General features: G+C 43.1%; 4 protein-coding genes and 1 long non-coding RNA gene across 15 annotated transcripts in view; 1 reads left to right on the top strand and 4 right to left on the bottom strand.

The window, feature by feature from the left end:
• The window catches only part of LOC139551220 (protein disulfide-isomerase tmx3a-like), a 45,800-nt gene extending 19,730 nt beyond the window's left edge, over window positions 1-26,070 (bottom strand). The window contains exons 1-9 of the mRNA XM_071362696.1: window positions 25,920-26,070; window positions 25,656-25,719; window positions 25,315-25,357; window positions 24,912-25,035; window positions 14,840-14,885; window positions 14,638-14,718; window positions 5,059-5,158; window positions 4,825-4,902; window positions 3,183-3,249 (exon numbers count right to left, since the gene is read on the bottom strand). Coding sequence (XP_071218797.1) covers window positions 3,183-3,249; window positions 4,825-4,902; window positions 5,059-5,158; window positions 14,638-14,718; window positions 14,840-14,885; window positions 24,912-25,035; window positions 25,315-25,357; window positions 25,656-25,719; window positions 25,920-25,950 — 634 coding nt within the window. The 5' untranslated portion in view covers window positions 25,951-26,070. The remainder of the gene's footprint in view (window positions 1-3,182; window positions 3,250-4,824; window positions 4,903-5,058; window positions 5,159-14,637; window positions 14,719-14,839; window positions 14,886-24,911; window positions 25,036-25,314; window positions 25,358-25,655; window positions 25,720-25,919) is intronic.
• Window positions 26,071-59,350: 33,280 nt separating this feature from the next.
• LOC139551219 (zinc finger protein 84) lies at window positions 59,351-71,817 on the bottom strand. Of its 2 annotated transcripts, none has more exons than XM_071362694.1 (8): window positions 71,657-71,817; window positions 70,707-71,244; window positions 69,835-70,522; window positions 67,775-67,871; window positions 64,229-64,429; window positions 61,072-61,205; window positions 59,870-59,993; window positions 59,351-59,731 (listed from the first exon to the last, which is right to left on the bottom strand). In XM_071362694.1, the coding sequence occupies exons 2-8, from the start codon at window positions 71,232-71,234 to the stop codon at window positions 59,524-59,526; spliced, it is 1,980 nt and encodes a 659-aa protein (XP_071218795.1). In that variant the 5' UTR covers window positions 71,235-71,244; window positions 71,657-71,817; the 3' UTR covers window positions 59,351-59,523. The 2 variants fall into 2 exon arrangements, with proteins under 2 accessions (XP_071218795.1, XP_071218796.1); XM_071362695.1 differs by having other exon boundaries at window positions 71,620-71,807.
• Window positions 71,818-71,956: 139 nt separating this feature from the next.
• Window positions 71,957-99,982, top strand: LOC139551218 (serine/threonine-protein kinase PRP4 homolog). 9 transcript variants are annotated; one of them, XR_011670228.1, is made up of 17 exons: window positions 71,957-72,122; window positions 72,642-73,808; window positions 74,527-74,664; window positions 78,110-78,250; window positions 78,666-78,747; window positions 78,988-79,195; window positions 80,783-80,856; window positions 82,292-82,382; window positions 82,598-82,745; window positions 83,432-83,569; window positions 90,332-90,485; window positions 92,957-93,071; window positions 93,519-93,670; window positions 93,865-93,951; window positions 94,901-98,645; window positions 99,030-99,079; window positions 99,638-99,982. XR_011670228.1 is itself a non-coding variant. In XM_071362692.1 (15 exons), the coding sequence occupies exons 1-15, from the start codon at window positions 72,070-72,072 to the stop codon at window positions 95,105-95,107; spliced, it is 2,952 nt and encodes a 983-aa protein (XP_071218793.1). In that variant the 5' UTR covers window positions 71,957-72,069; the 3' UTR covers window positions 95,108-99,982. The 9 variants fall into 9 exon arrangements, 3 of the variants coding, with proteins under 3 accessions (XP_071218793.1, XP_071218791.1, XP_071218794.1); XR_011670227.1 differs by having other exon boundaries at window positions 94,901-98,664; XR_011670223.1 differs by having other exon boundaries at window positions 94,901-97,537; window positions 98,068-99,982.
• Window positions 99,983-105,085: 5,103 nt separating this feature from the next.
• ccr9a (chemokine (C-C motif) receptor 9a) lies at window positions 105,086-123,797 on the bottom strand. 2 transcript variants are annotated; one of them, XM_071362689.1, is made up of 3 exons: window positions 123,782-123,797; window positions 107,416-107,454; window positions 105,086-107,124 (listed from the first exon to the last, which is right to left on the bottom strand). In XM_071362689.1, exons 2-3 carry the CDS (start codon window positions 107,452-107,454, stop codon window positions 106,063-106,065), a joined length of 1,101 nt encoding a protein of 366 aa, XP_071218790.1. In that variant the 5' UTR covers window positions 123,782-123,797; the 3' UTR covers window positions 105,086-106,062. The 2 variants fall into 2 exon arrangements, with proteins under 2 accessions (XP_071218790.1, XP_071218789.1); XM_071362688.1 differs by lacking the exon at window positions 123,782-123,797 and adding an exon at window positions 107,988-108,105.
• Window positions 123,798-141,946: 18,149 nt separating this feature from the next.
• LOC139551366 (uncharacterized) lies at window positions 141,947-143,215 on the bottom strand. The gene is made up of 3 exons (XR_011670267.1): window positions 143,088-143,215; window positions 142,881-143,002; window positions 141,947-142,797 (listed from the first exon to the last, which is right to left on the bottom strand). It is a non-coding gene; the product is annotated as an uncharacterized lncRNA (long non-coding RNA).
• Window positions 143,216-144,179: the final 964 nt, after the last annotated feature.

Raw genomic sequence — 144,179 nt, 5'->3', positions numbered from 1 at the left:
GTGTCCTTTAGTAGTGGTTTCTTTGCAGAAATTGGACCATGAAGGCCCAATTCATGCAGTCTCCTCTGAACAGTTGATGTTGAGATGTGTGTTACTTGAACTCTGTGAAGCATTTATTTGGGCTGCAACTTCTGAGGCTGGTAACTCTAATGTACTTATCCTCTGCAGCAGAGGTAACTCTGGGTCTTCCTTTCCTGTTGCGGTCCTCATGAGAGCCAGTTTCATCATAGCGCTTGATGGTTTTTGCGACTGCACTTGAAATGTTCCGTATTGACTGACCTTCATGTCTTAAAGTAATGATGGACTGTTGTTTCTCTTTTCTTATTTGAGCTGTTCTTGCCATAATATGGATTTGATCTTTTAACAAATAGGGCTATCTTCTGTATACCACCCCTAACTTGTCACAACACAACTGATTGGCTAAAACACATTAAGAAGGAAAGAAATTCCACAAATTAACTTTTAACAAGGCACACCAGTTAATTGAAATGTTATTCCAGGCAACTACCTCATGAAGCTGGTTGAGAGAATGCCGAGAGTGTGCAAAGCTTTCATCAAGGCAAAGGTTGGCTACTTTGAAGAATCTCAAATATAAATGTGTTTTGATTTGTTAAACACATTTTTGGTTACTACATGATTCCATATGTGTTATTTCATAGTTTTGATGTCTTCAATATTATTCTACAATGTGGAAAATGGTAAAAAAAAATAAAGAAAGCCTAGTGGTTAGAGCGTTGGGCCAGTAACCGAAAGGTTGCTTGATCGAATCCCCGACCTGACAATTTAAAAATCTGTCATTCTGCCCCTGAACAAGGCAGTTAACACACTGTTCTTAGGCCGTCATTGTATTTAAGAATGTGTTCTTAACTGACTTACCAAGTTAAATAAAGGTTAAAAAAGTATTTATTTTTAAATGAGTAGGAGTGTCCAAACTTTTGACTGGTACTGTGTGTTTGTGAGATGTGTAATATTCTGCATTGTGCTTCTACAGTAGGAATACAGACAGTACACAACGATTGCCCATGAAAGTCTAATAGGCTTTTTATCATTCTCTTACAGACAATACCGCATGGTGGCCGATAGATTATTTTTGGAGTTTGTTCTACGTGGGGAGAAGCTAAGCAGAGGACACCGAATCCCTTTGCCTGCGTTTGTTGTTGGGGCCATTCAAGCAATTTATCTCTCACACGATGGACAGTATGTTGGATACAAAGAAGTTGATGACTCAAGAGGAGATGTGAAAGATCCCATAACAACAATCTCACCTTGTATCAAAGTGACTCCGAACACCTCACTGCACCCACCATATGTAAGTATTCCCTTTGTAGAACTGTAGTATTTATTATAGGTGTTAGTAGTATATTGTTCTGCTACTGTATATACAGTGCATTCGGTAAGTATTCATATCCCTTCCCTTTTTTTATGGACACGATTTGGAAAGGCACACACCTGTCTATATAAGGTCCCACAGTTGACAGTGCATGTCAGAGCAAAAACCAAGCCATGAGATCGAAGGTATTGTCCATAGAGCTCCGAGACAGGATTGTGTTGAGGCACAGATCTGAGGAAGGGTACCAAAAATGTCTGCAGCATTGAAGGTCCCCAAGAACACATTGGCCTCCATCATTCCTAAATGGAAGAAGTTTGGAACCACCAAGACTCTTCCTCTTCCTTGGTCAAGATGGTGACCAAGAACCCGATGGTCACTCTGACAGAGCTCTAGAGTTACTCTGTCGAGATGGGAGAACCTTCAAGAAGGACAACCATCTCTGCAGCACTCCACCGATCAGGCCTTTATGGTAGAGTGGCCAGATGGAAGCCACTCCTCAGTAAAATGCACATGATAGCCCGCTTGGAGTTTTCCAAAAGGCACCTAAACGAATCTCAGACCATGAGAAACAAGATTGTCTGGTCTGATGAAACCAAGATTGAACTTTGGCCTGAATTCCAAGCGTCACGTCTGGAGGAAACCTGGCACCATCCCTACGGTGAAGCATAGTGGTGGCAGCAGCATCATGCTGTGTGAATGTTTTTCAGCGGCAGGGACTGGTAGATTAATCACAATCGATGGAAAGATGAACGGAGCAAAGTACAGGGAGATCCTTGATGAAAACCTGCTCCAGAGTGCTCAGGATCTTAGCCTGGGGCGAAGGTTCACCTTCCAACAGGACAACGACCCTAAGCACACAGCCAAGACAACGCAGGAGTGGCTTCGGGACAAGTCTCTGAATGTCCTTGAGTGGCCCAGCCAGAGCATAGACTTGAACCCGATTGAACATCTCTGGAGAGACCTGAAAATAGCTGTGCAGCAACCCTCCCCATCCAACCTGACAACCTCCCCATCCAACCTGATGCTTGTAGCATCATACCCAAGAAGACTCGAGGCTGTAATCACTGCCAAAGCTGCTTCAACAAAGTACTGAGTAATGGGTTTGAATACTTAAAGTAGCAAGAAAAAGTATGTGAACCCTTTGGAAATACCTGGATTTCTACATAAATTGGTCATAAAATTTCATCTGTAAATGTGATATAAGTGTTTTATTTGGAATTAATTAGCAAAAAATTCTAAAAACTTGTTTTTGCATTGTCATCATAAGGTATTGTGTGTAGATTGATGAGAGAAAAAATCATTTCAATACATTTTAGAAGAAGGATGTAATGTAACAAATTGTGGAAAAAGTCAAGGGGTCTGAATACCTTCTGAATGCACTGTATATCCCTAGTCCTTCCTACTCAATCATCTCTCCACTTCTGATTGCACCAGATCCACCACTTCAAAGAACTCGCATCTCCACCCGAGTTCTCCTGCTTCGGGTACCACCACTTCGGTCTCCATTGTGTGGCAATAGCAGGCATCAGTTGGGGCTACTGTGTTGGCAGTTTTTTTTTGATTGGCTCATACCAGGATTGAAGAAACCCAAAAGTATTTTCTGAGACATTTAGATTTTGATTGTGCTTGATCTTGTAAATGCTAACTGCTTCATTACAGGAAGGAATTAACCACAAACATTCAACCTTGCGGTCGTGCATTGTTTATATCAATAATGCAATGGAAAAATAGTTTAATCTATTTTTCTTGCAATAACACAAATTCTTCTGCAGGGGGTGCTGCCGTTTTGCCATTTTACCACAGGGGGTGCTGCCTACTTCCCGCGGCTATGAATGCAACACTGGTCTCTTACCATCATAAAGGAAGTAAGTGCCATCCTTGAACACTGCCACAGCCGGGTATTCCTGGAGAATAACTGCCTGAGAATGACCAGAAAAGAGAGAGAATACCTCATTCACAAAATATGATTGGAGCTCAATGTCAAGGCCCCTGGAGGCAGCGGTTCAATCCCCCATACCACCGCTCACTTTCTGTACTGTAACCTCCTGATTTATCTCATCCTAAACCTGCCAATAAAACATCACAATACCCTAGTATATTTTTTTATAGATATACACTACCGTTCAAAAGTTTGGGGTCACTTAGAAATTCCTTGTTTTTGAAAGAAAAGCTCATGCTTTGTCCATTAAAATAACATTACATTGATCAGAAATACAGTGTAGACATTGTTAATGTTGTAAATTACTATTGTAGCTGGAAACTGCATATTTTTATGGAATACCTACACAGGTATACATAGGCCCATTATCAGCAACCATCACTCCTGTGTTCCAATGGCACGTTGTGTTAGCTAATCCAAGTTTATTGTTTTAAAAGGCTAATTGATCATTAGAAAAACCTTTTGCAATTATGTTAGCACAGCTGAAAACTGTTGTTCTGATTAAAGAAGCAATAAAACTGGCCTTCTTTAGACTAGTTGAGTATCTGGAGCATCAGCACTTGTGGGTTCAATTACAGGCTCAAAATGGCCAGAAACAAAGACCTTTCTTCTGAAACTCGTCAGTCTATTCTTGTTCTGAGAAATGAAGGCTATTCCATGTGAGAAATTGCCAAGAAACTGAAGATCTCGTACAATGCTGTGTACTACTCCCTTCACGAAAACTGGCTATAACCAGAATAGAAAGAGGAGTGGGAGGCCCCGGTGCACAACTGAGCAAGAGGACAAGCATCCCAGAGTCGCCTTTTCACTGTCGACGTTGAGACGGGTGTTTTGCGGGTACTATTTAATGAAGCTGCCAGTTGAGGACTTGTGAGGAGTCTGTTTATCAAACTAGACACTCAAATGTACTTGTCCTCTTGCTCAGTTGTTTCTATTCTGGTTATAGCCAGTTTGCGCTGTTCTGTGAAGGGATCTACAGCTTACGAGATCTACAGCTTCTTGGCTTCTTGTCCGCGATCTACAGCTTCTTGGCAATTTCTCACAGGGAATAGCCTTCATTTCTCAGAACAAGAATAGACTGACGAGTTTCAGAAGAAAGGTCTTTGTTTCTGGCCATTTTGAGCCTGTAATCGAAACCACAAATGCTGATGCTCCAGATACTCAACTAGTTTAAAGAAGGCCAGTTTTATTGCTTCTTTAATAAGCACAACAGTTTTCAGCTGTGCTAACATAATTGCAAAAGGATTTTCTAATGATCAATTAACTAATCCAAGTTCATCATTTTAAAAGGCTAACACAACGTGCCATTGGAACACAGGAGTGATGATTGCTGATAATGGGCCTCTGTACGCCTATGTAGATATTCCATTAAAAAATCTGCCGTTTCCAGCTACAATAGTAATTTACAACATTAAAATGTCTACACTGTATTTCTCATCAATTTGATGTTATTTTAATGGACAAATAAATGGGCTTTTCTTTCAAAAACAAGGACATTTCTATGTGACCCCACACTTTTGAACGGTAGTCTATATACCCAATTTCTAAAACGTACCTTGGGTAAAATGTTCCTTGCAGCAGAGAAGAAGTAAGTATGCACGATCAGTTCCTTGGCCACAGATATGTACTTCTCCTTGGGGGACAAAAGAGAAAAGGAGGAAACCTCAGACACAGGCTATGGCACAGATACCGCAATAATCATTTGTTTATTGTGTCCCAGGTGCGTGTGCATGCGTGCGTTCGTGCGTGTGCCTGTGTGTGTGTGTTTAATGCGCGGGTATACTCCTACCTTCAAGTCGGACGGTCCACCAACGTAGACAAAGAGAACGTCATGTCTACTCATAACATTCTGAAATAACTGCTGACTTGGCAGTGCTCTCACCACAGGTCTAAAACAAAGGAGGGATTGGGGAGAGAGATGGAGAGAGCAGCATATAAGGGACTGATGGAGGGAGTGAGAGACAGATGGAGAGAGTACATCTTAAAGTAACTGTCCAATGAAAATCTTATTTTAAAGCTCATAATCTGTCAATTTATACCCGAAATCATGTTGTTTACACACTTTTTGCCAGATTTACAAAGGATCAAGGGTAAGACCCCACTGTAAAAAGTGGGTCGGCGCTGTTGTTCATCTGAAGTGCTTTTACTGATTGGTAAACGCTCTGGTTAGTTTTACCTATTCTATTAAATTTGTCTGAAATCAAACAATGAATTTGAAAAATCTATATATTTTTAAATTTAATTGAAAGTTTCTAAATTGCTTTCAACACCTCATGCACATCCGCATTGCATAGCGGTGAAGGCAGTATAGCGGAGGCAGCCTATGAGGAGACATGGCTTATGTGGGCCGTGGCTTTCAGTTTGTTCTTTAAAGCCACCCATCAAGTTAATTGGTTCTGTTGTATTCACCATGCAGTTTCCTTGTACACTAACAGCCCGCCGTCTAATAATACTTGCATAAGGGCATGTGATACTTTGAATAAGTGGCTAAATGCTAATCCTGGATGTTGTGTATCGCATTCAACCAATCAGGTTGCAGCAGTCTGTTTTTTCACCCTTAACCTAACGCAGCGCTGTATCACATTAGTGGAAACCAACACTGTTCTCAGGGGGGGGTATGACGGTTTTGACTACCAGAAGTGACTTTTCGTAGCAGAATTTACACAGCAGGTTAGGAGAATTAACGTGGTAGGTTAGGATAATTAGGTTCAGATTAGGAAAATGGTAAGGATTAGCTAAAATGGTCTCCGACGCGACTCGAACATATCTAGCTACAACCAGATCTGCCCTTAGAACATTCTTGGTTTCCACTAATGCAATGCTGCTAATGTAACAGTACTCTTCTTGCGTTGTGTACAATCAATCATCGACACGAACTCCAACTTGTAGCACAAATCATGGAGATTTATTCCGACAGGAACAGCACAAAATTGCACGTCATGCAATGCACGGCTCACCATCCAACTCTGCACTCATGCACTGTACAAAATATACGAACCCCCCCCCCACCAGACACAGTAAGTTGCTAACTAGTATTAGCTGGAATTCTCTACAAAATGCATAACAAATATGCACCAAAAAACACTAAATCTTATGTGTGGTGTTCTAATAACATTTCCAAACAAATTGATATAAAATGTACATTTAAATCATCACTTGGGAGTATAAAAATCACTTTTGACGTACAGTGCTTTGCAACCAACAATTTACCGCTGGTTTGGTGATGGTTCACTGGGACGATTCTAACTGAATCATCCTCTCTCGTAAGCAAGCTACGCAAACCAGCCAATAAGATGCCATGTTGAGTAGGTGAAGGCAAGACAAAAGTAAAACCCATTGGCTTAACAATAAAGTGGCAAGGGGAATCACCAATATAACCCTGTTACACTCTCCTCTACTGAATTCCACTTGCAAACAAAAATAATAAAAATACAAAACTGCACTGTGCAAACATATCAGGAACAAAGACACTCAACATATGTACAGAATAATCCAGAGAGAGAAAAAAATTATAGATATATTTTTATACTACCTAATAGAGAAAACTAAAAGGTAAAGCTGTGTATATCAAGGATGCAGACCCTGCTTTAAAAGAGTCACTAAATATTCCTGTCATTAGACTATTCTCCTTGAGAATTACAGTGAAAAGCGGTTGATCAATCCCCTTAGCCCTCATGGGTAAACATGCCTGTTACATGTTAAGTACACTCAGTGACTTTAAAACATCAAAGTAATAAAATAAACCACCATAAGAGAGTTGATCATATCTGTCACATTACCATCCTGCATCCTCTAATCCTGGTCACAATGATGTAAAAACAAATAAAAGATGTCAATACCATTGACCCTCTATTCACATATTAACCTTCAAGAGCTAACTTTCTGCTGATTCATAATCTCAATCAGTCTAGACACTGGTTTAAATAATCTTCCTGCCCTTGACCTAATACGACCCCGACTACCTTCAACTGCATAAGGGGTAACAGTGTTGTGTACTGTTGCAATAGTGGGTCTGTCAACACAGTCAGTGCGTAACTGATCAGGTAAGGAATGGTCCACGTTTGGTAGGTCAGTACGGATATCGTAAGCAGACTGGTCAATTAGCTCACTCACTACACTGTTACGGTCTCGGTCAGATTCTTGAAGACTCTCTGATCGAGGCAGACCTTCCAGCTGCAGTATATCATCCACAGAATCCAAAGGTGGAATATCCTGAGCATTCAAGGATCGCACATCACCCTCCAGGCTTGTGTCACCTGTTCCTTCAGAAGGCAACTCCGACACCCACACTCTTGTTCTGTACTCAGCACCATCATCCACTGCAGTGTCCATGGCAGCTGAGACCACAAGGCTGTCATTCATGTCCTCAGACTCTGTTAATCCAGACATGTCTGTTCCCTCATCAACGGCAGCATGGGGAAGAGGAAGAAAGTTGACTGGCATTATCAGGTTGCGATGTACCGTCTTCTCCTGTCCAGTGGAGCTGTTCTGAATCTTAAAAGTGTGACTGTCAGCATTCAATCCAGTGACAAGGTAGACAGTATCCTCCCAACAGTCAGCGAACTTCCGCTTTCCCCGCTCCCCCTTGTTAGCCAGCAACACTCGATCCCCAATCTCCACTGGTGCTCCTCTGACTCTTCTGTCATAAAGGTCAGCATGCCTCTTCAACTGCTTTGCTGCAGATGCCTGTGCTGTATTCATGGCTTCTTTCAGATCTCTCCTCAAAGACTGAACAAACTGGTCATAGTCGACAACTTCTGGGTTCTCTATGACAGAGCCAAAGACTATGTCAACAGGCAGTCTTGGTGTCCTCCCAAACATTAGCAGGAAAGGGGCAAAGCCTGTGGTCTCGTGGATTGTACGCAAACGTGAGGGACTTCAGCGCCTGAGGCCATCTGTTCTTTGCTCTCGTCGGCAGGGCCCGGATCATGTTTCCCAACGTCCTATTCATCCTTTCGCAGAACCCGTTCCCCATCGGATGGTACGGCGTGGTGTGAGACTTCTGAACACCTGCAACACTCAGTTTGGCTATTAAAGCGCTCTCAAAGTTGGCTCCCTGGTCGGAGTGTATACAGAAATAATTGTTCCACAACTGATGAGCTACTGACTTAGCAGACTGGTTCGGACACAAGAAGGCATGAGCCAATTTGGTAAAGTGGTCAGTAACAACGAGCACATCCAGGGACTTGTTTGAAGAATCTTCTGCAGACCAAAAGTCTATGCACACTAGTTCAAGAGGCTCAGTTGTTATTATGCTCTCCAGAGGAGCTCTTGCTTCCGGATCAGGAGTCTTGCTCACGACGCATCTCCTGCAGCACTTCACATAAGCTTTTACCTCCCTGGCCATGCCAGAAGAACCTCTGTCTTGTCAGGTAGACTGTTCTCTGTTGGCCCTGGTGGCCAGCTTCATCATGGACACCCTTCAACACCATTGCTTTCATGGAGGCTGGAACCACATACAGATACATTTTCCTCTTTGTAACCACATTCTTTGAAACACGATACAGTACACCCATCTTCATGGTCAACTTGTCCCAACTTCTGAGAAGACACAAAACCTCAACACTCTCATGGGCACGCTCTCTCCGGGATGGTTTTCTCCCCCTCTCCACAAAGAAGATCACTCTGCTGATCACGTTGTCATCACACTGCTTACTCATCAGTAGGTCGTGTGGCAGAACATCGACATCGGTCTGCTCTGATGGCATAATAGCCTGTGGAAGCTGTGGAAACAGCAGTGCATGTGAGCCCACTTCACCCACCCAGCACCTGTGTGAATGAAGAACAGCTGCAACTTCATGTCTTGATAAAGCACCAGATGGGGAGTCAACAGTAGCCTGACAGCTAATGACCACTTCGTTGGAGTCAGAGGTTTTGTCAAAGGGGTGGCTGGACCAGCAAAACACATCTTGGACTCTGTCTGTGCACACAGCGTTAGCTTCAGCTAGTAAGGTCTCGTACGGGACCCTTGTCAGGCGATGGAGTGCACTGGGTCGTACGAAGGGCTGTCTGCTCAAAGCATCTGCAACAACATTTATTTTTCCAGGGATGTACTTGATGTCAAACTCATACGGAGCCAGCTTGGCGACCCATCTCTGTTCACAAGCATCAAGCTTTGCTTTGGTCAGAATGTATGTCAAGGGATTATTATCCGTCCATACCGTGAACTGCTGTCCCCGTAGCCAGTGGTGGAACTTGTCACAGATCGCCCATTTCACAAAGAACTTGAGCCTGTGCGCAGGATACCTCGACTGCGCATAACTAAGGGACTTGCTCGCAAAGGCTATAGGTCTCGCTGTAGCTCCCTGTTCCTGCACCTGGGACAGCACAGCACCTAAGTCGTTGCTGGACGCATCCACCGAGAGTAGAAAGGGTTTGTCCAAGTTGGGGTGGGCCAACAAAACCTGGTCCAGTAAGGCTTGCTTTAGCTGGAATAAGGCCTGTCTGCATTCTGTTGTCCAGTTGGCAGCTGTCAACTTCCTGACAGGTGAGCGTCGCTTATTTTTTCAGCGTGGAGCCTTGTGTCCAGTAGTCAATCTAAAGAGAGGCTTCAATGAACTGTTGATAATACACCACCATCCCAAGGAATGACCTCAACTTCTTCTGAGATGGAATGTCAGTGCCATCTTCCATCAGATCAGCTTCTGTTACTCCTGTAATGGCCCTCACCTTCTCAGGGTCTGTAGCTACACCATCCGCACTAATGATATGCCCCAGAAACTTCACAGACCTCTGCAGAAAGTTACACTTTTTTGGCGCCAACTTCAGGTTGTGAGCCTTGAGACGCTCAAAAACCATTTTCAGGCGCTGTATAGCCAGATCTTCAGTGGGCGCATAGACCAAGACATCGTCAAGGTAACATAGTAGGCTAAGAAAGTTCTGATCCCCAAAGATGTTTAGCATCATCCTCATAAAGGTTGCAGGACTATTACATAACCCCTGTGGCATACGATTGTATTCGTACAATCCAAATGGTAATGTAAAAGCTGTGAATCTCCAGTCATCCTCATGCACTTCCACATTGTAGTAGCCAGAGGTAAGTTCCATTGTCGAGAAAAAGGCATTTCCACCTAAAGCAGCCCCCCTGGTGAGGGAGTGGGTGGGCGTCTTTGATGGTGCGAGCATTGAGCAAACGAAAATCAGTACGGAGTCTTGGGTCTCCAGACTTCTTCCATACAAGGACAAGGGGAGAGGCGAACGCACTACTAGACTTCCTTATAATTTCACGTTCTTCCATCTCATTCAATGCTTGTTTGAGCTTCTCATAATGATTTGGTGAAAGGCGTCGGTACGGCATCCCAAAGGGTTTCTCATCACTCAGTTGAATGAGGTGAAGATATCCGGAAGCTTTTCCACAATCCAACTTGTGCCTGGAAAAAAATGGACTGGTACTCAGCTATGAGCTGGATGAGTTTCTTCTTACCAGCAGGAGACACTTGACAGGAGTCGACATCAATATCAGTCAAACCTAAGTCACGTAAGACCTCAGGACTGCTTCAACTGTCAGGTCCGTCAGTATCGCGAAGTTGGCTGGAACCGTCATCAGTCAGTGTCAAGTCATCTTGGCAGTCAGTGAGTATATCAGCCGTTCTCTGCACTTGCTGCTGTAAAGCTGCTGATGAATCATCATTCACACACGAACAGTCAAAGTAGTCTAGAGCCATGCAAGGAAAGACATCGGCTAGAGTGGCGTTTCGTCTCAAAGTCACTGTCTTCTGAGAAGGGTTTATCACTCTAACAGGGAGCCACCCATCCCCCAGCAATAGAGCTACTGTCCTCCCTACCAGTATTGACCTTGGTGTTGACCTTGAACTGCTGGGCTCAATGAGAACAGCACTGCCCGCTGATAGATTCTGAGTGTTCCGTAGTCTGCCCCAGACTAAGTGCTCCTGCATAGGCTCTAGAGTCACAGCCCCTTTTAGTCTCACAGTTCCAACTTTGTTAGGTACTTCACTGTCTCTCCATCTCTCCACATTAGCCATCATATCGATTAGCTTGCTCTCCTCACCCTCGTCACAAACAGGAGTATAAACCCTCTTCCAGAGATCTCCATCTGTCTTCAGGTTGCGAATCAAGTGCTTTAGGAGATTGCTGCCCAAGATGAGGTCATCACTCTGGCCTTCAACCACCAGTGTAGGCACGGCAACTCTACATCCGTACACCTCCATCTCCAGCTCACATACTCCCAAAGGCCTCGTCTTCAACCCACCACAACCAACCAAGACTACCTCTGTAGGACTCAATGATGGACTTTTCAACACTCCTTCAACACTCCTGTTAATGTAAGACCCTAGAGCTCAAGGTACAAGCCATGGACCCACTGTCAAGCATAGCTCTCACTTCTACTTCTCCACCTATTAACACCTTGGCATAGAATAAATCATCATATGGGGAAAGTCTCTGTGTGTTCTGCATTATGATACTCTTCTCAGTCTCCATTTCGTCAAACACTTTTATATACAGACTCCAAATCAACAGCTCTCACCGATGGGGACTCTACAAAAGGCCCAACACTCTCCCCTTCTACATGCAGGCCTACTAGTTTTCCGGGAGCTGAGCAGTGGTTACTGTAGGGACTCCACCAGCTGTGCTCAGAGCTGCGGCCTTGGGGCACTGAGAGCATGCGTGGCCAGCTACATGACAAAGAAAGCAGAGGTGATTGGCCCTGCAGTGAAAGTAAGTATCATGTCCAACTCCCCCGCACACGTTACATGGCCCATTAGACTTTACTTTGCTCCTATTCCCTTTTTGGAACTGACGGTCAGACTGTTGTGGCCTCTGCCTACCCATAACCTCAACTACTTGGTCCATCACAGATACACCCCTCTTACGCATGTAAACCATGACCATATCCTCCCACTCATGCACGGTGCACTTTTCAGAGCCATCCCCCCGAAAGTACACCGGTTCCCTGATATCAGACTTCAATACCAGGTTCAGGCCTGACACATCCAAACCCCTAGAGCTGCATGCATTCCCCATAACATTGTCCCCAACATGTCCAACAATTGCCTTTGACTCCAAACAGGAGGCAATGTTCTCCCCAATGGAATGACCAATCTGCTGTAGTATGTCTGCTATGAAATCCATGGAGACCTCCCCACTCCCTGTATTTGGCAAAACTCTGTCATACACATCCTTGGGCGTTTCCATGGGTAAACTATCATCAAAACTCCCAAAACCCTCCAGTTTAGGCATAGGTGTAGAAGCAACTGGAATTTTGGCTGAACCCCTACCAACAGATGGTGACAGATTAAATGACAGGACACCCCTACCTCTCCCAACATCTTCCATCTTAACAATGGGAAATCAACACACTAATAAAAATGTAAATAGCAAAAAATGATATATTATTTTAACTACACGTCAAAATCTAACCTATATCTAGTACAAAACTTACCCTACTTATATAAGATATACGTTAGAATTGCAAATAAACAAGTAACACAAAAGTTATATCGTTTATCTGTGAAGAGCCACCTCCCGGGTGGCGCAGTGGTCTAGGGCACTGCATTCCAGTGCTAGCTGCGCCACCAGAGTCTCTGGGTTCGCGCCCAGGCTCTGTCGCAGCCGGCCGCAACCGGGAGGTCCGTGGGGCGACGCACAATTGGCATAGCGTCGTCCGGGTTAGGGAGGGTTTGGCCGGTAGGGATATCCTTGTCTCAGTATGTAAAAAAATAATATATATAAAAAAATAATAATAATAATAATAAAAATATATATATATATATGTAATAAAATGTATGCACTCTACTGTAAGTCGCTCTAGATAAGAGCGTCTGCTAAATGACTAAAATGTAAATGTAAGAGTCTGAGCCAGAGAAATCATCAATTTCGTTAATAAAACATTGCAGTAGCGCCCTCTTGTGGCGAAATGCGATATCGCCATAAACTGCACCAGCAACGTCTTATCTGATTCTTCAACGGCAACCACCGCGAAGTTCTGAGATTTGAAATCCAGCGAAAGATGATCCGATCCAGAAGAACGATCATGGCACCACTGTAACAGTACTCTTCTTACGTTGTGTACAATCAATCATCGACACGAACTCCAACTTGTAGCACCAGTCATGGAGACTAATTCTGATAGTATTAGCACATAATTGCACGTCATGCAATGCACGGCTCACCATCCAACTCTGCACTCACGCACGCTGATTTGGTGCTGGTTCACTGGGGCATGTAGTTACCAAAATAATACAATTACAATATAATATCTTTAACAATGTACCTGATAGGAACAGCACAAAATTGCACGTCATGCAATGTACCATCCAACTCTGCACTCACGCACTGTACAAAATATACGAACCCCCTCCCACCAGACACAGTAAGTTGCTAGCTAGTATTAGCTGGAATTCTCTACAACAAAATGCATAACAAATATGCACCAAAAAACGCTCAATCTTATGTGTGGTGTTCTAATAACATTTGCAAACAAATTGATATACATTGTACATTTAAATCATCACTTGGGAGTATAAAAATCACTTTTGACGTACAGTGCTTTGCAACCAACAACTTACGCTGGTTTGGTGCTTGTTCACTGGGACGATTCTAACCGAAACGTCCTCCCTCGTAAGCAAGCTACGCAAACCAGCCAATAAGATGCCATGTTGAGTAGGTGAAGGCAAGACGAAACTAAAACCAAAAACTCATTGGCTTAACAATGAAGTGGCAAGGGGAATCACCAATATAACCCTGTTACACTAATGCGGCAGGCATAAAATACATGCAACCCCTGGTCTAATAGGTTTAACCTGATTGGCTGAACGCGATACATAACATCCGAGATGAGCATTTAGCTACTCTAGCATGGTGGTGGAAAAATTGTGTTTCATAAGGAAAGTATGTATACTTTACCAGTTTTTCCCCCCGCCTTCTCGTCTATAAATAAAGTTAAGAAGGATATTGAAGCCTATGCAGCCTGAATGGAGAATATTTGAGGTACAAACCGGTCCATGAGGGATACCAATGTTTTGCTGGCTGCATACAATGCGTTTGGCCGGTAAGATTAAACATCTCAATATCGCCATCTGACGGCCTTTGGGCTAGTGAAAGTGTAAACAAAGACAATTTCATGGTGAAGCTACATTTGTTATTCTAATATTTATTTCACCCTCAAAATAATAGGGGCAAAATTTGGACATGCTTAGTAAAGCTGGCCCTTTACTGTTCATGCATACTCTGTTAAAGCCCCACTCCTTAATTTGAAAAACAATAAAGCAGCCCGCCACTTGGTTTGCCATAAAGTTGAGGGATGGGGCTGGAGAAATGTTACCAAATATCACAAAGTGGGCCTTTAGAAGTAAAATACCAGCTTTTTACAGGCAATGAGCAACAACTAAACTGCCATCCTCAGTCTTACCCAGATACTCGGTCTGCAAACTCCATTATGCCATCCTTGGTTCTAGGACCTCTGTAGTTGTATTTCAAGTCATCCTTCAACCTATCCAACAGAGAATGGTAAGTATAACAAGAATAACAAGAGCTGGGTTATGTGTTCAGTAGGGCACATCTCAGTTCCATGTACCAACAATGAAAATACAGCTAAAGCGTTCACAACTCACAACTTTATAGCGGGATAGCCTCCAACTCGAAACTCTTTTGCAAAATCTGAAACACAAATGTAAATAAGTAAGTAAATAATATCAATAAATATTTCTGCTGTCAATTCCAGCACTGCTGAAGGAGTGAATGCAATCTTGTTGATACCCTCTATTGTAATATCACATACACTCCCCTCTGTATTAATTTGGACAGTGAAGCTAAAATGTTTTATTTGTCTCTATACTCCAGGATTTTGGATTTGAGATGAAATGTTTTATATGATGCGACAGTACAGAATGTCACCTTTTATTTGAGGGTATTTTCATACATACAGTGCCTTCAGAAAGTATTCATACCCTTTAACTTATTCCACATTTTGTTGTGTTACAGCCTGAATTCAAAATGGATAAAACTGATTTTTTTCTCTCACCCATCTACACACAATACCCAATAATGACAAAGTGAACACATGTTTTTTTAAATTTTTGCAAATTTATTGGAATAAAATAAAGAAATATCTAATTTACATACGTAGTCAATACTTTGTAGAAGCACCTTTGGCAGCGATTACAGATGTAAGTCTCTTAGAGCTTTCCACACCTGGATTGTGCAACATTTGCCCATTTATTCTTTTCAAAATTCTTCAAGCTCTGTCAAACTGGTTGTTGATAATTGCTAGACAACCATTTTCAGGTTTTGCCATAGATTTTAAAGTAAATTTAAGTCACAGCTGTAACTTGATTACTTGGCCATTTTGCCTGTGCTTAGCTCCATTCCGTTTCATTTCTATCCTGGAAAAAAAGTCCTTAACGATTAAAAGCATACCATTAACATGATGCAGCCACCACTATGTTTGAAAATATGGAGAGTGGTACTCAGTAATGTGTTGCATTGGATTTGCCCTAAACAGAACACATTATATTCAGGACAAAAATGTAATCGCTTTGCCACATTTTTTGCAGTATTACTTTAGGGCTTTTATTCTGTACAGGCTTCCTTCTTCTTCTTTGTTAGTATTGTGGAGTAACTACAATGTTGTTGATCCGTCCTCAGTTTTCTCCTATCACAGACAATAAACTCTGTAACTGTTTTAAAGTCACTATTGGCCTCATGATGAAATCCCTGAGCGGTTTCCTTCCTCTCCGGCAAATGAGTTAGGAAGGACGTCTGTATCTTTGTAGTGATTGGGTGTATTGCTACACCATCCAAAGTGTAATTAATAACTTCACCATGCTCAAAGGGATATTCAATGTATGCTTTTTTTTTTTTTTTTTTACAATCAACCAATAGATGCCAATCTTTGCGAGGCATTGGAAAACCTCCTTGGTATTTGTGGTTGAATCTGTGTTTGAAATTCACTGCTCGACTAAGGGACTTTACAGATGTAAGTATGGGGTACAGAGATGAGGTATTAGAAAATCATGTTAAACACTATTATTGCACACAGAGTTAGTCCATGCAACTTATTATGTGACTTGTTAAGCAAAGTTTTACTCCTGAACGTATTTAAGCGTGTCATAACAAAGGGGTTGAATACTTATTGACTCAAGATATTTCAGATTTTCATTTTTTATTGATTTGTAAAATGGCAAAAACATTTACAGTGGGGAGAACAAGTATTTGATACACTGCCGATTTTGCAGGTTTTCCTACTTACAAAGCATGTAGAGGTCTGTACTTTTTTTTATCATAGGTACACTTCAACTGTGAGAGATGGAATCTAAAACAAAAATCCAGAAAATCACATTGTATGATTTTTAAGTAATTAATTTGCATTTTATTGCATGACATAAGTATTTGATCACCTACCAACCAGTAAGAATTCCGGCTCTCACAGAACTGTTAGTTTTTCTTTAAGAAGCCCTCCTGTTCTCCACTCATTACCTGTATTAACTGCACCTGTTTGAACTCGTTACCTGTATAAAAGACACCTGTCCACACACTCAATCAAACAGACTCCAACCTCTCCACAATGGCCAATACCAGAGAGCTGTGTAAGGACATCAGGGTTAAATTGTAGACCTGCACAAGGCTGGGATGGGCTACAGGACAATAGGCAAGCAGCTTGGTGAGAAGGCAACAACTGTTGGCGCAATTATTAGAAAATGGAAGAAGTTCAAGATGACGGTCAATCACCCTCGGTCTGGGGCTCCATGCAAGAACTCACCTCGTGGGGCATCAATGATCATGAGGAAGGTGAGCGATCAGCCCAGAACTACACGACAGGTCCTGGTCAATGACCTGAAGAGAGCTGGGACCAGAGTCTCAAAGAAAACCATTAGTAACACACTACGGCGTCATGGATTAAAATCCTGCAGCAAACGCAAGGTCCCCCTGCTCAAGCCAGCGCATGTCCAGGCCCGTCTGAAAATTGCCAATGACCATCTGGATGATCCAGAGGAGGAATGGGAGAAGGTCATGTGGTCTGATGAGACAAAAATAGAGCTTTTTGGTCTAAACTCCACTCGCCGTGTTTGGAGGAAGAAGAAGGATGAGTACAACCCCAAAAACACCATCCCAACCGTGAAGCATGGAGGTGGAAACATCATTCTTTGGGGATGCTTTCCTGCAAAGGGGACAGGACGACTGCACCGTATTGAGGGGAGGATGGATGGGGCCATGTATCGCGAGATCTTGGCCAACAACTTCCTTCCCTCAGTAAGAGCATTGAAGATGGGTCGTGGCTGGGTCTTCCAGCATGTCAACAACCCGAAACACACAGCCAGGGCAACTAAGGAGTGGCTCCGTAAGAAGCATCTCAAGGTCCTGGAGTGGCCTAGCCAGTCTCCAGACCTGAACCGAATAGAAAATCTTTGGAGGGAGCTGAAAGTCCATATTGCCCAGCGACAGCCCCGAAACCTGAAGGATCTGGAGAAGGTCTGTATGGAGGAGTGGGCCAAAATCCCTGCTGTAGGTTGTGAAAACCTGGTCAAGAACTACAGGAAACGTATGATCTCTGTAATTGCAAACAAAGGTTTCTGTAGCAAATATTAAGTTCTGCTTTTCTGATGTATCAAATACTTATGTCATGCAATAAAATGAAAATTAATTACTTAAAAATCATACAATGTGATTTTCTGGATTTTTGTTTAAGATTCCGTCTCTCACAGTTGAAGGTTACCTATGATAAAAATTACAGACCTCTACATGTTTTGTAAGTAGGAAAACCTGCAAAATTGGCAGTGTATCAAATACCTGTTCTCCCCACTGTACATTATGGTGTATTGTGTGTAGGCCAGTGACTGAAAAAAAATCTAAATTGAATTCATTTTAAATTCAGGCTCTAACACAAGAAAATGTGGAAAACATGTGAATACTTTCTGAAGGAACTATATCTGTTTTACTGTTTAGAAATTAAAAGACTTGAATTATCTAGTCCCCCCCCATTTGAATGTGTTATAAGTATTTGGACAAATTCACTTATTTTATTTATTTATTTCACCTTTATTTAACCAGGTAGGCTAGTTGAGAACAAGTTCTCATTTACAACTGCGACCTGGCCAAGATAAAGCAAAGCAGTGTGACACAAACAACAACACAGAGTTACACATGGAATAAACAAACATACAGTCAATAACACAATAGAAAAAGTCTATATACAGTATGTGCAAATGAGGTAAGGCAATAAATAGGCCATAGTGGCAAAATAATTACAATATAGCAATTAAACACTGGAGTGATAGATATGCAGAAGACGAATGTGCAAGTAGAGATTCTGGGGTGCAAAGGAGCAAAAAATAATAAATAACAGTATGGAGATGAGGTAGTTAGATGGGCTGTTTACAGCTGGGCTATGTGCAGTGATCTGTGAGCTGCTCTGACTGCTGGTGCATAAAGTAAGTGAGTGAGATATGAGTCTCCAGCTTCAGGGATTTTGCAATTTGTTCCAGTCATTGGCAGCAGAGAACTGGAAGGAAAGGCGGCCAAATTGGAATTGGCTTTTGGGGTGACCAGTGAAATATACCTGCTGGAGCGTGTGCCACAGGTGGGTGCTGCTATGGGGACCAGTGAGCTGAGATAAGGTGGAGCTTTACCTAGCAAAGACTTATAGATGACCTAGAGCCAGTGGGTTTGGCGACAAATATGAAGCAAGGGCCAGCCAACGAGAGTATACAGGTTGCAGTGGTGGGTAGTATATGGGGCTTTGGTGGCAAAATGGATGGCACTGTGATAGACTGCATTCAATTTGCTGAGTAGTGTGTTGGAGGCTATTTTGTAATTTACTTAGCCGAAGTCAAGGATCGGCAGGATCGGCAGTTTTACGAGGGTATGTTTGGCAGCATGAGTGAAGGATGCTTTGCTGCGAAATGGGAAGCTGATTCTAGATTTAATTTTGGATTGGAGATGCTTAATGTGAGTCTGGAAGGAGAGTTTACAGTCCAACCAGACACCTAGGTAATTGTAATTGTCCACATATTCTAAGTCAGAACTGTCCAGAGTAGTGATGCTGGACGGGTGGGCAGGTGCGGGCAGCAATCGGTTGAAGAGCACCTTGAGCGTGGCTGAGGTGCACCCATGACCAGCTCGGAAACCAGATTGCATAACAATTTTGGCTGATAATTTTAGGAAGAGAGGGTCCAGATTGTCTAGCCCGGCTGATTTGTAGGGGTCCAGATTTTGCAGCTCTTTCAGAACATCAGCTATCTGGATTTGGGTGAAGGAGAAATGGGGGATGCTTGGGCAAGATGCTGTGGGGGGTGCAGGACTGTTGACCGGGGTAGGGGTAGCCAGGTGGAAAGCATGGCCAGCCGTAGAAAAATGCTTATTGAAATGCTCAATTATCGTGGATTTATCGGTGGTGACAGTGTTTCCTAGCCTCAGTGTAGTGGGCAGCTGGGAGGAGGTGCTCTTATTCTCCATGGACTTTACAGTGTCCCAGAACTTTTTGGAGTTTGTGCTACAGGATGCAAATTTCTGTTAGGAAAGCAAAGGCTAGCTTTTTCTAACTGCATGTGTATATTGGTTCCTAACTTCCCTGAAAAGTTGCATATCGCGGGGGCTATTCGATGCTAATGCAGTACGCCACAGGATGTTTTTGTGCTGGTCAAGGGCAGTCAGGTCTGGAACGAACCAAGGGCTATATCTGTTCCTGGTTCTACATTTTTTGAATGGGGCATGCTTATTTAAGATGGTGAGGAAAGCACTTTTAAAGAATAGCCAGGCATCCTCTACTGACGGAATGAGGTCATTATGCTTCCAGGATACCCGGGCCAGGTCGATTAGAAAGGCCTGCTCGCTGAAGTGTTTTAGGGAGCGTTTGACAGTGATGAGGGGTGGTCATTTGACCGCAGACCCATTACGGACGCAGGCAATGAGGCAGTGATTGCTGAGATCCTGGTTGAAGACAGCAGAGGTGTATTTGGAGGGCAAGTTGGTTAGGATGATATCTATGAGGGTGCCCATGTTTACAGGTTTGGGGTTGTACCTGGTAGGTTCATTGATAATTTGTGTGAGATTGAGGGCATAAAGCTTAGATTGTAGGATGGCCGGGGTGTTAAGCATGTCCCAGTTTAGGTCACCTAGTAGCACGAGCTCAGAAGATAGATGGGGGGCAATGAATTTACACATGGTGTCCAGGGCACAGCTGGGGGCAGAAGGTGGTCTATAGCAAGCGGCAACGGTGAGAGACTTGTTTCTGGAATGGTAGATTTTTTTAGTAGAAGCTCAAATTGTTTGGGCACAGACCTGGATAGTAAGACAGAAATCTGCAGGCTATCTCTGCAGTAGATTGCAACTCCGCCCCCTTTGGCAGTTCTATCTTGTCGGAAAATGTTATAGTTAGGGATGGAAATGTATATATTATAGTCTTTTTAAGTATTCAAAAGTTTAGTATTTTGTCCCATATTCCTAGCACGCAATGAATACATAAAGCTTGTGACACTACAAACTTGTTGGATGCATTTGCAGTTTGTTTTGGTTGGGTTTCGGATTATGTTGTGCCCAATAAAAATGTATGGGAAAATCAAATCAAATGCTATTTGTCACATGCACCGAATACAACAGGGGTAGTACACCTTACCGTGAAATGCTTACTTACAAGCCCTTAATCAACAATGCGGTTCAAGAAATAGAGTTAAAAAAATATATACTAAATAAACTAAAGTCATTTTTTAACATAAAAAGTAACAATAACGAGGCTATCGGTACCGAGTCAATGTGCGGGGGTACAGGTTAGTCGAGGTAATTTGTACATGTACAGTACCAGTCAAAAGTTTGGACACACGTACTCATTCAAGGGTTTTTCTTTATTTTTACTATTTTCTACATTGTAGAATAATATATAAAGACATCAAAACTATGAGAAAACACATATGGAATCATGTAGTAACCAAAAAAGCATTGAACAAATCAAAACATATTTATATTTGAGATTCTTCAAAGTAGCCAACCTTTGCCTTGATGACAGCCTTACACACTCTTGGCATTCTCTCAAGCAGCTTCATGAGGTAGTCACCTGGAATGCATTTCAATTAACTGGTGTGCCGTCATAAAAGTTAATTTGTGGAATTTCTTTCCTTCTTAATGCGTTTGAACCAATCAGTTGTGTTGTGACAAGGTAGGGGTGGTCTACAGAAGATAGCCCTATTTGGTAAAAGACCAAGTCCATATTATGGCAAGAACAGCTCAAATAAGCAAAGAGAAACGACAGTCCATCATTACTTTAAGACATGAAGGTCAGTCAATCCAGAACATTTCAATAACTTTGAAAGTTTTGTTAAGTGCAGTCGCAAAAACCATCAAGCGCTATGATGAAACTGGCTCTCATGAGGACCGCCAGAGGAAAGGAAGACCCAGAGTTACCTCTGCTGCAGAGGACAACTTCATTAGAGTTACCAGCCTCAGAAATTGCAGCCCAAATATATGCTTCATAGAGTTCAAGTAACAGACACATCTCGTCATCAACTGTTAAGAGACTGCGTGAATCAGGCCTTCATGGCAAAGAAACTACTACGAAAGGACAACAATAATAAGAAGAGAGTGCTTGGGCCAAGAAACACGAGCAATGGACATTAGACCGGGGGAAATCTGTCCTTTGGTCTGATGATTCCAAATTTGAGATTTTTGGATCCAACCGCCATGTCTTTGTGAGACGCAGAATATGTGAACAGGTGATCTCTGCATGTGTGGTTCCCACCGTGAAGCATGGAGAAGGAGGTGTGATGGTGTGGGGGTGCTTTGCAGGTGACACTGTATGTGATTTATTTAGAATTCAAGGCACACTTAACAAGCATGGCTACCACAACATTCTGCAGCGATACGCGATCCCATCTGCTTTGCGCTTAGTGGAATTATCATTCATTTTTCAACAAGACAATGACCCAAAACACACCTCCATGCTGTGTAAGAGCTATTTGGCCATGAAGGAGAGTGATGGTGCTGCATCAGATGACCTGGCCTCCACAATCACCTGTCCTCAACCCAATTGAGATGGTTTGGGATGAGTTGGACCGCAGAGTGAAGAAAACGCAGTCAACAAGTGCTCAGCATAAGTGGGAACTCCTTCAAGACTGTTGGAAAAGCATTCCTCATGAAGCTGATTGAGAGAATGCCAAGAGTATATATTGAAGAATATAAAATATATTTTGATTTGTTTAACACTTTAGTAAAAATAAATAAAAACCCTGTTCACGACTGTCTTGGTGTGTTTGGACCATGATAGTTTGTTGGTGATGTGGAAACTATCGACCCGCTCCACTACAGCCCCGTCGTTGTTAATGGGGACCTGTTCAGCCCTCCTTTTCCTGTAGTCTACGATCAGGTCCTTTTGTCTTGCTCACATTGAGGGAGAGGTTGTTGTCCTGGCACCACACTGCCAGGTCTGAACTCCTTCCTATAGGCAGTCTCATCGTTGTCTGTGATCAGGCCTACCACTGTTATGTCGTCAGAGAAAATAAAGATGGTGTTAGACTCGTGCTTGGCCACGCAGTTGTGTGTGAACAGGGAGTACAGGAGGGGACTAAGCACGCACCCCTGAGGGGCCCCAGTGTTGAAGATCAGCATGGCAGATGTGATGTTGCCTACTCTTAGCCCCTGGGGCGGCCCGACAGGAAGTAAAGGATCCAGTTGCAGAGGGAGATGTTTCGTAAAATAATTTATTGTGTCAATTTGTGTGGTAAATAATGCAATTGACTTCAAATGGCTAAATTCTCAGAACAGGGGGGGGAAGAAAATCTCCAGATTCACAGGAAATACATTACATTGGATGAATAAGCAATATTCCTTCTTCCTATGTAATATATTCCCTCTGAATCTGACGTAGCTCCATACTACTGATACTGTATGCTGGTTGTTGGGGTGGGATTGGCATGGGGCTTGGGGGGTCTGTGGGTGGCTTTTGATTATTTTATTGGATTCCTCATGTCTTACTCAATGGTAGGAAGAAGTGTGGTCCAAATAGGATGTTGGGTACTATATTTATTTAATATTATGTGAATCCTAAAAATGTAAAGGGCCAATTTGGGTTCAGTCAATTACATTTCTATAAAATGTTGCATTTTATAGAAAATACAGAAACGATTTCATAACAATATAGAAACTACAGAAACGATTTCATAACAATCTTAGATGGTGGGTGTCATGGCTTGCTGAAATGACATGGAAAGACTTCAAATAAATATTGAAAGGAGTGTATGTAAATATGAATGACCTATTCATCTTCATGAAGCCATTGTTGTAGTAAAGCTATGGCTTTATATGACTAAATATCTCAAACGTTTTGATATAGTTCAGTACATGTACAGGTAAGATAAATCTAATGTAATGGCTGACAGGTTTAGGCCAACATGGTGGACAGAGAGATCATTCTTCAAGATGTAATCCTGCTACTTAAAAAAATCTTCACAATGAGAGAGAGAGAGAGAGAGAGAATAGCTAACCAGTTAACCTACTCCACTCCCTCATACAGGAGCAGATAATAGGGGATTTGAAGGTTTAATAAAGCCGAACAGCACTAAAAATGCTCACTACACTGTTAGCCCATCTGGTTTGGATGGCTTACCATCTGTTGCACAAAACACACTTACATACACACAAATACGCACACAGTTGGAAGGGCTTTTAAAGCTTCACTAAGCCTATTAGTGCGAACAGACTGACCTAGTCCTGGCCCTGTGGGCCTAAATATGACGGGGCACTGTGACTGGTTGCCTTATTGCACAATTTGGTAAACCCTTAATCTATGATGAACATAAGAAGAAAACTATTTCAGAGACCATTTATATAATGGTGTATTGTATGGATCAAGTGGTGATAAGTGACTACGATATAGGATAGTGGTTATTAAGAGAATATTCGGTCAATAGCAGTTGACAAGTCTGTATTTCAGCATAGTTTCAGTAGGCTACGCCTTCAGAATAACTACAAAATACATGCAAAATGTATTATACAGATTATTATGGTATTACAAGATTTTTTTAAATAAGCAGATATTCTGTCACTTTTGTATATTGACCAACCAGCAGATGTCAGTGCTGCCTGAGAGTGATTTAAAACCTTCCTTGGTTTGGTTTTGTTTTGGGATGCATTTTGCTCCAGTAACTTTTCAGCAACTAAGAAACTATTTGGATCAATTCACACTTTCTATCCCAGTCCTTATGATCTAAACAGTAAAAGCAGGAGTACTTGTTGTAGTATGAGGAACTACAGTACCCATAATGCCCTGTATAAGATATCCAATTTTATCTTAAAAAATATGTTCCTGAGCTATGTCAATGGTGTCCTGTCTCCTTACCAATACATGGTGTCAGAGTGGGATTCGAACAGAGAGACCGTACCAAAATATCTGTATTTTCTTAAAGCAGGCTCTGAGAAGGCACTAATCGAAGAAAATGAAATACTAATGGCTGATTAGGTGTTTGATATTCCTCTCTTTTTCAACACAGTTTTCCTGTTTAACCTCTTCCTCTTTTCCAGTATCTTTCTCATCAGTACAATACTTATTCCACCAGGCAGTCAGTTTTGTATTCTGTTAGTCACCTTATATTGCTGTAATAGTGTTTATTTTTTTAAACTGTTATGTACTGTTGTTCTGCCATATGTCTTGTCTTTTTGTTCTGTCTTAACTTAATGTGCAAATCAGATAATTCGACTCACTGGGGTGGGCTGTGGCGTCGACCTTGCCCACGTTGACTGGAGAACCCATACTTTTCAGCTCAGCCCCGATTTCATACCACACTGGGTCCAGCTGCTTGCAATAGGTACACCAGGGAGCGTAGAACTGACACCAAACAAGTGGAGCACAATCACCATAATTTAAAATGCATTTATATTTCTGCTCTCAAATAAAACCTTTTTCAACAAAAAAAACATGACACACACAACATACATGATAAAACAACGCATCAAAGCTATGTGTGCGCGCGTATTTCAATTGCAATGTCATGCGTGCGTATTTTAATGTCACCTCTTGCATTCTCTTGAAGTTGCCCTAAAGTATACAATGCTTTTCACACATTTTTAGGGGTTTTCTTGTATATAAAATTGCATCCATACTTACTTGTATCAGCCATATCTCATCAGACATTCTTGTGTCTTTAAACCTGCAAATTAGTAAGAGAAATCAACAACCATTGGTAAATCTATACAATGAAAATGCATTTTATGATAAACTTTTCACAATCCTTTCTAGGTACTGGTATGTAGCCTTTACACTTTTAAGGACCATGGACAGAATATGACCTGAGTGCCTTGTCAAGTGGTGTGGGCAATCTACTTTCATATTTCGTTATTTGGTGGATTTTTTTTTATATGGAATTCACAGACCAAAACGTATAGTCTGCCATTTCCGCATTATTATCAAAGCAATAACTAGCTTTCTAATTCATAGAAATAACTTACGTGTCATCGAGCTCTTCAACGAAGGCTGAAACCGTAGCTATACTCAACAAAAACGTCAAAGAAACTAGAGGCATACAGAAGTAAATATTACAATAAGGACACAACTGACACAAACCAACTGGAACCAATTAAAACAGGCTATTATTGCTCGTTAAGAACATTAAACAATTAACTGGACCATCATGAGAAATTCGAGTAACCTACAAAATACACGGTCGCCTAATCAACATCGCAAGTTTGTATTGAGATTAATTAGTAGCCTACCTGTACACAAGACGAACTTTTTATTTTCCATAATTTTCACGCAATGATTTATCCAAGAAATAATCAATCAGCGATTTCACTAGTGAAGCACTGATCCGGTTCGCTTTCTCCGCTGCCGTTTGTCTGCCGCGCTTAGATTGTTGAGCAACAAGGCCACAAGTCCTGGAACAGTCTGTCAAAGTAAAAGCCCCCTTTAAAATGGAATGTTCTTGGTGGTCAACCTGGTCTCATAGCATTTCGTATTGTTCTGTACATAAATCCGACGTGCATCATTTTACTACGATATTAATGGTATTCATTTGTGGATGTCTATCACCCATATCGTATGATCTGTTACAATTTAATTCATATTATATGTTACGAATTTGCATAACGTAGAATATGTTATGAAATTTGTAAATGTACTATATGATATGTTACAAATTCTAGCTAGGTGGCAACTAGCTAATGTTAGCTAGGCTAGGTGTTAGGGGTTAAGGTTAGGTTTAGGAGTTAGGTTAGGGGAAGTGTTGGCTAAAAGGGTTAAGGTTAAGGTTAGGCGAAGGGTTAGCTAACATGCTAGTAGTCGCAAAAGTAGTAAGTAATTGAAAAGTTGCTAATTAGCAAAAATTGTCTGTGATGTGATTCAACCTTGCAACTTTTGGTTTGCTAAACATTCACATCACGTAACCATCTGTCTTATGTAACCATACCACCCTTAACATATCATACTAATTTGAGTGTCTCAGATGTACATTTACTATGTTACGTCTAGTCTATGAGACCAGGCTGGAATGGGTGATCTCTCTCGGATGCCTATTTGAAAGACCGTGTATTGGATTTGACATTGCACAGGCTGCAATGTAATTTTTCGCTACACTCGTTAACATTTGTATTGGTGGGTCCGCAAATGTTAAAGCTTACAGAGTGGCTTTAAATTATTTCCATTGTAGCTAGGACTTTTAATAATATGACATAAGTGGCAGCAATAAGCTAAGTGTTACACAATCTTGCCACCCTTCATTTGGATATGGAGATGTGTTAAGTGGTTCATCAAAAACTTCATCCTACCTTGATTCAAACAGAATATTGAAAGAATACAAATAATGTTGTTCACTCTTTATTCAAAATGTAAGTCTAGTAATTTATTTTGAAATATCTATCAGCAAACTATCATCGAAATAAAAATAGGCCTATAAATACATTGAGAAAGAAATTGCAAACAATCACAGAAATGTTAAAGAAATATCCATATAGAAAAACATTGTATAGCAATCTAATAAAGAGATTATGACAATTTTTACAATACAATTACAGGGAAAAATAGGAAAGGCTTTTAGCGTTTTTGTTTTTGTCGTTGCCTGTTTTGCATGTTATTTTGGCATTAATGTGTCACATATCAGTTTGCAAACAATGTAAAAAAAATAAATAATTGAGTTATTAATAAAGCTGCATACAAACATGGTCTCTTTTTTGCTTTCTTGAGTAAGGCAGCTCCAAAATGCAGATGTTTCAGCCTAGCTCAGTGCTTTCTGTGGTGGGGCAGCCAGCAGAAAATACGGAGCGTAGGAGTTGGTAGTTCTCTAGTTGCGCAGTGATTGGCTCAGTGTTCTGTCACTCATGGGGACACTACACGCAAAATCTATGGGGAGAGCTCGGAAAGTCAAGCCATAGAGTTACATTAGAAGTGCCCATCCAAGAAGGCTCAAGGTCAATTGCCACAGATAAAATGACTTCAAATCACATTATATCTACCGTAGCTTTGATTGGCCTGATCATATCAACATCATACTTTCAAAATCTTAGCTAGAAAGCTGACAAGCAGTCATCATCATGAATCAAGTTGACAATCTACTTGCAAATCCTTTTCTATCCTTGTCATATGAAGAGAAATTATAGATAAAATGTATCGGTGCTCATCGGCCATTGGACATAAACATTACACAACCAGTTGGAAATCGCAAATTCAATAATGAGTGGTTTGGAAGGAAGTGGCTAACTGCAAGCGTTCCAAAGCAATCACTAGCCTGCTATTCAGTGGAGAGGATTGTCGTGGTAATTTCCTGTATTACTCAATAAAGAGAGAGAGAGAGCTAACCACACACAAGTCAGAGTTATATTATAAAGTACATTTTTAATATATATATAAGCTTCACCAAAGCCCTTTTTTGACTCTCAGATCAATTCAGTGTCTATAAATGAATTCTCTGAGAGTGCTTACAAAACAATTCTTAGTTTCATTTATAGCCAAGATACACCCCTCTCAACTTACAAAGAATCCTTTACCCGAAAGAGGAGTATCCTATCGCTAGACAGCATCAGCTATAAATCATCGTTCAGTTTGGTCTCCCAAGACAAGGTTTAAATCTCATGCTTGGTACTTCACTGTCTACCAAAACCTTACCTCATCCAATGGCATATATCAATTGTCATTTCTAGATACTCCCAAACCTGGACAAACTCAAAATCAGACAGTGAGCCTCTTAGGTCAAATACTAGGTCAAGATAAGGGCAACCTCAGAGGGGAAATACAATGGTTCCAAACAATGCCAAACTCCTTCCCCCTATGAGAAAAGTAGGGAGTGACTGGAGTACAGACATTGTATGAGATAACTAACTGGTTCCCCAATTAATAACTCCATCCCTTCACATGGTTTAGGAATAGTTACAGCACATTCCCATAAGGACACAACGTTCCACTCTGTCCTCCTCCCCTTCTGATATTCTACATAGCACCACATGGTTTAACATATACATTGACATATGAAGACAAGCCTGACCCCTCCCCTCTCTGGCCCCAAGTTACTAATCCCTAGCTTAGAAAGAAAATGCACTGCCAATCCTATAGTCCAAAGGGCACCATTCTAATGACAAGTATCTCACAAGCATATGATGAAAATAACATCTTATCTATCTATGTTACTTAGCTAAATCTGATTCTGCCACGACAGGATGTGTGGTCCAAGTCTGGGTTTAAGGGTATCTTTTCCAAGCTTAAAAGGATAAACACTCAAATGCTTGCACCATGGGTCAGAAAATGTTGAATACATTGGCCATGCTGTCAATCCAGCATGACTTCTGCTGTGTTCAAAACAACTGGATACTCGGAACTGGGAAATCTCAGACTTCAGTGAGTTCAAGACACCTGGGAACTTGGAACAAAACGAGCTCTGACTAGGAAAATACGTTTTGAATGGTAATCCAACTCGGAACTCCAAGTCAGGAACTCGGGTCTCTTTCTAGAGCTCCGACCTGAAGATCACTGACGTCATGACTCAACCTGTCACACCCTGACCTTAGAGATCATTTTTATGTCTCTATTTTGGTTTGGTCAGGGCGTGAGTTGGGGTGGGCATTCTATGTTTTGTGTTTCTATGATATTCTATTTCTATGTTTTGGCCGGGTATGGTTCTAAATCAGGGACAGCTGTCTATCGTTGTCTCTGATTGGGAACCATACTTAGGTAGCCTTTTTTCCCACCTGTCTTTGTGGGAAGTTTACTTTGTTTAGGGCACATAGCCTTTGAGCTTCACGGTTTGTTTTATATTGTTTGTTGTTTTGTCGGCATCATTTCTAAAATAAAGAGAAAATGTACGCTCACAACGCTGCACCTTGGTCCTCATCTTTCAACAGCCGTGACACAACCTTGTTTTTTTAATGTCTTGAAAGCACCATACATCCAGAGAATGCCAAACTTTGATGACAAAGTTTGCTGACAAAATTTACCCACAAGAAGTACCGCGTGAGGTGAGTCCAAAAATGTATTGTATGCTGCTGCATAGATTATGTAATATACCAGGGAGATATATATACTGTAGCTAAGAAAGTAATTCTAAGTGTATGTTGTGTTGTAAGCTCTCAGTAGGCCATGTGCCTCACCCTAATAATTTGGTCTATTTACCCCTCATAACTTAGCCTACGGTTCTGACTTGGTGGTGCACATGTAACCTATAGCCTGTTTTAGAGAAATGTCATCATTGAATACTGTAAGAGCGTTCATTTTCTTCTTACATGCCCCCTTTATTTATCCTACGGTTCTGACTTACAGGGAGAATACTGTCGCTGTACATTTCAAAATTAATGAACAAATAGTTATATTGACTACGGCCATCTTATTTCGCTCATTAATGTCTTAATTGAAATTACGGATTGCCTCTTATCTGCTTATTGTTCCCGTATGCCATATTTTGTACATCTCAATTGTCAGTAGAAACCACATTTGTTTAAGCAAGTCAGCCATATCAGCTATGTTTTTTAAACTTTTTGTAAATGAGGATGAATGAACTGTTTCGCTGCCAGACAATGCTCCTCTGATAGCCAGGTGTAGCTGTTGTAAGGATTCAATCCATGGTGCTGAAAAGAAACCTCTGATGTTGGGACAGCTTTATGTAGGCCATACAGTTTGTGGACACCGTTTGTCACCGTTATAATGCAAGTAATGTATTGTTTAATGTTGTGTTGTGTAGTGGCTTTCCTGGCATGCAGCTTCTCAGTCAGTGAGAGAGCACTGCGATTCCTCTTCCCTCCGCCAATTACATACGGTCCCCGAACCCACATCAGATCTATATTGTACATACTGATCAATGCATTTCTAGGCTGTTATTGATCATACCTCTGACTGATCTATTTTCATACTCTGGTTGGCACTGGTTGTCTCTGTTGTGTTGTGTTGGTGGTGGTGACTCATCAATGAAAGATAAAAAATCGAATTGACATACCAAAGGGATAGTTCACCTACATTACAAAATGACAAAGTAATTTAATGCAAATGCTACCATAATTACAGATCATAATTTGCGGTTCATTCAGGATTATAAGTGTGAAAGTTACAGACGCATAAATGTCATACCCCCAAGGCATGCTAACTTCTCACCATTACAATAACAGGGGAGGTTAGCATTTTTTGGGGGGGTGATATTTGTGCCAGAACCCCGAAGTCACCTCTTCACTGTTGACATTGAGACTGGTGTTTTGTGGGTACTACTTAATGAAGCTGCCAGTTGAGGACTTGTGAGAAGTCTGTTTCTCAAACTAGACACTCAAATGTACTTGTCCTCTTGCTCAGTTGTGCACCGGGGCCTCCCACTACTCTTTCTATTCTAGTTAGAGCCAGCAGTACACAGCATTGTATGAGATCTTCAGTTTCTTGGCAATTTCTCACATGGAATAGCCTTCATATCTCAGAACAAGAATTGACTGATGAGTTTCAGAAGAAAGTACTTTGTTTCTGGCCATTTTGAGCCTGTAATCGAACCCACAAATGCTGATGCTCCAGATACTCAAATAGCATAAAGGACAGTTTCATTGCTTCTCTAAATCAGAACAAGAGTTTTCAGCTGTGCTAACGTAATTGCAAAAGGGTTTTCTAATGATCAATTAGCCTTTTAAAATGATAAACTTGGATTAGCTAACACAACGTGTGATTGGAACACAGGAGTGATGGTTTCTGATAATGGGCCTCTGTACGCCTATGTAGATATTGCATAAAAAATCTGCCGTTTCCAGCTACAATAGTCATTTACAAGATTAACAATGTATACACTGTATTTCTAGACCCACTACCATTTGCATACAACCCCCACAGATCCACAGATGATGCAATCTCTATTGCACTCCACACTGCCCTTTCCCACCTGTACAAAAGGAATACCTATGTGAGAATGCTATTCATTGACTGCAGCTCAGCGTTCAACACCATAGTGCCCTCAAAGCTCATCAATAAGCTAAGGACCCTGCGACTAAACACCTCCCTCTGCAACTGGATTCTGGACTTCCTGACGGGCCACCCCCAGGTGGTAAAGGTAGGTAACAACACATCCACCACACTGATCCTCAACACAGGGGCCCCTCACGGGTGCATACTCAGTCCCCTCCTGTACTCCTTGTTCACTCATGACTGCACGGCCAGGCACGACTCCAACACCATTACATTTGCCCGATGACACAAAAGCAATAGGCCTGATCACCGACAATGACGAGACAGCCTATGGGGAGGAGGTCAGAGACCTGGCCGTGTGGTGCCAGGACAACAACCTCTCCCTCAACGTGATCAAGACAAAGGAGATGATTGTGGACAACAGGAAAGAGGACCGAGGACCCCATTCTCATCGACGGGGCTGAATTGGAGCAGGTTGAGAGCTTCAAGTTCCTTGGAGTCCACATCACCAACAAACTAACATGGTCCAAGCACACCAAGACAGTCGTAAAGAGGGCACGACAAAACCTATTCCCCCTCAGGAGACTGAAAAGATTTAGCATGTGTCCTCAGATCCTCAAGTTTCTACAGCTGCACCATCGAGACCATCCTGACTGGTTGCATCACTGCCTGGTATGGTAACTGCTCGGCCTCTGACCGCAAGGCACTACAGAGGGTAGTGCGAATGGCCCAGTACATCACTGGGGCCAAGCTTCCTGCCATCCAAGACCTCTATACCAGGCGGTGTCAGAGGAAGGCCATAAAAATTGTCAAAGACTCCAGCCACCCTAGTCATAGACTGTTCTCTCTGCTACCGCAAGGAAAACGGTACCGGAGTGCCAAGACCATGTCCAAGGGGCTTCTAAACAGCTTCTACCGACAAGCCATAAGACTCCTAAACATCTAGTCAAATGGCTACCCAAACTATTTGCATTGCCTCCCTACCCTTATCACCACTGCTAGTCTCTGTTGTCATCTATGCATAGTCACTTTAATAACTCTACCTACATGTACATACTACGTCAACTAACCGGTGCCCCCGCACATTGACTCTGTATCGGTAGCCCCATGTATATAGTCTCGCTATTGTTATTTTACTGCTGCTCTTAAATTACTTGTTATTTTTATCTCTTATTCTTTCCGTACTTTTTTTAACTGTATTGTTGGTTAGGGGCTCGTAAGTAAGCATTTCACTGTAAGGTCTACCTACACCTGTTGTATTCGGGGCTTGTGACTAATAAAATTTGATTTGATCAATTTGATGTTATTTTAATGGACAAAAAATTTGCTTTTCAAAAACAAGGACATTTCTAAGTGTCACCAAACTTTTGAACAGTAGTGTATATCCACCTGTCCAGTAAAAGACCAGGTTCATTGGTAGGTTCAAGTACGCTGGTGGGTATACTGTGAGTTTTCAAACTCCTGCTCATTGACTCTGGGGCTGACGAGAGCTTCATGGATGCTACCCTGGTATCTCCACACAACCCACACAACCCTTCTCTATTCCCAAGGACGCCAGAGCATTGGACGGACGCTCTCTTGGCAGGGTCACTCACAGTACGGTTCCCATTAACCTGCGAGTGTCGGGCAATCACAGTGAGTACATACAATTTCTACTAATTTAATCTCATGTTCCTGTGGTTTTGGGATTTTCATGGCTCCAGAGGCACAACCCGCTGATCGACTGGGCTACTGGTTCTGTCCTTGGTTGGAGTCCATTCTGCCACGCACATTGCCTTAAGGCGGCATAGCCTGCCCTGGGACGTCCTCCAGTGGGCTTCTGAAAACAAGGTTTTCAACAAGGCTCGCGCCACATCCCTTCCGCCGCATCATTCCTATGATTGGGGGGGGGGGGGCTTTATTCCCTGTCTGGCCCAGAGACCAAGGGCATGGAGTACATTGAGGACTCTCTGGCTACAGGGAGCATTTGTCCTTCTGCCTCCCCTGCTGGCGCAGGGTTTTGTCCTTTTTTTCCAAAAAGAAGAACCCTGCGCCAGCAGGGGAGGCGGCAGGACGAAAGGACAAAAAAAAGTGCAAAACCCTGCACCCGTGTATCGACTACCGGGGCCTCAATGACATCACAGTAAAAAATCATTACCTTCTACCACTCTTCTCCTCTGCATTCGAGCCTCTCCTGGGGGCGATCATCTTTTCGAAGTTGGACCTTCGGAACGCCTACCAGCTAGTTCGGATACGGGAATGAGACGAGTGTAAGACAGCCTTCAACACGGCTAGTGGACACCACGAGTACCTTGTTATGCCGTTCGGACTGACCAACGCTCCTGCAGTGTTCCTGGTCAATGATGAGCTCCATGACATGTTAAACCGGTTTATGTTTGTCTACCTCGACGACATCCTTGTCTTTTCCCATTCGGCTCAAGAGCATGTCCTCCACGTCAAACCAGCTGTTTGTAAAAGCGGAGAAATGTGAATTATATCGCTCCACTATCTCTTTTTTGGGATACGTCATCACTGCAGGGAACGTTCAGATCGATCCTGACAAGGTGAGAGCGGTGGTGGATTGGTCCCAACCCACATCCAGAGTGCAGCTGCAACGTTTACTGCAAATTTCTACTGCCGCTTCATTCATGGCTACAGCACCCTGGCTTCGCCCCTCTTTGCACTCACCTCTCCCAAGGTTCCGCTCACGTGGTCCCCAGCTGCTGACCAGGCATTTTTGGATCTCAAGCATCGTTTCACCATTGCCCCCATTCTAATCCATCCAGACCTGTCCCGTCAGTTCTTGGTGGAGGTTGACGCCTTGGATGTTGGAGTGGGGGCTGTTCTGTCACAAGTTGCATCCCTACGCTTTCCTGTCCCATCGCCTTAATCCCGCTGAGAGGAACTATGACGTTGGTAATCGGGAACTTCTCACGGTCAAGATGGCCCTGGAGGAGTGGAGGCACTGGCTTGAAGGGACGGAACACCCATTCTTAGAGTGACCGACCATAAGAATCTAGATTATCTTCGCATTACCTAACGCCTCATCTCAATGCAGGATCGTTGGGCTCTGCCTTTCACTCAGTTCAATTTTACCATCTCCTACCAACCTGGGTCCAAGAATGTTCAGCCTCTGATGCCCTCTCTCGCCTGTTTAGTTCTATGGCTACACCCTCTGACTCAGAGACCATCCCCCCTACCTCCAGTCTTGCAGCTACACTTGTCTGGGGTATCGAGAGCCTGGTACGCAAGGTGCAGTGTTCGCAGCCGTACCCAGGGGGGATGGCAAACTGGATGTTCGTTCCTGATTCGGCTCGGTCCTGGAATGGGCTCATTCCGCTAAACTTACCTGTCATCCCATCTCCAGTCGGACCCTGACTTTCATCCGACAAGGATCCTGACGTCTCCACATCCATCGCCACCTGCACTGTGTGCGCACAGAACAAGACTTGGCGGCAAGCTCCGGCTGGCCTCCTTCAACCACTCCCTGGTCCTCACCGTCCCTGGTCCCATATATCCCTGGAATTTGTCATTGGTCTACCCCGTCAGATGGCAACACCACCATCCTTACGGTTGTGGATAGGTTTTCCAAAGCCGCACATTTCATTCCGCTTCCCTCGTTGCCCTCAGCCAAGGAGACGGCCCAGCTTATGGTAGAGCACCCATTCCGGATCCATGGACTTCCGGTCGACATGGTCTCCGATCGTGGTCCTCAGTTCTCATCCAGATTCTGGAAGGCATTCTGCACACTGATTAGGCATCGGCCAGCCTGTCCTCCGGGGTTCATCAACAGTCCAACAGCCAGTCGGAGTGAGCCAATCAGGACCTGGAGACTACTCTCCGGTACCTTGTCTCTGCCAACCCCACCACCTAGAGCCAACAACTCGTGTGGGTCGAGTACGCCCGCAACACCCTTCCCTGCTCGGCCACTGGTTTCTCGCCCTTCGAATGTTCCTTGGGTTACCAGCCTCCGCTCTTCCCTGATCAAGAGGAAGAAGTCAGCATACCCTCGGCCCAGATGTTCGTGTTACGTTCCCCAGTTTCTGTGTTGTGTTTGTATGTGAGTGTGTGTTTCAGGAGATGGCTTCCTGAAATACTCCCCAAATAGCTGATTGGTCGACCCCAGGCTAATTGATGATTGGAGCTGACCCCGCCCCCTCGTCAAGATACAGCTGTTTCTAATCACCATTGCCACCTGAAGCTGTAAAAGCCAGTGTTCGGTGGTAGAGAGATCATTAGAGATTAGAGAGAGATCATGAGAAATGATTAGAGGTAAAGATTGAATATTTTGAAGAAATTATTAGAGAGAGAGGATAGGCAGGGAGAGATCATTGAAGGCTGAGGAATGCAGAGAGTTTGATTGAAAGAGAGATATTTGCTGAGAGAGGAGGCTGATGCTTTGGAGTAATTTACTGTGTTCGTTGTTGCTGGGAGTGGTTGGTATATTCTGTGAGTTTGTTGCTCAGTCAGACAGAGCCTCATTGATGTCCTGTGTTTCTGAGTGTTTGTGAAATTGTTAGTAATTATTCTGTTTAATTTGTTCCCAGGGGGGAAGGGGAAGGCACCTAGGGAGTGCTTAGGCAAGAAGCCCGCGGGCATACATATACCCGTAGTATATTTACTGTCTAGGCACACTAGGTAAGACCTGGGCGGACCACCCCCTGTATTTTGGTTAGGGCACCAGGTGGTGCTAAGTTAGGTAAGTTAAGTGGATAGGCAGGTTAGATAGGAGAGGGGAAGCTTTGATATTTACTTTCTTTGCTTTGGTTCCGTCCAGCCCCTTTTCCCCATATTACCGTGTAGGAAATAAATCCTAGTAAACGGTAAATTCTGCCTTTGTCGTCCTTTCTCGCACCTACAGTCCATACCTCTTGCACTTCACAGAGAGTTGAGTTGTAGCAGGGAGTTGCGTTCCCTCTTCTCAGAGGCGTGCGTAACATAATGGGGGCTCATCCGGGATTCCAATAAACCCACCGGACCCTGCTGCACTGAACTCTCTGTGGTTAGTGATTGAGGTGTGATGGTAGGTTGTGAGTTTGGATGACTTGTTTCGTTTGTGTGTTCAGTAGATTGTTGTGTACAAGATGGCTGCCTCAGCCATCTCCAAGTTCATTGAAGCGCCCTCTATTGATTGTTTGTTGAGGTTTCGAAAGGTAGAACTTTTAGCTATAGCTGACCATTATGGATTCATTATCCCTGAGAAAGCCCTGAAGGCTGAGCTTTTGGAGCTAGTCAGGGATGGATTAATGAGAGAACGAATTCTCTCATTGCAAGGAGAGGAGACGGGTAGACCTTCCGATGCCAAGTCGGAGGACAGGGCAGAGGAAGGGGTTGCTCGTACCCCCTTTGCATTGCCTCGATTCGATCCTTTATCTTCTGCTTCAGGTCGTTCAGACGGGACCGCTAGGCTGAAGGTGAGGCTGGCCCGGTTAGAAATGGAGCAAAAAGATAAGGAGAGACAGATGCATTTTGATCTTGAAATTTGAAAAATAGAAGCCGACAAGGAGGTAAGGATCCGACAACTGGAGCTAGATGCTGGCTCCAGTGCGACTCCACAAGCTGCTCATCATCAAGCTCACTTCGATGTGAGTAAAAATATCGCTTTAGTCCCTCCATTCCGAGAGTTGGAAGTTGATTCCTATTTCTCTGCGTTTGAGCGTGTGGCCGCTGCACTACATTGGCCACTTGAGGTTTGGCCGCTCCTGTTGCAATGTAAATTGTCTGGGAAAGCCCAGGAAGTAGTAGCTGCTCTCTCCCTGGAAGACAGTTTACATTACGAAACAGTTAAAACTACCGTGTTGCGGGCTTATGAGTTGGTGCCTGAAGCTTATAGACAGCGCTTCAGGAACCACAAGAAACCCTCTCACCGTACTTTTGTTGAGTTTGCTAGGGACAAAGAGTCTCTGTTTAATCGATGGTGTTCAGCCAGCAAAGCTAACACATTTGCTGATATTCAGGAGTTGATGCTGTTGGAGGATTTTAAAATTAACCTCCCAGATAGAATTGTAGTTCATTTAAATGAACAAAAAGTGGTGACATTGGCCCAGGCAGCAGTGTTGGCAGATGAGTACGCTTTGACACACAAGACTGTCTTTGGTGCACCTCGTTTTGAAGGTAGACTGATTACATCATCAGTGCCTCGTTCAGGTCGCTTTTCCTCTGACAAGCCTTTTCATGAAATCCGTGAATGTTTTTACTGTCACCAGAAGGGTCACGTTATTGCCGACTGCCCAGTTTTGAAAAATAAACCAAAACAGTCCCAGTCACCGTCCCCAAAAAGAAAAAGTTTGGGTTTAGTCAAGTCTTTGGCTCGTCCATTGGACCGAGTTATTGATTCAACATTTGAGAAACAGGATCCTGTCTATGCTCCGTTTATCTCTACCGGTTGTGTTTCCTTAACTGGAGAACAAGCTGATCAAAAGCCCATTAAAATCTTACGAGACACCGGGGCGGCGCAGTCAGTAATCATTACTGATGCTTTACCCTGGTCTCCTGAAACATATTGTGGCTCGCATGTCATATTACAGGGGATAGAGACAAAAACAGTACCTGTACCATTACACTGGGTCCACTTAGTGTCAGGCTTGGTATCAGGACGTTTCCGTGTTGGTGTAGTGTCTACACTGCCAGTAAAAGGAGTCACATTGCTACTAGGGAATGATATTGCTGGTGGTAACGTTACTCCTGTGTTAGAGGTAGTAGACAACCCAGAAATCAGAACTACAGATGAGAAATTGGTTCAAGCATTTCCACATGTTTTTCCTGCTTGTGTGTTAACGAGGGCACAATCTCGCAAGCTTGGAGATGTGGTGGATTTGGCTAGTTCCATTTTTGAGAATGTTGAAGTAGAAGACAATGCACCGAGTATTCCTTCTGCAAGTCCGACAGTTTTTACTCCTGTAAAAACTAAGGAAGGGGACTGCGAAATCGCGCCCCAATTACATGACATTCTTTTGTCTGTCACCCCTGAGAAGGTGATTGAATGTCAAAAAGGAGACACCAGTCTTCGCAAGTGTTTTGCTTCGGTAATTTCCATTGAGGAAGCTAAAACTAGAAACTGCCTACTTTATGGAAGCAGGAGTTTTGATGCGGAAATGGGCAGCTCATGGCACCGTTAATGACTGGAGTGAAGTGTGTCAAGTGGTTGTTCCTACACCGTTCCGGCAGCAGGTGCTGTCACTCGCCCATGACCAGGCGTGGTCTGGACATTTGAGGATCACAAAGACCTATAACCGAGTCCTTCGACATTTTTTCTGGCCAGGTTTGAAGTCTGACGTGATCCAATTTTGTAAAACATGTCACATATGTCAACTCACTGGGAAAGTGAATCAAACAATTCCTAGAGCACCGCTCTGCCTGGTTCCTGTGGTGGGGGAACCGTTTGAAAGAGTGATAATTGATTGTGTAGGTCCATTGCCGAAAACCAGGTCAGGTAACAAGTTATTACTAGATATACTGTACAGATAGCCTATGTGAAGGGCTCGGCGAATGTGGTTGCTGACGCTCTATCACGGGTTTACTAACTGGGGAAGCATTGGGTTTTGTTATTACAAACTATGTTTGCAATTTTTGTGGTGGGCGTGTTACGTTCCCCAGTTTCTGTGTTGTGTTTGTATGTGAGTGTGTGTTTCAGGAGATGGCTTCCTGAAATACTCCCCAAATAGCTGATTGGTCGACCCCAGGCTAATTGATGATTGGAGCTGACCCCGCCCCCTCGTCAAGATACAGCTGTTTCTAATCACCATTGCCACCTGAAGCTATAAAAGCCAGTATTCGGTGGTAGAGAGATCATTAGAGATTAGAGAGAAATGATTAGAGAGGTAAAGATTGAATATTTTGAAGAAATTATTAGAGAGAGAGGATAGGCAGGGAGAGATCATTGAAGGCTGAGGAAGGCAGAGAGTTTGATTGAAAGAGAGATATTTGCTGAGAGAGGAGGCTGATGCTTTGGAGTAATTTACTGTGTTCGTTGTTGCTGGGAGTGGTTGGTATATTCTGTGAGTTTGTTGCTCAGTCAGACAGAGCCTCATTGATGTCCTGTGTTTCTGAGTGTTTGTGAAATTGTTAGTAATTATTCTGTTTCATTTGTTCCCAGGGGGGAAGGGGAAGGCACCTAGGGAGTGCTTAGGCAAGAGGCCCGCGGGCATACATATACCCGTAGTATATTTACTGTCTAGGCACACTAGGTAAGACCTGGGCGGACCACCCCCTGTATTTTGGTTAGGGCACCAGGTGGTGCTAAGTTAGGTAAGTTAAGTGGATAGGCAGGTTAGATAGGAGAGGGGAAGCTTTGATTTTTACTTTCTTTGCTTTGGTTCCGTCCAGCCCCTTTTCCCCATATTACCGTGTAGGAAATAAATCCTAGTAAACGGTAAATTCTGCCTTTGTCGTCCTTTCTCGCACCTACAGTCCATACCTCTTGCACTTCACAGAGAGTTGAGTTGTAGCAGGGAGTTGCGTTCCGTCTTCTCAGAGGCGTGCGTAACAGTTCGTCAACCGCTTTCGGCGTACCTGGAAGAGAGCCCGCTCCAGGTATCAGCGGCAGGCGGACCGCCGCCTTACCCTGGCTCCCCGCTATCGTTTCGGGCAGAGGGTATGGCTCTCCACTCAGGATCTGCCCTTCAGGATGGAGTCCCGTAAACTTTCCCCCCACTTTAATCGACCCTTTCCCCATCTCTAAAATCCTTAGCACCACTGCTGTTCATCTTCTTTTGCCCCGCACCCTCCGTATACATCTCACTTTCCATGTGTTTAAGATTAAACCTCTCACAGCCCTTTGTCTCCTGTTTCCCCATTATCCCCTGTGTATTTATAGCTGCGATTTCTGTCTCGGTTGCCAGTTCATCTTGTTTTGTCAGATCTTACCAGAGTGTTTCCCCAGTTCTTGTTTTCTAGTATTCCTGGTTCTGACCTTTCTGCCTGCCGTTCTGTCCCATTTTGACGCTGCCTTGGATTACAAACCTCTGCCTACCCTCGGTTTGCCCCTTTGTTATAATATATATTTTGAGAACCAAACTATCCACCTGTGTCTGCATCTGGGTCATATCGTGAGTCGTTATAGAAATGGGGGGACTATGTACAAAAAGTGCTGTAACTTCTAAACAGTTCATGAAAATACCCTCAAATTAAATATGACAGTCTGCACTTTAACCTCAGTCATTGTTTGCTTCCAAATCCAAACATTTAGAGTATAGAGCCAAATGAGTTTTTTTTACTGTCCCAATAATTACAGAGGTCACTGTGACTAGAGCTTGCTAGATGAGTCTTGACCACTTCGTTCCTCGCAATGAACATACAGAAGTAAAATTAAAAGCAATTACATTATACTCATTCTTTTCAGCGGATTATACAACATTTGCATTTATGTTAAAAGACAACAGATCAGGTTAAAAAATGAATACAAGTTCCTTGTTTACCCGTTCTATCACTGATGATAGACATTTGGCAACTCTTTTTATAACAAATACTACACTGTTACACTAATAAAGGGATTAGATGGTGTTACTTCAGCAAAGTATATTAATTGATTCAAGTGCAAAATTATTATGAAACCAATGGATGGCAAGATCAAGATACACAGGCTTTGTCTCAATAGTCTAAAATGGCTTCCTCTCCTTGTCTCCCTTTTCTTGCTTTACAGATGTAAAATAACTGGATTGGAATAACTCTAGTATAGGCGTCCATCCACTATATTAATTTCACCTTCGCCGTTTGTTACATATCAATGCAGACCACAGGAGGTTGGTGGCACCTTAATTGGGGTGGACAGGCTCGTGGTAATGGCTGGAGCGGAATCAGTGGAATGGTATCAAATACATAAAGCACATGGTCTCCGTTCCTGCCATTATTATGAGCAATCCTCCCCTCAGCAGCCTCCACTGATGCAGATGAAGGAGAGGAAACGAGGAGTGTAACTAATTTAAGACTATTGAGATGCACCAAAAGAACTACAAGAAACAAGTAGGTCATTTCTGGTATGTGCTTTATCTTTATTGGCCAGTTGATTGCAATGTTGTTCACCTTACATTCTGGAGTTGGGCACCAATTCTAATGTGGACCTGAGATACATGCACTTTACACATACTTATTCTCTCATGTAATCTTTTCTCCTCCCATATTCTGACATCAGGTTTAATCATACGCCAATGTGGGCACCAGCAAGATATGCGATAGGGGTAGAAATCCATGGAAATGTGGCGGAGTCTAGTGGTAGTGCTGCCAACCCCAGACCACACATTGCCCCACATAGTTTGATCCCTGGCCCTGCCACTCACTTTCTGTGCTATATCCCTCTCATTTCCCCATCTCATCCATTTCCAACTGGTATTTATCAATAAAACTTTAACATACCAAATTTCCAGGATGTGAAACGCTAGAATAAGTCGAGTGAACCTATAACCTACATGTTGGAAAACACATCTGGTGATTTTACCTCAATAGGAATGACAATAACTCTCACTGCAAAGCAACATATAACTTCTGGAACACCAGTGCAATAACTACAAAATGGGAAAACTGAAAAAATAGGAAAAATATTGTAGACTGAATATTCACACTTAAAATAAAGACTTGTTCCCTTTTAAAAATGTGTTTATTAGAGTAACAATGCATTATTGGTTAATCAGTTTGAAGAACGAGAGCGTGAAGACCCTAGTCTCAGAGCATAGTGAGAGTATTTTTACTCCCTTACTATCGTGTCACAAACATGAAACTAATTGAATCTAGCAGCGGCAGTCTAACCTACAACATTTGGACCGGACCAGTGACATTATAGGTAGACATAAGTGAGAGCCATACAGACTCAAACAATATGGCAGCCACTGCCATTCATTCCAGAATATCAGTCTCATAGTAGGTCAGGTTAGGGGAAAACGTTTCTTGGTCTTCGGCACAACAGTACATTTGGTTGATGCTGTCTCAATGAGGTCCAGGGTCTCCTTAAGCCCAGATTGGGTATCATACATGAAAACATATTGAAAAGAGGAAATACTCTGAAGACAAGGCATTGGAAAATCTAGCGTGAGAAAATTGCAGGCATGTTGATGTTTGGTGACTTGTTCTGTGTGAGACAAAGAAACAGAAAATAGGGAAGAACAGACTGAAAATATCTCATTTTAACAAGAGTTGTTTCCATCTGCCGTTCATTAAAGGGATAGTAAAAAAATAAAAAAAAATAAACGTTTATTTTAGGTGAACTATCCCTTTAAAAAGAGTAGACTGGTTCCATCCTACATTTCACAACCAGAGCCAAGACTATAAGTGATATCATAGCGCAAGGTAGCATCAATTAGTGTGATTTAAACAGTATAAAATAAGACAGCTAGAGAGTGAATGATAAAAGAGAGCGATGGTTGACGACTCACCCAAATCCTGCAGACTGTGCATGTGGACACTGACAGGTCTCTATCCTGTGGTGCACTGTAGTCATAGATGGTCTCTGTGTTTGCCAAACAAAATCCATTGCACATCATGATAGTCATCATCACACCGCGTGGCCGCTGCTACTCTAACCTGGTGGTCCCAGCGCGCACGACCCACGTGGAGTTCCAGGTCTCAGGCAGCCTCTGGAACTGCCGATCTGCGGCCAACAAGGCAGAGTTCATCTCAGCCTATGCTTCCCTCCAGTCCCTTGACTTCTTGGCACTGACGGAAACATGGATTACCACTGATAACACTGCTACTCCTACTGCTCTCTCCTCGTCTGCCCACGTGTTCTCGCACACCCCGAGAGCTTCTGGTCAGCGGGGTGGTGGCACTGGGATCCTCATCTCTCCCAAGTGGACATTCTCTCTTTCTCCCCTGACCCATCTGTCTATCGCCTCCTTTGAATTCCATGCTGTCACAGTTACCAGCCCTTTCAAGCTTAACATCCTTATCATTTATCGCCCTCCAGGTTCCCTTGGAGAGTTCATCAATGAGCTTGACGCCCTGATAAGTTCCTTTCCTGAGGATGGCTCACCTCTCACAGTTCTGGGTGACTTTAACCTCCCCACGTCTACCTTTGACTCATTCCTCTCTGCCTCCTTCTTTCCACTCCTCTCCTCTTTTGACCTCACCCTCTCACCTTCCCCCCCTACTCACAAGGCAGGCAATACGCTTGACCTCATCTTTACTAGATGCTGTTCTTCCACTAATCTCATTGCAACTCCCCTCCAAGTCTCCGACCACTACCTTGTATCCTTTTCCCTCTCGCTCTCATCCAACACTTCCCACACTGCCCCTACTCGGATGGTATCGCGCCGTCCCAACCTTCGCTCTCTCTCCCCCGCTACTCTCTCCTCTTCCATCCTATCATCTCTTCCCTCTGCTCAAACCTTCTCCAACCTATCTCCTGATTCTGCCTCCTCAACCCTCCTCTCCTCCCTTTCTGCATCCTTTGACTCTCTATGTCCCCTATCCTCCAGGCCGGCTCGGTCCTCCCCTCCTGCTCCGTGGCTCGACGACTCATTGCGAACTCACAGAACAGGGCTCCGGGCAGCCGAGCGGAAATGGAGGAAAACTCGCCTCCCTGCGGACCTGGCATCCTTTCACTCCCTCCTCTCTACATTCTCCTCTTCTGTCTCTGCTGCTAAAGCCAATTTCTACCACTCTAAATTCCAAGCATCTGCCTCTAACCCTAGGAAGCTATTTGCCACCTTCTCCTCCCTCCTGAATCCTCCTCCCCCTCCTCCCCCCTCCTCCCTCTCTGCTGATGACTTCGTCAACCATTTTGAAAAGAAGGTCGACGACATCCGATCCTCGTTTGCTAAGTCAAACGACACCGCTGGTTCTGCTCACACTGCCCTACCCTGTGCTTTGACCTCTTTCTCCCCTCTCTCTCCAGATGAAATCTCGCGTCTTGTGACGGCCGGCCGCCCAACAACCTGCCCGCTTGACCCTATCCCCTCCTCTCTTCTCCAGACCATTTCCGGAGACCTTCTCCCTTACCTCACCTCGCTCATCAACTCATCCTTGACCGCTGGCTACGTCCCTTCCGTCTTCAAGAGAGCGAGAGTTGCACCCCTTCTGAAAAAACCTACACTCGATCCCTCCGATGTCAACAACTACAGACCAGTATCCCTTCTTTCTTTTCTCTCCAAAACTCTTGAACGTGCCGTCCTTGGCCAGCTCTCCTGCTATCTCTCTCAGAATGACCTTCTTGATCCAAATCAGTCAGGTTTCAAGACTAGTCATTCAACTGAGACTGCTCTTCTCTGTGTCACGGAGGCGCTCCGCACTGCTAAAGCTAACTCTCTCTCCTCTGCTCTCATCCTTCTAGACCTATCGGCTGCCTTTGATACTGTGAACCATCAGATCCTCCTCTCCACCCTCTCCGAGCTGGGCATCTCCGGCGCGGCCCACGCTTGGATTGCGTCCTACCTGACAGGTCGCTCCTACCAGGTGGCGTGGCGAGAATCTGTCTCCGCACCACGTGCTCTCACCACTGGTGTCCCCCAGGGCTCTGTTCTAGGCCCTCTCCTATTCTCGCTATACACCAAGTCACTTGGCTCTGTCATATCCTCACATGGTCTCTCCTATCATTGCTATGCAGACGACACACAATTAATCTTCTCCTTTCCCCCCTCTGATAACCAGGTGGTGAATCGCATCTCTGCATGTCTGGCAGACATATCAGTGTGGATGACGGATCACCACCTCAAGCTGAACCTCGGCAAGACGGAGCTGCTCTTCCTCCCGGGGAAGGACTGCCCGTTCCATGATCTCGCCATCACGGTTGACAACTCCATTGTGTCCTCCTCCCAGAGTGCTAAGAACCTTGGCGTGATCCTGGACAACACCCTGTCGTTCTCAACTAACATCAAGGCGGTGACCCGTTCCTGTAGGTTCATGCTCTACAACATTCGCAGAGTACGACCCTGCCTCACGCAGGAAGCGGCGCAGGTCCTAATCCAGGCACTTGTCATCTCCCGTCTGGATTACTGCAACTCGCTGTTGGCTGGGCTCCCTGCCTGTGCCATTAAACCCCTACAACTCATCCAGAACGCCGCAGCCCGTCTGGTGTTCAACTTTCCCAAGTTCTCTCACGTCACCCCGCTCCTCCGCTCTCTCCACTGGCTTCCAGTTGAAGCTCGCATCCGCTACAAGACCATGGTGCTTGCCTACGGAGCTGTGAGGGGAACGGCACCTCCGTACCTTCAGGCTCTGATCAGGCCCTACACCCAAACAAGGGCACTGCATTCATCCACCTCTGGCCTGCTCGCCTCCCTACCTCTGAGGAAGTACAGTTCCCGCTCAGCCCAGTCAAAACTGTTCGCTGCTCTGGCACCCCAATGGTGGAACAAACTCCCTCACGACGCCAGGTCAGCGGAGTCAATCACCACCTTCCGGAGACACCTGAAACCCCACCTCTTTAAGGAATACCTAGGATAGGAGAAAGTAATCCTTCTAACCCCCCCCCCCCCCTTAAAAGAGTTAGATGCACTATTGTAAAGTGGTTGTTCCACTGGATATCATAAGGTGAATGCACCAATTTGTAAGTCGCTCTGGATAAGAGCGTCTGCTAAATGACTTAAATGTAAATGTAAAATGATATCTGTAAAAGCAAACACAAAGGCACAATAAGTTTGGCTAGTCAGACAACTGATAATGTTCTGTGTCATGTTCAATAAGGTACACTGCAGCGAAGTGCTTTGCAACAGAAAACAAACATCTGTGTTGTAAAATTTCCCATGGCACCTCCTTTGTTTCGAAAGGCATTTGAAAGGCATTCTGTTCCGTGCCTATTGAACAAGACCCAGGTGTTTGAAGGATTAAAATAATTCTGAAACAATTAAAACTCAAACAATGGAACTCCCGTTATGTTTGCACACTTTACTTTTAGTGGTCAGAACCAATGTTCTAGTCTCAGACCTTCATTAGGGTGTTCAGTAGTGAAGTCTCAAGCGCAATACACTTGAACAATCCTTATGTGGCAGCACACAACAAGTCCAGCATCTGTCACCATAGAGTAGACATGACATCTCTCTATGGTACTGTAGGTTGACCATAGCAGAACAGGACAGTCCTCGAACAGTATGATAGCAGTTCATGCATTTGATCTATGTTTTGGTGCACAAATCCAAAGTTATGTCAATTAAACTACTTGTTGCTTCAATTATGGCAACAAAGACTCCCTGAATAATGTGCATTCCTCCCTGACATTGGTGTGCCTGTTAAGATTTACTGTAAAATTAGCAAAGAAATAAATCGGACACTTGTTTTCAACTAAATTGGACTAAATTGCTAAATTAATTCAGACCAGAAATTGTTACTGGACTCTGGTAGTATGGCTCTATGTTGTTGATGTCGTTTTTCTAGTCCAGCCATGAATATTGTAGAAGTTAAGAGAAGAAAATAATCACTCTGGGTGGGTGGTTCTCACAATTCTTCTCCCAGATTCCTTGTGTCCCCTTTCCTCTCTTCAAAACATTAGAGGGTCTCCTCGCTTCTGTCTGACATTTCGAGAAGGTGAGAGGATGCGAGGAATCAAGGAAAATACTTGATTCACCCCTTACATGTACATTTGGTGACCTTTCCCTGGACACACAAATAAATTACATCATAACCAATACTCATCGTCCTTAGAACGGAATCACTTCCGAGAAGAAAGAAACTGATTCAAACGGCTGCCCAGTCAGACAGCCTAGATGCACTTATTTAAAAAAAAAAGAAAAATGCATTCAAAACACCAGGCTATTGAGCGGTTATTCAAATATTTGGTATTCACTACAGTTTACAGCCTAGACAATAGTTTTGTACATCCTTCATTACATTGTGTTGTAGCTTAGGTAGGATACATTTCTTGTCCCTAAAATATGGTCGCTTTTCGAGCTGCATAACCGGCGACTGGGAGGGAATGCACAGTGTAGGCTACCTATGATATCATTATCTACTAAACTTTTTTTCTTTCGCTGTGTAAATTGACTGGATATATTCATTGCAGTATTAAGCTTAAAACTTTTTCAGGCTAGGGTCCTTTTTTCTAGATTTCCGCCTGACTGACGTGCCCAAAGTAAATTGCCTGTTGCTCAGGCCCTGAAGCCAGGATATGCATACAATTGGTACCATTGGAAAGAAGACACTTTGTAGTTTGTAGAAATGTTAAAATGATGTAGGAGACTATAACACAATGGATATGGTAGGAGAAAAACCTGCGAGAGAAGGGCTACCCCTGGTGGAAAGAGGCTGTACGGCACAAAATGAGTTGCAAATGAGCGCTGTACGTTACATCGTGACGTGTCACTAACTTGTTAAACTTGTTATGTTAAACAATTAAGCAAACGTTTGGCGGTAATGCTCACCTTGGTATGATTGCTATACCGAGGTAAAGACAGTTTCAGGTTGGAAATTCGCCTATAGCTTTCCTTACCTCCACCAACAGCAGTTAGGGACCGTCAACATAGTGACAACTCAAATTTTTCAAATGTCAATAGCTATTTAACCATTACTCCAAAAACGTTCATAACTGGTTCTAGCTAACCCGATGGCATAGACACACATTGCACACATTTTCTTTGTCAATTTACATCTCACACTATTTTAAATTATTTAAATTTTTGAATTTCAATAGCTCATTGGTCATATGACCTACTGGACTCAAACAAGGTTCAGAATCTCCACTGACTACCCTTCTATATTGCATACCCTTTAGTTTGTCCATTTTCATCTCACATGATTTTACATGAATTTTTCTAAATTTAAGTGTAAGCTTGCAGGCCTTCATTTTACATGGGTGTTAAAAAAAATCCTTTGAAGTTAACAAATGTTCCAGCCTCTCTAACTATCTTTCACATGGACACTGACAAGATCGGCAAATGGCTGTATGTGGTATGGATCAAGGACAGGAGAGGTGTTCAAACAGAGGTGCTTAAAGGAAGGAGCACAGGTAGGCCTCATGAAAAACACTGTTTCATATGCTCTTTTTAATCACAGTAATAGGCAGTGATTTGTCAGTCACAGTGAGCTTGATAAGGTGAAAGAATAATTTTCATAGCACCACTTTCATATACTGTACATTGAGACAAATCCTTCTACGTTTAGTATTAGAACGCAGTAAAGGTAACATTTAGGATAGAGGTAGCCTATAGAATATGCATTCAAGTAGAGGCCTACACTGAACAAAATACAATTTTATATACACTGCTCAAAAAAATAAAGGGAACACTTAAACAACACAATGTAACTCCAAGTCAATCACACTTCTGTGAAATCAAACTGTCCACTTAGGAAGCAACACTGATTGACAATAAATTTCACATGCTGTTGTGCAAATGGAATAGACAAAAGGTGGAAATTATAGGCAATTAGCAAGACACCCCCAAAAAAGGAGTGATTCTGCAGGTGGTGACCACAGACCACTTCTCAATTCCTATGCTTCCTGGCTGATGTTTTGGTCACTTTTGAATGCTGGCGGTGCTCTCACTCTAGTGGTAGCATGAGACGGAGTCTACAACCCACGCAAGTGGCTCAGGTAGTGCAGTTCATCCAGGATGGCACATCAATGCGAGCTGTGGCAAAAAGGTTTGCTGTGTCTGTCAGCGTAGTGTCCAGAGCATGGAGGCGCTACCAGGAGACAGGCCAGTACATCAGGAGACGTGGAGGAGGCCGTAGGAGGGCAACAACCCAGCAGCAGGACCGCTACCTCCGCCTTTGTGCAAGGAGGTGCACTGCCAGAGCCCTGCAAAATGACCTCCAGCAGGCCACAAATGTGCATGTGTCTGCTCAAACGGTCAGAAACAGACTCCATGAGGGTGGTATGAGGGCCCGACGTCCAAAGGTGGGGGTTGTGCTTACAGCCCAACACCGTGCATGACGTTTGGCATTTGCCAGAGAACACCAAGATTGGCAAATACGCCACTGTGCTCTTCACAGATGAAAGCAGGTTCACACTGAGCACATGAGCACATGTGACAGACGTGACAGAGTCTGGAGACGCCGTGGAGAATGTTCTGCTGCCTGCAACATCCTCCAGCATGACCGGTTTGGCGGTGGGTCAGTCATGGTGTGGGGTGGCATTTCTTTGTGGGGCCGCACAGCCCTCCATGTGCTCGCCAGAGGTAGCCTGACTGCCATTAGGTACCGAGATGAGATCCTCAGACCCCTTGTGAGACCATATGCTGACACATGCACATTTGTGGCCTGCTGGAGGTCATTTTGCAGGGCTCTGGCAGTGCACCTCCTTGCACAAAGGCGGAGGTAGCGGTCCTGCTGCTGGGTTGTTGCCCTCCTACGGCCTCCTCCACGTCTCCTGATGTACTGGCCTGTCTCCTGGTAGCGCCTCCATGCTCTGGACACTACGCTGACAGACACAGCAAACCTTTTTGCCACAGCTCGCATTGATGTGCCATCCTGGATGAACTGCACTACCTGAGCCACTTGTGTGGGTTCTAGACTCCGTCTCATGCTACCACTAGAGTGAGAGCACCGCCAGCATTCAAAAGTGACCAAAACATCAGCCAGGAAGCATAGGAACTGAGAAGTGGTCTGTGGTCACCACCTGCAGTACCATTCCTTTATTGGGGGTGTCTTGCTAATTGCCTATAATTTCCACCTTTTGTCTATTCCATTTGCACAACAGCATGTGAAATTTATTGTCAATCAGTGTTGCTTCCTAAGTGGACAGTTTGATTTCACAGAAGTGTGATTGACTTGGAGTTACATTGTGTTGTTTAAGTGTTCCCTTTATTTTTTTGAGCAGTGTATATACAAAAAACGCCACTGCACAATGAGTGCATAGAAATATATATACAAAAAGCGCCACTGCACAATGAGTGCATATATATATATCATAGAGGCTTCAGAACAAAGTGCAAGATTAGTTTGTGCATCACTATTGTGAACTGTGATCAGTCAGACCTACTGTCATACAGGACGTCTTGAAACAACTGACCTTTTTTCCCAAAAACATTTCAGTCATTTTGATTGTCTTTTACGTCAACTTTTCTTTTCTTCCTAGAGTCCGTTGTACTGCTTCTCCTCACCCTTTATCGACTTTTCTATTTTTCATTTATTGTCTTTCAGCCCTTTTTCATTCTCTCTTATCTCCTTTTCTACTGTCCATGGTATATCTTGAAGCACTCAATGTGCAGTGGCGCTTTGCATTTCTCACATGCATAGTACGTTTGTCACAATGACGACTTCTCTGGAACCGGTACATCGTGTTGATTGGCCAGTGAGAAGCTTTGTCATATCTTGCCTGATCTTCAACAGTAGCAGCCAGTAAAGATCTCCTTCCGTGGTTTCGTGCCAAACTTTAGCATATTTGGGCTGTATACTATGTGTTTTGGAATCACATTGGTGGCAGGCCTCTTCGATCGTTTGAACACTCAATCTTTATTTTTGACCACCTGCAGCTTTTCCCTTGGCTCTTCTGGCTAACCCCTATGGCTTGTAGAGGCCCTTGGCTCTTCTGACTGGACCCCCTGGTGGGAGGACCCTCTCTTGGATCTTCATTATCAACAATGGAGGGGGGTGGGGGAGGTTGTGGATGGGGGGGTGGTGAGGGGTAGGTCATCATCATTGATAATTGTTCCTGTCATGATCTGTTTGCATAGGTTCAGCATATACGTTCAAGAGCCAGGCTGGCAAATGGCCTGTCCATAGTCCATATCTGACCCATCTCTATCACAATCACTCAGGACAGCATCTTTCTCATTTTGAGGATAACTGCAATGTTGCATGCCTTGTCTGGGCAGTCACCTAGATCCAACATATCCAACACTTGACTCAAAGTGAAACTAAAAGAAAGAACAGAGTAGAGTAGAAAGTTAGGTAAAACAAGAACTATGTATGTGTATAACTATGTGTATACCTAGATGCACTGTGTTATCCCGCCGGTCACTATTGTTGCCGTCAACATGTTTACACATTCTATGACCACACTGAACAAAGTTGAGTAATTGCAAATGCATATATCAATACTATACACCTTAAAGATGTACCAAAGATCTTTGTCCTATCTTTATGTTAACATACTTTACTAACCTTTTGTTTGGGAGATTTGATGCAGCCATCCTCTTCTCATGGTGCAACCAGGAAGTAAACAGCTCTGGTCATGTGACAATTTACACTAAACATGTAACACTGCACATATTTCATTGAGACCCTTTATTATTTCAATATTTGCTGGAAATGCATTGATACATAATTCAGAAAAAGTTTTAGAGCCTTACAACTGGAAACGTTTTTTTACGGTCACTATTGTGACCGATGGGATTAAATAGGTTAATGTAAAAAAAAAAAAAGACAATATAGCAGGGTCTTCTACCTTAGAGTCAAGGTAGAATGCAGTTAAGGTTTGTAATGTAGTGATCAATATCAGTACAATCACTAACCTCTCTCTTCCAGCTGTTCGCCTTTACAACAGGCTATAGGCTATACAAGCCTCTTCCTCTTCTCATGAAATTCCAGGAAAAGCTATAGGCTACAAAAGCTATAGGAAATGTACACTTGGGAAAAAATATATAAACGCATAATCCAACAATTTCAAAGATTTTACTGAGTTACAGTTCATATATCGACAGATCAGTAGGAAAAAGTGATGGGCTACGTTCTGCACGTGCCACGGTCAGGTCAGTGTGAACCGGAGTGACTTGACACAAAGCTAGCCAAACAAGATGTAGCTACAAACAAAACAGAGTTAAATGGTTCCAGGCTGCCGTGAAGTGTTCATCCATGTATACGGATTAACCAAGAGCATTTACAGTCGGAAGTTTACATGCACCTTAGCCAAATACATTTAAAAACTCTGTTTTTCACAATTCCTGACATGTAATCCTAGTAAGAATTCCCTGTCTTAGGTCAGTTAGGATCACCACTTTATTTTAAGAATGTGAAATGTCAGAATAATAGTAGAGAATTATTTATTTCAGCTTTTGTTTCTTTCATCACATTCCCGGTGGGTCAGAGGTTTACATACACTCAATTAGTATTTAGTAGCATTGCCTTTAAATTGTTTAACTTGCGTCAAACGTTTAAGGTAGCCATCCACAAGCTTCCCACAATAAGTTGGGTGAATTTTGGCCCATTCCTCCTGACAGAGCTGGTGTAACTGAGTCAGGTTTTTAGGCCTCCTTGCTCCCACACGCTTTTTCAGTTCTGCCCGCAAATTTTCTGTATGATTGAGGTCAGGGCTTTGTGATGGCCACTCCAATACCTTGACTTTGTTGTCCTTAAGCCATTTTGCCACAACTTTGGAAGTATGCTTGGGGTCATTGTCCATTTGGAAGACCCATTTGCGACCAAGCTTCATCTTCCTGACTGATGTCTTAAGATATTGCTTCAATATATCCACATCATTTTCCTCCCTCATGACGCCATCTATTTTGTGAAGTGAACCAGTCCCTCCTGCAGCAAAGCACCTCCACAACGTGTTGCTGCCACCCCGTGCTTCACGGTTGGGACAGTGTTCTTCGGCTTGCAAGTCTCCCCCTTTTTCCTCCAAACAAAACGATGGTCATTATGGCCAAACAGTTCCATTTTTGTTTCATCAGACCAGAGGACATTTCTGCAAGTATGATCTTTGTCCCCATGTGTAGTTCCAAACCGTAGTCTGGCTTTTTTTAATGGCGGTTTTGGAGCAGTGGCTTCTTCCTTGCTGAGCGGCCTTTCAGGTTATGGTGATATAGGACTCGTTTTACTGTGGCAATAGATACTTTTGTACCTGTTTCCTCCAGCATCTTCACACGGTCCTTTGCTCTTGTTCTGAGATTGATTTGCACTTTTCGCACCAAAGTGCGCTCTGTCTCCTAGAGATGAACGTGTCTCCTTCCTGAGCGGTATGATGGCTGCGTGGTCCCATGGTGTTTATACTTGCGTACTATTGTTTGTACAGATGAACATGGTAGCTTCAGGCGTTTTGAAATTGCTCCCAAGGATGAACCAGACTTGTGGAAGTCTACAATTTATTTTCTGCATGTTAACACTAGAAGCGTATTACCTAAAATGTATCAATTGAAAGTGTGGGTTCACAGCTCCAATCCAGATGTGTTGGTCATTACTGAGATGTGGTTTTGAACACTGATGTTAACCTTTCTGGTTATGACCTTTTTCGGCAAGACAGATCTTTTAAAGGTGGTGGAGTGGCAATCTTTACCGAGGAACACCTTCAATGCTCAGTTGTCTCCACCAAGTTTGTCCCCAAACAATTTGATTTGCTCGTTTTAAGCATTAAGGCAGCGTACAGACATGAAACAGAAACAATAATGCCTGGGGAAGGAACCAAAGTGAGTGACAGATATAGGGAAGGTAATCAGGAAGGTGATGAAGTCCATGTGAGTCTGAGGTGCTGGTGCGCGTAAAGATGGTGACCGGTGTGCGTAACAATGGTGATAGGTGCTCTGGCACCCCAATGGTGGAACAAACTCCCTCACGACGCCAGGTCAGCGGAGTCAATCACCACCTTCCGGAGACACCTGAAACCCCACCTCTTTAAGGAATACCTAGGATAGGATAAAGTAATCCTTCTAACCCCCCCCCCCCTTAAAAGAGTTAGATGCACTATTGTAAAGTGGTTGTTCCACTGGATATCATAAGGTGAATGCACCAATTTGTAAGTCGCTCTGGATAAGAGCGTCTGCTAAATGACTTAAATGTTAAATGTAAATAGGTGTGCGTAATAATGAGCAGCCTGGTGACCTAGAGCGCCAGAGAGGGAGTATATGTGACACACACGTATACCTCAGGCTGATTGGCTCTCGTTCAGTCAAATAACAAATAAGTGCACTCAGGCTATCGGGAAGGCCAAAGTAAGTCATTTTAAAAGAGCAGTTCTCTCTCTGTGGGTCTAACCCCTAGAAGTTCTGGAAAATGGTTAAAGACCTGGAGAATTAACCCTCCTCCTCACAGCTGCCCATGTCTCTTAATGTTGATGTTTTTGGTACTTACAAGGAGCACATGGCTGAGCTCTTTAATCACCAATTCATTAAGTCAGGATTCCTATTTGACTCAGACATGCCTCCTTGCCCGTCCAACATTTCCTCATCTCCCACCCCTTCTAATGTGACTAGCCCCGATGCTCCTTCCTCTTTTTTTACTCTGCCCCGCTACAAAGTTTCTCCCTGCAGGCAGTCTGAGGTGCTAAATGAGCTCCTTAAACTTGACCCCAAAAAAACATCTGGGTCAGATGGTTTGAGTCCTTTCTTCTTTAAGGTTGCAGACCCTATCATCGCCAAGCCTATCTCTGACCTTTTTAACTGGTCTCTCCTCTCTGGGCAGGTTCCTATTGCTTGGAAGGCAGACACGGTGCATCCTTTATTTAAAGGAGATCAAGCTGATCTTAACTGTTATAGGTTCATTTCTATTTTGCCCTGTTTATCAAAAGTGTTGGAAAAATGTGCCAATAATTAACTGATTGGCTTTCTTGCTGTCTACAGTATTCTCTCTGGTATGCAATTTGGTTTACGCTCAGGTTATGGATGTGTCACTGCAACCTTAAAGATCCTAAATTATGTCACCATTTACCTTGATTCTAAGCAATGTTGTGCTGCTATTTTTATTGACTTGGCCAAAGCTTTTGATACGGTAGACCATTCCATTCTTGTGGGCCGGCTAAGGAGTATTGGTGTCTCTGAGGGGTCTTTGGCCTGGTTTTCTAACTACCTCTCTCAACGAGTGCAGTGTATAAAGTCAGAACATCTTCTGTCTCAGCCATTGAAGAGCACATCCGTGAAGAGCACACATTTCCAGTGGACGTCGAAGGTGAGCATTTGGCCACTGAAGTCGGTTACGACGCATGAACTGTAGTCAGGTCAAGAAACCTGGTAAGGACAATGAGCACGCAGACAGTTTTTGACAGTTTGTGCAGAAATTCTTCGGTTGTGCAAACCCACATTTTCATCAGCTGTCCGGTCTCAGACGATCCCGCAGGTGAAGAAGCCGGATGTGGAGGTCCTGGGCTGGTGTGGTTACATGTGGTCTGCAGTTGTGAGGCCGGTTGGATGTATTGCCAAATTCTCTAAAACAAAGTTGGAGGCAGCTTATGGTAGAGAAATTAACATTGAATTATCTGGCAACAGCTCTGGTGGACATTCCTGCAGTCAGCATGCCAATTGCATGCTCCATCAACACTTGACACATCCGTGACATTGTGTTGTGTGACAAAGCTGCACATTTTAGTGGCCTTTTATTTCCCCCAGCACAAGGTGCACCTGTGTAATGATCATGTTTAATCAGCTTCTTGATATGCCACACCTGTCAGGTGGATGGATTATCTTGGCAAAGGAGAAATGCTCACTAACAGGGGAGTAAGCAAATTTATGCACAAAATTTGAGAGAAATAAGCTTTTTGTGCGTATGGAACATTTCTGGGATCTTTTTTTCAGCTCATGAAACATGGTACCAACACTATTTTTGTTCAGTACATTTAGATATTTTTTTATACTAGGCCTAATAGCCTATTTGGGGAAAGAAGCATGCTTGCTCTTGCTAATTGCTGAATGTAAAACAGGCCTTGTAAAAACATCTAGCTGTACCATGTAAAAACAGCTAGCTGTTTTTAGTAAGTTTCACACAACCCCGTGTGCTACACTCATCTGAGGGGTCGGCTGTGAATGCCCTCACACGCTATTAACTTATGCTAATTGCTTAGGTTCTGCTCACTACAGTGTTGTCCGGTTAGAACATAATGTTGATGCCCATTACTCTCTTAATTGTCACCACACACACACAAAGGTGCTTCAATTGAAGGTAGTTCTTTATGTGTGGCAATTTGAATGACTTGAAATGTTATTGTTGTGGTTATTCAGACATCCGTGTTGTTGTCGACAATAAAAACCTGCGTCTTCTCTCTTTGGATGACAATAACTCTGACCTGAGTGGGCGGGTGTACAGTCGTGGCCAAAAGTTGAGAATGACACAAATATTAATTTTCAAAGTGTGCTGCTTCAGTGTCTTTAGATATTTTTGTCAGATGTTACTATGGAATACTGAAGTATAATTACAAGCATTGTGTCAAAGGCTTTTATTGACAAATGAAGTTGCTGCAAAGAGTCAATATTTGCAGTGTTGACCCTTCTTTTTCAAGACCTCTGCAATCCGCCCTGGCATGCTGTCAATTAACTTCTAGGCCACATCTTGAATGATGGCAGCCCATGTTTGCATAATCAATGCATGGAGTTTGTCAGAATTTGTGGGGTTTTGTTTGTCCACCCGCCTCTTGAGGATTGAGCACAAGTTCTCAATGGGATTAAGGTCTGGGGAGTTTCCTGGCCATGGACCCAAAATATCGATGTTTTGTTCCCCGAACCACTTAGTTATCACTTTTGCCTTAGGGCAAGGTGCTCCATCATGCTGGAAAAGGCATTGTTCATCACCAAACTGTTCCTGAATGGTTTGGAGAAGTTGCTCTCTGAGGATGTGTTGGTACCATTCTTTATTCATGGCTTTGTTCTTACATTTACATTTACATTTAAGTTATTTAGCAGACGCTCTTATCCAGAGCGACTTACAAGGCAAAGTGAGTGAGCCCACTCCCTTGGCTGAGAAGCAACCCCACACATGAATGGTCTCAGGATGCTTTACTGTTGTCATGACACAGGACTGATGGTAGCACTCACCTTGTCTTCTCCGGACAAGCTTTTTTCCGGATGCCCCAAACAATCGGAAAGGGGATTCATCAGAGAAAATGACTTTACCCCAGTCCTCAGCAGTCCAATCCCTGTACCTTTTGCAGAATATCAGTCTGTCCCTGATGTTTTTCCTGGAGAGAAGTAGCTTCTTTGCTGCCCTTCTTGACACCAGGCCATCCTCCAAATGTCTTGCCTCACTGTGTGTGCAGATGCACTAACACCTGCCTGCTGCCATTCCTGAGCAAGCTCTGTACTGGTGGTGCCCGATACCGCAGCTGAATCAACTTTAGGAGACGGTCCAGGCACTTGCTGGACTTTCTTGGGCGCCCTGAAGCCTTCTTCACAACAATGGAACCGCTCTCCTTGAAGTTCTTGATGATCCGATAAATGGTTGATTCAGGTGCAATCTTACTGGCAGCAATATCCTTGCCTGTGAAGCCCTTTTGGTGTAAAGCAATGATGGCGGCACGTGTTTCCTTGCAGGTAACCATGGTTGACAGAGGAAGAACAATGATTCCAAGCACCACTCTCCTTTTGAAGCTTCCAGTCTGTTATTCAAACTCAATCAGCATGACAGAGTGATCTCCAGCCTTGTCCTCGTCAACACTCATACCTGTGTTAACCAGAGAATCACTGACATGATATCAGCTGGTCCTTTTGTGGTAGGGCTGAAATGCAGTGGAAATGTTTTTGGGGGGGATTCAGTTCATTTGCATGGCAAAGAGGGACTTTGCAATTAATTGCAATTCATCTGATCACTCTTCATAACATTCTGGAGTATATGCAAATTGCCATCATACAAACTGAGGCAGCAGACTGTGAAAATTTGTGTCATTCTCAAAACTTTTGGCCACGACTGTAGTGTCCCAACATGCATTTGAGCGGGTGTAGTGTCCAAATACGCATTTCCAAGCGCTCCGATTGGTTGGGAATAGCAGCGTTATAATGGGTGAGGGATAACTAAGGTAGGCTGAACAGCCAAACTAATGGGACTTAAGGGACTGTGAGGGAGAGTCAGGTAGAGAGGAGGAGCAGGACGGACTTTTTTACAGGCCTACTGCAAAGAAAATGTATGTTTGGGAAAGTTGAGGAGAGAAAGTGCATTCGTGTGATCACTTTTGGCCGGTTATGATAACATTGTTGCACTGATGCATTGCAAATGGTGGCACAGGACATACAGAGATGAACACAGTGAAAAAGCAGACCCAATGGAATTGACAACCATTACAAAAATGGAAATCACTTGCAAACCATCTAAGCAATGAGGCAATGACATGCTGTAAAAGATGTGCAGGCAAAACTGAGTTTGTTGAATTACTACATTTAAGTATGAATTACTATATTATTTCTCATTGGGCCTACATTTAGTTTGAAGTATTATTTGCAGTTGTCACTATGACAATGAGCACACACTGTAAACACTGAATGGTCTGAACCAGTATCTGTGAGTTAGAAACCTCATGAATGGTCTTGTTAGCACCTTATTAATAGGCAGCTTGAAGTAGGATACGTTGATCAGTTGATTGAAAGGGTAGGACTGTAGAACGATAAATGATCAACTTTCCTTTAGTGTGGATGCTCACCAACGTTTTACAGTTACTGTATGTAGCCTATAGTTGATCATTAGTTGTCGTTATAGTTATTGGCTTGCTGGATAGCCCAGGCCTTAACTACACAACACTGACTTTTATTCTCCTAAAATTGACTTTCAAATCATTTACTCTGGCAAGTTTGGCACCGGCGCGCTGCAGTAGAGAAGTAAAGTGGAAGTCGAATCCATCACTTCTGTCATTTGGTTGTGCTCATAGCAATGTTCGAAAATGGGGTGGATTTGAGCTTAAAAATGACATTTACATGTCGGTTATGCCCGGAAATGCCCTTGTCTGGAGCAAAGGATCCCAATTTCAAACTCTCCAAAAAAGTGTTTCAAATTCAAAAAACTGGCAATAATGAATATTAAATGAAAAAGGATTGTATGTAGTTTCTTTCAATAGTCCTCTCTGACTTTAAATAATATCTCTCTCAAAACTGTGATTCCTAAAAAATGTGTCCGGGGATTTGGTCAACTCCGTCAGATTTGTCTAAAATCCTACATTTATCAGGAATGAGCAGGGTCAGCTACACCATAAGGACCCCTTCTCCAGCCACCCCGTTCTCTCTTCTCCTGCACGGCAAGCGGTACCGATTCAACTTCATAAACTTCACAGAAAATTCTTAGGTTATTACTATGTAATTACCATTTCATTTCTAAAGAAATATCAACTATTGTGAGGTGTAGTAAAATAAATGTGCTTGTTTAATATGATTAAAGACACATTTCCATTCAAGACCAGGGTCATGTTCCATTAGGCCACGCAATGGAAAAGGAAGTCCAGGTCGTCCCTCTCAGTCAGTTTTCTTTCGTTTGGTGCCTACTGAACATGACCCAGAAAGTTATTTGTCAGGATTACTGGACCCTTCCTGCAGAGATAGAGGTTTTGGGACGTTTGGGTGTCCTTGGTCCCAATACGTGGGATGGTTCAGAAGAGTGGTGCTTGCGCACATGGCGCAGCAGCAGTTGGCGGTCCGGTGTAGCGTACGGACAGAGGTGGCAGGGGAAAGACTCGCCTGTGTGGTGGCGTCGTGCGTGGAGATCTAAGCTCTTTTTCTGGATGCTACAGAAAGATTGAAAGAGAGAGGGAGATAGTGAGACAGACGAGGCACAGAGGCTGCCATTGAGGAGTAGAGATAGACTTAGCAAACGATTAACATGAACTCTAAACATACATTAGTGTGTGTGTGTGTGTAGTTACCTGCTGTAGGGACAGTACTGACAGCAGTAGGGCCTCTCCTGTGTGTGCGTGCGGGAGTGTCGGCGCAGGGAGCTGCTGTCGATGGAGGCGTAGGGACACTGAAGGCATTTGAAGGGCTTCTCACCTACAGGTAGATAGTTGACAGCTCAGATGTCACCAAGACGATAAGGCTTCAATCAGAACCTTTTATCACATATTATTGTCAAACTAAAAACTCTGTACAACATTATTGGTGGGCTCAGAACATTGTTTTTCAGTTTGAAAAGCTGGCTTTTCACTAGTCACTACAGGGGGCCTTTAAGGCAGGTACAACAATCTAAGTGACTGTGGCCCTCAAGGACAGGTTGGGAACTCTGCACCCCGTGTATAGTAGAAAGACATTTTTAAACCCAAAGCTGCTGTAGATAACTGTTTTATTGGGCCAGAGTAGGTAGCTACTTAAAGGGCAATTCCACCACTTTTCAACCTCATTTTCATCATCTTCAGCACAATAACAATTAATATTATGGGGTTCAGTAGCTTTCCAACTATTGACCAAAAAAAAGGTTTTGTTCAGAATTAAACTGCAAATTATTACTCTGTTGCCCAGTGCACCCCAATTCCTAAAAAAATGGCTGCATTATATTGTAAATATTGGTGTCGGCTTTCCTGCATGTTTCTCGGGGGGCCCGATGTTTATCTGGGAGAAACACTGAATTCCCCTAAACATTGTGTTTTATGTATATATCATGTCAGTGGAATGGAAAATTAACCTATATGGGATGAACATTCCGGTCTTCAACCTGATGGCATATTATGCAACCTCACTACTGTTACCATGGCCACACAGCTCTCAAAGTCATTGCTGGGAGAGAAGGTGTGGGAAAAGTTCTCTCATAAATTTGGGCCACAGCAACATCCCCCCCGCCCCTTGGTAAGAACCAACGCACAATGGGCAAATAATTGAGGGTCCAGTTACTCCTCCAACAGTGTTCCCGACACTGGATTTTGCATGTCCAGCTATTCTGGACTTGTCTCTTTACAATACAAATGTAACATTCCAAAACGTACACATTTCCCAGTCACACACACAGTAATATGTGCCTTACTACACAGGTAGAACATTGAGGTACAACAATATAATGAATAACATTAGTGTGTGTGTGTCCTTGTGCTGACTACAGTACCAGCTAGGATGATTGAATATGGTCTAAAAACGTTACCTGTATGAACACGGAGGTGCTGTACCAGTGAGGCCTTGAGCCGGGTGCTGTAGTGGCAATGAGGACACTCAAAGGGCTTGTCCCCCTGGTGGATGCCCATGTGGCGACGCATGGTCAGCTTGGTGGAGAACTTCCTGTCATGGCAGGAAACGGGGCTCATTGAGATGCATTTACAACCTGGTCATACTTTAAATAAACTACACGTTATGAAGTCTTTATAAGCACTACATCAATGCTTCAGAAATTGTGTAGACATTAGGCCTTAAAGGTTGTAGTTTGTTTGAAGTGGGCTTGCTCTATGTATCTCTCAAACACACACTGTAGCATTTACTTGATATGTGCTGCAACTATACCACCATAAAGTGGGAATGATTCTATGAAAGTTTTACACACAGAATTAGAACACTAGAATGATCATGAACCTTCTTATAAACCACCTTTCCATCCACAGCTTTTATGTGCATAAAGTCATACCATATATAAAAAAAAAATCATGACAGCTGTGATTGAAACAGGAAGTTTCAGTACAATTTTGTAAATGACCGACCAGGTCATTTGTTCGTTTGACATGGTGGAAACTTTTTGTGTTGGTAAAATTAATTATGCAAGAAATGTCAGTAGAAATGCTTTTATGCGCAAATATTGATATAATAACCATCATATCAAAGTAAACTTGGTGTCACGCGATGACATGTCCTCCCACTACAACTCGTCGGGAAAGCATGCTGTTTACTAGGCTACAGATGTAATAAGTTATGATGAACTGATGTGCTTGATGCTCAAAATATTGAGGGTTTTATTCTGGTGACATGATGATCGATGCTTGGCAAATTAAAATATTATCGTAATAATCTCATAATTTAGACTAGCCTACCTGCACTGTATCCATTATTGGCTAGAGCAGGCACATTTGCTATTTAACCCAAAGGTTTTTGTGAGACAACTCAGAGTGAGTGGAGTGGAAAATGTGATGGAAACACATTTTAGATTTTTATTTGGAACATTACTGAAAAAATTACTTTGTGCACTACGCCATCACGCTGTCACGTCCGTCGTTAGAATTCTCTTTTAATGAATGAACACCGAACAAACCAACAAAATGAACAAACGAAACGTGAAGCTATACAAAATAGTGCTGACAGGCAACTACACATAGTCAAGATCCCACAAACACAAATGAGGAAATGGCTACCTAAATATGATCCCCAATCAGAGACAACGATAAACAGCTGCCTCTGATTGGGAACCATATCAGGCCACCATAGAAATCCAAAAACACCTAGATGACCCACCCAAGTCACTATCACGCCCCAACCAACACAGAAAAAAACAGCTTACTATGGTCAGGGAGTGACACACGCACTGATTTTTATCCGCACAAAGTCCGTTTGGTGGAGACACCACTGGTGAAAATTACTTTTTTTTTCTCTTAATGCAGATTTTTGAATATTCGCATTAAAATCTGTCGCCAATTGGATGGAAACCTAGCTACTGATGCGGTAAGGTCAATGGAACTCGATCCAAACAATGGAAAGATTTGACGAATATCCACTTTGTTAAAATCAGATTTGTTGAACGTGCAACAATCTGGCATCCTTCTATCCGCCATGGTCTCCGTTCCATTGACCTCTTTACCGCATCTATGATGGTATGAAAGGTCAGCCATTTTGGCAAGGGAGTTGTTCAACCATGGTTTGCCAGTGCTGTGCTAAGAATCTTAAAATTCATAGTTTTACACTATGAATGTTTGTTAGCTAGCTAGCCATCCAGTTTTAGAGGAACAATACCATAAATGTTTCTAAATAACTGCCAATATGCCAACATTCCATTTCTACAAAACCTGTATAAACAGTATTTTTAATTATGACAACATTTTCGATTGACAATTCTTAGACAATTTCTGATATCACATGTAGGGCCGTATTTTACTATATACCCGTATTGATGCAAGGACCGGTTTGGGTTTTTACTTATTAACCTTCTATAACGGTATTTGAATGTTTGGTTTGTTAAATGTGATACGCCGTGTGTAACATCCATTTGTAGTTTACTCCGCTACTTGAGTAATCGTCATCTCTCTCGCACTCACTCAGTCAGTCACTCACTCCACACAGACCTAGTCCCACCCCGTCACAAGGAGCGCTCTACCAGTCCTGGTGGATGCCTAAATCAGCATGTTGTTTGTGCAACAGTATCTGCTAAATCAAAGAGGAATAAGCGAAGCATGAATATGTTGGCTACATGAATAAAGATTTAATGTAGCCAAAGATTATAGGGTCCCCTAAGAAACACTGCTCATCCCTTTGGTTCCTACCCTGTCACAATAACTCGTCCATGGCATTTTCATTTGTTGTCATGTCAAACAACACTGTATTCAAAGTGCCCACTATTATTTTATATTCTAACTATAGACTTATAAAACATTATATTGCCATGATTCCAAAAGTTCATCCAAGTGTTTTGATCTAAATCACAATTGCAACATTTGGTTAAAAATAAGGCCTAGTTTTTTTGCCCATATCGTGGCAGTGTGGAAATGATCTCAAATGAGTGCAGGAAATGAAGAAATTGATGGAAAGGCAGGAAATTATTTTAGGTTGAAGTTGAATTGAACAGTATAAAACAATCAGAATGGAGAAAGACCCATTGAAATAATTTAGAATATATGTGTTGCCACCCTAGGGTCACGTACTACTCATAAAGCAAATGTAAAACTTTTATTAATCAAAAACATAGAATACTGTCAAATAGTCATACCGTAAAAAAATTGAAAAATACCATATGATATTTTGGGCATATCGCCCAGCCCTAATCACATGCCTGCCTTTTATTTTCCTGCACAAGTAAAAGCAGGAAATGCATCACCTATGCCTCTACTGCCATTCATTCATATTAGACTGGTTTGGATTTCTCCCTGACCACAATGGCTGCCATTTTCAGACCATTCTGGAACTTTGAGGGGTTTAATTTAATAGGATCTCTATGGTTTTACGGCCTAGTTTTAGTGGCAAATTTATTTTGAAAGTGTATATGGTACTGAAAACACACAAAAGTAAATAAACAAACAAAGCCTCTGCAATACTCATATCTTCCACAACAAACTGTACTCTGACCCCTTGTGGTAAAATGTGTTACTGACACTTCTGAGTGACTGTACCTGTTGCAGAGGGCACAGCAGAACTCTTTCCTCCCTTTCCTCCTCACCGATTCCTCCGCTTTCTGCCCTTGCTCCTCTCTGCACTCCTCTCCGTCCTTACTTCCCCTCTGCTTCTGCCTCCACTTATTCCACTTTTCTGGCTCCACTCCTTGCAGGTCTTGTGGGTAATTGCTTTCGTGGGTGAACTTCCTCAAAGCACACCTGCGAGTTGGAGAGGGCACCGTTAAATGGACAATCTGCACTTAAACAACAACAAATCGGTCACGACGCCATTGTTGTTTTGGTAAACAGCTGAGGGATGGATGGGTTGTGGAAATATAACCAGTCTCAAATTCATAAAGACAGCCATTAATGCAAGGGCTGACCATCCATGAGATCAAACTTATAGTTTTAACCATTTGAGGCTATAAAGTGTTTGTTATAAAAAAGCTCACAGGGCATTCAGGAAGTATTCAGACCCCTTCACTTTTTCCACATTGTTACTTTACAGCCTTATTCTAAAATGGATTCAATAGTTTTTTTCCTAAATCAATCTACACACAATACCCCATAATGACGAAGCAAAAAAGTTTGGACACACCTGATTCCAGGGTTTTTCTTAATTTTTTACAATTTTCCATTGTAGAATAATAGTGAAGACATCAGAACTATGAAATAAGACATATGGAATCATGTAGTAAGCATAAAAGTGTTAAATCAAAAAAATATATATTTGAGATTCTTCAAAGTAGCCACCTTTTGCGTTGATGACAGCTTTGCACACTCTTAGCATTCAACCAGCTTCATGAGGTAGTCACCTGGAATGCATTTCAATTAACAGGTGTGACTTGTTAAAAGTGAATGTGGAATTTTTTCCTTAATGCGTTTGAGACAATCAGTAGTTCTGTCAAGGTAGGGGTGGTATACAGAAGATAGCCCTATTTGGTAAAAGACTAAGTCCATATTATGGGAAGAAAAGCTCAAATAAGCAAAGAGAAACAACAGTCCATCACTACTTTAAGAGATAAAGGTCAGTCAATTTTCAGTTGCAAAAACCATCAAGCGCTATGATGAAACTGGCTCTCATGAGGACCGCCACAGGAAAGGAAGACCCAGAGTTACCTCTGTTGCAGAGGATAAGTTCATTAGAGTTACCAGCATTAGAGTTATTGCAGCCCAAATAATTGCTTCACAGAGTTCAAGTAACAGACACATCTCAACATCAACTGTTCAGAGGAGACATTGTCAAGCAGGCCTTCATGGTCCAATTGCTGCAAAGAAACCACTACTAAAGGGACTCCCGAGTGAAGCAGCGGTCTAAGGCACTGCATCCTCAGTGCTAGAGGCATCACTACAGACCCTGGTTCGATTCCAGGCTGTATCACAAACGGCCGTTATTGGGAGTCCCATAGGGCGGCGCACAATTGGCCCAGCGTCGTCCGGGTTACGGTTTGGCCGAGGTAGGCCGTCATTGTAAATAAGAATTTGTTCTTAACTGACTTGCCTAGCTAAATAAAGGTAAAAAAAATAAGAAGTAGAAGAGACTTGCTTGGCCCAAGAAACACGAGCAATGGACATTAGACCGGTGGAAATCTGTCCTTTGGTTTGATGAGTCCAAATTTGAGATTTCTGTTTCCAACCACTGTGTCTTTGTGAGACGCAGAGCGAGGTGAACAGATGATCTCCGCATGTGTGGTTCCCACCGTGAAGCATGGAGGAGGAGGTATGATGGTGCTTTGCTGGTGACACTGTCAGTGATTCTGCAGCAATACGCCATCCCATCTGGTTAGCGCTTAGCGGGACTATCATTTGTTTTTCAACAGGACAATGACCCAACACCTCCAGACTGTGTAAGGGCTATTTGACCAAGGAGAGTGATGGAGTGCTGCATCTGATGACCTGGCCTCAACAATCACCCAACCTCAACCCAACTGAGATGGTTTGGGATGAGTTGGAACGCAGAGTGAAGGAAAACTAGCCAACAAGTGCTGAGCATATGTGGGAACTCCTTAAAGACTGTTGGAAAAGCATTCCAGGTGAATCTGGTTGAGAGAATGCCAAGAGTGTGTAAAGCTGTCATCAGCTACTATGAAGAATATAAAATATATTTAGATTTGTTTAAAAAAAACTTGGTTACTATATGATTTGATGTCTTCACTACTATTCTACAATGTAGAAAACAGTCCAAATAAATAAAAACCCTTGACTGAGTAGGTGTGTCCAAACTTTTGACTAGTACTGTAAGTATTCAGACGCTTTATTCAGTACTTTGTTGAAGGACCTTTGGCAGCGATTACAGCCTCGAGTCTTCTTGGGAATGACGGTACAAATTTGGCACACTTGTATTTTTTAGGGTTTCTCCCATTCTTCTCTGCAGGTCATCCTTCTCAAGCTCTGTCAGGTTGGATGGAGAGCATCACTGCAGAGCTATTTTCAGGTATCTTCAGAGATGTTCGATCGTGTTCAAGTCCGGGCTCTGGCTGGGCCACTCAAGGCATTCAGGTTTCGTCAGACCAGAGAATCTTGTTTCTCATGGTCTGAGAGTCCTTTAGGGGCCTTTTGGCAAACTCCAAGCGGGCTGTCGTGCCTTTTACTGAGGAGTGGCTGGCCACTCACCATAAAGGCCTGATTGGTTGAGTGCTGCAGAGATGGTTGTCCTTCTGGAAGGTTCTCCCATCTCCACAGAGGAACTCCGGAGCTCTGTTATTAGTGACCATCGGGTTCTTGGTCACCTCCCTGACCAAGGCCCTTCTCCCCCGATTGCTCAGTTTGGCCGGGCAGCCATCTCTAGGAAGTCTTGGTGGTTCTAAACTTCTTGGGGAACTTCAATGCTGCAGACATTTTTTTTGTACCCTTCCCCAGATCTGTGCCTCGACACAATCCTTTCTCGGAGCTCTATGGAAAATTCCTTCGACGTCATGGCTTGGTTTTTGCTCTGACATGCACTGTCAACTGTGGGACCTTATACAGACAGGTGTGTGCCTTTCCAAATCATGTCCAATCAATTTAATTTACCACAGGTGGACTCCAATCAAGGATGATCAATGGAAACAGGATGCACCTGAGCTCAATAAAGGTCACAAGGCTCTGAATACTTATGTAAATAAGGTATTTATGAAATTTCATTTATAAAAAAATGTTTAAACTGTTTTCAGAGACAAAAGTTATATTCTTCACTAATCAATGGGTATACAGTATATCATTACCAAGTATATTATCAAGTCCAAAATGGTTGTACCAATAGCAGATTGCCCCTTTAATGGTCAAAGACGTATGGTTGAGATCTCAACTGTGTTCAAAGACCAACTTGTGAAAATTCATCCAAATAGATTTTATACAGTATTCCCATTAAAATTCTTTAAAAAGTCAAATTTGATTGAGCCATTGTGCCATGTCTAATCATTGATTACTTCACAGAAAAGAGGGAAGAAGGATGCATTTTTATGAAATTCAAATATGGCATATGTCCAGACCAAATGCTTTTAAATATTTTGGGTGCACACAATGAGTAGGTTGGTTTGTTGCTCTGAGACTATGGCGCAGGAAGGGAACAGGTAAACTACTTACACAACATGGGTACTCAGTCCATCCGGGTTTGTCAGTCTGTCCCCAAAGGCTTTGTGCTCTGAGAGAATGTGTTTGTGCAGCTTGTCCCACGACTTATCTGAAAGACAGACAGAGATGGGACAGCTGGGTAAAATTTGTATCATCTATATTAATGTTAATGTGTTCATCCCTGAATAGGGTTGGAAGGCTGCTGGTAATTTGGGGAATTAAAGACGCACTCCTGATTTTCCTTTCGAAAAACAATATCCCAAGAATAAATACAGTACTGTACACACACACAGGGTAAAATAGTTTTTTTTTTTTTTGATTGAATGTCCTTCTTGAAGCTTGCAGTTCTAGTTCTGATCGTGGTATCGTCGGTCCCCACCCTTTCTTGCGGGAACAATTAGCTTGAGTCGTCAGGCAATGGTTTGGAGGGCTACTCCGATCCAGACTCATTGCGGAGAAGAAACTAATGTACGTGAGCGTGGCTTTTAGTCGGAGCAAGGAGTGTGGGTAGCCAGTCAACCCAAACCAATGGCCAGTATACAGTATCAGTTCTCTATGTTTGACAAGTTGTATGAGGCTGCGACTCAGAGCATTGTTTATTCATACTATGTAATGTATTCAGTGTATTATGTGATGTTTTTGTTTTTTCCCCCTGATCAGAGAAATTAGCAATTGAAGACGCTTGCATTTCCCCCCAAAATTAAGTGAAAGTACCAGCTACCTGGCTGTTCCTGCTTTCATCCATTTTGCTGGTCTCTTGTGTTATCAAATGTATCACAACATTTTCTCTTCAGCTTTGGCTAGAAAACCAATAGCTTTTTGTGTGGTTATCCTCACAAGTTAAGCCAGTCCCCCATGAAAGCAATTCAGTTTGTCCTTCTCTTAGCAACCCAACTCTCCTTGAATAGTCCAACATGTGGCAGCTCTCTGAGGGCTATGCCTATGGTGCAATTACCATATGAAGCCCAAAAATGTGATGGAGAAATGGGTTATTGACTAAACACAACCCAACACCATTACAAAACACTATACAGTGTAGTGTGTGTTTGGGACTTTTACCATTGAAAACCCTTAGAGACCATAACATAACTGCTGTAGCCTAACTGTTTGCTTGTTCAACAGGAATGGTCTAACAACTAATCCAGGCCTTTTTTGAAGGGAATAAACCACACACAGGGGCAGTTTCCTGGACATAGATTAGGCCGAAGAGAAGGACAAACTGAATTGCTTTCATTGAGTACTGGCTTGAATTGTGAGGATGATCACAATTTATTTTCATCATGCACCAAAGCTATTGGTTTTCTACCCAAAGTTGGAAAGAAAATGTTGTGATACATTTAATAAACACAAGAGACCAGCAAAATGGATGAAAGGGTGTGGCAATAGCATGAACAGGAGCATCTGGTGGGCAAAACCTGGTACTTTGACACTTATTTATAGGGGAAAATGCAAGCGACTTCAATTAATACTCTCTCTGAATGGGCAAAAACCATCAACAATACTCCAAGCCGCAGCTTCATACTACTTGTCAAACATAGAGAACTGATACTGTATACTGGCCGTTGGGGTAGGCGGCTTAATTTTTTTTTAAGTCTTACGCATTGTTAGGATGAAGTTTTGTCCAAATCAGATGTTACGTACTATATTTATCGAATGTTATCTGAATCCTATAAATTAAAATTGCCAATTTGGGTGCAATCAATTAGATTACATTTTTCAGAGATGAAATTATATTTTAACAAAACAATATTGCAGAAATGCATATCTTATTTGTTTCTATCTACAGAAACAATTTCAGAACAATCTTAGATGTTAGATGTCAAAATCCTCGTGTTTTTTGAGGTGGAACGACCCCAGAGATAATTACAGACACCTGTGATAATATGTACCCAAAAAGGCAACCAGATGTCACCTGATTAAATAAAAAAACTTGACAGATACCAAAATTCGAGTAGTTTACTGGTAAAGATTCCAGTAATAAACCCTCCCTTTGCAACTCTATCCCGAAACAATTTCAATGTTAGGTGGAATAGTAGGGTAAAATTGGAATAAACACTGAAACAGGTCCTCACCACTGTAGTCACAGTGCTGGCACGTGAAGCATTCTTGAGGACTCCGCCGTTGACTGTGGTGCCACCGCTTATGTGCATCCCGGGACTTAACACTCCGGAACTTCCGGAGACAAACCTGGCAACCATGGGGCCTGGTGCCCCTATCTTTCTCTTTTTTTCCCCGCCGCATCCTCTTCCCGTGGGCCCTCCAGTGGCGCTCCATCTCCCCCCACACGGCCGACGTCCAGCCACACTGAAGGCACTTGAAGCCCCTGTCCCCGTTGTGACATTTAAGGTGGACCTCAAGCAAGTGTCTAGAGGTCAGGGTGGCACGGCAGAGGACACAGAACAGTGACCTCCGCTGCTTGGGGCCATGAGGAGGGGACTGCTTTCCCTGGGACTGGGGCATTTTGTCATCCATCTTGTCATCCAAGGAGGTGTCTGACTCCAAACCCTCTTGCCCGATGGGAGTTGAGGGAAGCTGGGTACCCGCTCGGTCTGAGAGGCCCTTGTTGGCTGTGGAGATGCGACAGAGGCCCAGGGTCATGAGGTGAGCTGACTGGGCCATCTCATCATCCTTGGCCTCGTTTATCACCACCGAGCCCATTGGACACGACAGGTTGACTGAGTCGGCAGCGTCCAATCGGAACACGCTCTCCTCTTCGTCCTCCTCACCATGTCTCTCATCCTCCTCAAACAAAGTGCTCACCTGTATAGGACCAGAGCAGGATAAACAAAACTGATTATCAGCTACAAATCTGAGTATATATTGCCGACATAGAATTGGAAATTACTAGTCCACCTTTCTATCCTATAGTGATAAATCCACTCAACTGGAATTTTCACTGCATTTGAAACACACATTTTCCCCCCTAGTTAAACTTCTCTCTTACCTCACAGGTCTGTGCAACGTGGAGACTCCCGTCCGAGTTGGAACTCAGGGCCATGTCACATGACCGGGGACTGATATTGGGCAGCATGCCGTACATGGGCAGCAGGAAGGACATGCGCTCCAAGCCCATATGATCCATCTGGTCAGCATCCTTTGAGACGGAATGGAGGTCATCCTCCAGGTTGTAGCCTGGGGAGCCATTTTGGTCCAGTTCATCATCATCTTCTCTGTCAACTCCCACCCCTACCTCAAGGCCATTGTCCTTCTCAAGACAGGGAAGACCAGGGCAGGAGGAGGCTCCTAAATCGTGCCTCTCCAGTACGTGTGTTTGGATACTGCCTTTTAGGCCACTGGTGAACTGGCACACTCTGCAGCGGTACACTTCAACCAGGAAGGCTTCGACTAAGGAGGCCACTTGGGCCTCCAGCCCCTTAGCAGTGACACAGTACAAGGAGGTGACCGTCTCTTCTGGAAGGTGTAGTGTGACTGGCCTGATGTCCTGGAAATCATAATTGACTGGACTCGTCATCTGGGTTGAGCTAACATGGGGAGACAGAGGGATTGCATGAGATTAGCATAACTAAAATGTTGGGGATGCAACATTAGCTTCGTTTGAACTACACTTGTCCTAGCCATACTCCGATTAAGCAAGATATTCTGTATTCAAGAGACATAATGAAGAGAAAGTCTTGCTTAGTGTCTAACCTTACACTTGTTGACCATGCATAATAGGAAGAACTTAGTCATAGCACTACAAGTCAAGCTGGCTAGCTGTGGAAAATGCATGCATGCGAAACTGAAATCTACAATAAATACTAACACATGCACGTAGGTAGATATTGAAGAACACACACTGAATTTTCTGAAATATGCAACGTTTCTATTTACAACGATAGCTAGTTAGCGTTCATTACGTTTGATAAACATGGAATCGCGCTGAATTAAACTCACTCGTCACCACAGAGCCCAATTCCAGGTAGCTAGCTAGCTAACGTTACCTAGATCTACAGTACATAGCAAGACATATACGACAACAATGTCACATTTATATCAGCGATGAGTTCATGCTGTATGAAATGTAAACACGTCGGAAACGAACTGGATCCCAACATGCCAATGAGCCAACCTGCTGACTTTTTAGGGACCACTGACTGTTAATGGAATAGTTCGTTTCAGTGCAGTAAATTACATATAGTCTTATAATTATATAATAGTGTGTGTAACATCAAAATATAGGCCCAAAGAAGATTCATTATTTCGAAATCTCTTATATAGGGGATACAGACAAAACGCAAAATGGTCATTACTTTACATACAATGCCTTGCCTTGTCTTCCTATCCATTGCGCATGTCCAAAGTAAACAATGAAAATGGCTGCCATGGGTTTCATAACCGGTGACGGCGAAAGAAAACAAGCGTAAGACATTTTTCAAATTGTGTTTTAGGCACGATGTGTAGTTGTCGCGATAGGGTGTCCTGCGTCTGGTCGTAACAAAAAATGTGAAAAAATAATATTGTATATAACAGAGAGCCTGTTTCGGTGCTGTAGCTAACAAACGTGGCTAACTACAGGAGCTAACGTTAGAAGAAATGTGACATTTGTAATTGAAACTAGCTAACTTAGTTATATAGCTAGATGTTTAACGTTATTTAGGTAGGTAGTTAACGTTATGTAGCTATCTTACAAGTCAATGTCAGTTATGAAACTCGGAGAAATACCGGTTAGACTAATTGAATCCGGTGTGCTTGTTCAAGACTAGAACACAATTGTGAAACGACTGGGGGTCCCCAAGGAAAGGTCTGAGAAACACTCAAGTTGCACCACTAACGTTAGTAGTTGTGGAATAAACCAGCAATAGTTGTCAAATTAACCAATTACAATAGACCTTCCCAGTTGACTAATCATTACCCTTTCATATATCTTTTTTGTTCGCAGGGGAGAGGATGCAGAGAGCTCAGAGAGGAGTGGCAATGAAGAGGAAAATGAGGACCTGTCAGGTGAAGAGGAGGAAGAAGGAAGTGCCGGGAAGGTCGAAGCCGGTTCGTTGAAGCTCCGCGTCGCCGTGAGCTCGGCCAAGACCAAGAAGAAGAAACACAAGCACCGCAGCAAACACAAGCGACAGAAGCACGTCTCCCCAGAGGACAAGGAGCGGCGCCACGGGCACCGGCACAAGCACAAGAGGCACAAGCGTAAAGACAACCCCTCGACCGATGTCTTCTCAAACTGTGGGGATGACGACGCTTCCCTGTACTCCTCTGCCAAGCAGCCAAGACTGGAAGATGATGAGATGGCACTTCTGGAGGAGCTGGAGAAACAGAGGGCCCTGATACAAGCCGAGCTAGACGGTGAACTGACTGAGGGGGGCAGGGAGGTACAGTCGGACATGGGGCTCATACTCCAGGGCTACCACTCTGAAGAGGAGGAGGATGGGGAGATTCAGGTGGAGAGGGAGCGCAATGGGCAGCACTGGTGTATAGGGGCAACAGGTCCCGGGTCCGACTCAGGCTCACAGACCGCTAAGGACACCTGTAGAGGACGACGAGAGTCGACGGATGCCGGAAAAGCTAAGCAGATCAATCCCAATAAAAATGCCAGGAAGAGCAGGACAGACGGGAAGACCAAGGATCGGATGAGAGGACGGAGCACGTCCAGGGATAGAGACAGCAGAAGACATTCCAGGAGTTCAGAGTGCTTTAGGTCTCCTCCTGGCACTAGCAAGCAGCCTTCCCCACCGGCTCAGAGCAGAGGAGCCCAAAACCAGGAGCCCAGCGGCAGCAACCACAAGTCACCCGAGCACTGCAAGGCTAGGTGGCCAGATAGGGAATGGGACAAGGACAAGAAGGCAACCAAGTCCCCCGCCAAGGATGCTTCCTCTGGGAAGGAGAACCGCTCTCCAGGCCTGCGAGGGAGGCTGCCAGGCCCCGCCCTCCAGCTGCAGCGCAGCACGTCCCCATCACAATGTCAGAACTCCCTGGACTCATCCTCAGGCCCCCAGGCAGCTGAGCGAAGGGCCATGTCACCGTCACCACCCAGAGGGGGCCACCCACGCTCCCCGGAGAGTCGAAGGAGAGTGATGGACCGAGTGAGACTTCCACCTGGCAGGTGAGATTTTTTTGGGGCCAAATGTCAATTCAAAAACAAACACAGGTGTGTCATAAACATACACACATCCGTCATAAACACACACATCCATTTGTGTTCAATACAGATAAACAGGTGCTATTGTTTTTGAAGAGGAGATGTGTCCTCTCACAACCAGGAACAGAATTCACAAATTAATTTACGGGTTAACATATTGTGACAAAACCATCAGCTCACTCTCCTCCCGGGATAGACCATGAGCATTGGAATGGGAAGCCCTGGGGTGTATTAATTAGTGTACACTGTAACTAAAAAATTTGCAACAGAAAACATTTTGAAACGAAAAGTAGCGCTTATCAGGCAAGTTCAGGTGAGACCTCCCCATTTTGTCCGGTTGCTTCCATTTGGTTTTCAGTGAATACACCCCTAGTAATGTATCGGGAGCAGGATACTTGCAAGATCACTGTTATTTCAGATAGACCCTTGACAGCTATCAGCAGAAACAATGCCAATAAGAAAAAACAAGTGCAGATCTTAGTGCAAGAAAGACAAGTACTTAATTGCTATATGGGAGATGGCACTTCACATGTCGTCATGCCACGATATTCCCAAACAAACATAGTCCAGTGTACATCATCCCCACATTGAATCCTGTCCAAATAAAACCAGACCCACTTTAGGTAATGCATGGAGAATATTGAATGTGTAACACCTTATCCTTTTGTCACGTGATCTTCAGGATGTGGAGCCAGGAAGAGGCAGGGGTCCGTATGGACGCCAGCCCGGCCCTAGGCGCCCGGCGAAGGTTCAGCCGCTCACCTTTCAGGCGGAGATCGCGCTCTCCCAGGAGATGCAGCAGGTCACCATTCAGGAGGAGGTGGGTGGAGGACAGGTTCAAAAGTGTTTTTTAGTATCCATATTGGTGCATGTCTCATTATCTGTATAACCACTACCTGTGTTATGTATTTGAGTCTAAAACTACAGATACAGCGCCTTTGGAAAGTATTCAGACCCCTTGAATTTCCCACATTTTGTTACGTTACAGCCTTATTCTAAAATGGATTAAATCTAGAAAAATCCTCAGCTATCTACACACAAGTTGATGACATAATGACAAAGCGAAAACAGCTTCTTAGAAATGTTTGCAAATGTATTAAAAATAAACAACAAATGCCTTATTTACACAAGTATTCAGACCCTCTGCTATGAGAGTTTGAAATTGAGCTCAGGTGCATCCTGTTTCCATTGATCATCCTTGATGTTTCTACAACTTGATTAGAGTCCATCTGTGGTAAATTCAATTGATTGGACATGATTTGGAAAGGCACACTTCTGTCTATATAAGGTCCCACAGTTGACTGCATGTCAGAGCAAAACCAAAGCCATGAGGTCGAAAGAATTGTCCAAGACTCTTCCTAAAGCTGACCGCCTGGCCAAACTGAGCAATCGGGGGAGAAGGGCCTTGGTCCGGGAGGTTACCAAGAACCCGATGGTCACTGTGACAGAGCTCCAGAGTTCCTTTGTGGGCATTGGAGAACCTTCCAGAAGGACAACCATCTGTGCAGCACTATACCAATCAGCCCTGAATGGTAGAGTGGCTAGGCAGAAGCCACTCATCAATTAAAGGCACATGACAGCCAACTTGGAGTTTTCCAAAAGGCACCTAATGGACTCTCAGACCATGAGAAACAAGATTCTCTGGTTTGATGAAACCACGGTTGAACTCTTTGGCCTGAATGACAAGTGTCACATTTCGAAGAAACCTGGCACCATCCCTACGGTGAAGCATGGTGGTGGCAGCATCATGCTGTGGGGATGTTTTCTGGTGCATGGACTGGGAGACTAGTCAGGATCAAGGGAAAGATCAACGGAGCCAAGTACAGAGAGCTCCTTGATGAAAACCTCCGACTGGGGCAAAGGTTCACCTTCAAACAGAACAACGGCCATAAGCACACAGCCAAGACAACGCAGGAGTGGCTTCGGGACAAGTCTCTGAATGTCCTTGAGTGGCCCAGCCAGAGCCCGGACTTGAACCCGATCAAACATCTCTGGAGAGACCTGAAAATACCTGTACAGCAACGCTCCCCATCCAACCTGACAGAGCTTGAGAGGATCTGCAGAGAAGAATGGGAGAAACTCCCCAAATACAGGTGTGCGAAGCTTCATACCCAAGAAGACTTGAGGCTGTAATCACTGCCAAAGGTGCTTCAACAAAGTACTGAGTAAAGCATCTGAATACTTAGTGGCAAGAAAAGTATGTGAACCCTTTGGAAATACCTGGATTTCTGCATAAATTGATCTGCTTAAACTAATTACACGCAAACAATTATACGTTTTAATGTCTTTATTGAACTCAGCGTGTAAACATTCACAGTGCAGGTTGGAAAAAGTATGTGTAACTGGTTGACCCTTCTTTGGCAGCAATATCCTCAATCAAACGTCTTCTGTAGTTGCAGATCAGACCTGCACAACGGTCAGGAGGAATTTTGGACCATTTCAGCTTCAGTGAAAATAGAAATCTCATTGGTTTATCAAGACCAGTCCCCATGCTTGTTTCAGAGCAGTGTGAAACGGTGCTAAAATAGTTGTAGGCTATTGCTTCAAATCCTATTGCTTCTAACTTCAATATGCTCTTTAAATAAATAGACCTACACCACTTTTAACAGAACATTACTCAACACTAGTGAGACTCATGTCGCCTACAGTATTTCTGAAAATGTGACTCTCCGTCAATAATCACATATAGAGGATATTTCTGATATTTCTTCTAATTCAGTGATATTTATTCCCATATTAATTTGTTATGGATCCATAACTAAATAAACATTGGCATTTTGAAATAGTATTTTTATTTTATTAACGAAAAGATGCTATTATTAGTTACATTGTTTTAGTTTGAACGTGCAGACTGGCACTAAGAACAGCGGGAACGTTTCCCTAGTCTGCCATTATTAGTGCAATGCCCCTTAAAGTGTTGTTCTGTACTACCCAGGGTGGGGGTCCACCCACCTCTCCCTTCCCTATGGGCTAGGTCCGTCTTCTGTGTGCGTATCTGCGGCCCATCCCGTGCCCCCTACCCTCGTGCCTTGAACCTTGCACGCTTTCAGTGGTTACAGCTGGAGAACTGCAAGGCAATCCCATTGTGCCCCACTCGGGAGACATGACAAATATGATCAATATATTGTTCTGCTAATAACAGGGTTAATAATATATCTGTGAGAATATCCAAGGGGCTTTTATATAATTCAAAATTAATAATAATAATTTTGTCTAAAAAATATATATAATAATTTGGAGATTTCGTTTTCAAATATGGTAAAATGAGCCAGAAAAAGGCCATTCTTGAACATGGGGTGAGCCATTGTTACCAATTTGTAAATAAAGCCAGTTTGTTATTTAGAATGATTTATTTCTGTTTTTAGAGGGAGAGAAACCAAAAACCTACAGTCATCTTATGGGTCTCCCAGTCGAGGTTAGCACGGGTATTGAACCAGTATCTGTAGCAGTGTCTTAGACCGTTGCGCCACTCAGGCGCTATACAATGTGACCGGTCGGGAGTGGGCTACACTACTACAGTAAGAGCAAAATAATCCTTATAAAATAATAACCTTAGTGTAACAACAGTTTTAGTAAGTAATATTGAAGTTGTGCACAATTATCAGTTTCTATTTAGGTTTATGTCGCCCATTCATTGTCAGTTAGAGACACAGTAGGACCCAAAAGCATAATCAGTGCTCTAACTCCCCCTTGTGGTGGTCTGGAGCAATGAAGTGGTGACGCAGGGTACTGTACTAAACCACAAATTGCCTCTAAGTACCGCAGCATAATCGCAAAACTTTTAGTGGAGCAACCACTGTGTGTAAGTGTGATATGTCCATTTTTTTTATAAATTAGCAAACATTTCTAAACCTGTTTTTGCTTTGTCATTATGGGCTATTGTGTGTAGATCGATGAGGAAAAAATGTAATTGAATCTATTTTAGAATAAGGCTGTAACGTAACAATATGGAAATGTCAAGGGGTCTGAATACTTTCTGAAGGCACTGTAGGTCACTAGTCCTATTCTCTATGCAATGAAGGTCTGCTTAGACTGAAACTTCATTCTTTATATTAATATTTAAATACAATAAAGATTTTTGTAATGGAGAGAATTGCAACTCACAAGTTTTGGGTTATGAGATTTCGATTATAAGGTGTTTTTGTTATTCTTCAAGATTCAATGGTAATAGCTATATCATTAATATAAATGACCATTGAACAGCAGGATGTCTTCCATATTGCACCTGTAAGATGCTCAGGCTTTTTCTTCGCTCTTCTCCATAGGTCGTTGGATCGGTTGGGACGGAGGCTGCGGTGGCGTTCCAGATCCCAGGAGAGGAGATGGAGCCGGGACAGAGAGGACAAGTTCAAGGGCAGCCTCTCGGAGGGAATGAGGGCCGACAAGGAGGACTCTGAAGATGAAGTGTAGGCAGTGCACTAAGGAATTTTAGTTGCTTATACTCCACGAAAGTCATACCTCTGCATCATGTCCCCTAATCCTTTGAATGGGCTTAACGATTATATCATAACATTTGTGGAAACGTAGTCATTTAAGGTGTGTATGTATACAATTATATTTGTGTTTGTGGATACATTTACTACAAAAACAGGAAAATGACAGATCACTTTAATAGGGTATTGCTTACCTCAGATTTTGTCTTAAGTGTTGACTGTATGGTTCATACACATGATTCAACATTAATCAATTTCAGTCTCGTTAAACCACACCATTTTTGTTTTAGGGCAGGCTTTTTGTAGTATAAGCTTTTGTTCATGAGTGTGGGGAGGATGATCACATTGTATGTGTTCGTCGAGAGTTGACGTGGTGTTTCCTGTCCAGGCTGGAAGATTACGATGTGGATGAGGAGGACGAGGAGGCTCTCATTGAACAGAGGAGGCTACAGCGCCTGGCCATCGTCCAGGTGGATGATAAGACCTCAATAATATCATCCTCGATGCACTGACATTACTTTAAACCTCAAACAGCCATTTAATGTCATGATATGCCATTTACCCTGTATTATTGGTTATTGTCATCCACTGCATGCCCACATGGCACACACAGGTGTTTGATTGTTAGTTCATCATGTGTGTACATGTTGGCGTGCCTGTGCTTGGTATTCATGCTTACATTGTGTGTCTATCTGTGTTCCCGTGAACAGAAGTACAAGGGAGGGAACGAGGGTAGTAACATGTCGGCACCATCGGAGCCCGGCAGCCCCCAGAGCAGCCCGCGCAGCCGCTCACCGTCGCCAGACGACATTTTGGAGCGCGTGGCGGCCGACGTCAAAGAGTATGAGCGGGAAAACGTGGACACCTTCGAAGAGAACATCAAGGCCAAGCACAACCTCATTGAACAGGAGAAAGACGGTACACTGGTGTGTATGTGTTCACCAAACCTGTGACAAACTAAGACATATGAAATACTTTCAGATACTTGAGCCACATTTGATTTGGTTTGCTCAGTACAAACACCATGAAGTATGTATTGAAAGTATTTGACATATGCATTTGACCCAGGTGCGTGTGCGTGTTTTTGTGTCATGCTGATAGAAGCTCATGCTGGTACATGAATCAGTAGTGGGGATAGAAAGTAGAGGTCGACCGATTAATCGGAATGTCCGATTAATTAAGGGCCGATTTCAAGTTTTCATAACAATCGGTAATTACATTGCACTCCATGAGGAGACTGCGTGGCAGGCTGACCAACCTGTTATGCGAGTGCAGCAAGGAGCCACGGTAAGGTGCTAAGCTAGCATTAAACGTATCTTATAAAAAACAATCAATCTTAACATAATCACGACACATGGTTGATGATATTACTAGTTTATCTAGCTTGTCCTGCGTTGCATATAATCGATGTGGTAACTGTTAATTTATCATTGAATCACAGCCTCATTCGCCAAACGGGTGATTTAACAAGTGCATTTGTGAAAAAAGCACTGACGTTGCACCAATGTGTACCTAACTATAAACATCAATGCCTTTCTTAAAATCAATACACAGAAGTATATTTTTTTAAACCTGCATATTTAGTTAAAATAAATTAATGTTAGCAGGCAATATTAAACTAGGGAAATTGTGTCACTTCTCTTGCGTTCGTTGCACGCAGTCACGGTATATGCAACAGTTTGGGCCGCCTGGCTCGTTGCGAACTAATTTGCAAGAATTTTACATAATTATGACATAACATTGAAGGTTGTGCAATGTAACAGCAATATTTAGACTTATGGATGCCACCCGTTAGATAAAATACGGAACGGTTCCGTATTTCACTGAAAGAATAAACGTTTTGTTTTCGAAATTATCGTTTCCGGATTTGACCATATTAATGACCTAAGGCTCGTATGTCTGTGTTATTATATTATAATTAAGTCTATGATTTGATAGAGCAGTCTGACTGAGTGGCGGTAGGCAGCAGCAGGCTCGTAAGCAATTCAAAGGTATATGAAATACAAATGGTATAGAGAGAAATAGTCCTGTAATAACTACAACCTAAAACTTCTTACCTGGGAATATTGAAGACTCATGTTAAAAGGAACCACCAGCTTACATATGTTCTCATATTCTGAGCAAGGAGCTTAAACGTTAGCTTTTTTACATGGCACATATTGCACTTTTACTTTCTTCTCCAACACTTTGTTTTTGTATTTTTTAAACCAAATTGAACATGTTTCATTATTTATTTGAGACTAAATTGATTTTATTGATGTTTTATATTAAGTTAAAATAAGTGTTCATTGTTCATTCAGTATTGTTGTAACTGTCATTATTACAATTGATGGTGATCGAGTTACAAATGTAGTTCCAAAGTCCATTATTCATTATGTCATATCCTAATATACACTATGAATTCTTATTTATAAATCAAATGTATGGCCTTTTGACATCAGCAGTATTCACAAAATGCTTTTACAGTTTAACAGTGCTTATAACTGTACTCCCTTTCTTTCTTAGAAGGAACCAACCCGAAAAAAACATCCGCCCCTGATATGTTCACCGAATCAGATGACATGTTCGCCGCCTACGATGTGAGTACTCCTCCAGTTGCTATGATTCCATTCCGATTCTCACCACCATGATGTGTACGAGCCTTCAACTTTTTAAATGAACTTGTCTATGGAATAGGATTTCGGCAGATAGTTGCAGTGTGGTGCCCGGGTCCCCTTTGTATTACTGTCCAAACAAGCTTCTGTCAGTGGTAACTGTAAACTGGGCCACCGCGTTTTCTCTGGTGACATTTCTGTGAGAACTGCTAGTTCGATTCAGAGTCTGGCTTTCACGTAAATCATTAACTGAGGTCAGTGGGGAACTTACACATTGATCTCAAGTCAGAATACCACCTCAACTGTGGTTGAATAGGTTTTGTATTGCAGCCTGACAGTCAGACCTGGGTTCAACTAGTATTACACTGAACAAAAATATAAATGCAAGTGTTGATCCCATGTTTCATGAGCTGAAATAAAAATCCCTGAAATTTTCCATACGCACAAAATGTTTCTTGCTCTCAATTTCTGTGCACAAATTAATTTACATCCCTGTTAGTGAGCATTTCTCCTTTGCCAAGATAATCCATCCACCTGACAGGTGAGGCATATCAAGACACTGATTAAATGGCATGAGCATTACAGAGGTGCACCTTGTGCTGGGGACAATAAAAGGCCACTCTAAAATGTGCAATTTTGTCACAGATGTCTCAAGTTTTGAGTGAACATGCAATTGGCATGCTGACTACAGGAATGTCCACGAGCTGTTGCCAGAGAATTGAATGTTAATTTCTCTAATATAAGCTGCCTCCAACGCCGTTTTAGAGAATTTGGCAGTACGTCCAACCGGCCTCACAACCACAGACCGCGTGTAACCACGCCAGCCCAGGACCTCCACATCCGGTTATTTCACCTGCGGGATCGTCTGAGGCGGGGTGGGGGGTGGCGCTGAGGACTATTTGTGTCTGTAATAAAGCCCTTTTGTGGGGAAAACTCATTCTGATTGGCTGGACCTGGCTATCCAGTGGGTGGGCCTGGCTGACAAGTGGGTGGGCCTATTGAACTCCAAGGCCCACCCATGGCTGCACTCCCTGCCTAGTCATGTGAAATCCATAGATTTCCACTAATTAATTTCAATTGACTGATTTCCTTTTATGAACTGTAACTCAATAAAAATGTTGAAATTGTTGCATGTTGCGTTTCATATTTTTGTTCAGTATAGAATATTATTTTATTCTATGAGTTTGATTGAGCCTGCTTGTGTTGCCAGATGGACGTGATTTACGCTTTTGAGACTATTCAATTGGTTCCATTGTGCCAGGCAAGCTCAATCAAGCACACTTAATAATAACTTATTACTTGAAAGGATATATATATATATATATATATATATATATATATATATATATATATATATATATATATATATTTTTTTTTTTTTACCATAGTTTTTTTACTAAGTGATTTGTGCTCACTGCAGAGTGCAAGGCTTCGAGCAGCAGGCATCGGGAAGGACTTTAAGGAGAACCCCAATCTCCGAGACAACTGGACAGACGCAGAGGGATACTACCGTAAGTCCATGTGGCATAAAGTTCCTTCATTTGTTTGTTAGTTTGTTAGTTCATTAATCACTCAGTGAAGTGTTTTGGTTAGATCTATTCTGTTGTATGTCGATACGTTTGTGCACAATTGTGCATTTTTAATCTACATTATCCGTCAAAATTGTTAGAAGAGAAAGTTCCTATTCATAACCAGCTAATATATTCTGTCTTTTGATGTTTGACAGGACTCAATATCGGGGAGATACTGGACAAGCGGTACAGCGTGTACGGCTACACGGGCCAGGGGGTGTTCAGCAACGTCATACGCGCCCGAGACGTGGCCCGCGCCAGCCATGAGGTGGCCATCAAGATCATTCGGAACAACGAGCTCATGTGAGTGTCAGTCTACCAATAGTTCGTCCTGGGCCCTGTTCAGCAGCTAAATGGAGGGAAACACGGGAGATATTACCTGAACTTGCCTGTTGCAAAAAGTTTTGCTCGGTGTGCGCCACTGAACACAACTCATCAAACTCATAATGTGAACTTTCCCTCATCATTATGCCTTTGTTACATGGAAGAGGCTTGTATTTAATATTTTGACATGGGTAGCCACCTTCCTCCTGGAGGGATGGGTGTGTAGGCTTTTGTTCTATCCAGGCTCTAACACACCGGATTCCACTAACCTCTACTTCCTTAGCTGAATCGGGTGTGTCAGAGCAGGGCTGGATCAAAAGACTGTGTATTCATTAGTCTGATTCCATTGCAAAACATTTAATATGTTGCAAAATGTTTCGCAACGGTAACCGTTTACTCCAAATGGGAAATGTTTTCCAACGAAAACGTTTCTATTGGACAAATTATAGTATGTCTCTCCCCGTTTGGTTCCGTTTGCTTCTGTTTGGTTTCTAGATTAAATGGTAAACGGTTTCAGGGAAACGGTTTCCGTTGCTAAATGTTTTGCAACAGACTAATGAATACTCCCCAGTACACCCAGTATCTCTCCAGGTGGATCTGTCCTACTGGGATGCCAGTGTGTCCATAACTTGAGACTCATCCCAGTGATCTCTCTGTCCTAACAGGCAGAAGACTGGGCTGAAGGAGCTGCAGTTCCTTAAGAAGCTCAACAATGCTGATCCGGACGACAAGTTCCACTGTCTGCGGCTCTACCGACACTTCTACCACAAGCAGCACCTCTGTCTGGTCTTCGAGCCTCTCAGGTACACCAACAAGGCCACTGGCTCCCCTAGATTGAGTACAGTGTTTCCCCTTTCACTGTATAGGCAGTAGGGCTTACCCCATTTAGCTGACTGGTCGATTGTTTGGTCGATTGCCTGTTGGTCGACCGAGATTTCTTTAGTCGAGCAGTAGCATGGTGTACAAGGCTTTATCTGATTCGTGCCTGTCTGAGTGGATTAATCCATTGTAGGGGCCGTGGGGATGGCACAGTCCACTCTAAGACATTTGCTACTCAAATTGTATATGGTTATGTAAGAACAATGGTGCAACTAATACAAATTATATTGTTTTATAACAATGGCGCTTTTCTCCCCGTCGGATAGCGGTCTCTGTCCGCGGTTCTGAAATGCATCAGTGCGCTGTTGAATTGGCGCCCCTTCCTAGACCATGTTGCCATCTTCAGTTAAAAATGCAATTAGTTTAAATCAGGTGTGTTTGCTAGGGATGGGGGAAAAGTGTGACACCAGTTAGGTCCCCGAGGACTGGAATTGCCCAGACCTGATCTACACACTACTCCATAATGACAAAGGGAAAACAGTGTATGGAAATTTCATAAATACCTTATTTACATAATTATTCAGACCCTTTGCTCTGAGACTTGAAATTGAGCGCAGGTGCATCGTGTTTCCATTGATCATCCTTGAAATGTTTCTACAAGTTGAATTGAGTTAAATTCATTGGACATGATTTGGCACCACCAAGACACTTCTTAGAGCTGGCCACCCGGCCAAACTGAGCAATCGGGGGGAGAAGGGCCTTAGTCAGGGAGGTGACCAAGATGGCGCTGACAGAGGGGGGTCGCCTCGCTTCTAGTCCTTAGGAAACAATGCAGAATTTTGTATTTTTATGTATTATATCTTATAGCCGGGGAGAACTATTGGATATCAGAGCGACGACAACTTAGCAACATTACGACCAGGAATACGGCTTTCCCGAAGCGGATCCTTTGTTTGCACCACCATCCAGGGCATTTGATCTGATTCCAGAGGCTGACCCAAAACGTCGCCACAGAAGAGATAGAAGGAGCAGCCTTCTGTTCAGACTTCGGAGGAGTGCACACCACCCACCGCTTCCGAGTTTATTACTCGCCAATGTCCAGTCTAGATAACAAGGTAGATTAAATTAAGGCAAGGGTTGCTTTCCAGAGAGACATCAGGGATTGTAACATACTCTGTTTCATGGAAACATGGCTCTCTCGGGATATGTTGTCGGAGTCGGTACAGCAACCGGGATTCTTTATGCGTCGCACCAACAGAAATAAACATCTCTCTGGTAAAAAGGGCGGGGTGTATGCTTCATGATTAACGAAGCAACCCTTGTAATCGTAACAACATACAGGAACTCAAGTCCTTTTGTTCACCTGACCTAGAATTCCTCACAATCAAATGCCGACCATATTATCTCCCAAGAGAATTCTTGTTAGTTATTGTCACCGCCGTGTATATCCGCCCTCAAGCCGATACCACGACGGCTCTCAAGGAACTTCACTGTACTTTATGCAAACTGGAAACCATATATCCTGAGGCTGCATTTATTGTAGCTGGGGATTTTAACAAAGCAATTTTGAGAACAAGGCTACCTATATTCTGTCAGCATATTGATTGTAGCACTCGTGTGGGCAATACACTAGATCGCTGCTACTCTAACTTCTGCGATGCATACAAGGGCCTCCTCTGCCCTGCCTTCGACAAATCTGACCACAACTCCATTTTGCTCCTCCCATCCTATAGACAGAAACTCAAACAGGGTGTACCCGTGACAAGAACTATTCAACGCTGGTCTGACCAATCGGAATCCACGCTTCAAGATTGTTTTGATCACACGGACTGGGATATGTTCCGGGTAGCCTCAAAATAATATTGACTTATACGCTGATGCGGTCAGGAAGTTTATAAGGAAGTACATTGAAGATGTGGTACCCACTGTGACTATTAAAACCTACCCGAACCAGGATAGATGGCGGCATTCGCGCAAAACTGAAAACGCGAATCGCCGCATTTAACCATCGAAAGATGACTGGGAATATGGCAGAATACAAACAGTGTAGTTATTTCCTCTGCAAGGCAATCAAACAAGCGAAATATCGGTATAGGGACAAAGGGGCAATTCAACGGCTCAAACACGAGATGTATGTGGCAGGATCTACAGCCAATCACAGACACCGACGTCTTGCTTCCAGACAAACTAAACACCTTCTTTGACCGCTTTGAGGATAATACAGTGCCACCGGCGCAACCCGCTACCAAGGACCGGGCGCTCTCCTTCTCCGTGGCTGATGTGAGTATAACATTTAAACTTGTTAACCCTCGCAAGGCTGCCGGCCCAGACGGCATCCCTAGCCGCGTCCTCAGAGCATGCGCAGACCAGCTGGCTTGTGTGTTTACGGACATATTCAGTCTCCCTATGCCAGTCTGCTGTCCCCACATGCTTCAAGATGGCCACCATTGTTCTTGTACCCAAGAAGGCAAAGGTAACTGAACTGAATGACTATCGCCCGTAGCACTCACTTCTGTTATCATGAAGTGATTTGAGAGACTACTCAAGGATCATATCACCTCAACCTTACCTGCCACCCTAGACCCACTTCAATTTGCATACCGCCCCAATCGGTCCACAGCCGATGCAATCGCCATCACACTATACACTGCCCTATCCCATCTGGACAAGAGGAATAACAATGGAAGAATGCTGTTCATTGACTACAGCTCAGCATTCAACACCATTGTACCCTCCAAGCTCATCCTTAAGCTTGAGGCCCTGGGTCTCAACCCTGCCCTGTGCAATTGGGTCCTGGACTTCCTGGGTCCTGGACCACCCCCAGGTGGTGAAGGTAGGAAACAACATCTCCACTTCGCTGGGGCCCCAAAGGGTGTGTGCTCAGCCCCCTCCTGTTCACCCATTACTGCGTGGCCATGCATGCCTCCAACTTAATCATCAAGTTTGCAGACGACACAACAGTAGTAGACTTGATCACCAACAAAGCCGAGACAGACTATAGGGAGGAGGTAAGGGTACTCAGTGTTGTGTCCGGAAAACAACCTCACACAACGTCAACAAAACAAAGGAGATGATTGTAGACTTTGGGAAACGGCAGAGGGAGCACCCCCCTATCCACATCGACGGGACAGCAGTGGAGAAGGTGGAAAGTTCCTCGGCATACAAATCACGGACAAACTGAAATGGTCCACCCACACAAACAGTGTGGGGAAGAACCTCAGGAGGCTGAAGAAATTTTGCTTGTCATCTAAAACCTTAACAAACTTTTACAGATGCACAATTGAGAGCATCCTGTCGGGCTGTATCACAGCCTGGTACGGCAACTGCACCGCCCACACCCATTGTCACAGGAAGGCCAAAAAGATAATCAAAGACGACAACCACCACCCGAGCCACTGCCGGTTCACCCCGCTACAATCCAGAAGACCAGGTCAGTACAGGTGCATCAACGCTGGGACAGAGAGACAGAAGCTATTTTTCAATCTCAAGGCCCTGATGGCTCTGACTGTTAAACAACCGTCACTGACACAGAGAGGCTGCTGCCTACATACAGACTTGAAATTATTGGACACTTTAATGAATAGATTACTAGTGACTTTTAATGATGGCGCTTTAATAATATTTACATATCTTGTATTACTCATCCCATATGTATATACTGTATTTTTATACCATCTATTGCATCTTGCCTATGCCGCTCAGTCATCGCTCATCCATATATTTATATGTATTCTCTTTTTCCATCGCTTTACTTAAACGTTTGTGTATGAGGTAGTTATTGTGGAATTGTTAGATATTACTGCACTGTATCGCTACACTTGCAATAACATCTGCTAACCATGTGTATGTGACTGATTTGACCAAGAACCCGATGGTCACTCTGACAGAGCTCCAGAGTTCCTCTGTGGAGATGGGAAAACCTTCCAGAAGGACAACCATCTCTGCAGCACTCCACCAATCATGTCTCTATGGTTGACTGACCAGACAGAAGCCACTCCTCAGTAAAAGGCACATGAAAGCCCACTTGGAGTTTGCCAAAAGGCACCTAAAGGACTCAGACCATGAGAAACAAGATTATCTGGTCTGATGAAACCAAGATTGAACTCTTTGCCCTGAATGCCAAACGTCACATCTGGAGGAAACCTGGCACCATCTCTACGGTGAAGCATGGTGGTGACAGCAGAGACTAGTCAGGATTGAGGGAGAGATGAACTTAGATCCTTGACGAAAACCTGCTCCAGAGCATTCAGGACCTCAGACTGTGGCGAAGGTTCACCTTCCAACAGGACAATGACCCTAAGCACACAGCCAAGACAATGCTGAAGTGGCTTCGGGACAAGTCTCTGAATGTCCTTGAGTGGCCCAGCCAGAGCCCAGACTTGAACTGATCGAACATCTCCTGAGAGACCTGAAAATAGCTGTGCAGCGACGCTCCCAATCCAACCTGACAGAGCTTGAGAGGATCTGCAGAGAATAATGGGAGAAACTCGTAAAAATACAGGTGTGCCAAGCTTGTAGCGTCATATCCAAGAAGACTTGATGCTGTAAGCGCTGCCAAAAGTGCCTCAACAAAGTACTTAGTAAAGGGTCTGAGTACTTATGTAAATGTGATATTTAATTTTTTATGTAATAAAATAGCTACAATTTCTAAACCTATTTTTGCTTTGTCATTATGGGGTATTGTGTGTAGATTGCTGAGGATTTCTTTATTTAATCCATTTTAGAATAAGGCTGTAATGTAACAAAATGCTGAATAAGTCAAGGGGTCTGAATACTTTCCGAATGCACTGTATATGGAAAATTACACGTTTAAACATTTCAGCCAATCAATTGGTCGAAAGAACACAGACTCGTTCTACCAATATTTTTGGGGGGTCAGGGGCAGTACTAATAGGCAGTGTGGGCCCCTCCACATAGGTCTGCTCTCCCTTTCTTTGTAAAGTAATTTGGTTTCATTTTAACATTTTGGTTATAAAAGCCCCAGCTGCTGATTTTGGGGAGCCTTTGCATCCTGCCCTAAAAATAATATTGGGGAAAGTGAACAGAGTCTGTAAAGAGATGGTCTTATTGATGCTGTTTGACGTCTGAGAAAGTCTGCTGGTTCATCCTTGGGAGCAATTTCCAAACGCCTGAAGGTTCCACGTTCATCTGTACAAACAATAGTATGCAATAGTATCCACCATGAGACCACGCAGCCGTCATACCGCTCAGGAAGAAGATGCGTTCTGTCTCCTAGAGATGTACTTACTTTGGTGCAAATCAATCCCAGAACAACAGCAAAGGACCTTGTGAAGATGCTGGAGGAAACAGGTACAGAAGTATCTATATCCACAGTAAAAAGAGTCCTATATCAACATAACCTGAAAGGCCGCTCAGCAAGGAAGAAGCCACTGCTCCAAAACCGGCATAAAAAAGCCAGACTATGGTGGCAACTGCACATGGGGACAAAGATTGTACTTTTTGGAGAAATGTCCTCTGGTCTGATGAAACAAAAATAGAACTGTTTGGCCATAATGGCCATCGTTACGTTTTGGAGGAAAAAGGAGGATGCTTGCAAGCTGAAGAACACCATCCCAACCGTGAAGCACGGGGGTGGCAACATCATGTAGTAGGGGGTGCTTTGCTGCAGGAGGGACTGGTGCACTTCACAAAATAGATGTCGTCATGAGGGAGGAAAATTGTGGCTATATTGAAGCAACATCTCAAGACATCAGTCAGGAAGTTAAAGCTTGGTCGCAAATGGGTCTTCCAAATGGACAATGACCCCAAGCATACTTCCAAAGTTGTGGCAAAATGGCTTAAGGACAACAAAGTCAAGGTATTGGAGTGGCCATCACAAAGCCTTGACCCCAATCCTATAGAAAATTTGTGGGCAGAACTGAAAAAGCGTGTGCGAGCAAGGAGGCCTAGAAACTTGACTCAGTTACACCATCTCTGTCAGGAGGAATGGGCCAAATTCACCCAACTTATTGTGGGACGTTTGTGGAAGGCTACCCGAAACGTTTGACCCAAGTTAAACAATTTAAAGGCAATGCTACCAAATACTAATTGAGTGGATGTAAACATCTGACCCACTGGGAATGTGATGAAAGAAATAAAAGCTGAAAAATCATTCTCTCTACTATTATTCTGACATTTCACGTTCTTAAAATAAAGTGGTGATCCTAACTGACTGGGAATTTTTCCTAGGATTAAATGTCAGGAATTGTGAAAAACTGAGTTTAAATGTATTTGGCAAAGGTGTATGTATACTTCCGACTTCAACTGTATACACACACACACACTACCGTTCAAAAGTTTGGGGTCACCTAGAAAAGTCCTTGTTTTTGAAAGAAAAGCACCTTTTTTGGTCATTAAAATAACATACAATTGATCAGAAGTACAGTGTAGACATTGTCAATGTTGTAAATGACTATTGTAGCTGGATTTTAAATGGAATATCTACATAGGCTTAGAATATGTGGACAACTACAAATACCTAGGTGTCTGGTTAGACTGTAAACTCTCCTTCCAGACTCACATTAAGCAGAGGGCACTGTACAGTTACTTTAAAACTTTATGCAAACAGGAAATTAAGTGGGGTGACAGGCAAGTGGTAAAAACAATGGGAAGGGTGGTCACAGGGATTGAACCCTGGTCTTCAGTGGGGAGTTGGATATGTGATATGCCAGGGAGTGTTACCACTATGCCGTAGCACTGCACAATGCACCTCTAGATTGTAAGTGTCATCCCTCTCTACTCCTCAGTATGAACCTGCGCGAGGTACTGAAGAAGTATGGCAAAGACGTGGGCCTCCACATCAAGGCGGTGCGCTCTTACAGCCAGCAGCTCTTTCTAGCCCTGAAGCTGCTGAAACGCTGCAACATCCTGCACGCCGATATCAAACCTGACAACATCCTGGTGCGTCTCCTCTAACCAACCAAAGCACCCAGAGAGAGTCAATAACACTATTTCACTAAACACAGTCAAAAATACATGTTTAAAGCAGGTTTTAGTTTTGAAAATTGTATTTAAGTGTCACTCCACAATGATACAATAATACAGATTTGTTTGTTTTTAATCACATTGTGAACCACTCAAATGTCGTTTTGAGACTCTAACAATCATTATCAAACATGGTACAGGCGTCATCTATAATTCATTAAGTCATCTATACACATGTATGCATAAAAACAAAAAAACTGAGTACAGAAGATAAAAGGACAATTAAGCACTTGTAAAGAAAGTCTCCATTGTGGGATAATGGCAGGCTTTGGCGCAGGCTTTTAAATTATTATTACTTGATGATAAAATGTCACCCAATTTATTATTTTAATCTAGACTGTTTTGTCTGGACAGCTGACTTAAAACATCATCCCGAATGTTGTTTTATAACCCACAGTAAAGCAAGACATGAGCTTCTGTTTCAATAGAACCCTTGTTCCAAGAAGTACATACACGTTTATCTAAGGGAATGTTTGTGTATCGACCAGTCTCAATGGCGAGAGGGGCCACTCCACATCTAAATTTAGCAAAAGAGCTTTGATATTACTTCGATAAAACTGTACGTACGTAGGCAGTAGGTGCACAGTTTGTTACTTTCAGGTTTGTTTATCAGTTGGTACCACTTTAGTTCATTGTGTTCCTAAAAGCGCTGATTCAAAAGCATTTTGGACATTTCTAGAATACACTCTGGCTTTGACATTTTTCTTTGCAACATCACAAGCCCATACAAATGCACTTTAACATAGACGTTCATTTGGCATACTGCAAAATCTCTGCAAATGTTTTTAAATGCATAGCCACTAGTGATGCCATAGAGTTTCCCAGGTCATATCACCTTGAATAGCAGCACAAAGGTAACATCTGCAGGCACGGTTAAAAACAGCATTAACACAAGTATAATGTATCTGTCCACATACTGCTGCAGCATAGGTAATAATAGGTAGCACCAGTGATTCAAACAGTTTACTGTTCCTGGTTCGAATCCAGGCTGTATCACATCTGGCCATGATTGGGAGTACCATAGGGCGGCGCACAATTGGCCCAGCGTCGTCCGGGTTTGGCCAGGGTAGGCCGTCATTGTAAATAAGAATTTGTTCTTAACTGACTTGCCTAGTTAAATAAAACAATTTACACTTTACAATGACGGCACCAAGGGCACAATTTGCATGGTTAGCTATGTACTTAATCCAAAACTGAATTAATAATCAACCCCAGATACGTATACTCACTGACATCTGTGGCAGGACCACAGGAGAAAATAAGGTGCACTACCTTAGTTTTGTCTACATAGATTTTCCATTGTTCACACCAGTTAAAAGCAATATATAAAAAAAATCTTAACTCATCTTCAGTTTTAGAGATCAATACGATGTCATCTGTATATAAAAGAGTAGACACTCATTCATTGTTATGACCTTTTCCTAGAGCTTTGATGGCCAGAGTGAGATCATTAATGTACATTGACAACAGAATAGGTGATAAAATGCAACCCTGTTTCACTCCAATGTCAACAGGTAACCAGTCAGTTAGGCAGCCAGTTAGACAGTTCACATTATCATACATCATAAGGCATTTCAGGATGTTACCATTTAGACCAATTTGACTCCAGCTTGTCCCATAGCATACATATGTCAATGTGGTCAAAGGCTTGAGATAAATCTATTGAAGAACAGTAAGTGGACTTGTTAATTTTTTTATTTGAATCTGATTGTGGTAAATCGGGTGGCGTATTCCAGGCAACTTTGTTTCTTTCTGAACCCATTTTGCTCATCTGCTATATTGTTGTATGTTTCTGAATGATCCATTATGCTGTCTTGTTGGCATTATGACCCAGTTGCGCTGATAACTGATATGAGCAAGGCACTCTGCCCTGACCTGTTTTGCCTGGTCAAGTAACCAGCCGTGGCCCAGTGCACCTCTGTTCACACAATTAGACTAAACTATGTGATATTTTGGGGGGGGGGGGGGGTTAACACTGTTAACTAGAGATGACCGTTGTACAATGTCAATGCTCTGACTATAAATTAGATACAGTACGTTTAAAATTGTATCACTTACCTAAGAGTTTAGTTTACAGCAGAGTTGTCTCACTTGCTAACTAGCCAGTAAATAACTAGATGCTGACTAGTATTTACTGACCTGTTGACTGTGGCACGCAGCACTCCTTTTCCACAGTGACGTAATAGTGAAATAGGGTTATTCACATCTGCATCTCAGTTCTTTTGATAGCATGTGGTTTGTCATTGTGCTTGAACTCTACAATAAATACATTTGGTGGAAGGGGAATGCTGGGAGATTTGCCATCACGATTGACCTTTTGAAACATGTTGGCTGGAGTTTTACATAGGTCGAGTGGCATATTTTTTTGATTGGTTTGTTTTCAACAGGTCAACGAGTCGAAAACCATCCTCAAGCTCTGTGACTTTGGTTCAGCGTCGCACGTGGCAGAGAATGACATCACGCCCTACTTGGTCAGCCGGTTCTACAGGGCGCCGGAGATTAGTGAGTCTTCGCTTTTCTTATTCACTTTTGTGTTCTTCTCCTCTGTTCTTTTGTATTTTCTTCTCTTCTCTGGATTGGTTTAGAATGAATCCTCTCACTCAACTTTTTATCACCAACCCTTGACCTGAAGTGCTACTATACTTAGTGTGCACGCTTTTGCTCCATCCCAGCACAAACTACAATCAACTAATCACCTCTCATCAAGTCCTTGATTAGTTGAATTAGTGCATCCAGTAGCTCTCCACAACCAGTTGGTGACCACCTCTGTAGGTCTTAACTTGTATGGAACATGTACAACTGTCGTGTTTAGTAGGCACCAAACGGAAGAAAACCGATTTATTTTGAATATTTTTGAAAAGGTGTGCCCTTATGAGCACATCACTGATCAAACAAACTCATTTGCCATGGTTTGTCAAAGTCCCCTAAATCCTACATCTTTCCTTGCAGTCATCGGGAAGCCTTACGACTATGCGATCGACATGTGGTCCGTTGGCTGCACTCTGTATGAGCTGTACACGGGCAAGATACTTTTCCCAGGGAAAACCAACAACCACATGATTAAGCTCGCCATGGACATCAAGGGCAAGATGCCCAACAAGGTGAGACCAACTGTACTGTAGGGTCCATCCAGAAACACACCCTTCCCCCTACTACTGGAAATGTACAGAAAGAAAAAATATTTATTCAGAAGTGAAATAAGAATTCTGAAATATCAATGAGAACTTAAAATCTGAGTTTCTGGTTACTTCCTGGATGGATCAATTTGAAATGATATCTTTCTACCCCTTCACAGATGATCAGGAAAGGCGTGTTCAAGGACCAGCACTTTGACCAGAACCTCAACTTCCTGTACACAGAAGTAGACAAAGTCACTGAAAGGGTAGGTTGTTGTCTCATATTGTCTGAGTGGGAATGTTTGCATGAAAACCCCTCTGGTATCAGTCAACTGATCTTACACTGAACAAAAATATAAACGCAACATGCAATGATTTCAAAGAATTTACGGAGTTACAGTTTATATAAGGATATCAGTCAATTGAAATAAATTGATTAGGCCCTAATGACTGGGAAAGGGCGCAGCCCTGGGTAGGCCCGTGGTCTGCGGTTGTGAGGCCAGTTGGACATACTGCCAAATTATCTAAAACAACGTTGGAAGCGGCTTATGGTGGAGAAATTAACATTCTCATTTTCTGGCAACAGCTCTGGTGGACATTCTTGCAGTCAGCTTGCCAATTGCGCGCTCCCTCAACTTGAGACATCTATGGCATTGTTTTGTGTGACAAAATGGGACATTTTAGTAGCCTTTTGTCTGTCCCTAGCATAAGGTGCACCTGTGTAATGATCATACTGTTTAATCAGCTTCTTGATATGCCACAACTGTCAGGTGAATGGATTGTCTTGGCAAAGGAGAAATGCTCACTAACAGGGATATAAAAATAAAATGGTGTACAACATTTGTGTGTATGGAACATTTCTGGTATCTTTTATTTAATCTCATGAAACATGGGACCAACACTGTACATGATGCCTTTATATTTTTGTTCAGTATATTTCCATTTTGTGCAAAGTTAGCTAAGCCCATTGTTCACTCTCCTTTTCCTGCTATTCCAATCACCCCCTCTACATCTCTATGCCAATTTTATTTTTCCCCACTCCTTTCTTTTCTCTCGCTGTCTTATGACATGGTTTGTTTTCCTCCCTGGTTCTTTCTCGACACTGATCCCTTTCGCCAACCCGCACACTCATATCTGTTCCGCTTCTCATCCTGACTCCCCTCTCTCCATCCCCCTGTACCACCTCTGTCCTTCTTCTGTCCCACCTATCCACAGGAGAAGGTGACAGTGATGAGCACCATCAACCCCACCAAGGAGCTGCTGGCTGACATGGTGGGCTGCCAGCGTCTCCCTGAGGACCAGCGCAAGAAGGTTGCCCAGCTCAAGGACCTGCTGGACCTGACCCTTATGCTGGACCCGGCCAAGAGGATCAGCATCAACCAGGCCCTGCAGCACCCCTACATCCAGGAGAAGATCTTCTGAGCATCTCCTACTGTACCACTCAGTCATGCATTGATTGATTGACACATGCAGAAGCTAGTACTGAGTCCCTAGTTTGACTATGGTTGGACCCCACCCCAGCCCAAGAAATTGATTTATTTGAGCTGGCAGAATCTGCTGATGGAGAGGAAGTAGTATTATCTTTCTTCCCCTGTTTGAACAACACACACATGCTCTCCCGTTTTACATTGATCTAATGGCTTGTATTATATAACCATAGTAGGGGTGTGAACGTTTTAAATGTTTAATCGAAATTGAATCCTTAACGTTTTTTTTTTTTTTACAAAATGTAAATCCCAGTGCAGTTATCACAAAACGACCACTAACAGGTCCTGATCATCATGAAGGGAATAGGCCTACCTAACACAACAATGCTGTAACGTTAGTAAGAGGGGATATGCATCCGCACGTCGTCGTCGTCGTTAACAGTTTGAAATAAAAGTGCTGATTACAGTTGGTATGCATCTGTTTTCAATGGACTATTTGAGTCGTGAGGTAATTTGTTAAATGAAGAACTGCAAACGCCATTTGAGCCTCGACTCACGCTACTGAAACGGGTGCGTCTTTCTCATAAATTTCACAGTTTACTCCCATTTCAACAGGGTGTTAATTCCTTTTGTAATGGGAGTTGAGACATATAGCTAACAGCATTAGAAAGCAAAAATGATTCCCTTTTTTAACCAGTAAATACCTGTATTTAGCACGATTTCTTTTGCCCTGTGTTTGATTTGTGCGCTTAAACTTGGTGGGCAGGCTTTTGTTAATCATGAAATAAAGTAGGCCCCTAGACTGTTGAATACACAATTTGCCTTCATCAAAATGTTTTTGTTTCATATTTTATTGTGGAACCTGCCTAGATTTAGGAGGGGTTGTAACCTATTCTAAATGGCACACTATAGCAGTTCACAAAAAAAGCCTAAAATAGCACTGCAGTTATTCCAAATTTGCTGCGCGTGGCTGGAACACATTTCCCTACGTTAATCAACCAGTCCATTTTGAATTTGTGATAAAGCTGTCGTGATTCGGCAAGGAATGTAGCTTGGCTACAGTTTCGTTTGTGTATCCCATCAGTTTGATACGTTTGTATAGGCATTAATTATGAAAATTATGATAATGCCCTTTTAGTGTAAGAGCTGTTTGAGAAGACAGCCTGAAATTTCAGGCTGTTTTGGTGGGATGAAGTTTTGGCCTGCCTGGTGACATAACTATTTTCCTGCCCAGTGAAGACCAATGAGAAAGAGTTCCAAACCTCTCTTTCAATAACGGCTAGTTTTCAGTTTTCCCTTCCCCACTAAGACCACTCCCAGACAGCCCTAGCAAAATTCTTGCTTGTGAAATTGCTCTTGGCTAAGAAGCTATTTTTGTTTCTTGACCATTTTAATGGTCAATCACGGTGATTGTTACCCAGAAATTATTTGATATTGAGATAAAAATGGCTGCATTAGACCTTTAAGGCCTAATGGGAGCTTGGGTGCTCAGCATGCATGTGTGTAGAGAGAGCGGTCGGATTGTAATTTCACCTGCAGAAGCAGATTCCAGATGCCGCCTACGGTAGAACTTAATTGCCCCCTAGCGGTCATACCATGCAATATGATTTGACATGGAATTTTGTTAAATGTTCTTATCGTTTTAACGGGGACATTTAAAAAAAAAAATATATTTTCCATTTGTCACATCCCTAAACCATAGTAGGGCTACAAGCAGAATGCCTGCTTTACGACATATTTTCCATCTCCGCCTAACTGCAAGTCAGATAAAAAGCTTATAATGACGCATAACTATCTCATGGACAGTAAGCCACTCAAAAAGAGTTTGAGTTTCATCCACTTGGATTTTCAGTTTTTTGATTGGCCCCTTGCAGGTGACTGAAGGTGGATGATATTGTAGCTGTAAAAATGTAATTCTGATTGTTGGGAGTTTACTGTCATTCATGAGTTGCCAAGGCTGTGACGAGCAGGGAGGGGGTCCAGATAATGATCACAGTTATTTAACTTGGGCTTTGTTTGATTGGTCGCAACCCAATTGTTCGTAACCCAATGCCCTAAACCTTTTGATTGGGATGTTTGTACAGTCTGTAGATTGTGAAGTCTTGCAGACTTGGCAGCTCCTTTGACTTACTATTATTCTGTGCTGTTATTACCCGTCATGCCCTGTGCTGTGTGTTGTGTTTTATTGTGGTGCAGGGCCAGCGTAAATGCTATTTATATCCACGTCTCCCCCAGGTATTGAAAACCCAGAGCGCTCCCCCACCCTGGTGTCTGTGCAGGCCCTGGTCCGCATGCCCGTTCTGCCGCTGCCTGTAGGTCTGTCAGTGCCGAAAACCCAAACGGTTGGGGGTCCTACTTGAGCCCACCTGCAGGGATGGCCCCTCATGTTTAAAGCAGATTGTATACCACTTTCAGTACATTGAAGGTAAGCTATCCCCCCTCCTCCAAAAAACAAAACCCATCAACTTCACCTGGTTATTACCTCGTATGTTTATTTATTTATTTTTAATATATTTTAATGTTGTACACATTGTTTTAGCCAGATGCCCCCATAGACATGGTTTACATGTTGTTTAAAAATATGTCAAAGACAAACTGGATAAAAGTAAACTTAATCAAGTCACGCACCCAAATTGTGGAGAGGAAGTTGGGTCGGGTATGGGGGGGCTGTATCCAACAAGCTATGATGGACAAGAGCACCTTCAGTGTACTTATCTTAATGGAACAACTCAGAATTTCTTGCTCTGCTGTAACGAATACCTTTTGTTTTTCATGTGTTCCCTTGATACAATGTTAGAAACTGCATGTGAGGATAGCAGTCTTGCTACGTATTGAAAATTGTGTGTTGCAATTATTTTAGGCATGTTCCTCTAAAAAAGAAGGGTATTTAAGTGTTTTGTTTCCCTCTATCATTGGTTTTCATGTTTTGTATGACCATGTTGTCTTTTGATACAGGGATATTTCTTCTCTGAGCTTTGAGTCTGCTTGTTATGAGCGGTAATTGCCTCTACTTTATTTTGTGTTATATATTTTAATGTTCTTATAGGAGCAAAACAGAAATAAAAGAGCTCACATGTGTAGCTGATGGAGAATTTATGCCTTTTCCACAAATGTCTTCCCTACATACACATGCCAATGTTCAGGCTCCTTTAAGTGTCTAACAATTAACGGAAATTCTGTATTTTTAAAACTAATCCACAAACCTTAACTAGAATACTTTCGTTTTCATCAGATTTTTGTGCAGCTTTAGGCTGGAATCCCAACTTGATTTGTGCGCATAACTTGACGAACACAGATCTCAAGTTAGGATTTGGCACGTGTATGCTAAATTTTGTTTCAAACCAAATAAGCAAAAGACAACAAAAAACATGTATATTTTTGTGCTTTTTTTTTACTGACACTAACTGATGTTTGTGATGTTTTTCCCAACAATGATGTTTCCTGTGGTGGCTGAGAGCGAGAGAGTCCAGCACCTTCTCCAGCCTGGGCTCCACTTTCAGAGAGACAAAACCTCCACAAAGCCACTTATCAAGGTCATTTTTGATGGCATGGGTAGATACAAAAAGCAAACAACACTGGGGTGATAGAAAAGACAAGATGGGGAATCACTTTCACTTACTATTTTATGAAAGGCATTTATAATAGACACTCATAATAACATACCTTAAAAGTGTGTTTCTATACGTTTTCTCTCACAATACTTTTAAGGCCTCCTTCCTTTTCTACACATGACATATACTCTATCTGGTTAAAAGTATCATTCCAAGCTGCTCATATACCTGACTGTGGATGTTTGGTTAATCATATTGCTCTAAACTAGTTCCAGATTGCTACAAGCAAGGCTTCAGGTGTCTTGTCTTGTAACTGTGTTAAAGTTGAACCAAGATACTTTTTCATTTGTTCTCTATATATTCTAGGTGCTGCCACTTTAGAGAAGAAACTCACAAGGAACCTCATCTGGACAAAGGTTTCTGTTCTGGAGATAGTTACTGTATTTGTAAAGGTGGACTCATCAATATGACAATCATACAAAGCGGGGCAAATCTCTTCTGAGATTGCTACTTGAGGCTTTTCCCAATCTGGGCTAGGCTCAAGGGAGGGTGCAGATTGGGAAGAGCCAATGTTTTCTGTGAGCAGAAAGAAGCCCTGCTGTGTATGATGTAATTTTGATAAGTCAACCTTTAATAATCATGATGTCATGATCTGATTTGCTGTTCTTTTTCAAACATGTTAGCAGAAACTACTGTAGTTACCATAATGAGCCAGTATTGGACACATTGGGTGATATTTTGGACCCATTATAGACGTTTGAGATTTGTTCATGAACTCAATGCTTTGCTTTGCAGAGCAAAGCCAAATAGATGGCAATTGTATTAGGTCATTTAGATTGAACATGTGTTACAATTTGGCTAAATCTATGCCAAAGTGACCATCAACAATAAGGTAATACTTTTTCTTGTTATTGATTAATATGGCCAGATTCATATCACGGTGTTAACGTTGCAATTTTGTGTTTATTTTTCAGGGTAAGTCAGAACTTATTTTCCCTGTCTTGGTTTCATCAGTCTCCTTTTTCTGCTTTGGTGGCCATGTAAGACTCAAGGCCAGAGAGATGTTCAACAATGGGCCCTGTGGATATTTCTCAGAAACATTTTAAAACAGAAATGTATTAAAACATGCGTAACACTTTTGTCCGTGTACTTAACTGTATTCGTGTAATCCAACCCAAATAATTGGACACCACTTTTTCCAATATATGATAAAACATCTATGTATATTTTGTCTGCTGTTGAGAACATAACTTGTATTCACTTTCACGTGTGTTTTAATACACTGCTCAAAAAAATAAAGTGAACACTAAAATAACACATCCTAGATCTGAATGAAATATTCTTATTAAATACTTTTTTCTTTACATAGTTGAATGTGCTGACAACAAAATCACACAAATTATCAATGGAAATCAAATTTATCAACCCATGGAGGTCTGGATTTGGAGTCACACTCAAAATTAAACAACAGGCTGATCCAACTTTGATGTAATGTCCTTAAAACAAGTCAAAATGAGGCTCAGTAGTGTGTGTGGCCTCCACGTCTGTATGACCTCCCTACAACGCCTGGGCATGCTCCTGATGAGGTGGCGGATGGTCTCCTGAGGGATCTCCTCCCAGACCTGGACTAAAGCATCCGCCAACTCCTGAACAGTCTGTGGTGCAACGTGGCGTTGGTGGATGGAGCGAGACATGATGTCCCAGATGTGCTCAATTGGATTCAGGTCTGGGGAACGGGCGGGCCAGTCCATAGCATCAATGCCTTCCTCTTGCAGGAACTGCTGACACACTCCAGCCACATGAGGTCTAGCATTGTCTTGCATTAGGAGGAACCCAGGGCCAACCGCACCAGCATATGGTCTCACAAGGGGTCTGAGGATCTCATCTCGGTACCTAATGGCAGTCAGGCTACCTCTGGCGAGCACATGGAGGGCTGTGCGGCCCCCCAAAGATATGCCACCCCACACCATGACTGACCCACCGCCAAACCGGTCATGCTTGAGGATGTTGCAGGCAGCAGAACGTTCTCCACGGCGACTCTCGACTGTCACGTCTGTCACATGTGCTCAGTGTGAACCTGCTTTCATCTGTGACGAGCACAGGGCGCCAGTGGCGAATTTGCCAATCTTGGTGTTCTCTGGCAAATGCCAAACGTCCTGCACGGTGTTGGGCTGTAAGCACAACCCCCACCTGTGGACGTCGGGCCCTCATACCACCCTCATGGAGTCTGTTTCTGACCGTTTGAGCAGACACATGCACATTTGTGGCCTGCTGGAGGTCATTTTGCAGGGCTCTGGCAGTGCTCCTCCTTGCACAAAGGTGGAGGTAGCGGTCCTGCTGCTGGGTTGTTGCCCTCCTAGGGCCTCCTCCACGTCTCCTGATGTACTGGCCTGTCTCCTGGTAGCGCCTCCATGCTCTGGACACTACGCTGACAGACACAGCAAACCTTCTTGCCACAGCTCGCATTTGATGTGCCATCCTGGATGAGCTGCACTACCTGAGCCACTTGTGTGGGTTGTAGACTCCGTCTCATGCTACATTTACATTTAAGTCATTTAGCAGACGCTCTTATCCAGAGCGACTTACAAATTGGACAGTAGCTACCCTAGAGTGCTACCCTAGCAGTGAAAGCACTGCCAGCATTCAAAAGTGACCAAAACATCAGCCAGGAAGCATAGGAACTGAGAAGTGGTCTGTGGTCACCACCTGCAGAACCACTCCTTTATTGGGGGTGTCTTGCTAATTGCCTATAATTTCCACCTGTTGTCTATTCCATTTGCACAACAGCATGTGAAATTTATTGTCAATCAGTGTTGCTTCCTAAGTGGACAGTTTGATTTCACAGAAGTGTGATTGACTTGGAGTTACATTGTGTTGTTTAAGTGTTCCCTTTATTTTTTTGAGCAGTGTATAATAAACATGTCTGTGAAAAATATTTGGTATAGTCCGTGCCTATCTGATGATCAGTAAAATATCTTTGGTAATAGCTAACTTGGACACTGTCAAAGCCTACATAATCATGTAGCCATGATGACATACTGTCACAAAAATCCTGACTTAGCCTGTCTGCTTAGGTGTAAGCCCTTCGATCGCAATATCTACTAAGCTAACATATGGAATTGTTTTAAGATGTTCATAAAATTGATTTAAAAAAATTTGACCCCTGTAGGTATAATGGGGGAAAAAATGTGCCTTTTAATGCTAGAGCCCATAGAAATTCATTGAATAACACAGTTGTACATGACAAAAAAATTTTTTTTAATTGTAAGGAATAAGACACGGCAAGAGCATGATGAACGGATAGATGTGGTTATGGACAGAGAGGAAGAAGGAGAAGAAGAGTTGAGTGCAGTGGGAAGGTGTGTGTTGAGGATGAATGGCGCCAAGTATTCTATTCTACTGTCACTGATAGGTCAAAAATTGAACCTGAGGAGAGAGGATGAATTACCTGTGGTGGCAGGTGTTGTGAAGACCTCCGACCCTTGCCCCGGGCCAAGTGGGAGTGACATTTTTGGAGAAAGTGGATACCTGCCTTTTGGCTGATCCATATGTAGTTACAGGCTGGGTAGAAAAGACGTTGTGCACTGTTTAATCGGTGAAGATAGTTCGAAGTGGACTTTTTTCTGTGTCTGTTCTGTACAGAGGGAGTGGGTGCATTGCGTCACGCAACTAGGGACAAGACCTGGGACTTGCTTTGCTCTCCATAGCAGGATGCCTTTGAAATGAGTGGCGTTAAATTCCCTGTGTCTGACACCCACTGTTTGGTTCGACACAGAACTGGTGGCGAGCGTTGTGGAATAGAAGACATTGTCTGTCCTTTTGAGTTTTGAAGCAGTCTTTACCTAATAAATCCATGTTAGGATACGTTGATTATCCAGTGAGAGCTTTTGTGCCGATCCCACAAATTTCTTTCAGATGCCAAGCTAGGCTTGCTTTCAATGACAATGACAGATCTATAACTCGCATTTCTATGTGAATTTGGTCATTCTGCCAAAAAGTTATATTTTTTGCAGCTTTACATAGTCCGGGTAGCTATTTGGTTAACTATCTGCATTGACCTGTTTTGCACAAACTTTTTTTTTACTCATCACGCACGCTGCTGCTACTATTTACTAGTTGTGAATGTATTCCTAATTATACAGTATGTACATATCTACCTCAATTACCTCATACCCCTGCACAACGACTCGGTACTGGTACCCCTTGTATATAGCCGAGTTATCTTTCTCATTGTGTATCTATTATTACTTTTATTATTACTCGTTTGACTTTTCTATTATTTCTCTATTTTTTTTCTCTCTGCATTGTTGGGAAGGACCTGTAAGCATTTCACTGTTAGTCCTAATAAATCAAATCAAATTTTATTTGACACATGCAGGTGTAGGTAGACCTTACAGTGAAATGCTTACTTGCAAGCCCTTAACCAACAATGCAGTTTTAAGAAAAATACCCCCCCAAAAAAGAAAGTAACAAATAATTAAAGATTAGCAATAAAATAACAATAGCGAGGCTTACAGGGGGTACCGGTACAGAGTCAATGTGCAGTGGCACTGGTTAGTCAAGGTAATTGAGGTAATGTATACATGTGGGGAGCAATGCAAGTAGTCTGGGTATTCATTTGATTAGATGTTCAGCAGCCTTATGGATTGGGGGTAGAAGCTGTTTAGAAGCCTCTTGGACCTAGACTTGGCGCTCCGGTACCACTTGCCGTGCCTGTTGCTTACGAATGATGTGACAAATACAATTTTATTTGATCAGACTACATCACTGCTCAATGTCTGACAAGCTTTTTGAAACCCTGATGTTTTTTAAATGGAAAATGGCTTCTTGTTCTCTTTCATGAGACACCAAATGTAAAGTATAAGCTATATTTTTTTATTAAAAAGTGAAATGAGGCCTTTACATGTTAAGTAGTTTGTTATTTCAAATGAAACTACTAAGTACATTCACAACTATTTTCAAATACATCCAATTTTTTAAATATTTATTTGAAAATACTATCTTTCAAATACTTCCAACAATATGTATTTGAAGTAATTGTAAATACATGCCAATACGTTCTAAATGGCATTAAGAAATAGATTCCAATAGAGCCCCACAGTGGAGGTGTCATAATACCCATAAAACGTAGCTTTCAAACAGGGAAATGGTTCCAATCATTTTTCCTCCATTAATTTTTCCCATAGTGAATTTTAGAAACACTTAAAATAAGGGCTGTGTTTCGTGTAGGCGCTTACCCTGGCTTGATGTTTTGATAACCATGTAAATCTCTCTCGGACAAGATGACTAGAAGTCTAGTCATGCAACGCAACCCTCAAGGCCACGCCACACCGACAAGTCCATTCGTAGAATGTACATAGTTGCCGCCATAATTAAGTGCGAATATGCAAGAGGTCGACAATGAAAAGTATAAAGTTAAAGAGCACGGTAAAAGTTGAAAAACAAAAGTTAAAACATTCAGTGAGTCAAAAAGATCAAAGGTCTTAATAATTCGGTAAATCCCGACGATTTCAAAAAATTTCCCCCCTTTTACAGTAACTATTAACAGTTGAACAGGGTGTTGTTGTTACAAGATTAAGGCATTCCCAAAATATGTGGTAATTGTTGCTCCAACACGCTGTTCTGTAACACCGATGTCTTTTCTGCAGAGGAGTTTCCTTCCAAATTCCCTCAGTCAATGAGCTTGTTGATTTCCATTGTGATTGGCACAAGGTCCCCCACTCCACAGAAATGACCATATTACCCTCCCATTCCCATTTGTACTTTATGTATAGTGTAGTTTCCGATTTGGACTTTAAGAAGCCATTGTATAGTCTGGAGAATTTTACCTGCATGTTTCTGATTTACGCGCAGATATTAATATTGTACTATTGTCTCCGAATCCTCCTCCTTTATGACCTAATTCAAGCGGTGACATATTTGGAGATACTGTATCTATGGAAATCTTGACCTTTCTAATCTTTGTCCGTCTTAGTACTTGGAAGCTTTGGAGTGCCCCCTTGTGTACAAAAGTACAGCAGGCTGAGAGAATGGGATTGATTGTTGATAGGTCACTCCTTCAGCTGGAAAACCAAGCACAGTTTTGGGTATGAAATCATTTTGATAATTTGATCAATTAGCCAAAACACATTTGGCTCAATCAAGCTATGACTCATTTTGAGCAACATGTGTTTTTCTTCATCTCATAGGAAATAAATCGTGGGGAGGGAAAAGATTGCGCATACATGGATTAGACAAGTCTGTTGGAAAACCAGCTTGCTGCTTCCCTATTTGGCCACTAGATGGAGTCAATGACAGCAACAAAACAATCTGTTGGTGGGAAGTGTGTCTGTGCACGAGTCCATGTATTTGTGCATTTGTGAGTGACTATAGATGTTTATTTCTTAATTCACATTTATGAGACACAATAACAGTGACCAACATTTTTTTAAAGACATGGGTTTATTTACAATGATTATGTTGAGAATTGTCATTGTGAACAGGGCAGTCTCAATCCTAGGCATTTTATACAACTTTTTGTTTATGACAATTTCACTCTCACTGTGAATGCTAAACATACTCATCACAAATATGGTCTTTCCTACTTAGAAAGTATTTCAAAGAATTGATCAGTTCATTGATATGCTCCTGACAAAGAAATTGATACAAATAATATCCATAACATAGAGACTGGTAGAGGGTACACTTGCCAAAAAGTGGCAGCGCTTTGCACGTTTTCAGACTACACAATCCAGCACAGTAGGTGATGGTATGCACCTTTTACGTATGTTTACAAACTGCTAATAAACTTTAAAATGGAGATAGTCCACAATGGCGCTGCCCATGCTGTCAGAAATTGCAAAGAAAAGAGGTGTCTTCTCTTTCCCATCTCTCTGCTTTCTAAACAAATGCAAAACAAGACAGGAAAACAACATGGCTGAATTGGCAGAACATTATAGACCACTGCAAATACAATAGACCAGTACCGGACCAATGTTGTCATGGATAGCTCTTTTCCAATCCCTGGCATCGTCAAACATAAACCCCCAACCAGACTGTGAATGTCCATCCAGCAAAATTGAGAAGTCACTAGGAAAAATGAGAAGGTCTTTGGACCAGCCAAAGAAAAGTCTCATCATAACCAACGCTTCTAGCAATGTACCCAAGAGCCAAGAGGTCTTTGTCGACATTCCCCCAGCTCTCAGAAAGGGACCTCTTCCTTCCCCATGTCACAGCCTCAGCAATGGTCCGATAACCAAAGAAGTCAAAGTCTAATGCAAGAGTGGGCAACCGGGGCAAAAAAACACTACAACCTCTGCATCATGGAATAGAGCGCATGTACGCAAACACGTTTGTACAGACCTCAATTATTATGAGGGACTTCTGGTCGCAAGTGAAAGGTTGTACTATGACCGTGCGTTCAAAGCGAGAGTGCTTGTGTGGTGTCCGTGTCGGACATGACTGAGGAGCGCCCGGGGCCTCCCTGGATCTTGCTCAGTTTCCCCTTGGCCGGCCAGCAGTGGTAGATGCGGAGAAGCTTGAGGATATCTCTGCGGAAACGTACCCCCACAAACACATACAGGAAGGGATTGAGGCAGGCGTGCGTGTAAGACAGGCTCTTCAGCACCTGGCCGACCACGTCGAACCGCTTTGCCGCACTGCAGTCTGTTTCAGTGCTGTTGGCCGCCTGGGTGGCCTCCATCACCAGCACGCTGTTGTACGGCAACTGGGAGAGGACAAACACAGCCACCACCACCAGGATCACGCGCAACGCCTTGTGTTTCTGGAAGCTGCGGGTTTTGAGAAGGGTGCGGATGATGCCGGCATAGCAGAACACCATGACCAGCAGGGGCAGGCAGAAGCCCATGCAGATCTGAAGCGCCAGGACCAGGATCTTGGTGCAGTTGTCCTGGTTGCTCCAGTAGACCATGGTGCAGTAGCCCCGGCCCTCCAGCTCCTTGACGTTGGCGAACATGAACTCAGGCAGGGCCAACGCCATGGCCAGTAGCCAGACGCAGGCGCACACCAACTTGCTGCAGCTCAGGCGCTGTCTCTTGGAGTTCTGGGCCATGGTGGTCTGGACGATGACCACGTAGCGATCAACGCTGATGCAGGTGAGCAGCAGCATGCTGCTGAAGAAGTTGATCTTGTAGAGGGCCAAGGTGACCTTGCAGATGCCCGAGCCGAAGCTCCATCCCTGGGTGGCCTCCACGGCCCAGAGGGGCAGAGTGCCCAGGAAGAAGAGGTCGGCCACAGCTAGGTTCAACAGGTAGACATCGGTCATGGTCTTGAGACGCTGGCGGAAGTGCAGGTAGATCCAAACCACGGTCAGGTTGCCCAGGCCGCCCAGGATGATGATGGTCCAGTAGAGAGGAGGTTCGTACTGGCCTCGGAATGCCCTGATGGGAGATTTGTCACACATAAAGTCTTCCAGATTGTCCTCACCAGCCGTTGGGGTGAAGCTGGAGTCATAGTCATACACCTGTGAATGAGACAGGACAGCATACTGTAGCTTGTTGGACATGTGGACCAATTGTGCGAGTAAATGATACGAGCTGGAAACACAGTATATAGACCAGGGGTCTCCAATATTATATTTCATAAGAGCGACCAAATTTTTTATATATATGTATGTAATTTATCACTTGAAACAGTTAAGAATTAAAATAATACAAATTTGATGTGAAAAATTGCTATTTCATACAAATATAACACACACACTTTTACACAAATTGTTTAAAAAATTGTAGTAAAAAATATATAAGTTGTTTACCTCCATTGATGAAGTCACCAAGTCACCTATAATTGGCATCTGAAAAGAGAAGGAAGAGGAAAATAACAGTCAGGGAAATAATACACAGCTATTCAACATATGTCATTGTGTAATATTGGCAGGCCTATATAGAAATGTATGCTCCGTTTCTCACAGTCCCCTGCTTGTAGATAGTCAATGCTTCACAAATTCTATATTTTCTCGAGACTTGCATATCATTGCACATTGTTAGGCAAGAACACATCCTCCTTGTTTTATCATTTCTTATCACTTGCAGTCAATCTGACGGAAATAACACAAAACAACGTGTCATGACATTTAGAACTGTCCTCGCTTAGCATTTTGATCATTTTGATTGCACATCATTCAGAAATAAGCGAAGGACAGTGAAGTATCTAAATATCAAACACACTCCTGTCTGTGGCTAATCTATTTCTGAGCATGATGTAAAGAAACAAAGTGAGACAGAAATATTACAACACCATAAAGCGCTTACTTTATAGTAATACATGGTGTTATTGATACATTTTAGAACACTGCATGAGACCAGCTTTTCAGACAATTTGACTTACTGTCGTTCTCTGCTATTGCGAGTGAGATGTCATTCAGGCGCTTGAATTTAAAATGCTTGTTGGTCGCTAATTGCTTTAGGGAACTGTCTGGCAACAGTCTGTTCTGCAGAGGCTTTTGAAGAATTCAGTTGAACCACAAGTGACGTGCGTGAAATCAGTATGCAAAGCAGAGTGATATTCTATAGTATTAATGTGGGTGTTTTGCCCCTCTTGCAAGTGCAAACTTGCAGCATGCATAAAGACTGATTTAAACTTCTCAGGGATATTAGTCATTTATGAAATTGTGAATGTACCCCTCCTGTATACAATGGATGAGTCATAGGAAATGACTTTTTCTATTCTCAGCAGAATTCTCTTCTGCCCTCTGAAAGCTATCAAGACACCTTTGTTCACATACTGATTTACAGTAAATTGCTCAGTGGTGTACTTATATTTCGATTTTGGTTCAGAGATTTCGCTTTGAAATCTCCCATGTGACAATCAAAAATGCTATTGCAATGTGTTTTAGACTTCTTGACTGTAGATTAAGCATATGCATTATGCATTATGATTTTTGCTGAGGGCACACACGCATATACGCACACTCACCACACACATAATTATCCTCTTCCCTCCTCTGAGGAGTGAAGGCCTATACTGCACACATTTACTTAGGTTTGTTACTTCAGGCACCATGGCATAATGTTGTGGTTACCATTTCCTAATATTACTGTAATTGATTGAGATGATGGTCCACTCGCCTTGGCTAGCGAGTCCACTACCCTGGTGTCGCGGGCTGAATCAAGTCCCTGATTAGAGGGAAGGATGAAAACCAACACTGTAACATAAGGCTGCAACATGGGTGGGGGTAGAAACCTATTGTTCTATCGCTTAAATCCTAATTATATACGGTATGTTATTGTGTATTATATTCATGTAGATTTTAGTCTGTCTCTGCTTGTCAAACGTTGGCTTGGTAAGTAGAGGCGCCGGGTTGACACTGGAGCAGATAAGGTAAGGTGATACACTCAAAACAAATGCCGCCAAGTTAAAAACAGCTCAAAGTGTTACTGTACCTTTGTTTTTTTACTCTGCATAACACCCTCAGTTCAAGAGTGACACAGTGTCAGGCATGCTATCATATGAAGATTGAGTCGTAAGCAATCAGATGAATTGAAGACAAGATAAGATCAAATCAAATGTATTTATGTAGCCCTTCTTACATCAGCTGATATCTCAAAGTGCTGTACAGAAACCCAGCCTAAAACAGCAAGCAATGCAGGTGTAGAAGCACGGTGGCTAGGAAAAACTCCCTAGAAAGGCCAAAACCTAGCAACATTTGCGTTGTATGCGTGGTCCAAAACCGTTATGACATGTGTTACGTTTTGAAAACGTTTAGAAAAAAGGGTTCCAAAAGGGTTATTCAGCTGTACACACAGAACTATTTTTGGTATGAACCCTCTGTGGAACGGGTTCTACATCAAATGTATTTGTCACATGCGCCGAATACAACAGGTAGACCAGGTAGACCTTATGGTCAGATTTGCCAAATGGGGGGCGAGGAAGAGCTTGGTGATACGCATCTCTGTGTGGAGTAGAGTTTGGTCTAGAGTTTTTTTCCCCTCTGGTTGCACATGTGACATAAAGCCTATGACATGATGGTAGAAATGAGGTAAAACGGATTTTAGTTTGCCTGCATTAAAGTCCCAGGCCACTAGGAGCGCTGCTCCTGGATGAGCATTTTCTTGTTTGCTTATGACCTTATACAGCTTGTTGAGTGCGGTCTTAGTGTCAGCGTCAGTTTGTGGTGGTAAATAGACGGCTACGAAAAATATAGTTGGAACTCTCTTGTTAGATAGTCTGGTCTACAGCTTATCATGAGTTACTCAGGCAAGAAATACCTCAAGACTACCTTAATATTAGACATTGAGCACCAGCTGTTATTGACAAATAGACACACACTCCCACCCCTCGTCTTACCAGACATAGCTGTTCTGTCCTGCGATGCACGGAAAACCCAGCCAACTGTATATTATCCGTGTTGTCGTTCAGCCACGACTCGGTGAAGCATAAGATATTACAGTTTTTAATGTCCCGTTGGTAGGATAGTCTCGAACGGAGCTCATCCAGTTTATTCTCCAGCGATTGCGCGTTGGCCAGTAGAACGGATGGTAGAGGCGGGTTACCCACTCGCCGACTAATTCTCACAAGGCAACCTGATCTGCGCCCTCTGTATCTCCTTCTTTTCTTCAAGCGAATGATGGGGATTTGGGCCTTGTCTTCATCCAGTTTGAGGTGATTAATCGCTGTTCTGATATCCAGAAGTTATTTTTGGTCATAAGAGACATTAGCATCAACATTATGTACAAAATAAGTTACAAACAATGTGAAAAAACACACAAAATAGCACAATTGGTTAGGAGCCAGTAAAACAGCAGCCATCCCCTCCAGTGCCATTCTACATGGAACCCAAAATGGTTCTTCAAAGGATTCTCCTATGGGGACAGCCGAATAACCCATTTAGGTTGTAGATAGAGGAGGTTCTAAGAGTTCGGGTTATTTTAGGTTCTAAAAGTGTATGAACAGTAATTTCAAAATGTCTAGTATAGTAATAACATCCCATCCCTGGATGCCCCCGCCAGAATATGGAGAGTCGACACTTTCATGCTTGCCTTGACTCGCCTTTTAGGCCGCTGTACTGTGTTAATTAACAACTAGTGATATTTCAGCTGTCATATCAAGTGCATCTGCACATCATTTGAGAGAAGACATATTGAGAAACACAGACGTGGGCGGGATAAGCAGTATAACTTCATGGAAATTAGACAGAAGTGTGTGTGTGTGCCCTACACTGTAATAAGATATATTTTAAAACTTTGCTTGAACTCTTCATCATAAGGGACTGCTTATAATGATAATAGAGCCTATAACCACTGTAGTGACACAAATCAGTGTTTACACCAGCAAACTGACGAGGCATATTGCTAACCAATAGCTTAGCTAGGCAACATCTTTTGCACCGACACTGTAAAGCCAGATGCCATAAGCTGACACAAACATGACTGTTTAAAACATCTAGCATGCTATTTCTTTAGTGTTATGTAGAACTTATGGCGAAGGCTGAAGATAAAGTGAATAGGACTGTGTGTGTGTGGGGGGTGAGAAGCCAGACTGAGGCAGACTGTGTCTTACCCTCTGTCCTCTCTGAAGGGGTTAGTGTGTGAGGGTTCTAACCTGCTCCCTTTTAGGAAGAACGTCCTGGAAACAACCTTCATGATCCTTTGACCAGGACACACACATCTCAACCTCCACAAATGTGAGTGTGTCTGTGTGTGGCTGCATGTGTATGTCAGTTGTTTAAGTCTGTGCTGTGTGGTTTACGTGCGGTCTATCTGTAGTCAGAAAGGAGCTGGGGTGCAGACAGCAGACGGTGGGAGTGGAGGTTTTTAGGGTGAAGAGGACGGAGGACATCCCAGCCACTGCTACTTCCTACCTGATGGTTAAGAGGTCATCACTTATACAATCAAATTACTAAGCCCTTTTTTAACACCAGCAGTTATCACAACGTGCTTTTACAGTAACCAGAGAAACCAGGGACATACAGGGCACCACTACTCCTGCCATCTCTTTCTCCCTGTGTGATGTCATATCCTGTTCCTGTTTAGGCACCTTGCCAGCCGAGTGCAGGTGGGCTCTCCCATCGACATGAGGCTCTTGCTGCTCACGCCCCAAACAAACACAGATACACACACACACTATTAGGATTGTTCCCCTATGTACATGTTTGTGTGGGATGATATGTAAGTGTTTGAGAATCATCAAATCAAATCAAATTTATTTATATAGTCCTTCGTACATCAGCTAATATCTCGAAGTGCTGTACAGAAACCCAGCCTAAAACCCCAAACAGCAAGCAATGCAGGTGTAGAAGCACGGTGGCTAGGAAAAACTCCCTAGAAAGGCCAAAACCTAGGAAGAAACCTAGAGAGGAAAATAAATACTCGGTAATGTCAGTGGAATTCATTTAATTTTTAGATGTTTTGATTAATAAAAAATTCAGAACTATAATATAGTGGTTGCATAAGTACTCAGCCAGTTTGTTCAGGCAAGCCTAAATTAGTTCAGGAGTAAAATGTGGCTTAACAAATTACATAATATGTTACATGGACTCATACATACAACATCTGTAGGGTCCCTCAGTCAAGTATTGAATTTCAAGCACACACTAAACTACAAAGACCAGGGTGCTTTTCGAAAACCTCATGAAGAAGGGCAGTGATTGGTAGATGGGTAACAATAACAAATCAGACAGTGAATATCTCTTTAAGCATGATGAAGTTAATAATTATGCTGTGGATTATACATTACACCACTCAGACACATTAAAGATACAGTCGTCCTTCTGAACTGAGCTGCAGGACATGAATGCAATTGCTCAGGGACGTTACCATGAGGCCATTGGTGATTTTAAAACAGCTACAGATCAATACAATACAATATACATACATACAATATATATATATATATATACAGGTCAATGTCTGCGATGGTAGAAAACTGGGGAGGGACCATTGTAATGACTACATAATACTGACCTAAATGACAGAGTGAAAAGAATACACATATCCATATATTGAATGCAACAATGCACTAAAGTGATACTGAAAAAAGAACACAGCAAAGGAATACACTTTTTGGCCTAAATGCAAAGCCTTATGTTTGGGGAAACTCCAACACATCACTGATTAACTGCCTCCTTATTTTCAAGCATGGTGGAGGCTGCATCATGGTATGGGTATGCTTGGCATCGACAAATACTGGGGAATTATTCAGGGTAAAAAGAAACAGGATGGAGCTAAGTGCAGGCAAAATCCTAGAGAAAAACCTGCTTCAGTCTGCTTTACACCAGATGCTGAGAGAGGAATTCACCTTTTAGCAGGACAATAACCTACAACACATTTACATTTACATTTAAGTCATTTAGCAGACGCTCTTATCCAGAGCGACTTACAAATTGAACACGAGGCCAAATCTACACTGGAGTTGTTCCTGAGTGACCAAGTTACAGTTTTGACTTAAATCTGTTTGAAAATCTATGGCAAGACTTGAAAATTGCTTTCTAGCCATGATCCCCAACATCTTAACATAGCTTAACTTTAGTCGACTACATCTAGCTATGTACTGAACTTCCATCCTCTCAGGCCAGGGGCACAAAGTATGAATTTATGGTTGGATCAGAATCGCCGTTATTATCATTGGCCAATACTGAGAATTAAGTAAAACCCACAAGTCCAAATCCCTATCTCCATCCATGACTAATTTAGGAATCTTACAAATTTAGCTAGCTAGCTAGTCACCAGAGGACAACAATACTACGAGATGCAACAATTCAAGTATTTTCTGTCATTTGATGTTGTGCTCTCGATGTGATTGGTTTGAAGCTAAATCCAAACTTGCTTCCCTTGACAGTTTTTTATTTTATTTTTGGTGCAAGAACCATTCACGGTTGAGCTAACTCAGTTTAGCTCAACGCTGATTGGCTATTCATTTTATTTATTTATTTTTAATCAAGGGAGTCCAAATGCTCGCTGGCTTCCCTTGCATTCAATGCTTCGGGTAGCAACAATGTCATACTCTTTTTGACCAGACAGCATCAGAGAGGCCTACGTTGGCTACCCATATAGAGACAGAGGGTCGGTGTTTCGCTTGCTCATATGCTTTCTCCAGTGAGATACATTCAGCCTCTTGAGAATTGAAGGAAAATTATGAAACACAGAGACGAAATATTTTTTTTTTTTTAAGGTTTTGAGGAAGCCTGGCTTTCCTTGCCCTCCATGAATACACACCACTGATAAACCATTAGCTCCCAATACAGTCGCAGATATTTTGAGTCTTGATCGTGTTCAAAGACGATGTGGAGGGAAAACGTGACATTTCTTTACAGGAAGCTGTTTCGAGTTGACCACAGGATGATGTAAGCTTAGAGTCAGATACACATGTGGCAGAGGAGCATGTGGATCACCCACAGGATCTGGTATAGGGCAGGGTAAATAGAGACCTGAACTGAGTACTGTTATGGAAGTCCACGACACAGGATTATAAAAAAATAGAGTAATCTTTATTTGACTCAATTAAAATACAGTTTAAGGCAAGGGGATGGGACCAACCCATGTAATGGATATTACAGTCAGGAGTAGAATGTTCTCAACAGTTCTATTGCACATATCCCCGGTAGTAAACAAGTGCAGGTTACATGCAGATACACTCAATAATATGAGTCGTAATTCTCACACACAAATGTAGTTTCACTTCTCATTGTAGCGATTCTCGTTGGTGGAAGGAGAGGAGGACCAAGGTGCAGCGTGGTAAGTGTTCATATCATTTAATAACATATGCAACACTAAACAAAACAACAAACACGACAAACAAACAGTCCTGAAAGGTGCCACAAACACTAAACAGGAAACAACCACCCACAAACACAGGTGGGAACAGACTACCTAAATATGATTCTCAATCAGAGACAATGAATGACAGCTGCCTCTGATTGAGAACCATACCAGGCCAAACACACAGAAATACAACACAAGGACAACATAGAACACCAGACATAGAATGCCCACCCAAACTCACGCCCTGACCAACAAAGACAGAGACATAAAAAGGATCTCTAAGGTCAGGACGTGACACTAATATAGTTAGACGTAATCATCACACTCCAAACTATAATAAACAAATCATAATTAGTAGCTCTGTGATCACAGCAAACCAATAAGCCTGGTACCAAGGAACACACAACAAAGTAGAGACCGCAGTAGCTAACCCCTTTGGGAAATACACAGGAACAATACAGTTTAAAAGTACAATAAGCCAATCCAAATGTTACCTGGACTCCAACCACACACACCATCCAAACAGACAATAACTAGCAAAGCACAGAAACTGCAGATTAAACTGCAGATTAAAGAGAACTTTGAGATAACTTCAACATCTTAAACGTCAGCAAGTGTTTTAACAATGCATTGTTCCTATAACGTCCGAAGACGCCACATGCGTTTCCCAAAACAACACGTAGACAGAATGTTCACCATGTGTGTCGTTGGCGCACGTGTCGATCGTAAGGAAGGAAGCGCTGCTCTCAGATCAGCTTTCTCCATTCAAATCTTACCTTAACACTATAATTATTGTACAATACTGATGACGGAGAGATAGCTCCTAGAGAGATTATCAACTACAGTGGGGAGAACAAGTATTTGATACACTGCCGATTTTGCAGGTTTTCCTACTTACAAAGCATGTAGAGGTCTGTAATTTTTATCATAGGTACACTTCAACTGTGAGAGACGGAATCTAAAACAAAAATCCAGAAAAACACATTGTATGATTTTTAAGTAATTAATTTGCATTTTATTGCATGACATAAGTATTTGATCACCTACCAACCAGTAAGAATTCCGGCTCTCACAGACCTGTTAGTTTTTCTTTAAGAAGCCCTCCTGTTCTCCACTCATTACCTGTATTAACTGCACCTGTTTGAACTCGTTACCTGTATAAAAGACACCTGTCCACACACTCAATCAAACAGACTCCAACCTCTCCACAATGGCCAAGACCAGAGAGCTGTGTAAGGACATCAGGGATAAATTGTAGACCTGTACAAGGCTGGGATGGGCTACAGGACAAATAGCCAAGCAGCTTGGTGAGAAGGCAACAACTGTTGGCACAATTATTAGAAAATGGAAGAAGTTCAAGATGACGGTCAATCACCCTCGGTCTGGGGCTCCATGCAAGATCTCACCTCGTGGGGCATCAATGATCATGAGGAATGTGAGGGATCAGCCCAGAACTACACGGAAGGACCTGGTCAATGACCTGAAGAGAGCTGGGACCACAGTCTCAAAGAAAACCATTAGTAACACACTACGCCGTCATGGATTAAAATCCTGCAGCGCACGCAAGGTCCCCCTGCTCAAGCCAGCGCATGTCCAGGCCCGTCTGAAGTTTGCCAATGACCATCTGGATGATCCAGAGGAGGAATGGGAGAAGGTCATGTGGTCTGATGAGACAAAAATAGAGCTTTTTGCTCTAAACTCCACTCGCCGTGTTTGGAGGAATAGAAGGATGAGTACAACCCCAAGAACACCATCCCAACCGTGAAGCATGGAGGTGGAAACATCATTCTTTGGGGATGCTTTTCTGCAAAGGGGACAGGACGACTGCACCGTATTGAGGGGAGGATGGATGGGGCCATGTATCGCGAGATCTTGACCAACAACCTCCTTCCCTCAGTAAGAGCATTGAAGATGGGTCGTGGCTGGGTCTTCCAGCATGACAACGACCCGAAACACACAGCCAGGGCAACTAAGGAGTGGCTCCGTAAGAAGCATCTCAAGGTCCTGGAGTGGCATAGCCAGTCTCCAGACCTGAACCCAATAGATAATCTTTGGAGGGAGCTGAAAGTCCGTATTGCCCAGCGACAGCCCCGAAACCTGAAGGATCTGGAGAAGGTCTGTATGGAGGAGTGGGCTAAAATCGCTGCAGCAGTGTGTGCAAACCTGGTCAAGAACTACAGGAAACGTATGATCTCTGTAATTGCAAACAAAGGTTTCTGTACCAAATATTAACTTCTGCTTTTCTGATGTATCAAATACTTATGTCATGCAATAAAATGCAAATTAATTACTTAAAAATCATACAATGTGATTTTCTGGATTTTTGTTTTAGATTCCGTCTCTCACAGTTGAAGTGTACCTATGATAAAAATTACAGACCTCTACATGCTTTGTAAGTAGGAAAACCTGCAAAATTGTCAGTGTATCAAATACTTGTTCTCCCCACTGTATATGACTGCAAATATTGAGGTGGCATATTTGAATGCTTGCCCTATAATAACGCACTAAAATCACAGATTTGGCACGTTGTAGTACATTTCATGATGTGTTAGAGGCAAAAATTAGACAGTAGCCTACAATTAGAAAAATAAGTCATTTATTTAATATTTAATATCAATATGATATATACTGTATCTTTTAACGCAGTTCTCGGTTTTCATTTAAAGCATCTTTTTCATCATTTGCTTGTTTTTAGCAATTGCAAAGATAGTCAACTTTGTGTTTCTTGTCAACTTTGTCCTGAAGTTAAATGGTGGTCACAGAGAGACAGATAGAATCAGGATGTTATGCTCAGCATATATCTGTGTATTAAGGGACATGGAAGGGCAAAAAAAGCAGCTAACAATGCACTTAGCTTTTCTGATTTTCAACTACAACTTTATTAACAATGGTTTTGGGTAACAGCTCAGAGATCTACTGATGTTCCTACTATGGTTCTAATGAGGACCTTAGCCTTGAGATGCTTTTGGGAAACCGGGCCCTGTGGTGCTGAGGGAACACCCCTTTTTAAAGGGTGCGGCACAACTGTTAATTAGACACAGCAGTTAGCAATCAACTCAATTAGGACCAATTCCCTTTCAAACATGGAACCCATTCTAATTCTTACACAAACTCCACAGCAGCTTTTTCCACACTGCTACACATGCAGCAAAACAGACATTTATTTCTGGCAACTACTAAGATTGTAAACCCCACACAGATTGTAATTCATAAAGTTTGAAAATGTATATGTTTGTTTATGTTAATTCAATCTGTTTAATTTGTAATAAATCTGCTGGTGCTACCATTGCTGCTCCCATTTAGTTTTTTTTTTTTGTATTAGTTTTTCTTAAACCCACCACTCTTACGCGCCATTGCGTTAAAATCAGGTTATTCCGTTACAAGGGCTTCACCTTATTGAACTTTAGAGCAACCTCAATCATAAACAACATTTTGGAACATAAATAGAGAGACAGACGTCTGTGTGGTATGAGAATTGCAGATTGTGTCAAGCACGATAGTATTGTGGGTTACTACTTCCCTATTTTTGTGTCTAAGGCCTGACTGCATGTAAATAGATAGAGTATAGCTTGTACCATGATCCGTAAACAAAAAACACAAAGAACAAATTTAATTGACTATCCACACACAAACACCTCTTGACTTGTATTTGTAAAACATTTTGATAAATCCAAAATGTGTAAATATGGATAAAGATCTCTGAGTAAATGATCTCTCATTTTCAAACAAACTTCACGATGTGTAGATAAAAACAAAAGCATCTTTCCAAAGTTATAAATAAAAGCATTGCGAAGTGTAGGTATCCAATCATTTCAACACAACACTTTCGCATTAGAACCAGTCAAATCTGCATTTGCAAGTCAAATGATGTCTGTGGATTAGTTTTAATTTGTTTACAGAATTTGTTAACACAAATTTTTTATTACACATGCAATGGGTTTCTCTCAGTTTCTCTCAGATCTCCATAGAGCTCACCAGAAATGAGTCACCTCTAGTTCGTTCAGCCATTACTATGGGTGAAATGAGTGGGGAAAGAATGGGGTTTTAGGATAAACGCCAAAAATAAGGTCAGAGGTTAACACAGGCTTGGGAGATATTATTTAAAAAATGATATTGTATGCGATAATATCAGTCAGTTAACATGACCTTTTGAATAATGAAGCTTTTATGTGCTTGTTTTGATTACATAAATGCTTCAAAATTCACAAAATAGTGACGTTAGCTGATGAAGATATTTCATAGATCAAAATGTATAAGATCTCCTAACCAAATAAAATAACATTTTATTTGTCAAATACACATGGTTTGCAGATGTTAATGTGAGTGTAGAAAAATGCTTGTGCTTCTAGTTCCGACAGTGCAGTAATATCTAACAAGTAATCGAACAATTCCGCAACATTTGTATGTAATACATACAAATCTAAATGGGTGAATGAGAATATGTACATGTAAGTATATGAATGAGCGATGGCCGAGCGGCATAGGCAAGGTGCAATAGATGGTATAAAATACAGTATATACATGTGATATGAGTAATGTAGGATATGTAAACATTATTAAAGTGTGCATTATTTAGAGTGCATTGTATAAAGTGACTAGTGATCCATTTATTAAAGTGGCCAGGGATTGGGTCTCAATGTATGCAGCAGCCTCTCTGAGTTAGTGATCGCTGTTTAGCAGTCTGACGGCCTTGAGATAGAAGCTGTTTTTCAGTCTCCCGGTCCCAACTGTACTGACCTCGCCTTCTGGATGGTAGCGGTGTGAACAGGCAGTGGCTCGGGTGGTTGATGTCCTTGATGATCTTTTTGGCCTTCCTGTGACATCGGGTGGTGTAGGTGTCATGGAGGGCAAGTAGTTTGCACTCGGTGACGCCCTCTGAGGGCGGTGCAGTTGCCGTACCAGGCTGTGATACAGCCTGACAGGATGCTCTCGATTGTGCATCTGTAAAAGTTTGTCAGGGTTTTGTGTGACAAGCCACATTTCTTCAGCCTCCTGATGTTGAGGAGGCGCTGCTGCGCCTTCTTCGCCACACTGTCTGTGTGAGTGGACCATTTCAGTTTGTCTGTGATGTGTATGCCGAGGAACTTAAAACTTTCCACCTTCTCCACTGCTGTCCCGTCGATGTGGATATGGGGATGCTCCCTCTGCTGTTTCCTGAAGTCCACGATCATCTGCTTTGTTTTGTTGACGTTGAGTGAGAGGTTGTTTTCCTGACACCACACTCCAAGTGCCCTCACCTCCTCCCTGTAGGCCGTCTCGTCGTTGGTAATCAAGCCCACTACCGTTGTGTCGTCTGCAAACTAAATGATGGAGTTGGAGGCGTGCATGGCCATGCAGTCGTGGGTGAACAGGGAGTACAGGAGGAGGCTAATCACGCACCCTTGTGGGGCCCCAGTGTTGAGGGTCAGCGAAGATGTTGTTTCCTACCTTCACCACCTGGGAGCGGCCCGTCCAGGACCCAATTGCACAGGGCGGGGTTGAGATCCAGGGCCTCCAGCTTGATGATGAGCTTGGAGGGTACTATGGTGTTGAATGCTGAGCTGTAGTCTATGAACAGTAAATGGGTAAACAGTAAATCACACCCATTACAGAAAACAGTGATACCTTATTTACATAAGTCTTCAGACCCTTTGCTATGAGACTTGAAATTTAGCTCTGGTGCATCCTGTTTCCATTGATCATCCTTGAGATGTTTCTACAACTTGATTGAAGTCCACCTGTGGTAAATTCAATTGATTAGACATGATTTGGAAAGGTACACACTTGGCTATACAAGCCATGAGGTCGAAGGAATTGTCCGTAGAGCTCCGAGACATGATTGTGTTGAGGCACAGATCTGGGGAAGGTTACCAAAAAATGTCTGCAGCATTGAGGGTCCCAAGAACACAGTGGCCTCCATCATTCTTAAATGGAAAAAGTTTGGAACCACCAAGACTCTACCTAGAGCTGGCCGCCCGGCCAAACTGAGCAATCGAGGGAGAAGGGTCTTGGTCAGGGAGGTGACCAAGAACCCAGTGGTCACTCTGACAGAGCTCTAGAGTTCCTCTGTGGAGATGGGAGAACCTTCCAGAAAGACAACCATCTCTGCAGCCCTCCACCAAATCAGGCCTTTATGGTAGTGGCCAGACTGAAGCCACTCTTCAGTAAAAGACACAACAGCTCGCTTGGAGTTTGCCAAAAAGCACGTAGAGACTCTCAGACCATGAGAAACAAGATTCTCTGGTCTGATGAAACCAAAATGTATATATTTGACTTGAATCAATCAAATGTATTTATGAAGCCATTCTTACATCAGCTGATGGCACAAAATGCTGTACAGAAACCCAGCCTAAAACCCCAAACAGCAAGCAATGCTGGTGTAGAAGCACAGTGGCTTGGAAAAACTCCCTAGAAAGGCCAGAAACTAGGACGAAACCTAGAGAGGAAGCAGGCTATGAGGGGTGGCCAGTCCTCTTCTGGCTGTGCCGAGTGTAGATTATAACAGAACATGGCCAAGATGTTCAAATGTTCAAGGATGACCAGCAGGGTCAAATAATAATAATCACAGTGGTTGTCGAGGGTGCAACAGGTCAGCACCTCACAAGTAAATGTCAGTTGGCTTTTCATAGCCGATCATTCATTCTGCTGTCTCTAGAGAGTTGAAAACAGCAGGTCTGGGACAGGTAGCACGTCTGGTGAACAGGTCAGGGTTCCATAGCCGCAGGCAGAACAGTTGAAACTGGAGCAGCAGCACGGAAAGGTGGACTGGGGACAGCAAGGAGTCATCAGGCCAGGTAGTCCTGAGGCATGGTCCTAGGGCTCAGGTCTGGTGACTATGAGGTCTGTGAAGAGCAGCAGGCAGTTGCAGCAGAATGGCAAGCTTCACGGCTGGTGGAAACCTGGCACCATCCCTACGGTGAAGCATGGTGGTGGCAGCATCATGCTGTGGGGATGTTTTTCAGTGGCAGGGACTGGGAGATTAGTTAGGATCGAGGCAAAGCTGAATGGAGCAAAGTACAGAGAGATCCTTGATTGAAACCTGCTTCAGAGCGCTCAGGACCTCAGACTGGGGCAAAGGTTCACCTTCCAACAGGACAACGAACCTAAGCACACAGCCAAGACAACACAGAATTGGCTTCGGGACAACTCTCTGAATGTCCTTGAGTGGCCCAGCCAGAGCTGGACCTGAACCCGATCAAACATCTCTGGAGAGACCTGAAAATAGCTGTGCAGCAACGCTCCCCATCCAACCTGACAGAGCTTGAGAGGATCTGCAGAGAGGAATGGGAGAAACTCCCCAAATACAGATGTGCCAAGCTTATAGCATCATACCCAAGGAGACTCGAGGCTGTAATTGCTGCCAAAGGTGCTTCAACAAAGTACTGAGTAAAAGGTCTGAATACTTATGGTAAAGTGGTATTTCAGTTTTTTATGTTTAATACATTTGCAAACATTTCTAAAAACCTGTTTTCACTTTTCCATTATGCGGCAATGTGTGTAGATTGACGAGGAAATGTTTTTATGTAATCCATTTTCGAATAAGGCTGTAACCTAACAAAATGTTTTGCTTCCTGAATTCACAGAAAAAGTATTGGGACAGTGAATTTGTTTGTTGTTGTTTTGGATCTGCACTCCAGAACTTTGCATTTGGAAGTATACAAAGACTATGAGGTTAAAGTGCAGACTGTCAGCATGTTCATCCATGTCTGGTGAACTGTTTAGAAATTAGTGCACTTTTTGTACATAGTAGTCCCCCCCCATTTCAGGTGACCAAAAATATTAGTTAGGAAATTCACGTGTGTGTAATTAAAGTAATCAAATGTTGTGTATTTGGTCCCATATTCCTAGCATGTAATGCTGACATCAAACTTGTGACTACAAACTTGTTGAATTTTTTAAATGTTTGTTTTGGTTGTGTTTCAGATTATTTTGTGCCCAATCAAAATAGTAAATAATGTATTGAGTCACTTTTGTTGCAAATAAGAATAGAATATGTTTCTAAACACTTCTGATAATCCTGAATTAATCATGAATAATGACGAATGAGAAAGTTACAGAGGCATACATTTGATAACCTCCCCTGTTAATTGTATGGTGAGAGGTTAGCATGTCTTGGGGGTATGGTATTTGTGTGCCTGTAACTTGGATTGTGAAATATTTGCCCATTATTATTTTCAGAATAACTTAACTAGCTGGCCTGGCGCATCGTTGCCCATGAAAGGAAGTTAGATTAGCGAGTAAGCATTTTAGCCAGGTAGTCTAGGACAACAAAAACTAAAAGCGTACTGTATGAAGGAGTCATAGACCATTTTGTCAACATGAAAGAGAGGAGGATGGCATTGGCGTTTCTCTACAAGTAAGGTGAGTCAACATGTTTTTTCTACTTGCATAAAACGCACGCGCACACACAATCAGAACCATGGACAGCCAAATCATATTTCGCTTATGTTGGTTGGACTAAATTGTTTTGGGGATAATTTAGTTGTCACTGCATTAGACTAAGCGTAGGTGATTTGATGATCTTGAAATGTTGAAGGTGAAATGGTTCTGGAATAGTAGAGGCAGCGCCTGTTTTCTTTCCGACTTGTCATAACTCTCCGTTGTTCTAAATCAATAGTTGTTTAGTAGTCTGAATGTCTGAAACATGATTTTGCTTGACCACGCGTAGGTCACGTATACTCAGCTGGCCCCTCCCCAGATGTTGTGTCCAACAAGCTTTCTCTGCCCTTAACCTTGTTCTGAACACTTCCAAAACAAAGGTCATGTGGTTTGGTAAGAAGAATACCCCTCACCCCACAGGTGTGATTACTACCTCTGAGGGTTTAGAGCTTGAGGTAGTCACCTCATACAAGTACTTGGGAGTATGGCTAGACGGTACACTGTCCTTCTCTCAGCACATATCAAAGCTGCAGGCTAAGGTTAAATCTAGACTTGGTTTCCTCTGTCGTAATCGCTCCTCTTTCACCCCAGCTGCCAAACTAACCCTGATTCAGATGACCATCCTACCCATGCTAGATTATGGAGACGTAATTTATAGTTCGGAAGGTAAGGGTGCTCTCGAGCGACTAGATGTTCTTTACCATTCGGCCATCAGATTTGCCAACAATGCTACTTATAGGACACCATCACTGCACTCTATACTCCTCAGTAAACTGGTCATCTCTGTATACCCATCGCAAGACCCATTGGTTGATGCTTATTTATAAAACCCTCTTAGGCCTCACTCCCCCCTATCGAAGATACCTACTGCAGCCCTCATCCTTCACATACAACACCCATTCTGCCAGTCACATTCTGTTAAAGGTCCCCAAAGCACCCACATCCCTGGGTCACTCTTTTCAGTTAGCTGCAGCTAGCGACTGGAACAAGCTGCAAAAAAATACACTCAAACTGGACAGTTTTATCTCAATCTCTTCATTCAAAGACTCAATCATGGACACTTACTGACAGTTGTGGCTGCTTCGCATGATGTATTGTTGTCTCAACCTTCTTGCCTTTGTGCCGTTGTCTGTGCCCAATAATGTTTGTGCTGTGTTGCTGCCATGTTGTTGTCACGTGGTGTCGCGACCATGCTGTGTTGTTGTCATGCTATGTTGTTGTCTTAGGTCTCTCTTTATGTAGTGTTGTGGTGTTGCGTGTTTTGTCCTATATTTTTAATCCCAGCCCCCGTCCCCGCAGGAGGCCTTTTGCCTTTTGGTAGGCCGTCATTTGTAAATAAGTATATGTTCTTAACTGACTTGCCTAGTTAAATAAAGGTTAAAAAAAAGTATTATTATTATCTATTTGTTACATGCAATATGCTTTGTGGACTTCATCGGACAGTGGATATTTAGAACAGTGAACCATAGCTATAGTTAGGCATCTGTTTACATTCAGAGAATAATAGAGCACAAAAGAGGAAGTGTTTACGTTCGCAGAGGACATGGCACACACGTGCACACATCTGGTGTGGTTAGAGATAGCAGGAGAGTGTACCAATCGTACAGTATGTTGTTGATTTAGCTTAAACTGATACAGTGCCTTCAGAAAGTATTCACACCCTTTGACTTTTTTCACGTTTTGTTGTGTTACAGCCTGAATTTAAAATGTATTAAATGTAGATTTTTGTCACTGGCCTACAAACAATATCCCATAATGTAAAAGTGGAATTATGCTTTTAGAAATGTTTACAAATTAATAAAAAAGAAAAAGCTGAAATGTCTTGTCAATAAGTATTCAACCCCCTATGTTATGGCAAGCCTAAATAAGTTCAGCAGTAAAAATTATCTTAACAAGTCACATAATAACTTGCATGGACTAACTGTGTGTGCAATAATAGTGTTTAACATGACCCCACACATACAGATAATTGTAAGTTCCCTCAGTCGAACAGTGCATTCCAATGCCGTGCGAAGAAGGGCACCTATTGGTGGATGGGTAAAAAAAAAGCTGACATTGAATATCCCTTTGAGCATGGTGAAGTTATTAATTACACACCCGGTCACTACAAAGATACAGGCGTCCTTCCTAACTCAGTTGCCAGAGATGAAGGAAACCGCTCAGGGATTTCATCATGAGACCAATGGTGCCTTTGAACAGTTACAGAGTTTAATGGCAGTGATAGGAGAAAACTGAGGATGGATCAACAACATTGTAGTTACTCCACAATACTAATGTAATTGACAGAGTGAAAAGAAGGAAACCTGAACAGAAAAAAAGTATTCCAAAACATCAAACCTGTTTGCAACAAGGCACTAAAGTAATAATGCAAAGAATGTGGCAAAGCAATTAACTTTTTGTCCTGAATACTACGTGTTAAGTTTGTGGCAATTCCAATACAACACAGTAATGAGCACCACTCTCCATATTTTTAAGCATAGTGGTGGCTGCATCATGTTATTGGTATGTTTGTAATTGTTAAGGACTGGGGAGATTTTCAGGATAAAAAATAAATGGAACAGAGCTAAGTGTAGGTAAAATCCTAGAGAAAACCCTGGTTCAGTCTGCTTTCCACCAGACACTGGGAGGTTGATTCACCTTTCAGCAGGACAATAACCTAAATCACAAGGCTGAATATACTGAATATATTGGAGTTACTTGCCAAGAAGACATTGAATGTTCCTGAGTGGCCGAGTTAAAATTGACTTAAATCTGCTTGAAAATCTATGGCAAGACCTGAAAATGTTTGTCCCGCAATGATCAACAACCAATTTGACAGAGCTTGAAGAATTTTTAAAAGAATGGGCAAATATTGTACAATCCAGCTGTGGAAAGCACTTTGAGACTTACCCAGAAATACTTACAGCTGTAATCGCTGCCAAAGGTGATTCTAACTTGTATTGACTCAGGGGTGTGAATACTTATGTAAATTAGATATTTCTGTATTTTATTTTCTATACATTTGCAAACATTTCGAAAAACATGTTTTCACTTTTTCATTATGTGGTATTGAGTGTAGATGAATGACATTTTTAAAAATGTAATCCAGTAACACAACAAAATGTGGAATAAGTCAAGGGGTATGAAGACTTTCTGAAGGCACTATAGTTGTTATTTATCTGACCAATTAGGTCTAATTTTGGATTTGGATTTCATATCAAAGGAATGCAATGTACTCAATGCACACCTCAGAAACCAATGTCACAAAATGCTATTTCGACCTAGTACCCACGCAGTTGCACACAGAAAGTGAAGAACAAGAGGAGAAACCGTGGCCAAAGCTAGTAGCCTAAAATAAGAAGTGGTTAGCACCTAGCAGCATGTAGGGCAATGTGGTGCTTGCAGGCTCTACACGTGTCTTTAGAATTATATTGGCAGCTCTAAGCCTACGGAGGACATACAGTAGCTGCCTAGATTTTACAAGCCAAAGCCCAATTTGTTTAATTCCTCACTTTTTCAATAGCTAGTTTAGCTTTCCTAATGCTTCCTTGCAGTACTCAAACATATTTTGAAGTTTGTAATTTTGGTAACACTACTAAAACTTAAGTGTCCTTATTACTATGACATGATAAAAATGTAAGTATATACTGAAAATCATGTACTGTAAACCCAATACTTACCTACAATACGCTACCACTATTGTTAGCTAATTGTTTGCTAAAACATCCAGTACAGCTACAGGTTCTCAACTGATACTTCATAAATAAATATGCATGATTTGAATCAGTGCAACAACAAACAAATATCTAAACCTCATATAAATGGAAACCCCACATACAACAGGGTTGTCGTGGCAACAGTCAGTCCTGCATAGCGTGACAAAGTTTCACAGCAGTTGCAGGTGGGTTTGGTTGTGACGTTCTCTCTCTCAACTTGTTTACCAGTGGCTGTACTGTCTAGAACATTGTGCGGTGTACTTTCTCTGGGGCCTTGTATGCCAAGAGCAGACCGCAAAAGCAACGATATTTGAGGAACAGGGTAGAGGTGACAGAGAGAAGCACACACTAACATTCTTACATGCTCCTCCCCTATCCTTTTCTACTCACAAACAACAATTACGCAACTCAAATTTCAAATCGAAACACAGTAGATTGAGGAGTGCACTGACACTCACTCACACATCCACATATGAAAGGATGAGTTTTAAAAAATGTATTGAAAATAATAATAACATCTGCAAAACCTTATAATGTAACAGCATTAACACATAAGCAAACATAAATGAACAGAGGGACAGATCTAAGATGCAAGTCTAAAAATTGGGCATACATTGACAGAGAAGCTAGAGGGTTTGGTTAAAAGACTCACTTTAGTATCTGAACATCCACCGGTCCAGAGGTACCCTGGTGGAATCAGGTAGATTCAGATTCATCTGCGGATGTGGGTTCTGAAATCAGCGAGGGCTCTATGTGTTCTAGGTGGAAGAAGTGCGTTAATAAGTAGGGTTTAATAAGTACATTTAGCACAAGACTGCATGGAAAATGATGGGGAAGCACTGCTCTAGAACGCTGTCTTTTACAGCCAGGTCACCCGTGACACAAGTCAGTATGCGATGTCCATCCATGTCTGAGGACCTCGGGAGATGACGTGGAACCTGTGAAAGCTGTTACCTTCAAGTAGGTTTCGGTTTTGCTAGGGCGTTGTGGACAGGGATGGCGGATGGGTGTAAGCAACTGCCTCTGATTCCAAAGGTTGCAAGTTCAAAAACAACTTTCTATCGCTGGATTGGTTGTTTTTGTTTTAAGCCTATCCCAAACCTTCAGCCTTACCTTAACCATTTGGAGTTAATGCCTGATCTTAAGAATTTGGAGTTAATGCCTGAACTTAACCCTAACCTTAAAGATTAAGAGTTAATGCCTAAACGTAACCTTAAATACTTCTAAATGTGATGTTTGAGAAACATGGATGAACAGCTAATTCTGACACGAGACTGTGAGAGCTGGTAGGTCTTTGAGCTGCATGTGTATTCAGTTCACATTATATACATGCATATCTATGCATTTATTTTATATTGACTAATAGCCTGACATGATAACATGCAGAAGTATAATGTATATGTTTAATGGTGTCAGCATTGCATAACATGTTATGACACATTGAAGTCAAGATACCATATCAAAATGACTGACTGACCTGATATCTTTAACTTGAAAACCCCCTCCTCCTACTAGAGAAAGAGAGATATGAAAGGAACATGGGGTGTGGGGATAAAGAAAGAGCACAGGAGAGATAGCAAGGGAGATAATTTGCTTAGCCATATTCACAACTTTTTACTGAAGATAAATGTGTAACCAATGTCATCGGTTCTGCATACACAGACCTCTTCACCCATAAAATACGTGAAATTCATTAATGTTATTTTACAAAGCTTTTTGCTTCTGCACTTAATACACAAAATGCTTAACAGTAACCCTGTCTAGACCCCCAAAGAGCAAGAATAATCACTGTGGAATGGAAAAAATCCTTAAAAGGAAGAAACCTTGAGAGGAGCCAGACTCAAAAGGGGAGGCCTAGCCTCCTCTGGCTGTACCAGGTTGAAGTTAAGAGTACATGATCATATAAGCCAGACAGTTTCTTCAGTTCAAAATGTACATTTGTCAATGAGATATTTGTTAAAAAAGACAAAATAGCTATTAAATAGTTCAGAGAAAGTATGGCTAAACAGTTTTCCGAATCAGCAAGGCAACCATTCTCCTACCCTGATGCTCCCTCTACGTGTGGAAACGTGCTTTTGTATCTAGCCTGGGCAGAAGGTAAGGGGGAGGCCCAGCCTGCAGGATGGAAATGTGAATGTGAGTGAGGGCTATGTCTACCCTACACTTCCCAGGACTCCTGCCCCCTACGGGCCAACTTGTGAAAACAGGTCAGCTCATGTGGTCCGGAAAGTCCCCCGGCGCTACTGATAAATCATCCGTCAGTTGGTCTGACTGGGCCATCTCCACAATGGATTAGTTAACATTTCTTGATAAATAAATTAGCCAGTCGAGTGGGTCCACATCAATTTTAAAGGTTGATATATGATTTGAGCACTAGAAAGTGTTTCTAAGATGGGTAATTCCCTTTGTGTTATATATATATATATATTACCCCAAAAAATTATAGTATATTTTTTTTACTGTTGTGTAATACCCATTTGGGTCTCATTTTTTTTGTGCTACCAAAAAGCTACCTATCACTCAATGAAAGCCTCAATGGCCAACGTCAAGCTGGAGATCTGAGCATGGTACCCTGCCACACCCATGTTGAACTAGGACTGGGCTTCTGCAAAGTTCTGCTCCAGGGACATGTTCTGGAGAGTAGGGTAGAGAGAGAGCAGAGGAATGGAGGAGTGTGAGGGTGGCGATTCAGGACAGAGTAGGTTAGGAGGATAAAGGAGTGAGAAAGATTAAGGGAGACGGGGAAAAGGAGAGGAAAAGAGGGTAATGAAAGGGGACAGGAATGGAAAGAGGAGGGAGAAGAAAGAAGAACAGGAAAGCAACGGAAAGAAAGGAGGGGAGGGAGATTATGAACACTACACCACAGTATTTAGCGATATTAATCTGAAGAAACTGTGATTACAGTTTGCAAGTAACAACGTCACCGAATCATGAACTAATTGCTCGCGCCTGTGTGTGCTTGCCAACTCTGCAGGAAGACTCTGGAAATGTCGTTATAAGTCAGAGCCGAGAAAGCAGGCAAGGGGTTGTGGGGGAGCTGGTTCTCTGATGGACATGGGGTTTCGTAGCCCTCGCGATTAACCGGTTTGCACTCACTAATGGTGGGAGGTTGTCATTCGCTGCTGTGTATTGTGGCTGCGGACGAAGCGAGGTATTGAGGGGGAATTTGGGGAACCAGTTAAGATAGTGAGGTTTCTAGGAGGGATAGCCCTGTCCCCTGCGTTAGTGAGTTGCAGCGCACCATTCTATTCAATGTATTTAATCAGGCTAAACCCGAGCATAGGTTACGGCATTTCTCTACCCTATTGTGGTTTTCTGCATTCAGTGATTAACCTGAATCCTAGTGTAGCCTAGCTGTTGATCCTGTTTAGTCCATTGTAGATAATTCAGTGCACCATGGATACACTGTCTACCACTTGCCATGCTGGCCGGCTCAATAGGGATGCACATACTCAGACCTCATGGAGGGGTCTCATCAGCTGGAGAAGTGAAGTGTTCAAATGTTCAATGTAATGTCTGTCCCATTTGGTCTTTAGCCTTTTAAAATACAGCGTGGGTTGTGAGGGGCAAGCAGAAAGGTGACTGCAGACTTTGTAGCTTAGTGGGCTGGGATCTATATTACTTTATCACGTGTGGGTCTTTTGACCGTGTGTATTTGGTTCCTGTTTGCAGGGAATTTGCATGTTTTGTAGAACTGCTATTTATTGGGCTCACCTCGCTCATCAACTCATCCTTGACCGCTGGCTACGTCCCTTCCGTCTTCAAGAGAGCGAGAGTTGCACCCCTTCTGAAAAAACCTACACTCGATCCCTCCGATGTCAACAACTACAGACCAGTATCCCTTCTTTCTTTTCTCTCCAAAACTCTTGAACGTGCCGTCCTTGGCCAGCTCTCCTGCTATCTCTCTCAGAATGACCTTCTTGATCCAAATCAGTCAGGTTTCAAGACTAGTCATTCAACTGAGACTGCTCTTCTCTGTGTCACGGAGGCGCTCCGCACTGCTAAAGCTAACTCTCTCTCCTCTGCTCTCATCCTTCTAGACCTATCGGCTGCCTTTGATACTGTGAACCATCAGATCCTCCTCTCCACCCTCTCCGAGCTGGGCATCTCCGGCACGGCCCACGCTTGGATTGCGTCCTACCTGACAGGTCGCTCCTACCAGGTGGCGTGGCGAGAATCTGTCTCCGCACCACGTGCTCTCACCACTGGTGTCCCCCAGGGCTCTGTTCTAGGCCCTCTCCTATTCTCGCTATACACCAAGTCACTTGGCTCTGTCATATCCTCACATGGTCTCTCCTATCATTGCTATGCAGACGACACACAATTAATCTTCTCCTTTCCCCCCTCTGATAACCAGGTGGTGAATCGCATCTCTGCATGTCTGGCAGACATATCAGTGTGGATGACGGATCACCACCTCAAGCTGAACCTCGGCAAGACGGAGCTGCTCTTCCTCCCGGGGAAGGACTGCCCGTTCCATGATCTCGCCATCACGGTTGACAACTTCATTGTGTCCTCCTCCCAGAGTGCTAAGAACCTTGGCGTGATCCTGGACAACACCCTGTCGTTCTCAACTAACATCAAGGCGGTGACCCGTTCCTGTAGGTTCATGCTCTACAACATTCGCAGAGTACGACCCTGCCTCACGCAGGAAGCGGCGCAGGTCCTAATCCAGGCACTTGTCATCTCCCGTCTGGATTACTGCAACTCGCTGTTGGCTGGGCTCCCTGCCTGTGCCATTAAACCCCTACAACTCATCCAGAACGCCGCAGCCCGTCTGGTGTTCAACTTTCCCAAGTTCTCTCACGTCACCCCGCTCCTCCGCTCTCTCCACTGGCTTCCAGTTGAAGCTCGCATCCGCTACAAGACCATGGTGCTTGCCTACGGAGCTGTGAGGGGAACGGCACCTCCGTACCTTCAGGCTCTGATCAGGCCCTACACCCAAACAAGGGCACTGCGTTCATCCACCTCTGGCCTGCTCGCCTCCCTACCTCTGAGGAAGTACAGTTCCCGCTCAGCCCAGTCAAAACTGTTCGCTGCTCTGGCACCCCAATGGTGGAACAAACTCCCTCACGACGCCAGGTCAGCGGAGTCAATCACCACCTTCCGGAGACACCTGAAACCCCACCTCTTTAAGGAATACCTAGGATAGGATAAAGTAATCCTTCTAACCCCCCCCCCCCTTAAAAGAGTTAGATGCACTATTGTAAAGTGGTTGTTCCACTGGATATCATAAGGTGAATGCACCAATTTGTAAGTCGCTCTGGATAAGAGCGTCTGCTAAATGACTTAAATGTAATGTAAATGTCTAAGCTCTTATTTGCAGTGCAGTCACATGTTAGTATAACATTTTATCATAGCCTGCTCCTTATACCACAGTTTGTTTGTTCTTATAGGCCTGTTCAGGTTGAGTTGCATAGGCTCCCTACTAAGTCTCTCATGTACTCCATGCTGTCCTATGAATTTGTGTCTATTAAAGGTCCTTGTTTGCTACATCTGTATTAAGTTATGGTGTGTCGAAGCCTGACGCCAGACCATGTTAAACCTGTTAAAACAAAAGTTTTTGCAACATTTCAGTGGGAGATCATTCATTACAAGGTCGCCTCACTCAAGTTTCCCCCAAAACCATGATTTGGTCAAACAGTAAAGTGCATTATCCTCATGATTCCTGTAATGAACGTGTCTGCCCAGCACCTGGGCCTACTGCTGTGATGAGCAAGCCACTTGATGTGCTCTCCAGCAGAGAGAAAAGGCTTATGATTGTATAACATTTCAAAATCCAATAGCAGGAAATGCATTGCTTTGGAAGCAACTGTTCTCAGCTTTCTGTGGGTATACTTTCGATTTGTCAACTCTTAATATTGAACTCAATAACAACTATTTTACAACCAAGATATTTGATATGGCTGCAAAGTTTTAAAAAATTAAATAACTTTGCAGACTTTGTATCTGAAAGCCATATCAAATATCTTGGTTGTAAAATAGTTGCTAGAGAAACATTTTGAAATGTTATACAATCAAGTCTTTTCTCTCTGCTGGAGAGCACATCAAGTGGCTTGCTCATCACAGCAGCTCTCTTTTTAGGACATTTACTGTTAGATTAATACATGACTGCTAGTAGTGGGTATTTTATTGTTAGCGATCTAGCTGTTTTGAGATTTCACTTCCTCGTGGTTGTCACGCCCTGGCCTTAGTTATCTTTGTTTTCTGTAATATTTTGGTTAGGTCAGGGTGTGACAGGGGGGATGTTTGTGTGTATTTGTCTTGTATTAGGTGGTTGTATGGTATAGGGGGTTTTGGTAGAGTGTATGGGTTTGTGTTGAGTGTAGGTGTCTAGGTAAGTCTATGGTTGCCTGAATGGTTCTCAATCAGAGACAGCTGTCATGCATTGTCTCTGATTGGGAGCCATATTTAAGGCAGCCATAGGCAGTAGGCTATTGTGGGGAATTGTCTATGTGTAGTGTTTAGTGTCAGCACTATTTGTTTGAATAGCTTCACGGTTGTCTGTTTGTTGTTTTTGTTCGTTTGTTTTGTCTTCATAATAAAGAAGATGTCTTTCTATCACGTTGCGCCTTGGTCCACTCTGCCTCATTATGACGATCGTGACAGAATTCCCCACCAAACAAGGACCAAGCAGCGTGTTAAGCAGCAGCAGGAGCAACCTACACAGGATTTCTGGACATGGGAGGAGATACTGGATGGTAAGGGACCTTGGGCTCAACCTGGAGAATATCACCGCCCTCGTGAAGAGCTGGAGGCAGCTAAAGCCGAGAGGCGGTGGTATGAGGAGGCAGCACGGAGGCGAGGCTGGAAGCCGGTTAGTCAAGCCCAAAACTTTCTTGGGGGGGGGGGGGGGGGCTAAAGGGTAGTGTGGCGAAGTCAGGTAGGAGACCTGCGCCAACTTCCCGATCTTACGGGCAGACACCGTGTTATGCGGTAGAGCGCACGGTGTCTCCTGTACGTGTGCATAGCCCGGTGCGGGTTATTCCACCTCCCCGCACTGGCAGGGCTAGATTGAGTATTGAGCCAGGTGCCATGAAGCCGGCTCAACGCGTCTGGTCTCCAGTGCGTCTCCTCGGGCCGGCATACATGGCACCAGCCTTACGCATGGTGTCCCCGGTTCGCCTACACAGCCCGGTGCAGGTTAGTCCACCTCCCCGCACTGGTCGGGCTACGGGGAGCATACAACCAGGTAAGGTTGGGCAAGCTCAGTGCTCAAGGGAGCCAGTACGCCTGCACGGTCCGGTATTTCCGGCGCCACCTCCCCGCCCCAGCCCAGTACCACCAGTGCCTACACCACGCACCAGGCTTCCTGTGCGTCTCCAGAGCCTTGTTTCTCCTCCACGCACTAGCCCTGTGGTGCGTGTCTCCAGCCCATTACCACCAGTGCCTACACCACGCACCAAGCCTCCTGTGCGTCTCCAGAGTCCTGTGCGTCCTGTTGCTGCTCCCCGCACTAGCCTTGAGGTGCGTGTCCTTAGCACCGGTACCTCCAGTTCCGGCACCACGCACCAGGCATACAGTGCGCCTCAGCCGGCCAGAGTCTGCCGTCTGCCCAACGCCGTCAGAGCTGCCCGTCTGCCAAGCACCGTCAGAGCTGCCCGTCTGTCCCGAGCCTTCAAAGCTGCCCGTCTGTCCCGAGCCTTCAAAGCTGCCCGTCTGTCCCGAGCCTTCAAAGCTGCCCGTCTGTCCCGAGCCTTCAAAGCTGCCCGTCTGTACTGAGCCTTCAAAGCCGCCCGTCTGTACTGAGCCTTCAAAGCCGCCCGTCTGTCCTGAGCCTTCAGAGCCGTCCGCCAGACAGGAGCCGCTAGAGCTGTCCGCCAGACAGGAGCCGCTAGAGCCGTCCGCCAGACAGGAGCCGCTAGAGCCGTCCGCCAGACAGGAGCCGCTAGAGCCTTCCGGCAGACAGGAGCCGCTAGAGCCTTCCGCCAGACAGGAGCCGCTAGAGCCTTCCGCCAGACAGGAGCCGCTAGAGCCTTCCGCCAGACAGGAGCCGCTAGAGCCTTCCGCCAGACAGGACCCGCTAGAGCCTTCCGCCAGACAGGAGCCGCTAGATCCTTCCGCCAGACAGGAGCCGCTAGAGCCTTCCGCCAGACAGGAGCAGCCAGAGCCTTCCGCCAGCCAGCCATGAGCAGCCAGAGCCGCCGGCCAGCCATGAGCAGCCAGAGCCGCCGGCCAGCCATGAGCAGCCAGAGCCGTCTGCCAGCCTCGAGCAGCCAGAGCCGCCAGCCAGCCAGGATCTGCCAGAGCCGCCAGCCAGCCAGGATCTGCCAGAGCCACCAGCCAGCCAGGATCTGCCAGAGTCACCTAAGCGGGTATTAACTATGGTGGAGTGGGGGCCACGTCCCGCACCCGAGCCGCCGCCGTAGGAAGGCCCACCCGGACCCTCCCCTTCTGTGTCAGGTTTGCGGCCAGAGTCCGCACCTTTGGGGGGGGGGGGGGGGGGGGGGGTACTGTCACGCCCTGGCCTTAGTTATCTTTGTTTTCTGTAATATTTTGGTTAGGTCAGGGTGTGACAGGGGGGATGTTTGTGTGTATTTGTCTTGTATTAGGTGGTTGTATGGTATAGGGGGTTTTGGTAGAGTGTATGGGTTTGTGTTGAGTGTAGGTGTCTAGGTAAGTCTATGGTTGCCTGAATGGTTCTCAATCAGAGACAGCTGTCATGCATTGTCTCTGATTGGGAGCCATATTTAAGGCAGCCATAGGCAGTAGGCTATTGTGGGGAATTGTCTATGTGTAGTGTTTAGTGTCAGCACTATTTGTTTGAATAGCTTCACGGTCGTCTGTTTGTTGTTTTTGTTCGTTTGTTTCGTCTTCATAATAAAGAAGATGTCTTTCTATCACGCTGCGCCTTGGTCCACTCTGCCTCATTATGACGATCGTGACAGTGGTGAATAAGCCCCACATTTTGCCTGTTATTAGTGCACATAAAGATGTAGGCAAATTCATCTATTGAACAAAAAATGTAAACATAAAATATAACAATACCCTATTCTCAATCCACGACAATCACTGGATTTGGTTGCACATCAATATCTTGAATCATGTATTCCTGCTTGGACATGTTAGATGAAACTGGTTTCTTGACTAGCACATCCATCTCAGTAGTCTAAAGCACTGTAAATGTATAAAGTTAATGATATTTTTTTTTAAGTATTGCATGAAGCTGCAGAAAACAAATGGTGCGACTAAATCATGGGCTGTTGCCACTGAAAATTGGTGGCACTGGAGAAACAGTTATTCCGGAGCCCTGTCAAGGTGTTTTTTATATCTTTATCTGCTGCAGAGTAATGTGTTCCTCTGCCAACTTGGCTGTGGGGAAGAAAGTCATGCAATAGGATGTTATACAGAAAAGTTTTAGGACAAGGTATAACGGATACGTTGGGAGTCGAGAAACAGGGGCAGTTGGTGACTTTAAGGCAATGAACATCGAACGATACAAAACAAGCGTATTGTCTGGACATGAAACACAACCAATACTGTCTGGGGAATGAACCTGAGGGAGTGACAGATATAGGGGAGGTCATCAGTGAAGTGATGGAGTCCGGGAGTCTCATGAGGCGCAGGTGCACGTAAGGATAGTGCCAGGTGTGCGTAATGACGGTTGTCAGAGCCAGTGATTAGTAAACTGGCGACGGCGAGTGTCGGGGAGCAGGAGTAGACCTGACATAAGGCTATGTATGTTTGTGCACATGGAAGTCAGAGATTTATATTAGCTATAGGTTTATAAGTAAATAAAAATGTGATATGACTAAAGGGAATTTAGTTGACTAAAATGGCCCACTTTTTGTCCTTTTGACAAGAACTAGACAATTTGTATTCAAATGACAAATGTGACTTTGTTATATATTAGTCAAAATGACAGACCAGACTAAATCTAAAAAAGAGTGCCAAAATGAACACTGCTCTCGGTTGGTCTGCAAGCTTTATTACAGTAACTATTTGTATTATCAACTTGGTTGGTACAGATCTTGACAGCGAAAATCATCTGTTTCATGAAGGAACAGTTTTTTTTCAACAGGAAAAAACATTGACTGCAACTGAATTGGTGCCCGTTTCCTCTTTGAAAGTTTGCCTTAGTACGTTCACAGCTGTGCGATCTGTGGCAGTAGGGACTTTCATACAGATAACCAAATACAAATTCAACCACTTCCTTTGTCTTCTGAATACTACTTCCTGACGTGATTTATCGTAAAGTCTGATCTGCTGGGTTTTGGTTCGATTATGAAAAATGTATAACTTTTCCTCAGTTTCCCAAAAAAAATCACATTAAATGCATTATGTAATAATGACATTAAAATGATTTGACCTTTTTAATGGAAATTCAATTGCCAAAAATAGTGAGCATTCATTTTCCAAAACTTTGAAAATATTCGATTGTCTCTGTCCGGTACACATCAGGTAAACATCAATAGGAATAAAATATTTGTCACGACTCCGACCGAGGCAGGCTCTCCTTCCCGTTCGGGTGGCGCTCGGTGGTCGTCGTCACCGGCCTATTAGCTGCCACTGATCCTTTTCTCCCCCTCCTTATGTGTTCATTGGTTACACCTGTTTTGTGTTTGTTCTTTATTAGTTGGGCTTTATTAGTCAGCTGGCCCGCCCGTTTATTTGTGCGGGATTGTTAGTGTGTAAGCTTGGTGTTTGTTCGGACTATACGTGTTTGTGTATGTTCGAGTTTGTTACTGGACTGTTTTCGTTCCCCGTGTCTGGGGCAGTTTACGTTAGAGCACCCAGTGTACGTTGGGGTGGCCGAAGTTCTCCGTGTTCATTAAAGGAACATTGTTATTGATCCTCTGTTTTTCCTGCGCCTGACTTCGCACTCCGACACCCAGTCCTTACAGAATCCCACACCCACAAATGGAGTCAGCAGGAGCTGACTAAACGAAGTATAGAATCAATCTTTAAGATGTTTTTAACAGATATCTTCATTAATGTTTCAACCGTAGAATTCCTTTGTCTGTAGAAATGCAATGGAACAGAGATCGCTCTCACGTGAACGAGCGTCACGAGCTCATGGCACTCTGCCAGACACCTGGCTCAAACAGCCCTTATGAGCCCCCACTTCACAGTAGAAGCATCAAAAAAGTTTCTAAAGAAACTTATCTTCAATAGGGAATGAGTTGAAAAACGACCAACCTCAGATTTTCCACTTCCTGGTTGGATTTTTTCTCAGGTTTTTGCCTGCCATATGAGTTCTATTATACTCACAGACATCTTTCAAACAGTTTTAGAAAAGTCAGAGTGTTTTCTATCCAAATATACTAATAATATGCATATCTTAGCTTCTGCGACTGAGTAGCAGGCAGTTTACTCTGGGCACCTCTGGGCACCTTATTCATCCAAGCTACTCAATACTGCCTCCAGCCATAAGAAGTTAACAGACAAGAACAGCTCAGCCAACATATCAATACATACTGTACACAAAAACTAGGTCAAATAGGGGAGAGGTGTTGTGCCGTGAGGTGTTGCTTTCTGGGGTTTTTTAAACCAGGTTTGCTGTTCATTTGAGCAATATGAGATGGAACGGAGTTCCATGCAATAATGGGTCTATAATACTGTACGCTTTCTTGAATTTATTATGGATTTGGGGACTGTGAAAAGACCCCTGGTGGCATGTCTGTTGCAGTAAGTGTGTGTGAGAGCTACATGTAAGTTGACTATGCAAACCATTTTTGGGATTTTCAACACATTGTTTCTTATGAAAAGAAGAAGGGATGCAGTCAGTCTCTACTCAAACCTTAGCCAAGAGAAACTGGCATGCATAGTATTTATATCAGCCCTCTGATTGCAATGACGAGCAAGACGTGCCAGCTGCAGCTTAACTAGATCTTTCCTTGCAGCACTCGACCACACGACTGGACAATAATAAAGATAAAACAAAACTATAGCCTGCAGGACTTGCTTTTTGGAGTGTGGTGTCAAAAAAGCAGAGCATCTTTTTATTACGGACAGACCTCTCCCCATCTTTACAACCATTGGATCTATATGTTTTGACCATGACAGTTTACAATCCAAGTAATTTAGTCTCCTCAACTTGTTGAACAGCCACACCATTCATTACCAGATTCAGCTGAGGTCTAGAACTTAGGGAATGATTTGTACCAAATACAATGCTCTTAGTTTTAGAGATGCTCAGGGCCAGTTTATTACTGGCCACCAATCACAACACCGACTGCAACTCTTTGTTAAGGGTTTCAGTGACTTGACTAGCTATCATTGCCAATGCATAAATGGTTGAATCATCAGCATACATGGACACATGCGTTGCTTAATGCCAGTGGCAGGTCATTGGTAAAAATAGAAAAGAGTAGATGGCCTTGAGAGCTGCCCTGTGGTACACCACACTTTCCATGTTTGACATTAGAGAAGCTTCCATTAAAGAAAACTTTGAGTTCTATTAGATAGATAGTTCTGAATCCTCGATAATGCAGAGGTTGAAAAGCCATAACACATAGGTTTTTGGTCAATAATATCAAAGGCTGCACTGAAATCTAACAGTACAGCTCCCACAATCTTATTATTATCAATTTCTTTCAGCCATTCATCAGTCATTTGTGTCAGTGCAGTACATGTTGAGTGCCCTTCTCTATAAGCATGCTGAAAGTCTGTTGTTAATTTGTTTACAGAGAAGTAGCATTGAAATGGGTCAAACACAATTTTTTCAAACAGTTTGCTAAGAGCTGGCAGCAAGCTGATAGGTCTGCTGTTAGAACCAGTAAAGGCCGCTTCCCACTCTTGGGTAGTGGAATGACTTTGGCTTCCCTCCAGGCCTGAGGACAAAAACTTTCCTCTCGGCTCAGATTAAAGAAATGACAGATAGGAGTGGCTATAGAGTCAGCTACCATCCTCAGTAGCTTTCCATCTAAGTTGTCAATGCCAAAAGGTTTGTCATTACCGATTGATAACAATCATTTGTTCACCTCTCCCACACTAACTTTACAAAATTCAAACTTGCAATGCTTTTCTTTCATTATTCGTTTTTTTAATGCATGAATACAATGGCTCATTGTTCGTTGTTAGCATATCCTACCTAAGTTTGCCCACTTTGCCAATGAAGTAATCATTCAAATAATTGGCGACATCAAATGGTTTTGTGATGAATAAACCATCTGATTTGATGAAAGATGGAGTTGAATGAGTTTTTCTGCCCATATATAGGAGCAACAATAGAATAACAATAACGAGGCTATATACAGGGGATACCGGTACCGAGTCAATGTGCTTGGGTACAAGTTGGTCGAGGTAATTGAGGAAATATGTACATGTAGGTAGGGGTAAAGTGACAATGTATAGATAATAGCTAACATACAGCGAGTAGCAGTGCAAAAAAGGGGGGGGGGGGGTCAATGCAAATAGTCCGGGTAGCCATTTGATACGCTGTTCAGCAGTCTTAAGGCTTGGGGGTAGAAGCTGTTAAGAAGCCTTTTGGACTTAGACTTGGCACTCCGGTACCGCTTGCCGTGCGGTAGCAGAGAAAATAATCTATGACTAGAGTTGATGTAATTCTTAGGGCCTTCCTCTGACACCACCTGGTGTAGAGGTCCTGGATGGCAGCAATCTTGGCCCCAGTGATGTACTGAGCAGTACTCACTACCCTCTGTAGCGCCATACGGTTGGAGGCCGAGCAGTTGCCATAACAGGTGGTGATGCAACCAGTCAGGATGCTCTCGATGGTGCAGCTGAATAACTTTTTGAGGAGCTGAGGACCCATGCCAAATCTTTTCAGTCTCCTGAGGGGGAATAGCCATTGTCATGCCCTCTTCATGTGTTTGGACCATGATAGTTTGTTGGTGATGTGGACACCAAGGAACTTGAAACTCTCAACCTGCTCCACTGCAGCCCCATCGATGAGAATTGGGGGTGTGTTCTGCCCTCCTTTACCTGTAGTGCACGATCATCCTCTTTGTCTTGATCTTGTAGAGGGAGAGGTTGTTGTCCTGGCTCCATACTTTCAGGTCTCTGACCTCCTCCCTATAGGCTGTCTCATCGTTGTTGGTGATCAGGCCTTCCACCGTTGTGTCGTCGGCAAACTTAATGATGGTATTGGAGTTGTGCTTGGCCACGCAGTCATGTGTGAAAAGGGAGTACAGGAGGGGGCTAAGCACACACCCCTGAGGGCCGCCGTGTTGAGGATCTGCGTGGCAGATGTGTTGTTGCCTAGAGATTGTGTCATCTGTGGATCTGTTGGGGTGGTATGCAAATTGGAGTGGGTCTAGGGTTTCTGGGATGATGGTGTTGATGTTAGCCATGACCAGCATTTCAAAACACTTCATGGCTACCGACGTGAGTGCTATGGGTCGGTAGTCATTTAGGCAGGTTACCTTGGTGTTATTGGCCACAGGGACCAGGATAGTCTGCTTGAAACATGTAGGCATTACAGACTTGGCCAGGGATAGGTTGAAAATGTCAGTGAAGACACGCATGCTCTGAGTACACATCCTGGTAATCCATCTGGCCCTGCGGCCTTGTGAATGTTGACATGGTTAAAGGTCTTACTCACATCGGCTTACGAGAGCGTGATCACACAGTCGTCCTGAACAGCTAGTGCTCTAATGCATGCTTCAGTGTTGCTTGCCTCAAAGCGTGTAGAAGTAATTTATCTCATCTGGTAGACTTGTGTCACTGGGCAGCTCACGGCTGGGCTTCCCTTTGTAGTCTGTAATAGTTTGCAAGCCCTGCCACATCCGGCGAGTGTCTGAACCGGTGTAGTATGATTCAATCTTAGTCCTATCTTTACACTTTGCCTGTTTGATGGTTCGTCTGAGGGCATAGCGGGATTTCTTATAAGCTTCAAGGTTAGAGTCCCACTCCTTGAAAGCGGCAGCTCTACCCTTTAGCTCAGTGCGGATGTTGCCCATAATCCATTGCTTCTGGTTGAGGTATGTACGTACGGTCACTGTGGGGACAACATCGTCAGTGCACTTATAGATGAAGTCAGAGACTGATGTGGTCCTGTAGCTCAGCATCTGCATCATCTGACCACTTCCGTATTGAGCGAGTCACTGGTACTTCCTGCTTTAGTTTTTGCTTTTAAGATTTCCCAAATGGAGGGCGAGGGAGAGCTTTGTACCCGTCTCTGTGTGTGGAGTAAAGGTGGTCAAGAATTTTTTTTCTCTCTTAATGCACATGTAACATGCTGGTAGAAATGAGGTAAAACGGATTTAAGTTTCCATGCAATAAAGTCGCAGGCCACTAGGAGCGCCGCCTCTCGATGAGCATTTTCTTGCTTACTCACGACTTTATACAGCTCGTTGAGTGCGATCTTAGTACCAGCATCAGTTTGTGGTGGTAAATAGACACCTACGAAAAATATAGATAAACTCTCTTGGTAAATAGTGTGGTCTATAGCTTATCATGTGATACTCTACCTCAGGCGAGCAAAACATCGAGACTTCCTTAATATTTGACTTCGCACACCAGCTGTTATTGACAAATAGACAAAGACTGCCACCCATTATCTCACCAGAGGCAGCTGTTCTGTCTTGACAATGCACAGAAGAACCAGACAAATGTCGTCGTTCAGCCATGACTAGGTGAAACATAAGATATTACAGTTTTTAATGTCCCATGGTAGGATAGTCTTGAACGGTGCTCATCCAGTTTGTTCTCCAATGATTGCACGTTGGCCAATAGGAAGGACGGTAGAGGTGGGTTACCCACTCGCCAACGAATTCAAACAAGGCACCCGGACCTGCGTCCCCTGTATCGGTGTCTTCTCTTCATGCGAATGATGGGGATTTGGGCCTGGTTGGGTATCTGGACGAAATCCTTCTTTTCCGAGTCGTTAAATAAAAAATCTTTGTCCAGTTCGAGGTGAGTAATCACTGTTCTGATATCCAGAAGGTCTTTTTGGTCATAAGAGATGGCGGTCAGAAACATTGGTGCCATTCTATATTGTGATCACTGTATCCAATGGATACGGATAAAGCTTTAGAACAAAGTTCTACAGTATTAGTAAAAACGATTGTTTAAAAAATAAAACACACAGGAATGTCATGTTTTTGACTGCACTGGGCCTTTAATAGGCACGTACGATAGTCATCTTTTATTATCCCTCTTGAGATGGGAAAACATCATGTTTTTTTCATTAAGTTGAACATGTGCTCGTCGTGTTAGGTGAAATAAAACAATTTTTTCCCACGAAGTTACACTACCCAAAAGGGACACATTTTGTGGAACTACCCAACAGCTTTTGGACCTTTTGTAGAGGTGATGTATGGGTTGAATAGTGTAGGTCTTTGTAGAAGAATCCAGGTCGCTATAGACCCCGTCCTTTTTGGGACAGACAACTGTGGATGTGCACATGTTGATGGCAGTAGCTACGTTCAGTGAAGAAGTTGTCTCGTAGCAACCACTTGGTCTATATGTAGCAGGCTTCATGGCCTAGGATAAAAAATAAAGAATTCAAATTATAGATGAAACATGGCAGAGCTGAAATTCCTTACACCAAAGTCAACTGTACGCACCAGGATGGTGAAGGACCACAGTGATGTAGATACTGCATCAGGAGAGTCAAACACCAACACAGAAGACCTGCCAGAGCCACTCACAGCTCTGTATGATGCCAATCTAAGGGACCTCTCACCACCTGAAATAAAGGAGAAAAGTGAAGAAGCTTTCCAGAGATTGAAACAGAAACTGACCCGTGATCATTGTGAAACCCTTGAGCTTACCTCCAAGGAGAAGTCCAAATGCCAGGCCTGGCACATCAACCGAATCGGAATGATAAAAAGCACTGCCTTCCATCGTGTGTGCACGGCAGGCAGAAACACAGACAAAATCAACTTGGTGAAAAAGACAATGCATTACAATGACAGTGAATTGCATCATGTCCCAGCTGTACTTTGGGGAAGAGACATGGAGGACACAGCCAGAAAGTACTACACGGAAGAAATTAGCAAAATCCATGCCAACTTCAGTGTGAAGCTCTCTGGTCTTGTCGTGCGGAACAATCAACCACATCTCGGGGCGTCTCCAGATGGATTAGTAAACTGTTCCTGTTGTGGGAGAGGAACCCTTGAAGTTAAGTGCCCATACAAATACCGTGATGGCTTAACAGGGTGCAGTGATGACACACAGTTCTGCTTGGACAAATCACTGCACCTAAAAAAGAATCATGAATATTACCACCAAGTTCAACTTCACATGTTTGTATGCAATGTCCAATACTGTGACTTTGTGGTTTGGACAAGTGCTGAGGTCATTGTGCGTCGCATAATCAGAGATGAAGAAATGCTGCAAAAAGCCCTACCTAAGGCTGTAAGATTCTTTCTTGCAAGTGTTTTGTCGGAACTATTGACACGAAGCCACGACCCTCTCCTAGAAACACTTAAAGAGTGTTCACACTGATATGCCAAAATTTGTACACTGAAAAGGCGGGCATGGGAGTCTGAAAATGCCGGCTGAGGCATGGGGAGCCTGCTGAGCCAACCGAGGCTTGAGAACCTGACAAGCCAGTTGAGGCATGGAAACCTGACGAGCCAGCTGAGGCATCCCCGGTTGCTTCGGAAGCGGCACTTGGACCTGACGTCACCAGTAAAAAATAAAAAATAAAAAATGTAAAAAAGAAGAAGGGGAAAATACCTGTACGTAATGATGAGACAACTGGCAACGTTGAGCGCCGGAGAGTAAGCGTTTTCAATTCTTATCTTCTGGCGACAACACTCTTAGTGAGTTTTTACATCACGCACTATCACCACCATGTCATCTAATAGGACTGTAAAATCTTGAAGTAATTCAATATATGGATGATTTTTAACATGTAT

This window comes from Salvelinus alpinus, chromosome 23, assembly GCF_045679555.1.
Source record: "Salvelinus alpinus chromosome 23, SLU_Salpinus.1, whole genome shotgun sequence".
Taxonomy (NCBI): domain Eukaryota; kingdom Metazoa; phylum Chordata; class Actinopteri; order Salmoniformes; family Salmonidae; genus Salvelinus; species Salvelinus alpinus.
The sequence above is the reverse complement of the archived record's forward strand: the minus strand, read 5'-3'. Positions and strand labels throughout refer to the sequence as shown.

What these genes read in the sequence shown, in the direction of transcription:
- LOC139551218 (XM_071362690.1), top strand. Translation starts at nt 72,070, where the DNA reads ATGAAAATGGCTGCCATGGGTTTCATAACCGGTGACGGCGAAAGAAAA. An exon ending in GAGGACTCTGAAGATGAAGT is followed by an intron (nt 78,251 to 78,665) that starts GTAGGCAGTGCA and finishes TTTCCTGTCCAG; the next exon opens with GCTGGAAGATTACGATGTGG. An exon ending in AGCGCCTGGCCATCGTCCAG is followed by an intron (nt 78,748 to 78,987) that starts GTGGATGATAAG and finishes TCCCGTGAACAG; the next exon opens with AAGTACAAGGGAGGGAACGA.
- ccr9a (XM_071362689.1), bottom strand. Translation starts at nt 107,454, where the DNA reads ATGCCAATTATAGGTGACTTGGTGACTTCATCAATGGAG. An exon ending in TGGTGACTTCATCAATGGAG is followed by an intron (nt 107,125 to 107,415) that starts GTAAACAACTTA and finishes TCTCATTCACAG; the next exon opens with GTGTATGACTATGACTCCAG.
- LOC139551219 (XM_071362694.1), bottom strand. Translation starts at nt 71,234, where the DNA reads ATGACGAGTCCAGTCAATTATGATTTCCAGGACATCAGGCCAGTCACA. An exon ending in CCAGCACTGTGACTACAGTG is followed by an intron (nt 67,872 to 69,834) that starts GTGAGGACCTGT and finishes TCTGTCTTTCAG; the next exon opens with ATAAGTCGTGGGACAAGCTG. An exon ending in GCACCTCCGTGTTCATACAG is followed by an intron (nt 59,994 to 61,071) that starts GTAACGTTTTTA and finishes ATCTACCTGTAG; the next exon opens with GTGAGAAGCCCTTCAAATGC.